The sequence below is a fragment of the Carassius carassius genome, chromosome 4 (genome assembly GCF_963082965.1).
Source record: "Carassius carassius chromosome 4, fCarCar2.1, whole genome shotgun sequence".
Classification (NCBI taxonomy): Eukaryota; Metazoa; Chordata; class Actinopteri; order Cypriniformes; family Cyprinidae; genus Carassius; species Carassius carassius.
Genome location: NC_081758.1, coordinates 40841548 through 40985726, shown reverse-complemented (window position 1 = coordinate 40985726; position 144179 = coordinate 40841548). Strand labels below are relative to the sequence as shown.

The 144179-nt window shown below is 37.6% G+C and overlaps 2 protein-coding genes across 4 annotated transcripts; both read right to left on the bottom strand.

Annotated features, from left to right (window-relative positions):
* Positions 1-35579: 35579 nt before the first annotated feature.
* Positions 35580-124891, bottom strand: LOC132140049 (mucin-2-like). 3 transcript variants are annotated; one of them, XM_059548828.1, is made up of 3 exons: positions 121577-124891; positions 88133-88207; positions 35580-36063 (listed from the first exon to the last, which is right to left on the bottom strand). In XM_059548828.1, the coding sequence occupies exons 1-3, from the start codon at positions 124465-124467 to the stop codon at positions 35883-35885; spliced, it is 3147 nt and encodes a 1048-aa protein (XP_059404811.1). In that variant the 5' UTR covers positions 124468-124891; the 3' UTR covers positions 35580-35882. The 3 variants fall into 3 exon arrangements, with proteins under 3 accessions (XP_059404811.1, XP_059404812.1, XP_059404813.1); XM_059548829.1 differs by having other exon boundaries at positions 88133-88204; XM_059548830.1 differs by lacking the exon at positions 35580-36063 and adding an exon at positions 86811-87114.
* Positions 49619-51148, bottom strand: LOC132131671 (E3 SUMO-protein ligase ZBED1-like). The gene is made up of 2 exons (XM_059543740.1): positions 50153-51148; positions 49619-50021 (listed from the first exon to the last, which is right to left on the bottom strand). The coding sequence occupies exons 1-2, from the start codon at positions 51125-51127 to the stop codon at positions 49656-49658; spliced, it is 1341 nt and encodes a 446-aa protein (XP_059399723.1). The 5' UTR covers positions 51128-51148; the 3' UTR covers positions 49619-49655.
* Positions 124892-144179: the final 19288 nt, after the last annotated feature.

Below are 144179 nucleotides of genomic sequence, written 5' to 3'. Positions count from 1 at the left end.
AGGCCGTGGAACACTGGACCAGCTCTATACCCTCTACATGGTGCTGGAGGGTTCATGGGAGTTTGCCCAACCAGTCCACATGTGCTTTGTGGATTTGGAGAAGGCATTCGACTGTGTCCCTCGCGGCGGCCTGTGGAACACTGGACCAGCTCTATACCCTCTACAGGGTGCTGGAGGGTTCATGGGAGTTTGCCCAACCAGTCCACATGTGCTTTGTGGATTTGGAGAAGGCATTCGACTGTGTCCCTCGCGGCGGCCTGTGGAGGGTGCTCCGGGAGTATGGGGTCCGGGGCCCTTTGCTAAGGGCTATCCGGTCCCTGTACGACCGGAGCAGGAGCTTGGTTCGTATTGCCAGCAGTAAGTCAGACTTGTTCCCGGTGCGTGTTGGACTCCGGCAGGGCTGCCCTTTGTCGCCGGTTCTGTTCATGATTTTTATGGACAGAATTTCTAGGCGCAGCCAGGGGCCGGAGGGGGTCAGGTTTGGTGACAACACGATTTCGTCTCTGCTCTTTGCGGATGATGTTGTCGTGTTGGCCTCATCAAGCCAGGACCTTCAGCATGCACTGGGACGCTTTGCAGCCGAGTGTGAAGCGGCTGGGATGAGAATCAGCACCTCCAAATCCGAGGCCATGGTCCTCAGTCGGAAAAGGGTGGCTTGCCCACTTCAGGTTGGTGGAGAGTTCCTGCCTCAAGTGGAGGAGTTTAAGTATCTTGGGGTCTTGTTCACGAGTGAGGGAAGGATGGAACGGGAGATTGACAGACGGATCGGTGCAGCTTCTGCAGGAATGCGGTCGATGTACCGGTCTGTCGTGGTGAAGAAAGAGCTGAGCCGCAAGGCGAAGCTCTCGATTTACCGGTCAATCTACGTTCCTACTCTCACCTATGGTCATGAGCTTTGGGTCATGACCGAAAGGACAAGATCCCGGATACAGGCGGCCGAAATGAGCTTTCTACGCAGGGTGGCTGGGCGATCCCTTATAGATAGGGTGAGAAGCTCAGTCACCCGGGAGGAGCTCAGAGTAGAGCCGCTGCTCCTCCACATCGAGAGGGGTCAGCTGAGGTGGCTCGGGCATCTGTTCCGGATGCCTCCTGGACGCCTTCCCGGGAAGGTGTTCCGGGCGCGTCCCACTGGGAGGAGACCCCGGGGAAGACCTAGGACACGCTGGAGAGACTATGTCTCCCGGCTGGCCTGGGAACGCCTCGGTGTCCCCCCAGAAGAGCTGGAGGAAGTGTCTAGGGAGAGGGAAGTCTGGGCTTCTCTGCTTAGACTGCTGCCCCCGCGACCCGGCCCCAGATAAGCGGAAGAAGATGGATGGATAGATGGATGGAATAAAAGGTTTTCAACAGTGCCAAAGCTAAACAAAATGGTAATTTATGTTGCATTCGCTCATGTGATGGCAGAGCAGCCCAATGCACCGCGGCACCCAGGGGGCAAAGGCTTTTATCTTCCATGACAAATGCCTGGTCTGCACATGGGTTCACAAAGACCTGTCATCTTTCCGAGCGCTGCAACATCCCTCACACTTCTCCCAGCTGAAATCATTATTGCCAGGTGTCTCACATTTTAGACAGAGGCTTGTAAAGCGGGCCCTGCAGGTAACAGTATCTCATGAACGACAAGCAGACAAGCATGCAGCTCCTTTAGAGATCAGTCCGTCTCTTAAACTACACACCCCGCCAGCATGGGATCTTTTTCCTTTCCATTCACTTGTGTCTCAGAGCTACCATTCCATCATGCTCAACTGGACATGCGTGAATTATGGATCAGCATGGATTTGCTGTAGCTGACAAGCCATTTGAAGCTTTGGAACAAGAAATGCCCTTTACCAACACAATCATATTTATCTCCTGTCTTAATCCAGCCTTTTCCTGTTTAATTACCTCCAGAGCTAGAAGCATGGACAGCAGTGAGACTGGAACACGAATTCAGAATTGTATCTTTAAAAGGAAAATATCTAAATGAAATAGTCTGTTATTCTTCACACACAAAGATAAAGGGTGAATCTCATGAAGAAATGTCTGGGTTCAATTTCATTAAAATAAACAATATTTTCACACAGACACACACACACACACACACACACACACACACAAAAAGCCTCTATTAAGTAAAATTTTCACATTCTGACATTAAAGGGTTAGTTCACCCCAGAATGAAAATTCGTCCATCTTCTACTCACCCTCGAAGCATCCTAGGTGTGTGTGACTTTCTTATTTCAGAATAATCCAATCAGAGTTATATTAAAAATGGTCCTTGATCTTCCAAGTCTTTCAATGGGGAAAGTGGGTGTTTGTTATCAACAGCTCAGAAGACGTGAAATAAAGTGTGCGCATCTATAATAAACGTCCCTCACACGGCTCCGGGAGGTGAATAAAGCCCGCTTGTAGCGAATACATGCATTTTTGTAAGATAAATATCCAGATTTCAAATGTAATAAACACTTACTATTTTCTATAATGTAATGACTGGGTGAAGGAGTGGCAGGAAGCAAGATTATTGAGATTTAATGATGACAATGAGACAATACAAAACTGAGACACAAATAACACTGGAAGGAATGCACAGTCCAAGATGGTGATGATGAATGACGAATCCGGAAGGTGGAGGTGAGTAGGCAGCAGGAGAGGGTGACACAGGAACTGCGGGGAAGCGAGCCGAAGGTAAGTGGTGTTGCTTGGTGGTTATTTGCGTAGAGTGGACGGGGTTCCTGGGAGACACGGACATCCAACCAGAAACACACAAGAAAGCAAAGCAAAGGTCACAAACATGAAACAACGCTCTCACGAACACACAAGACGCTAGACAAGCCAATATATAGGGATGAGTAATGAGTGACAGCTGTTGCTGATGACAATTAGCGGAGACGCCCACAAACTAATCAGTGCTGACGCGTAACACACAGACTTCACCCACAAAGTGCAAAACCCAGAGATCACGGTTTACCAACCGTGACATATAAGCTACTTACAATTGTACTTTACAAAGGTGCTTTACAATTTAACAAAGACAAATGTAATAAACATTTTCATGAGATTCATCCAAATATGTCCCCTGAGTTGTCTAAAAGCTATCAGTGACTTTGGAGAGAAGAAAGCAATCAAAATATTAAAATCTGCAAACGTTTCCATCTGTAGTGATCCATGTCTCTATCACTGAAATAATAACAAATGCTCCAAGAAATCTATTCAGGAACATTTTTTTCCAATAACCAGAAACTTAAAACTAGCACTCCATAAATACCCTCACTTATTCCACTAAAACTCACTTAAAATTCTGTCTAATCAATTTGTCAAAGCTTGTGTGTTGCATAAGAGCAGCTTCAGAAACCTTTTCACACATCATGCTTGGACACAAATAATGGTAATATTTAGCACAGGAATGGATGGTGATTACACTGTATGGACCAGAAGACAATCATATAAAGCTTTGCAACATGCTCAGTGAAAAAAATAATTCATTACATAAAAGTATCAATCAATTGGTTCATAGTTATATTACGTTCCGGGTGAATCTGGGCTGCAACAGATTTGTTTTCTTGAAACTTTGGGATTATTTCTCAATTTATTTAAATTGAAATAAACTTATTTGACCCAAAAATTTCTAGGTTAAAGGTAGGTGCACGGACCGAAAAATTGAAAAATATATATGTAATTGTTATGTTTTTCAACTACCCTCTGAGGGTATTTACACACACACACACACACACACACACACACACCATCATATATATATATATATATATATATATATATATATATATATACTGTACATACATATATATATATAGATAGATATACTGTACATACATATATATATATATAGATAGATATACTGTACATATATAGATAGATAGATAGATAGATAGATAGATAGATAGATAGATGATAGATAGATAGATAGATAGATAGATAGATAGATAGATAGATAGATAGATAGATAGATAGATAGATAGATAGATAGATAGATAGATAGATAGATAGATAGATAGATGATAGATAGATCTAAGTCACCATGCATACAGAAAAGTTGTAGTTTGGTAGTATGTTGCTTTCAACCTAGCTAGTGTGTTCTGGTTTTATACTAAGCATTTTAACAAATACAAGATTGCATACAGAATGCATACCAAAAATTCACTGCATGATGTGGAAATAGTATGAGCTGTATGCTACTCTGAATTTAAGTGTACCATTAAGGTCCCTGGGTCTACGGAAACTTCTCACATATCGCAAAAGAAGACTGTGATCTTCTATGGAATCTTCCTTAAACAGAAAGTTAAAGCGCTGAGGGTCTCTCATATAAATTAAACAGTTCATCGCTTTTGTTATTTGTTGTATCTCATGGACCTGTATCCTGGATACTCGGTCCAGAGCGTCTGTCTCTCTTCTTTCAAGAGCAGGCGTTCTGGCTGGGCCACACAATACAAATTGTCCTCTCAGGACACTTGAGATTTTTCCTGCTTTCCACGCGGCATCACCAAGCTTCCAAACACGGTAAATTATTAAAACATTTGTGCTGCAGCAAAGTAAGAAAAGCAAATGACAGCGTGTTCAGTCAACACTAAAGGGGAAACATCAGGTTTAGTTAATTTATGAACATTTTATATTTCAGAATAAATGCATAATTCTTGGACTGCATTGTGTAAACTGTATTATTTTAATTATTTTTAAGTTGTAAATAAAACAAAGATTACATAAGACTATTTAAGCCATTTTACTTCAAATTTTCACATTAAATTCAATGTGTACTTGTTGTTTCTTTGTAATTATTTGTGAAATGTAGCAATTTTCTGGATGAAAGGGTTTTAAAGTCTATCGTTGTAATGCATTTGAGCTAAAGAAGTTTTGGATAATATTTTCGATTATCAATCAAATTGCAACATACCATGAATGCAAAAGTATTTGGATAGGCCTACTTAATGTCTGAATGCAACTGCACTAAAAATGTTACTCTAAACAAGTACTTAATTGCTAGCTACTACAACTTCAACAGTAATTAGATTAATGTACTTATTACTCTCTTTAAAGTACTGCATTACTTATTACTAAATCCCATATAAACCTTGAAAAATACAAGAAAAGACATAAAACTGCTCAATCAATTTTTTTTATCAATTCAAATAAATAATATAAAATTACACAAATTATTTTTCAACTGACCAAAGTATTCAAAGGGAGAAGGTTACATTAAAAACATAGGATTTTAACATTAGATGTTACATCTTTATGTTAAATCCACTATTGTTTTATTGTTGTATAGTCTATACAGTATTTAATGCAATTAGATGAGAAGTAACTGCAATTAAATTACAGAAAAAGTAAGAGTAATTTTAAAGGAACCTTAAGTCCCTGTAGTTCATCACATTGAGTTCATTAACATTATCCACCAATGCATCACAAACACAACAAACGTTTTATCATTTTTAAACCAAACAATATTCTTTATTTAAAACATTTTGCTTGAATATTGTGTTTGCATTGTTTCTTGGAAACAAATGACACTTGTCTTGATATTTGGTCTCTAATGAATTACATTCAGAAATTTTAAATGCGCCTTAATTGATTAAGTCTTAAATGCAGTGTTACAGATATTGCCTTCAGATGCTGACAAAGACAAACTGAAACAGTGAAGAATTACTCAACATCTGGACTATATCACCCCCACCTGGTTACTGCAGGCACTATGTGAGTCTCTTAGCACATGGGTTCGATTCTCAAAAAAAATTTTTTTTTTACCAATATTCACAACTCTGCATGATTCTTCCAGTCATTCTAAATCATTAGTTAAATATATTAGTGATAATAATAATAATAATTATTATGATTATTTTCTAGAGAATTGCATTGAAATATTGTTGAGCTGACCTGTCTAATATATATATATAAAAGAAAAAAAAAAAAAATATATATATATATAAATCATTAAAAAAAAATTAGGCCTATATATATATATATATTCACCATAGTCACAAATTAACAAACCTTTCTCCCATATTATTAATTCACTCCCTTGCTTTAGTTCAATTGTGTCCCTAAATTATGAATTGCTAAAGAATTACTACTTAAAATTAAAGAGTGAATTAATACAACTTAAATAATAGCCACTATTTACTAAAACATGGGAACATTTTTTTTTTTTATGGCCACAAGTAAATTAAAATTAAGTTGTGGGAATGAATTCCTAATTAAAATATTCACAAAAACTATATCAACTAACATTCAATAGCAGTGTATTCTAAATACATTTTTATGCAAGCAATGACTCTGATTGAGCAAGTTTAAAGTATTTTGAAACAGAAAAATTACACACGACTTTGCAGCTTACATATGAGAAACTTTGGGTGGAAACCCCCAGAGCCGTTAGAGTGATTTTCCCAGCTCTGAACATCGAAAAGTGCAATATATGTAGACTGAGAGAAGCACAAACACGTCCATTTCCACATCTGTAGTAAGAATATAAATGGTGGCTGCAGACAGAAATAGTTCAGCCTCCTTGGGGTCTTTTTGCACGCATAAGGGAAAGTTGCTGATTAAATCTTTAAATCTGGTTTTCATATTGAAGCATTCAGGCATTAATGTTCCTTAATGGTTTTAGTACAGCAGTGCTACTGCAATGCAACATATTTTTAAAATGCTTAGGAGTCACCATATAATACACATAGAATAAGAAGCGCACTGCATGAGTAACAATCCCAAGAGCTAGTTACGTTAACTGTGCGATATAAAATACAATCAGCACCTCAATGTGAACTATGGTGCAAACTACAGTGAGCTGCCTATATAGGAAGCATTTCAAAGCATCCTAAACACAGAGTCTGGAATTTAAATGGCAGTAAGAGCAGGAAGCAGAATTGAATTTCAACACAGGTAATGCACACAAGGAAATTAAGTGTTCTTCCACCCTGAAGCAAATATTTATTAAATATGATGCAATATGTAAACTAAATGCAAATTTAGTTGAAATTACAAACTAGGTCCATCCATCTATATATACATATATATATATATATATATAATTACAATGTGTATAATTACAATAATTAAGCATACCATTGATGTATTATCGAAATATCAAAACTTTTAAGAAATGCTTATTTAACAAAGTCATGTAAAGCAATTAGTAACAATTTAGACACACACATACCTCTGAAGGGTTAGAAAAGTCATCGGGACTTGGTACCGCATTGCTTGAAAGACGCAAGGTGGATTTGTCGTCAACAAGGCCGAAGTCCAACATTCTCCAGTTCGCGAAGCTCTCTCGAGAAAAATGTTTGCTGCATATATATAAATTAGATGTGTCCGTTGTGGATGGCCAACCAGCCGCACGGAGCCAGACTCTAGCCCTGGCAGCATCGCGGGGAAAGCTATGCAATGCGCTTGAACTTTTGCACCACGCATACAAACACTTGCGTCCCATGATCGCCTCTCTCATCAACTACGCAATATCACAGTTTGTTTGACAGGTCTATCATTGAAAAGATCCACGTGGTATCATGATTAATTCAGTGAAATGTCTTCTCATTGGATATGAAGGCTCAGCCTCATTAATAATTATGAGAGAACGGTGAGTCATCACTGTACGATCCGTACAGAAAAACATCACATCCTGTGACGTGGACTTGATGAAGATTTCAAACCCGGAAGACGAAAATAGCCGATACAAACTCAAATTTAACCATTTATATCCTATTATTAAATTTTGCAGATTATAACATTGTCTTCTATGGTGTTAAACACACCTACCTCTGTTAAAATCTCAGAAAAATTGGTTTAGGGTTTCATGACACACACACACACACACACATATATATATATATATATTTCATTATCATAGGTATATTATCATATCATAAGTTAACAATAGGTAACAACATACAGTATTAAGAATCAAGCTTGGGTAAAGTTTTAAACAGGGTAATTTTTTATAAATTCAGCTAGTGTTTTGTTTTCCTATGTAAAATATCTTATTCAGCACAGTACTAAATAAAACATATGCATTTTGTATGATCTCTCTTATTTTGGTAAAGAAATAAATCAGATTATGTACGTAAAATTGCCCACAACTGCATGGTGTCCTGCTAAGATAGTATGTGTAACCTGGATTTGAAGAAGAGCAGGAGTGTTTCTTTGAAGAGACGAGCTCATACCTGCAATGTGAGAGAAAGCTATGCATTTTTTTAGCTCAGAAAATGAGGGAATTTCCATCCTCAGTGGCCTTCCTTCTGTGTTTGGTTTCTCTCAGCTGCTGTGTCAGTATATACTTGGCTTCCCTTGCCTTCTCTCCCCTCTTCTGCTCTCTCATCACGTCATCCTGATACTTTGCAGCTTAATTGAACCCCGGCAAATGACAAGAAGTCTAAATCGCTGAGAGCTTCGGCAGCCTGACTTGCTGTTTCATCCTTTTGAATAAAACATATTATTCCTATCACTGTCACTGTTCCAAACCTCTGTGACTGACCTGCCAACTGCTAACCTGGCCGGAAAGTTCCCCTACACCTTCCCCTCTGTCTCTCCCCATCTCTCCGTCCTTTAATCTCTCTCTTTCAGGCGCTCTCTTTCTCTGCAGGTCCTTATCATCCAGTACCACAGCGATTCGGGGAAAAAACACAGTAATTTGTAATTCAATTAAGTATTTCTATAAAATGGCAGAACAGAATTATGATCTGTTGCTCAAATTGGTTTGGAATAATGCAGATTATTTAATGTTTCTGAAAGAAGCCTTTTATGCTCACCAAGGATGCGATTATTTAATCAAGAAATACAGTAAAAATATAATCAAATTTGAATATATTTTCTGTTATTCAAAGCTGGGTAAAAAAGTGAAAGTGACGTGACATTCAGCCAAGTATGGTGACCCATACTCAGAATTCGTGCTCTGCATTTAACCCATCCAAAGTGCACACACACAGAGCAGTGAACACACACCCAGAGCAGTGGGCAGCCATTTATGCTGCGGTGCCCGGGGAGCAGCTGGGGGTTCGATGCCTTGCTCAAGGGCACCTAAGTCGTGGTATTGCCGGCCCGAGATTCAAACCCACAACCCTAAGGGTTAGGAGTCAAACTCTCTAACCACTAGGCCTGCTTCCCAGGTGCCGCAGCATAAATGGCTGCCCACTGCTCCGGGTGTGTGTTCACGGTGTGTGTGTGTTCACTGCTGTGTGTGTGCACTTTGGATGGGTTAAATGCAAAGCAAGAACTCGGAGTATGGGTCACCATACTCCAAACAGCATAGTGTTGTAAAAACAACTTAACCACTGATTTCTAGTCGTGTCCTCTTTTGGAAGACCAGACAAAGTATTTTTGCTTTCATAATGAAACAGTGTCTCCACAACATGGTGCCAGGGGCAAAAGAGAGACTTAAAGTTATGTGTTCTTTCTTTGCATGAACATTTGTCATTATGCGTTATGCAAATCTTCCCACTTAGTGATGTAGACATGTGGGGGGGGGGGTGTTTAAATGAGGTGTTATAGGAGGGTGAGGACAAGTCTTAACTTTTATTAAGAAGATCTCATTGGGTTTGAGACTTTAGTCTTTCAACTTTAGGGATCTTATCTATTCACGCACAGCTTGTAACACTCCAAAGAGAAAGGAAGACTTGAAATTGCATCATATAACACTTGTAAAATACCCCCGTGGGTGGGCCCCTTAATCAGCTCGTGCCTAAATGCACGTGTATACCCTGCATACCCAGACACTATGCCCCTCCCTCTGTTCTAATGAGTTCTGTTTTCTGTTGTTGTTCTGCCTTTTCATTTATTAATGAGATGTGGCCATACATCATGGAGCTTAATCTCTTGAGAATGTTCTTCAAGTGGAAAGACGTGTGAGTGTAAAGGCTTGTTTCCCATCTCACTTCAGGAGCGCAAAACTCAACTTGGATCATTTTCCCCTCGCATTCATGTGAGTGGTGAAGGCTTGTTCCTGCCTCCGTCCTCAAGGATGGCCTCTTTTATTCTTTTCTTTTGATGTTGCACTCTCTCTCTCTCTCTCTCTCTCTCTCTCTCTCTCTCTCTCTCTCTTTTTTATGAGTTGTTAAAGTGTTTTTTTCCTTCTGGGTGTAAATGCTGTCTTTGTTGTGCAATTTCTCCTGCTGTTATTTTTTTCTCGTGACTTGTTCTCTGTCAAGTAGTTGTGCTAACATACTAGGAGCAAATTAAATTGTGACATGGAAACATTCTTAAGTATGTCATGCACTGTAAAAATGCCTGTGATTTTAACAGTAAAAGACTGTAAAAATGCTACAGTATGTTTGCTGTGATGAGCTTTGGTTCATCACGTGACTTTCTCATCACTGCTAGTTTTCAGTGGTTGTCAGTGCATTACAGTTCAAAACAGATATTAGTACTTCAGTATGTTGGTTAATTAACATTACATCAATTAATGAAATATGGTATTTTATTGTGAATTTAAGTTAAGTCTGTAAAACCTAAAATGTTGCTACCATATTTTTTTACGGTGAAGTTCTGGCAGCCACAGCTGCCGGTATTTTACCGTAAATGTCACAGAATTTTTATATATATATATTTTTTTACAGTGTATTTCTCATGGTATATGATGACAGACTCTGAAACCGTTGTTAAATTCTGCAGTGATTGTAGAGATCATAGTTAGTCAGTAGAATAAACAATTTAATCAGGTTAGACACCATGATTAACAACTTGATTAAAAAAATCTTAATTCCTATCCTAAGTCGATTAAGAACACTTTTGCCTGAAATTTGTACAATAGAAACAGAAAAGGGGAACATGCATATAAAAAGGCCAGCAGCTTGGCTGTTCATCACCTCAATAAACAAGGTAAATTTAAGTAATTTAGATACAATATTGCCAGTATCTTGTATATTTCAGAAACAGAAACAATAAAACCCTTCATGAGTTCACATTGTGAGTGAACGAACTGATTCATTCATAAAGGAAATCACTCGTTCCATTTATAAATGATTCAGTGTTGTTGAATAAATTGTTTCAGTAACTGATTCAGTGTTTTGCATATGAATAAGTGCTGTTGAATGAATCAGTTGTGAATGAATCATTCATAAAGAAAGTCACTTGTTTCCTTCATAATTGGTTCAGTGTTGTTGAATTAAATGTTTGAGTAATTGATTCAATGTTTCACTCACAGCCTTTGTCATTCCTGTTTGAATATGTGCTGTTGAACGAATAGTTTAACGATTCAATGAATCATTTATAAGGAAAGTCACCTGCTTCATTCCTAAATGATTCAGTGTTGTTAAATGAATTGTTTGAGTAATTCACTCATAGGCCCTTTTTATTCCTGAATGGGTTAGTATTGCTGAACGAATCCCTTGTGAATGATTTAATGACTCATTTATGAAGAAAGTCGATTGCTTGGTTCCTAAATGCTTTTGAAATAATCTTGTTCATGAACGAATCAATGTTTTTAAACAAATCTGTTATGAATGATTCAGTGATTTGGCCATTAAGACATTGTTGAAAATGGCTGAATGAACCACTGTTTTTGAGCAAATAACTAGCTATTTGATGAATAATATCTGCCAAGTAAAATATTTTTGTTATTGGTCAGTTGAGTTAACTGATAATAAATATAGATCTATATAGGCCTACATAGACCTCAGTGACTGTTTATTTCTGCTGTATCCCTCTAAAACAGACCCAACCAGAGAAACTCTAAATAACAGTATAGTGACCATCAAATCTGTTCTGATTAGCTGTGACATTCTGTCATTTTGTCTTTTTGGGTTTTACTCAATGTGAAGTCCTGATAGGAGAGAGTGAATGGACAACAGGAACAAAGAAAGGGAAAGAATGATAGACTGTCAGAGATAAAACGGTACCTGATAAAGTGGACAGAGTGGAAGTTACTGATGACTTCATTCCCAGAGAGAAGAGAGAGCTAGCCAAGAGAGATTTATTGCTGCTCTCTACATCTCTTAATTTTACATGCTTTCTTTTTGGGATGGGAGTTTAGGTTTTACTGGGCTGCCAGCAGTGATTTATGTCTCTATTCATCATAAAGAACAATCTAAAATATGAGTGTGTGGAGCAAGATATCCAGGTTCACGTATCTCTGGGGGAACATTTTCAAAAGAGGCCTTCTTGCATCCATTAAAGTTAATGAGACGACATAGTGACTCCAATCGACATACACAAGCCTGTGTAAACAGTCATTAGGATTCCTGAGATGAAGCTCTCTGTTCGTCCTTTCATCTGAATAGGTAATAATTTGCACCATGCATATTACAAGAGCTGTTTTTATAGAACCACTTGTCTTCCAGCAAATGAAGAGCACCTTTGATTGAGTTAAAAAGAAAACCCCACCCCCCCCCCACCCCACCAAAAAAATTAAATAAAAATACTGTGATTATTTCCTCACCCTCAGGTCATTCCAGATGTATGCTGCTGTTGTTCAGTGCAACACAAAAAGAGGAATTTTGAAGATTCTGAAGACTCTTCGCCCATTGTGTAGTTTTGTTTTATTTATTTTTATTTTTTCACAAAAATCTCTGCTTTATTCTTTCCCCAGCTATATTACTTTTCTACTTTATTCACTCATCTCTTGAAAGTTTATCATGTACTTATTTACTATGGAAACCAGTTTTTGCTATGGAATAAAAAAAGGTAATAATTACTTTTTAATCTCACAATTCAAACCTTTTTTTCCCTCACATTTTTGAAAGAAAAAAAAAATTCTGATACAAACTCAGAATTCTGACTTTCTCAAAATTTTGAAATTACATCTCACAATTTTTTGTTTATTTCTCAAAATTTCTCAGAATTCTGAGTTTTCATTCAACCGCCCTGTATTTATTTATTTACTTTTTTATTTATTTTATATCTCTGCCAAACCATCAATCCAGTTTAGCCATTAAATGTTGAAATATTGCAGAACTGTATTTTCTTTAAGCTGTTGCCTTTCATTTAAACAGAAACACAATATTTTTATGTAAATTTATACTCATTATATGGCTTTTGTTTACAAAATTCAGGAATCAACATAACAATATATTTTAAAGGTTTATTTAAAAGAGGGGTTTGTACGGTGGCCGAGACAGCTCAACACGCTGCAACTTAAGAAAACACATGCAAATTGAAAAAACATCAGCAAATGAAGAAAACATCTTCATCAGTTTGACAACACAAGTGTTGCAAATCATTCACGCTTCACGCTTCAAATCCTTCACAACACATACATATAAAGAAACGCTGCAAATCCTCACAACACATGCAATTAACAAACGCGCTGCAAATAGCACTGACCACAATGGAAATGTTTCAAAGAGACCTCAAAAAGTGTTTATCGTGCAGTGGCTACTGGTCAGTGGAGTTGTTGGTGAACTGAAAGGAGTTTTTCTTTCTTTTTTTTCTAGCCTTGTTTTTTAAACACCATGATTCATTTTATCTTTTGGATATTATTAGCCTAAATAAGCTGAATAATTACATGATTAAATGTAAAACGTTACTTAAGATGGCTAACTTTAATATTCTCAACTAAATATAATTTCAAGGTTAATGAAAATTGCAATGCTTCATTAATTGTTTCTTAATGTGTATGAGTTGTGAAGGATTTGCAGCGCGTTTCACTATATGCATGTGTTGTGAAGGATTTGCAGCGCGTTTTGCTATATGCATGTGTTGTGAAGGATTTGCAGCGCGTTTCGCTATATGCATGTGTTGTGAAGGATTTGCAGCGCGTTGTTTCGCTATGTGCATGTGTTGTGAAGGATTTGCAGCGCGTTTCGCTATATGCATGTGTTGTGAAGGATTTGCAGCGCATTTCGCTATGTGCATGTGTTGTGAAGGATTTGCAGCGCGTTTCGTTGTATGCAAGTGTTGTGATGATTTGCAGAGCGTTTCGTTGTATGCAAGTGTTGTAATGATTTGCAGAGCATTTCGTTATATGCAGGTGTTGTGGTGATTTGCAACACTTGTGTTGTCAAACTGATGAAGATGTTTTCTTCACTTGCTGATGTTTTTTCAATTTGCATGTGTTTTCTTAAGTTGCAGCCTGGTGAGCTGTCTCGGCCACCGAAGGTTTGTGTTTATTTCAGTACATCTTCAGTGAACCAAGTGCAGTCAGAGCATAGAAATAAACAGCACTTGCAATGGTCCAATTGATTTTGGGCAATCTGTTCTTTGAACTCCATGTCTTTTTCTTGTTCTTGTTGTCTCTATTTATACTCTCTGTGTTTGCTCCTGCGTGTGTATGTTTAAATGTTGTAGGTATGACTGCAGTAGTTATGGGGGCTTATAGCTGCGGCCTGTTCACCTTGTCAGAACTCATCAACTTGTTTCTGCTTTGTTATTGCCAGAGGCATGAATTAATTCAACTACAAATGCAACATGCTTTGTGCATTTTTCTTCTCTATACCCTACTTACCTCTCAGTCGCTCATGCTTAAAATCCATGCCTCATTTTCCCCTCTCTCTTGATTTGTCATCTCTTTCTTGTCCCTCTTCTATATTTCTGTCTCTGTGCGGCAGTGAGTACCCTACCTGAATTTCGCACACATAAGCAGGTTTATTGGCATGCAGGGAGCGGTAGCTGTGGTATTAAAGTAGACTCATGCCCTCTCAGTGGTTTGTTTTTACACGGGTGGGTTTAAATTGTTATTGTTTCTACCTTATGATTTCCTCCAAAGCTTAAACTTCAGCAGGAGCTCTAGACGAGTCTAGAAATGAGAAATACCTGAGCTGTGCATCAAGGTTTTTCTCTGATTCAGAAAGAGAGAGTGTTAATATAAGATCACCTTAAATCTTAAACTCAAGCCTATGCCTTGTTCCTCCGTAATCCAATCCTAAAGTGTAAACTGTACGGTTTACCTCATACTTTACATCAGGGGTAACAAACTGATTTTAGATCACAAATTAGATTGAACTACACATGACCTTAATAAAGGCAGTAAATAAAGACTAAAGCACTAACAAAACCAAAATATTAATAAAATAACAATGCTAATTTAATTACCTGATTTGGATAAAACCGAAATGTTTGTGTGTAATTTACAAATTTTACTTCTTAAAGGCCTTAAGATATACAAGCAAAATATTAATCAAACAATATTTAATATAAGTGAAGGGAAGTGACATACAGCCAAGTGTGACCCATACTTGGAATTCGTGCTCTGCTTTTATCCCATCCAAAGTGCACACACACAGCAGTGAACATGCACACCGTGAACACACACAGAGCAGTGGGCAGCCATTTATGCTGCGGCACCCGGGGAGCAGTTGGGGGTTCGGTGCCTTGCTCAAGGGCACCTCAGACGTGGTATTGAGGGTGGAGAGAGCACTGTACATGCACTACCCCCACCTACAATTCCTGCCGGCCCGAGGCTTGAACTCACAACCCTCCGATTGAGATTCTGACTCTCTAACCATTGGGCCACAACTTCCCCTTAAAAGAAAAGGCCATTTTGATTTTGGCTGTGTTACTTAAGTAACTTTTATAAGTACTTATAAAACTGAATTTAACAAACTAAATGAGATCAACTAACTAATTCCCCTTCTAGGGAACTCGTGTTGCATCCTCTAGCAGACACTTTGGGGACTGCCTTCAGCAGGACCTGTGTCTGCGTGTTCAGTGCTATGCACTCATTTTGATGAGTCACAATGTCAAGGCTTGTCCTTATTTTTAAGGGATCCAGGACAAAGTGCATACTATTGTGTGAGGAGACTCTTGCTGGTCATGGGTATATTCAGATGCTCTGTGGAGAGATGCTTGTGAGCTTTTTCTCCAAGGGTGTTTTAGTAACCTAATTTGGTTTGGGGGTGTACCCTGACAGCTGTTTTGTCATGCCTCGCTCAAATTTCTGATGCCAATGCTTGATGGCCATGATGGTCATGATGTTGCATCTGTAGTTAGGTTAGCTTTCTGGGCTCCTTTGTCATATCCACCATGGCGGTGGTCTTTGAGTTCAGGAAGGCGTGGGATCGGTTGGAGGATTTTAGGAGGTTAATTCTTGGCCGTTTTAGGTCTTCTTCACTCTGAGGGTTCTAGCCCGTCATGATCTGAGGATCATAGACAGGGCTAGGACTCTCCTGCTCCTCTCCCTTCCGGGAGTCAAGTACAGAAGTTGATACCTCATTCCCACTCCAGAACGTTTTCTCAGCCTGGGTACAAAGGTTGGGCGGCCTCTCCTGATTTCAGGGTGTCTTCCAAGTTGGCAGTCCCCCTGACTGAATACCACATGCTAAGTATGGGCTTTCCCCCCTTTGTTTGGGTTTTTTAAGTAGACGGTCCATTGCTTTTGGAAAATAGTTGTTTGAGGACATCTGTATCCATAGCTTGATTTTGGGAAATGTCACTTCTTGTGTTAGCCGGATGGGTTTATGAGTAGGCTGCCTCCCCAGGTCTCAGGGTATTTTTAAGTGGGTGGTCCCTCTGCATATTAAGTTTGGGCAGAGTAGACTGTTCCCCCTTCTAAGGGCTTTTAAGTGGACAGTCCCTGCTCAGAGTGTAGCTGTCTGTGGAAAGTTGTGTTCCAGCTTAAACGTACTTTGCTCTGGAATATAGCGGTCTGAGGGCAGCTGTGTTCTGGCCTGGCTTCTATGACTAGGTTGGGTTCCTCCTAGAATAAGCCCTCTGAAGTAGGCACAGAGTCCTTGCCTTGGAAGATAGCTATCCGAGGATAGACTTGTTTCAGCTCAGTACTACCTGCTTATCAGGGTTTTAAGTACCAGTCTTTGAGCCTCTTGCCTAGATTGTGCTCTCTCCCCTGTTAGGGTTTTAAGTAGATAGCCCACTTTCTGTAGTCTGGGCAATCTTCAGCCTTGCCTGAGGAAACTGGCATTCGAGGATAGCTGTATTCCAGCTCAACGACTACTCCCCTCTTTATGGTATTTATGTAGAGGTCTCCTTAAGCCCATTGCCTAGGTTGTGCTATCTCCCCTGTTAGGGTTTTAAATAGATAGCCCACTCTCTGTGGTCTTAGCAATCTTCAGGTAGGACCTTTGGAGCAGAGCTATATGAAGATAGCTGTTTTCTAGCTCGGTGACTACTCCCCTTACTAGGGTTTTTAAGTAGTGGTCCCCTGGAGCCCCTGTCTAGACTGTGGTATACCCCCTGCTAGGGTTTCTAAGTAGGTAGCCTCTATCTGCGGTCCTTGTATTATAAGACTAAGGTGTTGCTCACATTACGGGCTACAAAACGTCACAGGCTATGTGGACCATTAGGATTGTAGTTGTTTCAGACATGCTTCAGACACCAGTCCTGCTGGTGGCAGTCCCCAATGTGTACGCTAGAGGATGCAGCATCTCGTTCCCTCTCGGGGAAACATGGTCGCATGCAATGAACCGAGACTTTTTTTTCTTCTTCCTTGTTTCCACTCCTAATGTTTCTTGTCTGAAATGAACGACCTAAAAAACAATTGATTAACAATTTCTTGTTATTATAGCCAAATGTTGTACTCAATCTTTCAATTACATGCACCTCAGTTTTTGAGTTAAAAACATTATTTTTAAATTATTTTAGCAATGTTCACTCAAAAACTGAGGAGCATAAGCTCAAATCAATGAGGCCTATGATCAATCAGTTCTAAAAACAAACACAAAACCTGTGCTAAGTGAAAGAAAAGGAGGTGAAATATAGTGTTTATGCTTTGCAACAAGCCATTGTCCTCTAGTGTAAGTGGTGTAAGTTGTTCTTGGTCAAAATAAGATGCAATGTGAACATTAACAGTCAAGGTTATAAGTCTGGTTATAAGAGACAAATCCAAAGGTAAAGTAATTTGAAACAGGTTGTCAGTAACTCTTCCTGCTCACTGTCAATCAGCTGCACTCGTTGATTCAACATCCGTGCTGTCATGCCCGATGCCCTGCTGTCATAAAAATCTCATGAGTGTCTGTTTGCTTGTTCCAGATCTAGCACTAGTCATTTCGAATAGGTTCAAAGCCATCTCCTCTGTAGTGTGAGTGTCACAAAGAGAAACTCAGCGGGCATGTAAAATGTGCTCTTCAATATGCATTCAAAAGGAAAGAAAGATAGTCTGACACCAGTTCAACATAAAGTCCAGAGGAAAGGACCAAAATACAGCAGTGGATTTGTTGGATGATTTAGCAGGCCCCGAGGCAAGTTTCAGCTACAACTTCTTCTGTTTCCTGCTGTGGAAGGAGAAACATTGCCCTGAGCTTCCCTGGAAATAACACAGATAAGCATAAACAAAGCCGAACAGCTGGGTAAAAGCTACTGTCCCCGAACACACTTGATTGATCCAACAGTTCCACAAATCAAAGAGACCAAATAGGGCCAAACTAAGAGGCAAGTTAGTCACCGTAACTTCACAAACAATCAAGCATTCTGTTTGAACAGAGAAAATGTTGCCTCAACATGCTTGTTTGTTGTATTGCATCATCATTTTGATTAATGCCAAAATCACAGGCACTGAAGGTCATGTTGGGACTGAAATTTTTGTTATTCCTCTGTAAATTTGTTTTATCTCGCATTTGCTCTTAATTTTTTTTTTTTTTTTTACCTTTGTTGCAAATTATTATGAATATAGTGGCTTATGCATCTAGAAATTTTTAAATGGTGTGAGTTTTTTGATGATTTCTTAATTTTGTGCATAACAGGGAAGACAATGTAAAGTGGAAATATGAACTACTGTGATTATGTGCTACAGTCTGTTAAAATTCATCCCATACAACTCAAATGATCTTTTGCTGCCGCCAAACAAAGTGAGCCAAACGTCAACTTAATGACTTTTTAAACCAAATGTTAAGGTTTGTGTGATATGCTGATGTAATATGACAATCTATAATAAACTGATCAATAATCACACTAAACTTTGCATGAATGTATTATGTGATACTGTCATAATATTCCATATTTCAAATTTGTTGCATTTCCTGCTATAGATCAATGCATCCTGCACTTGAAACTTTGCACAGATTCACTGTTACATACCTGTTCATTCTCATTGTGAAGTTTGTGCAGTTCACTAACGGCAAAAGTGAACTGATCACTAATAACACTAATATTGCATTAATATATTATATTATAATATATATATTTATAATATCCTATCTTTTTCATTTGTTGCTTTGCATGCTGTAGTTTACTGGATTCAGCACTTGCACAATATGCATGGATTCACAGTTGCAACCCTGTTCATTCCCACTATGAAGTTTGTGCAAGTCACTTATGACCAAAATAAATAAATAAATAAAGTGATCAATACTTGCTGTTAAATGTTCATTCATTTATTATATGATATATTCATAACATCTTTTTCATTTCATTGTACGCTACAGCTCAATGCATTCAGCACTTTATATCCCTCATTCCCATTGGACAATTAGTCCAAATCACTTATGGCAAAAATAAAGTGATCAATAATAACAGTAAAATCTGCATTGTTGTTTTGTGTTATATGATATATTCATACATATTCTATCTTTTTCATTTGTTGCACTGCATGCTATAGCTCAATTAGCTTTCACTGACACGGTTCAAGGCTTCCGAGAGATCCATGACTGTAAAATGAGATGTACACTTTCCTATTTGGCTTCATGTTGGCATTTAGTTACTATACAACTGACAGTGACGTTTAAATCAAATTGTGAGATTTCTTTGGTCTGACCTACTAATTTAATAAACGTTTGTTTCTAACCATGTAGGCCTACACTGGTGTAAAAATAACAAGTAAGATTTTCTTTCTTTTCAATGTTTTTGCATGCAAATGAACTTCAATTAAACTTCACTGATATAAGGTTGTAAAAGGTTCGACTTCCGGTTTGACGAACCAGGAGATGGCAGCTTAGAGAACGTGCTCCCGACAATTTCGGAAAAAGTTACCCACTACAACTCGAATATTTAAAAGCAAACTTAGTTTACAGAGTAATTTAAGACAGTGGGTCTCGAGAATGCCCAAAGGGAAAAATAAAAAGTTAAAGCAGAAGGAGATACTCGACGTCGAAGGAGCTAGCCAAACTTCATCGCCTAGCAGCGTAATGGAGGACGATGATGACGATACGCACACGCAAATCGGAGCGGGTCAAAGTGAGACCGGGGACTTTGGCCTCATACTTAAAGAGTTGAGAGAGTTCAGAAAAGACAGCAGTCAGCAGCTGAATGCTATACGAGAAGAAATTAATAAATCCAATACTAGGATCGAAGAGGCGGAGAAGAGGATTGATGCGACGGAAACACGGTTACAAGTGGCGGAGGATACCGTGCAGGAGCTGCTACATCTTCAGATACACCTAGACGCTAAGCTGACTGATTTAGAGGGCCGCTCCAGACGAGAAAATATCAGAATTCACGGCGTTAAAGAGGGAGCGGAAGAAAATCCCCGTCGATGGTGATGTATGTGGAGCGGTTGCTGCGGGAGGGCTTGGAGCTTCCGGCTACATTTGAACTTCGAGTGGAGAGAGCTCACCGCGCCTTGATGCCGAGGCCACCTGAGGAAGCCTCGCCGAGGTCCATCGTTGTCAAGATGTCAAGCTACAGGATGAAAGAAGAGCTGCTGAGAATGGCCTGGCAAAAGCAAGGATTTCAATATCTTGGGAAAAGAGTTAACCTCGATCACGATTATGCCCCGGATGTCTTGAAAAGCGAAGGGAGTATGCCGAAGCAAAAGCGATATTGAAGGAGAAGAAAATCCGATTTCAGACGCCGTTCCCCGCCAGGTTCAGAGTTTTCTACCAGGAGGGAGTTGTGATGTACGGTTCGGCGGAGGAGGCTACGGAGGATATGGCGAAGAGGGGGCTCCCGGTTTCGGTAATTAAACACCCGGACTCGCTTTTGGAGCGGATTCAGCGGTTCACGTGGCATACCGTCAAGAGACCAGGGATCCGGAACAGAGATGGCAGGGCTTTGGATTATAGGGAGAAATTACAGGCTTTTAGATGCCAGGATTCAAGATGACTGTTAGTGAATTGAAAACTGTTGTGTACGAGTTCACTGGGAATATAACGGGTGAGTCCGTTGAGTCGTTATTTTCTTTTTTCGCTCGGGATTCCCGGAAAAGAGAGGAATTAAGTCCTTTAACATGTTCTGTTTATTATAGAAACTTTGAACGGGCTGCAAAACCAACGGTATAAAGTAAATGTTGGTGGGTTTTTCTTTTATATGTTGCCAAGACAGAGACAATATCATGCATGAAGGCCCTCTCCCACCTGTTAGAGGGGAGGCTTTACCTCAGAGCCCTTTTTCCATCAGGGCTTCATCAGGGTCAATATTAAGACCCCACAGTTGGAAGTCTTTTTATTTCTGTTTTTATTGTTCTTACTGTGTTTTGAGTGTTGCAGCAGTTCTTGCTGCGGTTCTTTGTAGTTTGTGGGATATAATCTATGATTCTTTTTGTTACACATGGTCACTATGGGAGGTTTTTTTTTTTTTTCATTTCTCATTTTTCCCCTTAGTATGCACTGAATGCAATCAGTTAAAATAGCAACTTATAATGTGAATGGCCTTGTCAATCCCATCAAGAGAAGTAAGATATTAACTAAACTAAAGAGAGAAAGAGTTGAGGTGGCGTTTTTACAAGAAACGCATCTTTCGGATACAGAACACGCTAAATTAAAACGATTGGGCTTTAAACATCAGTACTCATCATCATATAAGGGGGGGCACCGGAGGGGGGTGGCAGTATTGATATCTAACAAGATTAGTTTCGAACCCATTTTTTAAAAAAAGGACAAAGAGGGAAGATTTATTCTTGTAAGGGGAAATTTAGGGGGCTCATTGGTTACTCTATTTAACATCTACGCTCCTCCTAACTCTGACTGGAAGTTTTTCAAACAGATATTCGATTTAATAACAGTAGAGACCCAGGGGGTCCTAATCTGCGGGGGGGATCTCAACATTAGGTTAAATCCTAAACTGGACACCTCAAATACACACACAGTTCAGCCCAATTTGATAAGTCAAAAGATCAATCTGGCTATGAAAGAAATCGGGTTAATTGATATCTGGAGAGAATTAAACCCTTCAAAGAGAGACTACACTTTTTTTTCAAATCCACACATGGTGTATTCGAAGATTGATTATTTTCTTACTTTGGCTCAAGATCTAAACAGGGTAGTTGGTTGCGATGTAGGGAGCATGGACCTTTCAGACCATAGCCCCATGTATTTAAAACTAAATCTTGAACAATATCGGAAAAACACCTTATGGAGTTTGAACATATTTGTACTGAGTCAGATGAAGGAACAAATTAAGGAGAATATTGATGAATACTTAGAACAGAATGACAATGGGGAAGTTTTCCCTCCAATATTATGGGATGCATGTAAAGCCGTGCTTCGAGGCAAGATAATTGGATACAGTGCTCATCTAAAGAGAATAAGACAAAAAGAGCTAATTCAGTTGGAAGTAGAATTAAAACAATTGGAACAACACCACAAAGACACAAATGATAAAAAAATAGAGAGCTACTAAGGAAGAAAAAGAACGAAATAAATGAGATTTATACAAAGGATATACAAAAAAAGTTAATTTTTACAAAACAGAAATATTATGAAGGGGGTGGGAAAGCCAGCAAATTATTAGCTTATAGGCTGAAAAAACAACAAGCAGAGAATTCAATTCATAAAATAAAAAATCCTATTACTAATTCTATGCATTACAAATTAAACGAAATACAAGATTGTTTTGAAAATTATTATAAAAAACTATATTCCCAACCTCAAATAGATGGAGAGAAAATGGAAGATTTCTTTCAGAAAGTTCATCTGCCTAAATTAAATAGTGAACAAAGTAGGAATCTCGTAGCAGAAATAACAGTGAAAGAAATCCGCTCAGCCATATCGCATCTTAAACCAAATAAGGCTCCAGGTCCGGACGGGTTCCCTTCCGAATGGTACAGAGTTATGGAGGGTTTTTTGACCCCTGTGCTGCAGTCCACCTTTAACTGGGTACTTAAAGAGAACAGTATACCTCCCTCCTGGAGGGAGGCGGTAATATCTTTAATTCCGAAGGAGGGGAAGGACAAGTCCGAATGCGGTAATTATAGACCAGTAAGTGTGTTGAACCAGGATTATAAAATATTTACCCATATACTAGCCAAACGAATAGAGGGAATGCTACCATTAATTATTAGTCTTGACCAGACGGGTTTTATTCGTGGAAGACAAACTCAAGACAGTATCAGAAGGACTTTACACGTAATTAATCATATAACAGAATATAATTTAGATGCAGTACTAGTGGGGCTGGACGCAGAAAAACGTTTGACTGTGTAATTTGGTCTTTTTTATATAAAGTTTTGGACAAATTTGGATTTCATAGTACATTTATTAAAACATTACAAGCTCTCTACGATAACCCAAGGGCAAGAATTAAAATAAATGGGGCTGTCTCTAGCCCCTTTACATTAGAAAGAGGAACAAGACAGGGCTGCCCAATTAGCCCCCTCCTGTGTGCAATTTTTATTGAGCCCCTGAGCCGATGGATCATTCAGGACAACAATATTAAAGGAATCGCTATGTATGGGGGAGAACAAATTATTTCGTTGTTCGCTGATGATGTACTGGTGTATTTAACTGACCCTGAGCAGTCTTTGGCACGGCTATTGGAATTATTGGAGCAATACGGATCCTTCTCTGGATATAAGCTGAATGTTCCAAAAACACAAATTCTCTGTTTTAATTACAGCCCTTCTGTAAATATGAAAAATAAGTTTAATTTGAAATGGGACTCGGTTTCAGTTAGGTATTTGGGGGTAAACATTCCAATAGACTTGACAAATTTGTTCTCACTTAACTACCTCCCCTTGAATAAAAAGATTAGGGAAGACATAAGGAGATGGGATCTTTTACCTTTTCTCAGTTTCGGATCAAGCGTGGAATCTGTCAAAATGGTTATTTTGCCGAAGTTGCTGTATCTCTTTCAATCTCTTCCACTAGATATAGCTGACCAACAATTTCAGGAGTGGGACAAGTATATTTCAAGGTTCATTTGGCAGGGACAAAGGCCAAGAATTAGATACCAGAGTTTACAATTGACAAAAAACAAGGGCGGGGTCGCTCTTCCATGCTTAAAAGACTACTATACTTCTGCTCAATTGAGGCCATTAGTATGCTGGTGCAACCCAGATTACTGTGCTAGATGGAAGGAGATTGAAGGTGCTATGTCAGATGAATTTCCAATTCAGGCTGCAATTGGGGATAAGGACCTGTTGTACAATTTAAAGGACTTGGGTAACCCATGGATATGTTTGTCACTTAAGATTTGGAGCAAGGTAATAGCTCAAAGTAACCTGAAGGATGTGGTAAAGGTTCTGAGATGGTGTGCATTTGATGCCGATTTTTTGCCTAATAGATGGGACGCAAGATTTAAGAGATGGACTTCGCAAGGTTTAACAGCGTACTGTACATTTATGCATAAGGGGACTATAAATAGCTTTCAAAATCTGAAGACGCAATTTGGCTTAGTTAAGGACGATTTTTACAGATTCATACAGGTCCGGCATTATATTGACCAAATGCAGAAGAGGTGTACAGTGGGCTGGGATAACATTTTGTTAAAAGTGTTTATAGAGGCGTATCTTGCTGGCTCTAACCGGAAGCTCATCGCAAGAATATACAAGGGGCTACAACAAACAAAAGGTAGTTCACTGTATGTAAAGCAAACATGGGAATGGGAAGGAAATTTTGTTCTAAAGGAAGAAGATTGGGAGAACTTATGTGAGATACAGTGGAAACTACCAGTTCATCTTTATGGCGAGAGTTTAGCTGGAAAAACCTTATAAGGTTTTTCATTACTCCAGCCCAGAAGAAGCACTACACCAATTCTTCGGCATGCTGGCGACAATGTGGGTGCCTCGAAGCAAATCATTTTCACAGTTTCTGGTCCTGTACATTATTGATTCCATTTTGGCGGGAGGTTTATAAAATTTTGCAAAGCATTTTTCAGATGGATATTCAATTTAAATTTGAATCTTTATATTTAGGTGCCTTAACAACAGAAAATGTTTCTTCTCATGCCAAATACTTATTTCCGATTCTAAGTGCTGCTAGTAGAAAAGCTATTACTAGAAGGTGGTTAAAACCAGGGAAACCTACCGTGGAAGAATGGTTTGACATTATCTATGATATTTTCAAGATGGAGAGGATTACTTTTGCTTTGAGATTGCAACAGGGGACTTTTTTGAAAAGATGGGAAAGATTGATAACGTATATCACTCCATTACGACCATCTTTTGTTTAAAATGGATTTCGGTGTTTTTTGTTTTTTCTCTTTTCCTTTATTCCCCCTCGGAAGAGGGCTTTGTGAGTCATAGAGGTTTATCACATGTTTGTTTTAGTTCTCGTTTTGATTTTACTATGTCTAAAAATGATTATGCATATGTAATGTAGAAGGAAGGCCTACTGGGTCCTTGCTTACTTTAGTACTACTTACCGAGCCTGTGATGCTTTTTTTTTTATTTTTTATGGGTTATTAGTGCTCATTTGCTGATGGCTTAATAAGAAGTATGACAGGTATTAACATTGATTGTAATGTATGGACCTGTAAAATCTAAATAAAAAAAGAATTAAAAAAAAAAAAGGTTGTAAAAGGTTCATCGAGTCTTTCAAAAGTGAGAAAAACTTCAGTCTGTAAAATAACAAGTAAATCTCTGGAATGGCAGGATCATTTAAACAGACAGTATATACAAATGTTGAAATGTCATAGCAGGACACAAAACTTAATGGTGAGTAGAATTGAATGCATGAATGCACCCAGGCACACACAGTGACTTCAATACTTGATACACAAAACACGGTAATAGTAAAAATCTATTTTTGCACACAAAAAAATAGAGGCATAAAAAAAGTTACTAAACACAGAAAGCTACTAAAAACAACATCATAAACTGTGTAAAAAAATATATAATAATAAAAATGTCTAATAAAAAATAAATAAAATGCACTGTAAAGTTAAGTACAGATAAAGTTTGGATACAAAATACTTGAAATCAGTTCAAGTTTTTAATTCAGCATGTGCTTTATAAAGTATTGTATTAAATTATATTATAAAGAAATGCAATTTTTAATTTGCAGTAAAAGATTTACAGCCCTAACAGTTTTCTGTTATTGTTGCTATTACCTTTCAGAGGTAATCAGTAAGATTTGTTTTTTAAATTATTGTATTGCATTTATGTTTTTATCACATTTCTACACATCACCATTACAGAAATACATGAATGTGGCTGTAGGATTTAATTTTCTCATTTTAATTTTAATGAGTCCTCTATGAGAGTGAAGTGTAGGCTACAGACGATATCATTATTTCAAGCCTCATGTTAGTAACACTGATTAGCTCTCTATTTTTGATGATGTTTTGTCTATTGGCCCTATTAAAGATGTAATACCTTCTAGGTTTTTTTTTTTTTTGTATTTTAAATAAATCCTCAAATGCTTGAATGTGTTTTATAATGAATAATCAGCTGTTATATTTTCTCATATGATACACCAATAGTCATATTTTTGAACTTTGAAGCTTCATGGAAAAAGCATCACCAAATCATTCTTTAATCATTGTGTTAGTTAAGGCTAAATCCAGGTGGATGACAGTGTTTGTGTGCACATCATAATTTTGTTGATGTTTTGTTTTCTACATTTGTCATTTATTGGGTTTAAGCAAAAACAGCAACTGATTCTTGAAAAGTGCAGACTAAGCTCAATGTCAGCATTCTTATTATAATTGTACGTCCTTGGAAAAAACGGCTCATTTTTGTAGCTAAACACATTCACAGAGGATGCCGCAGTGACTTTTATAAAGTGCTGTTTGCAGAGACTTTGTATAGGGCTGCAGTTAAATAGATATTTTGGCGAATAGCTTTATATGACATAGCATTTAATTCAGGAGAAGTCAAATTCAATATTACACAAATGAGTTAAATGAATGTAACTAAATTACTTATTGTAGTCACAACATATTCAGTTTGATTGAAAGCAGCAAAACTGTCAAAATGCTAGAGAGTCACATGATGTCATTTTAATTAAACAAGCAGCAGACATAATTTTCTGATGTATATAGTATGGACTTGAAAATGCCTCCCTACAAGGTTTTATATTCATCTTTAAAATATGCAGGATTCTTTCGGATTTTTGACTTTTATGATGCAGAGATCTGACTCAAGTGAATGTTAAAGGAAATGCAAAAAAATATATATATATTCCAGCTTTTATAGCAGTGTTTTTGTTTTTGTTTTTTTGTTTTTTTATGTCTATGCAAAGATCTGACCGTCTGAGACAAAATATCTTACATCGCCTGCTTTGCACTTTATCAGTGGTCGGTTCTTCCATTCTGCTTGAAAATCATTCCCTGTCACTGAACTGAATAAATACTGGCCAATGAGTTGTCTATACAATACTTTATATGCAAAAGACAAACCCTAAAGATAAACAAATGTTACTACAATTTCAGAATTTTGATGCAGGATGGATGTTTGAGAGTTACACAAACCAACTAAAACTGTCAAAGAATTAACCGAATACTTACTGTGTTAGTTTTCCACCAAAAAGATGTCACTTCCTGGAAGATAATGTCATTAAGAAACAGGTTTTTGTTGGTTAAAGAGATTTAAGGTGAAAAGCTATATATTATATATATACTCTATTATATATGTATTATAAACTATATAATAATGATTCATAAATAGATCAAATTAATGTAAAATATTACTCATATGTATAACTTGTAATGTATATTGTACATGATGATAACTCACTTTTTTTAGCATATTAAGACATATATGATGCATACTTGAAAATGTCCTAGTAGGAATGAGGCTGGCTAACCTTTTTTCCACTGTTCTGAGGTCAGGATTTAGACCAATAACCACTGACACATAAATGAAGGTTCACACTCATTAATCAGTCATCAGACTATAGGAGCAGAAAGTTTGAAGGAATCTTTTACTGCATGTATTTGTGTCAAGCGATCTACAGCCAGAGGAGAAACTCTGAGAGATGTTTTAGCTTGATACATGACAGAAACATTTCCACTCAAAACTACAGTACCAGCAGAACTCTCCAGCATCTATAGCTCAGTGGAAGTGTCTTCGCAGCCTCAGGCCGGTATTTTTTTTTATAGCTGCGCTCACCTGTGTTCAACCACAGAGTTTCTCTGTCAAACACAGAAACTGCTTTTTGAAGCACAGAGATTAAAATATTCGAAGGACAAAAAATCTAAAGTGGCAACTTTAAATGTGTCTGTGCCCAGCTGTATGTGCCATTTCAAAACGGAAAGATGAAATAAACATTTAAACCATCAATCTTCATTTAATAATATTGGAAATAAATGGAAATCTTAACAGGTTGGACCTCCTTTCTGTGGCTCCTTTTAAATATAATTTCATCACATTTGAAGTGTACCCATTTCTTCCGCAATATGAGACAACATTTGCCTCAGTGGGTCTATTAGTAATGCCTGCGGCACTGGATGCAGATCTGCAGGTCCCAGTTTCTTTAAAACTAGCTTCTCAAGCCATAAACTGCTCTTTTAAATGAGCTAAAGAACTGCAAAGCTACTGCTTTGAAAAAAGTAGTTAGATATTGTAAAAGCTCATTACAAATCTTCTAATCTTCTTTCAGAACAAACGAAGAAACAAAGGCATAGTTTGATGAAACCGTGACTGAGTGTAGAATCATGGGAGTTGTTGTCTTCATCCCCACAGCCGATGAAATCCAACAGGACTCGAGCAGAAATCATGGATGAGTTATTGATTTATTAACATAGTAGAATGAAGCAGGGTGAGACTGAAAGCCATCTAAGTGAACCTAGACCACTGAACAAGTAGTCTCGGCCTCAGACGTCACACTCACGGACCGTTGGCTAAACGTCTGATGCATATGGCACACAAAAGTCAAGTCAGGTCAAGTCACCTTTATTTATATAGCGCTTTAAACAAAATACATTGCGTCAAAGCAACTGAAAAACATTCATTAGGAAAACAGTGTGTCAATAATGCAAAATGATAGTTAAAGGCAGTTCATCATTTAATTCAGTGATGCCATCTCTGTTCAGTTAAATAGTGTCTGTGCATTTATTTGCAATCAAGTCAACGATATCGCTGTAGATGAAGTGACCCCAACTAAGCAAGCCAGAGGCGACAGCGGCAAGGAACCGAAACTCCATCGGTGACAGAATGGAGAAAAAAACCTAGGGAGAAACCAGGCTCAGTTGGGGGGCCAGTTCTCCTCTGACCAGACGAAACCAGTAGTTCAATTCCAGGCTGCAGCAAAGTCAGATTGTGTAGAAGAATCATTTGTTTCCTGTGGTCTTGTCCTGGTGCTCCTCTGATACAAGGTCTTTACAGGGGATCTGTATCTGGGGCTCTAGTTGTCCTGGTCTCCGCTGTCTTTCAGGGCAGTAGAGGTCCTTTCTAGGTGCTGATCCACCATCTGGTCTGGATACGTACTGGATCCGGGTGACTGCAGTGACCCTCTGATCTGGATACAGAATGGATCTGGTGGCTACGGTGACCTCGGAATAAGAGAGAAACAGACAAATATTAGTGTAGATGCCATTCTTCTAATGATGTAGCAAGTACATAGGGTGTTATGGGAAGTGTTCCCGGTTCTGGTTTACCTTATTAATGCAGCCTAAAAATCCTTTAACGGATTTGGATAATAAAAGCATATTAGTATGTTATGTGTAAGCCAGGTTAAAGAGATGGGTCTTTAATCTAGATTTAAACTGCAAGAGTGTGTCTGCCTCCCGAACAATGTTAGGTAGGTTATTCCAGAGTTTAGGCTCCAAATAGGAAAAGGATCTGCCGCCCGCAGTTGATTTTGATATTCTAGGTATTATCAAATTGCCTGAGTTTTGAGAACGTAGCGGACGTAGAGGATTATAATGTAAAAGGAGCTCATATAAATACTGAGGTGCTAAACCATTCAGGGCTTTATAAGTAATAAGCAATATTTTAAAATCTATGCGATGTTTGATAGGGAGCCAGTGCAGTGTTGACAGGACCGGGCTAATATGGTCATACTTCCTGGTTCTAGTAAGAACTCTTGCTGCTGCATTTTGGACTAGCTGTAGTTTGTTTACTAAGCGTGCAGAACAACCACCCAATAAAGCATTACAATAATCTAACCTTGAGGTCATAAATGCATGGATTAACATTTCTGCATTTGACATTGAGAGCATAGGCCGTAATTTAGATATATTTTTGAGATGGAAAAATGCAGTTTTACAAATGCTAGAAACGTGGCTTTCTAAGGAAAGATTGCGATCGAATAGCACACCTAGGTTCCTAACTGATGACGAAGAATTGACAGAGCAACCATCAAGTCTTAAACAGTGTTCTAGGTTATTACAAGCAGAGTTTTTAGGTTTCTATAATTAACACCTCTGTTTTTTCAGAATTTAGCAGTAAGAAATTACTCGTCATCCAGTTTTTTATATCGACTATGCATTTCATTAGTTTTTCAAATTGGTGTGTTTCACCGGGCCGCGAAGAAATATAGAGCTGAGTATCATCAGCATAACAGTGAAAGCTAACACCATGTTTCCTGATGATATCTCCCAAGGGTATCATATAAAGCGTGAAGAGTAGCGGCCCTAGTACTGAGCCTTGAGGTACTCCATACTGCACTTGTGATCGATATGATACATCTTCATTCACTGCTACGAACTGATGGCAGTCATATAAGTACGATTTAAACCATGCTAATGCACTTCCATTAATGACAACAAAGTGTTCAAGTCTATGCAAAAGAATGTTGTTGTCAATTGTGTCAAACGCAGCACTAAGATCTAATAAAACTAATAGAGAGATACACCCACGATCAGATGATAAGAGCAGATCATTTGTAACTCTAAGGAGAGCAGTCTCAGTACTATGATACGGTCTAAATCCTGACTGGAAATCCTCACATATACCATTTTTCTCTAAGAAGGAATATAGTTGTAAGGATACCACCTTTTCTAGTATCTTGGACAGAAAAGGGAGATTCGAGATTGGTCTATCATTAACTAGTTCTTTGGGGTCAAGTTGTGGTTTTTTGATGAGAGGCTTAATAACAGCCAGTTTGAAGGTTTTGGGGACATATCTTAATGACAATGAGGAATTAATTTTATTTATTTATTTATTTGTTTATTTGTCAGGGACAGTGCAAAAGAGACACATTGTAACAGGTTACAATAACTTGAACCGATGTGTTGCATATAGGGTTTCTAGCTGAAGCTAATTTGCAACCCCTGTCCCTGGTTAATAATAGTCAGAAGAGGATCTATGACTTCTGGAAGCACCTCTTTAAGGAGCTTAGATGGTATAGGGTCTAACATACATGTTGTTGGTTTAGACGATTTAACAAGTTTATACAGTTCTTCCTCTCCTATAGTAGAGAATGAGTGGAACTGTTCCTCAGGGGGTCTATAGTGCACTTTCTGATGCGATACTGTAGCTGACGGCTGAATGGTTGCAATTTTATCTCTAATAGTATCGATTTTAGAAGTAAAGTAGTTCATAAAGTCATTACTGCTGTGGTGTTGGGAAATGTCAACACTTGTTGAGGCTTTATTTTTCGTGAATTTAGCCACTGTATTGAATAAATACCTGGGGTTATGTTTGTTTTCTTCTAAAAGAGAAGAAAAGTAATCGGATCTAGCAGTTTTTAATGCTTTTCTGTAGGAAAGGTTACTTTCCCGCCAAGCAATACGAAATACCTCTAGTTTTGTTTTCCTCCAGCTGCGCTCCATTTTTCGGGCTGCTCTCTTTAGGGTGCGAGTATGCTCATTATACCATGGTGTCAGACTGGTTTCCTTAACCTTCTTTAAGCATAAAGGAGCAACTGTATTTAAAGTGCTAGAAAAGAGAGAGTCCATAGTTTCTGTTACATCATCAAGTTGTTCTGAGGTTTTGGATATGCTAAGAAATTTGGATACATCAGGAAGATAACTTAAAAAGCAGTCTTTTGTGGTAGAAGTGATTGTTCTTCCATACTTGTAACAAGAAGTAGAATTTACAATTTTGGCTATATGAAGTTTGCACAAAACTAAATAATGATCTGAGATATCATCACTTGGCTGCATAATTTCAGCACTATCAACATCAATTCTATGTGACAGTATTAAATCTAGAGTATGATTTCGACAATGAGTAGGTCCTGAAACGTGTTGTCTAACCCCAATAGAGTTCAGAATGTCTATAAATGCTGATCCCAATGCATCTTTTTCATTATCAACATGGATATTAAAATCACCAACTATTAAAACTTTATCTGCAGCCAGAACTAACTCGGATGTAAAATCACCAAACTCTTTAATAAAGTCTGTATGGTGCCCTGGTGGCCTGTATACAGTAGCCAGTACAAACATAAAAAGGGGATTTATCATTAACATTTGTTTCTCTGGATAATGTTATATGAAGCACCATTACTTCAAACGAGTTATACTTGAAACCTGCCCTATGAGAAATCCTGAAAACGTTGTCATAAATTGAAGCAACACCTCCCCCTTTGCCTTTTAGACGCGGCTCATGTTTATAACAGTAATCTTCGGGGGTGGACTCATTTAAAATAATGTAATCATCAAGTTTTAGCCAGGTTTCTGTCAAACACAGCACATCTATATTATGATCAGTGATCATATTATTTACAAAAAGTGTTTTCGTAGAAAGGGATCTGATATTCAATAAGCCAAGCTTTATCATTTGTTTATCCATATTGCATCTGTTTTTTATTTGTTGAACCTCAATTAAATTGTTAATCTTAACTTGGTTTGGACGTTTTTTATATTTTCTAGTTCAGGGAACAGACACAGTCTCTATAGTGTGATATCTAGGTGAAAGAGTCTCTATGTGCTGAGAATTAGCTGACCTCTATGACGTGAGGCAGCTAGCAGACGGTCGGTTTAGCCAGTCTGTCTGCTTCCTGACCTGGGCCCCAGTTAGTCAAGTATAAACACTAAGACTATTTGCCATATTTCTAGAGAGAAGTGTGGCGCCACCCCAGGAGGGATGAAGACCATCTCTTTTCAACAGGTCAGGTCTGCCCCAAAAGCTCGTCCAATTGTCTATGAAACCTATGTTATTCTGTGGGTACCACTTAGACATCCAGCCATTGAGTGATGAAAATCTGCTATGCATCTTGTCACCACGGTAAGCAGGGAGGGCACCAGAGCATATTACAGTGTCTGACATCGTGCTTGAAAGTTCACACACCTCTTTAATGTTATTTTTAGTGATCTCCGACTGGCAAAGTCGAACATCATTAGCGCCGGCATGAATAACAATCTTACTGTATTTACGTTTAGCATTAGCCAGCACTTTTAAATTTGCCAAGATGTCAGGCGCTCTAGATACCGGTAAACATTTGACTATGGTGGCTGGTGTCTCTATATTCATGTTCCGTACAATAGAATCACCAATAACTAGAGTACTTTCATCAGGTTTCTCAGTGGGTGCATCACTGAGTGGGGAGAACCTGTTTAATGTTTTGATCGGAACAGAAGAGCGGTGTTTTGACCCACGACTACGCTGCCTTACTGTCACCCAGGTGCCCTACTGCAGGGTCTCTGTTGCCGGAACCGAACAATGTACAGGAATCCCTGACCTAGACGCATCCAAAGTCGTATCTAGAGCCCTAACATTCTTACTGTCCTCAATTAAAGTTTGGATGCTTGTCTCTAATTCTGAAATCTTCTCTGTCAGCCTAACTAATTCCCTGCATATATCACATGTGAATCCCTCATCAGCGACAGAGATAGATAAACTATACATGTGGCAAGAGGTGCAAATAACAATAGCAGGAGAAGCCATTACTCACCGTGCTTGATGAAATATTCTTACTGTGGTTGTTTGATAAACTTGTGAAAAACTGGAGCGAGAGAGAGGAGAGGAGAAAAGAAAACAGCGATAGTTTCGTTGTTTTCAAAAGTAGAAACAAAGTCGTCATCGGATTGGTTGAATTCTACAGGATTTCCGCAAGATGTGTTTGTCGCGTTCTTTAACGTTCCACATTGAAACAAAGATACCGTGGAACCAAACCCCCTCACGAAAGAAGAAAGCTGTCGAGTTTACAACTGTGACAACGAGTGCTCATCAGGATCAACTAAACACTGGATATTCAAAAGTATGTGAAATATTTAAAGTTCGGGGCATAGAATCTTTAAATTATACACACTGTCTGTTATTGTGGCAACATTTCCACACCTCGAAATGTGATGCTGAACGAAACAAACTATGATTGATGGTTTGATATGTCTCTCAAACAGCCTCAGGGGCGAGCCGTAGCCAAAGAAAGCTGCGACTACTGAACGAACACATCACACGGCTCAAAAGCAGCGGAGCTTTTATTATGCCACATTCGACCGCTTCTGCTCCTTCCGGTCGTGTGTATGTGGGGGGAAAAAGCAGCACTGTTTTATCATACTAGATACATTTGAAAGTTCTGTTATAATACTACTCTGTGCGGTCATCACAGGTCTATTAAAACACACAACATATTAATATTACTTTGGTGTTTCCATGTTTTCAACAAAACACTACCAGAAATCGAGGGGTTATGACATCATTGGCAGGCAACACAATGTCACTAGTTAAAATTGATTATTTCTCTGAACTTAAACATTCTTCAAAACATTGATAATGTAAGTACACAAGACAGCAAAATATATAATACTGTTCTAGTAGTTTTTGGATATTTTAATAAGAAAATCTCACATATTGTGCCTTTAAGAGTGCAATATTATTTCTAATTATATCAGTGAGGGGTTTTGAATGAATTAACCTAAATACAGTGACATCATCAAAATTTAACAGGTATATCTATACTAAATAAAATAAAAAAATATATAATAAAAAATGTAAATATAAAAAAAAACTGTTATCTGGGTTAACAAATATTAATCATGACTCTGGAGAGCTTAGTGGATCCATTATCTTGTAAGTATTTGTGAATATAAACTTTATAAGCTACATAAACACAACAAACATTATTATTTCAGTTTCGTTTTATTCCACACCTTTAGTATAAGAAATTCCCACCTCAGACTGGTCTGTATGATGTTGCAAAATAATGAAAGCATCTGTGATTGAACACTCCATAATCAAAAGACAAATAAACAGCACCTGACACAGTTTTTTTTGTGTAGTAAAATATGTAATATAGAGCTTTTAATGGATTCTGAAATTAAGCATTCACAAAGAATGAAATGACGCACTCCTTAATTTCAATTTCCCTGTCTTAAATGTCGCCGAGTGTGTATAGTTACTAGATCACCTACATAAAAGCGTTAAGCGTGTGGAATAATTGATTCGTTGAAAGGTTTTCATAGTATAAAAGCTGGTGTTTTAACCCTCATTGTTCCAAAATGATGAATCGTAATCTTGCTTCCATTTCTTACCTGTGATTCCTCTTTCATATCTCTCTCTTTAATGTGTCTTTAACATCCCGTCTCCTGCTGTCACTCTGCATCAGTCACTGTGTGCTGTGAAGTTCATCTCTTTTCAGGTAGTAAGTAATGGCTCAAAGGGTACATGAACCAACTAAAAGCCCCTTCTCCCCCTCCATACTCAGTTTTCAAGACATAAATTATCACCAAGAACTATAAATCTGGAAAATCAAAGTAGAATAAATAGATGTAGTCCAACGACAAAAACAAACACTCAAAATGATTGACAGCGCATAATAGATCACAACAGATCAATGAATATAGAACATAAAGAAAGAATTTCGATTTTGGGTGAATTATAATTCAAAGCACATTTTTGAGACGGAAAGACTTTTTAAATTCTTTCCATGGACTATAAATCTATAATATAAACTCGGACAGCCGTACATTAATCTTGATTCGCCTTGTGTGAAAATGACTGAAGATGCTTTTTAAAAAGACAATAAACAAAGGCTCCTCGTCAAGCGGATGATGTGCCTCTGAACAAGTTAAACCAGAGGACTGGAAGAGAAGAGGCTTAAAGGTGGTTGGAGACTGTCTTTGTTGACTAATGATGTGACGTCCTGCTATCAAAGAGTTCACAGGAACCAGAAGCACTTCCTCCGGCTCTTCTTGACCGTCTGGAGGGCCTGTGGAGAGTCCTGCTGGTGCGGAGGAGGAAAGACTAGCTGAGGAGAGCTCTGCTCCGACTCCTGCTGCTCTGGGACCTTCCACGCCCGCGTCACCTGACCCTCCTGAAGCCGGAAGTCATGTTCCACACTGAAAGAGAAAGATGTTTACAGCTATAATTGTGGCAATGCCATCCAAAACAACTCCAAAAACCCAACAATGGTTTACGCTTTCATTTTAAAGCTTTGTTTTGAGTTTTGTTTTGTTTCGGTGAGAATTTAGGGAAATTTATTGAATGCACAGTTCATCTTTCTTAACTGTGGTAGTGAAATGGTTTATGTCTGTCATATGCAAATAAATAGTATTTGATTTTCTATGAATCATCTTGTTACTTCCTTTTATATTGAGAAATTTGGTTATTTATGAATGTTTTTCTTTCACAGTTGTGCAATGAATTATCAGTGTTTTAAAACAAGACCCTAGGAAAATCCCAGGTAACAGGGAATGTTCACAAGGTTTTCTCAAAGTTAAGAACAGACATTTGTCCAGTAACACAAGCTATCTAGTCTGTAAGACTCAAAACAGCAGCAAAAAAATATTATTTATACATCCTTCATGGAATTTATTTTCTTTTATTTTTTTTATGATTTAGTTGGACATCCATTGCACATTTTTCAAATCTTACTAATCGTTTCATAAAATTCAGAGAACATTCAAAAGCAACGTTCCCATAACGTTTGCAAAATTAAAAAAATTGAATGTTCCCTTAATGTTAATTACACATTCATTTTAAAAGGTAAAAAAAAACTAGATGTTTTGCATGTTCAAAGAACATCAGAAATAAGATTTTCATAACTTTATTGTTACATTGTTCAAAGTCTTTAATTATCACTCATGGAACTTTTTTGGAGGAAATGTTTTGGTTGGATGTATGTCCAACTGTGCATTTTGAATGTTTTAAAGAACGTTCCCATAATGTTTGCAGAATGATAAAAAGGCAGAGTCCCTTAGCATTTGTACAAACCATTTTAAAACAAAAAAATGACAACATCAGAAATAATATTTTCATAATTGAAAGGGAACATTAGCAAACATTCTTAAAACATATTTTTGTAAGCTGGGAAAGCACTCTTCAACCTATTGGATATTGATAGAGTACTTTTCATCCAGATGCATATATTCTCCCATTTCTGCACAAACCTTTGATATGCATAGAAACAAAATTACAAGTTTTATGCATGAGGCTCCAGGTCCAGAGAATCAAACCCTGTGTAGTTACAACCACTAGCGCTTCCAGCTTTTTCTCTTTCCAGATAAATCATTTCAGAAAAAAAAAAGACCTGCTGAGAAGGCGAGTAGTATTCTGTCCCTCCCAGCAGTCCTAATTACCTCACTTCTGGTCCTGAGAATGGATGGACTAGTGCCTGAACCCGATATTACTTCTACCCCTTTCCTTCACTAAAGTCTTTCATTCTCACCATCTTGTCCAAATACGACAATGCTCTTGTAAGTGTAGCATAAGATACAGAACCTCTATTCTAAGCTTTTTAAGAAGAGTGTTTTTTTTCAGCTGTGCAACAAATGATGTGTCTCTGTGTGGGTTGGAGTTGTACCATGGGGAGGACAGGGCTAATATGGGTGGGCTGAATTTAGCAAAGAAGTATTAACGAGATCTGTCCTAATTTAGAGCAGCGTAAGCATCAGTGGAAGATGCTCAGAGCTCCTCTGGGAAAAAGGCATCTCTATAACCAGAATTCATTGAAATAGAAGCCTGTAAAGACATTAGCAGTCTTGAAAGGCGTTAAATAACTTCCCTGCATATTTATGAGCCGATGGTGTCAAATGAGATGATTGATGTCTAAATTCCCCGGCACAGACGTTACAAGTGCATTTAGGATTATGTTACAGTCATATCACCCTGTCAAATCAGACATCATGTGTCAGAACTGGCTAGTACACATCAGATGCAGTAAAAATCGCAAATGTCAGAAAGTAACCCAAAGCTAAATGAAAACCATGGAGATGTTCAGAATGGCACAGTTGCACACATTGTTAAAAGGTCAATTGTTACCTTAAAGAGCTCTGTGTTCCCGATTAAATCCATTATAAATGTTGTTTGTATGAATCAATGTATTTAAGTGATTCAGTGATATGTAATATTTTGACTTGAATGAAAAGTTCATTTATATCCTTTTTCAAATATAAACCTTCAATCAATAAGCAGCATGCACACTGTTATACACAAATTATTTACTAAATGTAAAGTACAGTTTTTTAAAGATTTAATAAATTTCAAACTTTTATTTTATTTTAGTTTACATAAATAATATTATTAACAAAACAAAATATTATTAAATAACAATACAATAATAAATGTATGTAATGTTAAAAATAAATGTATTTTTTTTACTATTTAACATTTAAAATTGTTATTATTATTATTCATAAACATTTTTTAATAAATATATTTGTAAATTATATAAAATATTTTTTAAATGATAAATGAATTGCATTAAACATTTCATTTGAAGACGATGCATATATATATACATATATATATATATATGTACAGTACAGACCAAAAGTTTGGACACACCTTCTCATTCAAAGAGTTTTCTTTATTTTCATGACTATGGAAATTGTAGATTCACACTGAAGGCATCAAAACTATGAATTAACACATGTGGAATTATATATGGAATTATATACATAACAAAAAAGTGTGAAACAACTGAAAATATGTCATCTTCTAGGTTCTTCAAAGTAGCCACCTTTTGCTTTGATTACTGCTTTGCACACTCTTGGCATTCTCTTGATGAGCTTCAAGAGGTAGTCACCTGAAATGGTCTTCCAACAGTCTTGAAGGAGTTCCCCGAGAGATGCTTAGCACTTGTTGGCCCTTTTGCCTTCTGTCTGCGGTCCAGCTCACCCCTAAACCATCTCGATTGGGTTCAGGTCCGGTGACTGTGGAGGCCAGGTCATCTGGTGCAGCACCCCATCACTCTCCTTCTTGGTCAAATAGCCCTTGATGCCTTCAGTGTGACTCTACAATTTTCATAGTCATGAAAATAAAGAAAACTCTTTGAATGAGAAGGTGTGTCCAAACTTCTGGTCTGTACTGTACATATATATATATATATATATTTATATATATATTTAATTGTCACAAATATTTAAGAATTTTTATTCAATGAAAATATAAAAATAAAAACTATAACTAAACTTTTAATATAAATAAAAACTGTAATAGTATCTCAATTACATTACAATATCACTGTACCAACATACTGTGCAGTATGCCACCGATTGTATCCCATTCTGAACACGACCACTGAGGCGGAAATGGGAAGTTAGAAATAACGACAGGATGAGATTTCTGAGAGGATGAGCAGATAATGAAAGACTTTCCTGGAGCCAGATGAAGTGTGGATGTGATTCGTCTGTACCGGGCAAAGCTTCACAGAACTGGCTGATGTCTGGAAGATGGAAGATGGATCACATCGTGAGACTGGAAAGGGTGGAGTGAGACTGTCAGACTGTGAGACAGACTGGACATTGTAGTTACGGTTTAGGAAGACACCTCCAAACCAACCAAAAGAGTGATGCACAATGATTGCGAAGACACAGTAGATGCATAGTTTGTTTTATTTTGTCGTTTCTAGGTTTTCAGAAGAGATGTCAATAATGTCTCAAATTGTGCTCCACCAAGGTATCAAAAAGCTGCAAAGTCAGTGATGTCAATATGAGCACATTTCTGAAAAATCTGATTATTCTTAAACCAAATCAATAAACAAAAATTAGTTACAGAGTCTAAGTAAACATCAACAATTATATATATATATATATATATATATATATATATATATATATATATATACATATATATCATTTATTTAATAAATATCATTTGAGTAAATTATATAAAATGATATAAATAATATGTATTATATATAATATATATTATATATTATAATATATATTATATAAATAAATAAATATCATTTGAGCTGCTACCCACATTCACTTTACATTATACAATAAATCTCAACAATTGTCATATTCTTCTATAATCTTTGTCATTACATTCTTCCAAAACTAAATAAATAGAATGATCTGAGCTGCTATCCACATTCACTTTAAGTACTCTTTGTGGATGTCAACAAACCTCTCCTCTATTTTTATTTCTCCTCAGGAATTTCAGGAGAAACATCTCAGACATGTATTATTTGCCGAGCAGAGCATAAATGACTCATTTCATTTTAGTATGTGCAGGGCTTCGCAGGAGCATGATCCAGCTCTGTGTCTGTACGCTTGATAGCAGCTGGAGCTGAATTACTGATATCAGCACTGAGCATTTGTGCTGCTAAATCCCATGTAAACAAGTCACTGTACAGCATGGGCAGATACAATATGTGTCGAAAAGATACTGAAAGTGTATCATGCATTTTAAAACAGCCACTAAGTAGTATGCATAAGGATAAAGTGTGTGATTTTTGAATGACTTACATGTAAAAATGACTTTCATACGATAAGCTCATATGTGCTTATATCAGAATCTGGTAGATTATACATTATACAGCATTTTTTTTCCCTGTACAGCTTGAATGCGTGGTTATGTTTTGGAACAGCAAACTAATGTACAACTTTTACTATTTCTGCAGCATACATTCTACACTATATAGTTTGGAAAATTAGGATCATTAATGTTTTTGAACGAAATCTCTGCTGATCACTCATTTATTTGATTATTAATAGAGTAATATTGGGAAATAGTATTACAATTTAAATGTGAATCTATTGTAAAATGTAATTTATTCAGCCTCATTTTCAGCATCATTACTCCAGTCTTCAGTGTAACACGATCCTTCAGAAATCATTCTAATATGCTTAAAAATAAAGTTATGGAGAAATAATATATATATATATATATTTAAATTATTAATATAAAACTATAATATATCTCAAATACACTGAATTATACTTCTAGTTGTCAAAGAATCCTGAATATTTCTCATTGCTTTTACAAGATATTAACCCTTTGAAGTCGATTAACGCGGATACGCGTTTTGAGTCATTTTCTCCTGATAACCCCGAAAAGAACTTAAATTACACTTTCAGTTTTAATCGTACAGATAAGAGCAATACATCAATCGAATCTGTAAAGGGTCTTCTTTTTTTTGGATACAGACATAATAACAACAAAACTTTGTGCACTTATAAAATAAAGATAACAAACAAGGTGCGCTGTCTGCAACAAAAACTGGTTTCAACATTGATAAGAAGAAGAACAACAATTATTATTAATTAAAAACCAATAATAATTGATCAGCTGAAAACTCATCTTTGCGTCACAGGAATAAATGACCTTTTAAAATATATTCACATACAAAACAGTTATTTGTGACCCTGGACCACAAAACCAGTCATAAAAAAAGCTTTCCATTGATGTATGGTTTGTTAGGATCTAACAATATTTGGCCGAGATAAAACTATTAGAAAATCTGGAATCTGAGGGTAAAAAAACAAATCTAAATACTGTGAGCATCACCTTTGAATTTGTCCAAATGAAGTTCTTAGCAATGCACATTACTAATCAAAAACTAAGTTTTGAAATATTTACTGTAAAAAATTTATTCAATATCTTCATGGAACATGAATATATACTTAATATCCTAATAATGTTTGGCATAAAAGAAAAATCTATAATTTTGACCCATACAATGTTTGTTTGGCTATTGCCACAAATATACCCCAGTGACTTAAGACTTCATGGTCACATTTGTATATTTAATAAAATAAATGCAGGCTTTGTGAGCAGAAGAGACTTTCAAAAACATGGCAAAATCTTAATGATTCCACACTCCAGAAGTTAAACAATTTGTACATGACATTAAGAATAATAACTGCATGTATTTCTAATATGATATAAATGCAGGCACTTCACTTGAACATTTGGGTTTGCATTTGGTTTCTTGGCATGAACGCATTGTTTGCATGTTATAGCCACAGCATCTGATTTGCGCTAATCCGTAAACTGCGTAAGCGATTGCTCACATTTATCTGTAGATTTACAATTGTATTTACAACACAGCCTAAATTTGAGATTTACAAGATTTACAGTGTTTTCTGCTGATACCGTGACTCGCTCAGCCCTGTTTGATCAGCCTGTGCAATTTGACCGATTCCAATGAGGCTAAAGCAAAGCAAGCAACGCCTTGTTTAACCACTCCACCCTCAGAGGCTTTTGCTGGAGTCATGTCCATTTTGTATCGGTGGCCAGTTATCTGTCCTTCGGAGCTGATTTGTAAACTCTGCGATCATGCCTGAGAGCTGTTTATCGGGACAAACGTTGCCGCTTTGAAATTGAAATCTGCAAATCTGTTCACGTCACTCTTATCTGATGGAAAGGAGCATTCATTTGCACTTGAAAGGGCTTTTTGATTTCAAGGTTGCACACAGTGTGTGTGTATGTGAGGACAGAGGTGTGTATCCCCCAGCTGAGTAAAGGCTTGAAAATGCCAAGTGCACCCATGGCCCACACTAAATACAAGCCCTCAGAGGAGCAACCTTTCTTTTAGATGCACCTTTATTTATTCCTTTCTGCAACTTACAGTACAGTGCAGAACTACAAGGTTTACTACTGGCACAAACCCTCTTTTGTCATTATTTAACAACCAAAAGCATGTTTTAACCCATTTTGCACTTGACATGGCTGCAATAGTTGCTAAATGAGTTGGCAGTCTTAAGTGTAAACATTTGGAAATTGAGATGTATACACAATCTGAAAGCTGAATAAATAAGCTTACCATTGGTTTATGGTTTGTTATAATAGGACAATATTTTTCTGAGATACAGCTATTTGAACAATTTTTTGGCAATATTGGCTATTGCTAAAAATATATCCCAGCGACTTCATATGATATGAGGGTCATATGAGGGTCAAATATGATAAATTATATTCTAAAGTATTAAAATAGAAAACTCAGTTCTAGTTCACAATATTACAGTTTTACTCTATTTTTGATCAAATAAATGCAGCCTTGATGTGCATAAGAGATATGTATATACTGTATGAAAACTTTACATACATTTGTTTATTTCTATTTTATCTCTCCAGGATTGTCTAGCAATGCAAAAAATCTGATCTCAAAAGGAGTCTCTTTCCCCCTTTTTGACTGCTGCACACGGAAAGATTTCCACACATGACTGCGGAGCACAAACTCTCTTTACAATTCTATTTACCGGTGTGTGTGCAATCTGAGGTTTGCTGTGGGGTAAGCAAAACATCAGACATTCCAGTTGAAATGTCAGCACTCAAGAGTTTATATGGAAACAGTGTATGAAGGCGAGATCAGGGCTGTATCGACATCCCTGCTGTTTCATGTGGCAATTAGCAGTGGATTTATTTGAAACAGATAAACACAATAATACTCAGAAATAAATCTGATTAAAAGTATGACAACAGTTTCTGAAACTAAACAAAATACACTGAATAAGTATAGGTCCTGATTAATTCACAGATATTAAATGACAGTTTTGCTCAAAAATGTCTAGTTTACCCATCAGTAAAACTTTTAAGTGCCTCAAACAAAACTCTCAGCTTTGACAAACCCAGTTATTAGTTATTCCTCAAGAGCACATTTAAAATAACAACTCTGTAGCAGTTTTATTTTAGTGTCATTAAGATGTTATTATACTTTTTATTAATATTTTAAATAGTACGTTTTCCGTTAATACATTTTAATAAAAGAAATAAAGTTATTTACTTTTGTTGTGTTTTTGTCCATCCTTTTTATTTGCTTATGAATATATAATATAGAGGATATATACTGTATACAATTATAAAATAAAATTTACAAATGTAAACTTAAATAAAAAAATTAATTACATATAGAATTAATATAACTTCTTTTTTTATCATTATTATTTAACTGTTGTAACCCTGTTTTAAACATGACTTAAACAACCTAACCATGATTTCCTAAATTTAAAAAGTGCATTCCAGGTTTGTTTGCAAAATGCATCAGAAAATCAGTGGCAGTCGATGCCAGTATGATATCTCAGTCCATCACTATGCATTGATTTTGGATCTGGAAGCTTCTTCTTCTTACATGAAATTACCCCTCCATCAGCACTGTTTCACCTGTGGATCCATAGTCACATTCAATACTGTGGCCTCGATAAAAAGCATGTCAACAGTACACTTTCCCTGTCAAACCAACCACACACTGATTTAATACTCTTATGGGAATGTGGATCTGCAGGGTAGGGGGGGGGGGGATTGGTTCATAGTTCTGTGGTGCCTGGGGCAGAAGAGGGAAGGGGGAGCAAGTTCGGGAGCGAGTTCAGCTTCCTGACAGCCTGATGGATGAAGCCGTCCTTCAGTCTGCTGCTCCTGGCCTGGAGACTCGAGCAGCAGACTGGAGAAGCTGTGTGATGGGTGGGATCACCTGCGATGCAGAGGGCTTTGTGGGTGAGACGGGTTCCGTAAATGTCATGGAGGGAGGGGAGAGAGACACCAATGATCTTCTCAGCTGCTCTCACCATGCGCTGCAGAGTCTTTCGGCAGGACGCGTTGCAGGCGCCATACCACACAGTGATGTAGCTCATCAGGATGCTCTCGATGGTGCCTCTGTAGAAGGTGTACATGATGGGGTCCGGGGCTCTGGCTCTTCTCAGTTTGCGGAAGAAGTAGAGACGCTTTTGTGATTTCTTGGCCAGTGCTGCAATCTTGTCGGTCCAGGAGAGGTCCTCTGTGATGTGCAGACCCAGGAACTTGGTGCTGCTCACTCTCTCCACAGTCGCACCGTTGATGGTCAGAGAAGCATGCTGAGTGTGCACTCTCCTGAAGTCTACAACAATCTCCTTCATCTTCTCCATGTTCAGAGAGAGATCTGCAAACTTAATGAAGAGGTTGGAGTTGTGTGACGGTCTGCAGTCATGGGTCAGCAGAATGAAGAGGAGGGGCCTCAGCACACATCCTTGGGGGGCCCCAGTGTTCAGTTTGATGGTGCTGGATGTGTTGCTGCCGACCCGTACTGCCTGAGGTCTTCCAGTCAGAAAGTCCAACAGCCAGTTGCACAGCAAAGTGTTGAGCCCCAGCTGGACCAGTTTGTGAATGAGCTGTTGAGGGATGATAGTGTTGAATGCTGAACTGAAGTCTATGAACAGCATTCTGACATTAGTCCATTTTGACTATGTGTGAGTGCTGAGTGGACGGTAGCTGCGATGGCATCATCGGTCGACCGGTTGGACTGATATGCAAACTGGAAGGGGTCCAGGGAGGGGAGGAGGGAAGGCAGACTTGATGTGGTGCATGACTAGCCGTTCAAAGCACTTCATGATAATAGGAGTAAGTGCAACTGGACGGTGGTCATTGAAGCAGGATGGAGAGGGCTTCTTCGGGACTGGAATGATGTTGGTAGTCTTGAAGCATGTGGGGACAACAGCCTGACTAAGTGAGATGTTGAAAATGTCGGTGAAGACATCAGTTCTTGTTGTCAGGACCCAGAGTTTTGTGTGCATTGATCCTGCTGAAGGATCTCCTCATGCTGTCTGGGGTCAGCGTCATCACCTGGTCACCTGGAGGAAGTGGAGTCTTCTGTGCAGTTGTGCTGTTTTGCTGCTCAAAGCGAGTGAAGAAGGTGTTCGCCTCGTTCAGCAGAGAGATGTTGCTGTCACAGGTCCGCAATGGGGGCTTGTAGTCCGTAATGGTCTGTATCCCCTGCCACAGGCTCCAAGTGTCTCTGCTGTCACTGAATTGATGGGCTATCCTCGTGGAGTGCTGTCTCTTAGCCTCTCTGATGCCGCGGGACAGGTTGGCCCTGGCTGTCCTTAGGCCCACCTCATCTCCAGCTCTGAAGGCAGCCTTCCACATCTTCAGGAGTCTGTAGACCTCCCATGACATCTATGGCTTCTGGTTGGCCCGGACAGTGATGGTCTTTGTGACTGTTACATCATCAATTTATGCACACTACCTGAGCATTACAGCACGCCACTGTGCTTTTCTATCCCTGAAGACTTAGTCAGGAAATGAGACAATTGTTCCACAGACACTGCAGTAAAAATGAGCCCCTTATGTTTGTGGAGCAGGTTAATGTGTTCTGACTTGATAGACCTCCACACAGTCTGGGGTCTTACATATTTATGTAAATATGGCTTTTCCAATAAAATCACAAAGGATTGTCCCCGAGCTGAAAGTAATGAAGTCTCAACACTTGTGTTTATACCGGTCATCTTGTTACTGGGAGCTGATTGAATTATGAAGGTACTCGGCTAAAAGTGACCGTAGCATTTTACAGTCAGTGCACGTTTATGCATGTTTAAGCACTCTGAAATAAATCTAAATTTGTTGAATGAGAAGCTAAAAGAGTCAGACTGGTGCTGCGTATGATGGAAAAGGAGCAAAACAACACTGAAGGTCTCTTTTTTTGCACAAATCAGTAAAATTGTGAATAATAAAATTCTCGCCCTAAAGGCTATGAAATTACTTTTTTAAGCAAAGAAATCATCTCATAATGGCATTCAATTAGATGAGTGAATTTGCAACTATATTAATCATACATCATCCCAAAATACAATTATATTTTGAAAAAAATAAAATAAATAAAAAAATCATTTTTTATACATAGTTATATTTTGCATTATGAAATATGCTAATATGTCATGCAAAAACATCTTCAGGAATAGTTCACCCAAAAAAAAAATAATTTTAAGATGTATTCTCTTTGGTCATCCAAGATATAGATGAGTTTGTTTCTTCATCAGAACAGATTTGGAGAAGTTTAGCATTACATATCTCTTGCTCATCAATGATGAGTTTGAACAAATTTATACAAATTTATTGAACAAAATTATAAACGCAACACTTTTGTTTTTGCCCCCAAGATCTAAGACTTTTTCTATGTACACAAAAGGCAAATGGTGGTCACACCAGATTCTGACTGGTTTTCAGACCCCCCTGGACCCCCTAATACAGTAAAACTGCACATTTTAAAGTGGCCTTCTATTGTGGTCAGCCTAAGGTACACCTGTGTAATAATCATGCTGTCTAATCAGCATCTTGATATGCCACACCTGAGAGGTGGATGGATTATCTCGTTTTGTTTAGTCTATATATATATATATATATATATATATATATATATATATATATATATATGCATTCAGACTTGATGTCATTCAAAAAAACTATATATTTTAAACTCGTCACACACACCTGAAGGTTTGAGTACTACTTTAAATGAGTTATTCTTAATAATAATGTTTCATCAGTGATCACAAACAGGACGTGCACACAGGAGCATCTGTGCGAGCAGATGTTTGTCTATCACAACCCAATATCTTGCTTGTTCTGTTGGATTTTTTTCATTTGTAATATCTGAGTAGTGATAACTTTGTATGTGTACTCACGATTCATCAGCCTGAGGAAAATTTTCAGTGGTGCTTGGTTAGCTTGAATGTTTGGTTGCCACAAACCACCATAATGTAGTGTAATTAAACTTTCATGTGACGAGACTTCATATTCCACTTGATATCTGATTTACAAATAATTTTCCTGGAGAAAACACGTTTCATACTAGATATCAAATGACAACTACAACCTAATCATAATTGCAATAACATACGCAATGAGACATAAAAAAATTTGGGCTTAAATTATTTAGCAGATATATTTTAGAAATGTCAATAAATCTATTTTTGTGTTTAAAACTGTATTGATAAAGCTGGATTAAGAGAGAAATGTCAACGGTTATACAATAAATAATTAAAATAAATACTGGACTAAGGTTGTGTTTTATGAGGAGGTCTCTCAGCGTTCACTGTCCAATTAGCCGTTAAAACGCACAAGAAATAAATCCATTGGGACTCGTGAACGAGTCATTATCTGGCTCGGCTCGGTGTTAAATACAAAAATTGTATTTAATGTCTTTTTAGTTTTGGCAATTTTAGTGAACCTGATTTTATTTTAGCAATTTCTCATTTTTCTTAAAGTTTTTTGAGCTTTGATCTAATATTTATATTTTATTTCAGCTTTATTTTAATTAATAAAAATGATTTTTAATGGTTTTAATTTGAAGCAGACAAAAAAATGCAGTGTAGATGTGACCCTGTGCAAAGTGTTACTTTAATATTATTTATTTCCTTAAACCCATTTATAAACTTACTAGTGTTAGTTTTATAACTTTTATTATTATTATTATTATTATTATTATTATTATTATTATTTTGAATAAGCATTTATTTTATATTTTCAGTCTTCATTTTAATTCAGTTTGTTTTAGTAATTTTATAGCTTTCATTATTTATTTATTTATTTTATATTTTATTTCAGCAACTTTGTTTCATTTTAATTCACATTTTTCATCCAATATTAATATTATATTATTATGTTTCAGCCAGAACGAGTTTACATAGTGTTGGAAGGAATCTTGTTATTTCTTTATTTTTTATTTTTTGTATATTTCTATATAGCTGTCATTTATTTTTATTTCAGTTTATGTTTTGGTAATTTAGGTACTAAAACTTATTGCATTTTAGTTAGTCAAGTCAGTTTATTTTAATTTTTTCAACTAATACTTGCACTGTATTTTATTTCAGCTTTATTTAAATTAACAATTATTTTGAATTTTAGTTAACAAAAACACACTGCATGAGCACATGCATTAACTTTCTGCATCACAGTTACAATACAATGATTTCAGCATTAGTTTGTGCGTGATAAAATGGTGATGCTGCCGACTTTGACCTCAGGCTAAATCAGGCCCATGTTTAACATCAGAGAGAAGATTATATTCTCTCTCTCTCACACACACACACACACACACACACACACACACACTTGTCCTGCTCTGCTCTATGTACTTTATGGTCCAAAACATCTCTCTCCTCAGACGAACGATCCACCCTCAAGCGTGAGGAACAGTGGGACCACCATGTGTTCATGAGAAGCCATGGAGACTCATATCGTGATATCATCGTCCATCGTGATGGCTGACTGACATCACGATGGAGAGACACCATCGTGATGCCACGCCCCCGCCCTGCTGCGAGTCGAGACCATAGACTGTAAAAAATACACACACTAATCCTAGTCTCTTCTATAGACTATAGTTAATCTAAAATCTTTGCAGGAATTGCTCTGTAAATTAAATTGAGAATATTACTAATGCATATATGCTATTTTAAATACTCACTGTAGTCTATGCCAGAGACGTGACGTGTGTTAGTATGTGAAAATACGGTGTGAGGCATTTGATCTTGACATTGTTAGAATCTTGTCTTTTTTTACATGTTAAACACTGTACATTTATTTTTAATTTTGTACAAGAAAACAGGCCTTATTAATGAATTATTAGTATCCTATTGTAGTGTCTCGGGAGATCGTGCTCATTATTAGATGTGTGGCTTTACTGCACTGAAGCAGCAGTTTAAACCCAGAATTCAGCGAACGTCAATTAACTTTTGTCTGGTTAATAAATACCTTTAAAGACAATTTTCCTTGACCATGATGTCAAATCAAATGAAAGAATGAAGGTAATTCAGATAACACAAATTTATTAAAACACAGAAGAACAACAAAGAACAAGAAAACGGGAACAACACTCAGACCGAAACGCGGGATTTACATACATAGACCATGTTTAAATTTCGATGTTTCTGGCCATTATTTCAGATTTTGTAGAATGAAGTTCGGGAGGTTTCATATGGTCCCCTCGGTACCTCGGGTCAAGCAGTGTTGCTTAACGCATCATCCTCTGGATGGTGTCATCACCATATCTGCCTTCCATCTGCTCCAGGATGACACGCTTCAGGTCGGCTGTCAGTTTGGAATCATTACCTGACTCCTCCAGGACACCTTCTAAATGGGCCAACATGGGCAGCAGTGAGGACACCGTTACGCAATTTTCTCCAGAGAGAATGTCTGTGAAGTCCGCTACTGGCTTCAGTGCGTTGTTCACAGATTCCAGAACACTTATGTCTTGCCATGTCAGCTGGGGGAGTGGGCGGCGGCTTTTGTCTTGGGCAAACACACGTTTGATGGCTTGCTCCTGCTCCAGCATTCTCTCCACCATTTGCCGTTTTGAGCCCCATCGTGTTGCACAGTCCTGTCAGTAAAGACGCAGTAAATAATAAAATACATATTAAATAATTTAAACAATATTTTTTTTTTTTAAATTTTTTTACAAATAGTTTTTAAATAATTTGTTCGTTGTTAGATAACGGTTTTAAAAATTACCGTGATCAGTGAGTGCTCAGGGAGTTTCATTTCCACTTGTGCTTTCTGCAGTTCACGTCGCCTTAGCCAGCTGTGCGAAAACGCAGTGTTGACTGCCCGGCAAACCCCGAAAGCTCGGTCTGTGCTGGCCCTCTGTTGCGCAAGCGAGTTGTTTATGGCCAGGTTCAAGTTGTGCCCAAAGCAACTTAACCATGGCCATTTCAACTGCCGGATGGCTGCAACAATATTCGCCCCATTGTCGGTAGTTATACAGGCAATTTGTTTCTCCTGTAGTTTCCAGTCATTAATTGCCTCACGCAGTGCATCTTCCAAATTATCTGCTGTATGGCTTTCGGGCATGAAACAAGTTTGTAAGCATTTGGACTGCAGTGTCCACTCTTTATTTACATAATGCACTGTCACTGACATGTAGGGCATCATATTGCAGCTGGACCACATGTCCGTTGTCAGGGCCAAATATTCTACATCACCCAGCTCTTTCGTGATGTTACTTCTAACCTCGTTGAAAAGGTTTGGGATAGCCGTCTTTGAGAAATATTTCCGACCTGGCAGCTCATACTGTTTATCAAAGGTATGCAGCATGGCCTTGAACGACGGCTTCTCCACTGTATTGAACGAAACCATTTCTTTGGCCAGGAAGCGAGTTACCGCATCTGTCAACTGCCTCCATCTGTCACTGTCGGTTTTATATTTAGTGCCTTTTGCAAAAGCCCCAGTTATCGTCTGCTGGCCCTGGCTAGCTTTTTTGCTAGGTCCAGCACGTGCAGGCAAGGTGGCATATTCTGCTGGATGGCGAACACGCAAGTGGTCATGAAGATTGGTCGTCTGCCCATCTTTTGCGCGGATCACACATGAGCAGATCTTGCACACAGCTTCAGTCAGGTCCCTTGGCTGCCCACTCTCATCAGGTCTAAATCCAAAAAATTGCCATATAGGCGAAGTAGTACCCTTTTTAGCAACCAATACCAACGCCATTGTATCAACTCTTTAAGTGGAAGGACGTTACTTTTTTCCCACACGTGCAACCTATTGGAAATCGCGGATGAGTCATTAATTGGGAAATAAAATAAATAAAGTAATAAATTAAAATAACGAATACTAATTATATAATAACGAAAAATTAAAAAATACCCCCCCCCCCGACGATATCATCGTCCATCCCGATGTTTTACTGTAAACATCGTCAACTGCCAATTTAAGGGACATCGCCCAACCCTAATGTATTTGGTGAAGTGGAGGAGCAGAGCAGATGCCTTCACCAGCCATGTGAAAGATAAGAGGAAGGAGAATTACACTCTAACATCAGCCTTTACATGAATTGCCGTCCCTTTCTTTGTATGGTGTGCATGTGCTGGTGTTTGTTTGTTTATTTGTTTGGATTTGTGTCAGGTTGTGCATTCTGACAGCTTAGCTTTTGCATGTTGATCAAACACATGGTTACAAGCGGACGTTGGGGAGTTTTTGAGTGATGGTCGCTGGAGCAAAAGAGAACAGTTGATGGATTTCTTCTAAAAGAACCTTCCAAAAAAAGCTAGTCGGTGTGTGCTCGTACAGAGACAGACTAAGGCAAAACACAAGCACACATCGCAGGGTGGTAAACCATTGAGAAATGAACTGAGAATGTATTTTGAATTCTAATTACATTTCTGAATTAGATTTTAGGTATAGTAGCAAACAGGATATAGAACTGCATTGTTTAAATAAAATGAGTTTAAATTCAAGGAATATATAATATTTATATAACTGTAATCTTTAACTAGAAAAGAAAAGTTTAGCCGAAACTGAAAGTTTTGAAAAGTCTTGGAGCATGAATATTTATAGGTTGATAACTAGCTAATTCAAAATATTAATAAATGCTTTATATAGACGGATGGATAGATGGATGGATGCATAGCAGAAAATATAAAAAAAATTATTATATATATATATATATAAATACTTAAACTAAAATAAAAATAAAATTGAAAATACAAAAAATAAAAGCTAATTCAAAATATTAATAAATACTATAATAGTGAATAAATAACACTAAAATAACAATGGATGGATGCATAGACTGACAGAATGATAGAACGTTTTCCTCTATTCTAATTCAATAGAATTAAACTAGTATGACGTTTAAACTCCACCGTAAATACACAGTCTGTACCCAAAAAAGCATGTTTCTCCCCTGACAGCCATTTAATTGCAGTTAAAAAAATTTGCCAAGAGAAATGTTGTGCAGATGTTCCTGTTCTTTATAAAAATGGTATCCTACTCAGCTCAGAATCTTATTTTTAAGATTTATTTCACATTTACCCGAAGAAACTAGAAAGAAAGTGTGCGTATTATGTAAGTGGCAATTACAAGGATAGGTAGCTGAGAGTAGAACTCAAGTTAAACCGAGGTTAAGCCCTCAAGAGCCGAGAAAACACCTCACGGATAATAACGATATGGCAAAAAGAGCAAGATTACTTCAGTATAACGACAGACTTGATTATTATTGAGAGATTATTTTTTCTGAACGTACGGCTGCACAAAAGTAGGTTGTAATGACTCACATAAAGACTCATACTGTCTTCAGGTCTTTCTCTATTTCTCTGTCATATGCACACACACACACACACACACACACACATGCACAAAAGATGGTTTTATGGCCTCAGGCTTGGTATTAGTTGGTTGCTGTAGTGGAATTAATTGAAGCTTTGCTGCACCGTGTGTGTGTGTGTGTGTGTGTGTGTGTGTGTGTGTGTGTGTGTGTGTGTGTGTGTGTGTGTGTGTGCGAGACTCAGGGTGGTTGGGATTTGGTATTGCTGACACCTGTATTGATCAGTCAGTGTAATCAGGATCAAAGTGTGAAATGCCCATAATCCCCTCATAGACATACACACACACACACACACACACACATGCTCTCTGTATACCGATGCAGCCCAGTAGGCCCTGCTGCAAAACTAGACTGCTACATCACATGCATGCACCATCACAAATTATATATAATGGGATAAATCTCGATTCAGCCAGCTGTATATGCGCAGATAATCGTGCATAGCAACAAAACATTATTTAAATCCCATTAGCTGTCTAAAATACAAGCATGCAACCAACATTGTTTGTTATAATGAGAATGATTTAGCTTTGTTGCTTTGCGTTGTTTGGGTTTAATTAGAGCATGCAACAAAACTAATTCGCTATGCATAATAGACACAAAGTGAGACTATTGTTTATTGTGGGAAGGCTGTATTGTAGTAAAGTAGATGTCCTGAATTTGTCCTGACTGCAACCATCATAATCAACAAAGCATTGCAAGTGTGCACCATTATAACTTTGTGGTATATAAAGGGAGAAACCTACATTTTGCCAGCTACATTGTGCACAGGCAAACGTGTAATGACAAATAAATGCATCTTGTTTTAAACTGTTTAGATATCTATATTTTAAAACAAGAAAAAAAATATTGTTTAAGAAAATAGAGCCACATCAAACAAGCATGTTTAAACCTTCTCTACCCGTATTCAACAAGCAGATTTCAGACGCATGTGTTTGATTGCATCATCCAATCAGACGAATTCTGCAAATTATTTTTAGATGCAAGCATAACTTTACGTGTGGTGATTAGCCACGGCGGATGCAGAAGAAGTCAAGAGAGTGAAAGACGGAGATGAGGAGAAGTGAAACATAGGTTCTCACTGGCCTTACGATGCCCTAAAATAAAAACTGAGTATGTTGCTAAATTGGTTTTATGACGATGCTTTATACTTCGGCTAATTTGGAACGCTCAGATTGCTTGGCTACTTTACACACTCAGCAATCTGTAGGCCGTCTATCTGTCATAAAGAGGGAGGAGAAGGAGGTGGAAATGTGATAATGCATTGCATATATGACATATAATGCAAATAAGACAAAATCTAATCTATATCGTAATCTATCTTTATGTTTATGTGCTGTGAGTTATAAAGTCAGAATTGCAAGATATAAACTTGCAATTACGAATTATTAAATTAAATTTATACATTTAGCAGATGCTTTTATCCAAAGCGACTTACATTGCATTCAAGCTAACAATTTTCTCCAAACATGTGTTCCCTGGGATTTGAACCCCCAACCTTGCGCTTGCTAACGCAATGCTCTTAACGCAAAGCGTATATCTTTAATCACAACTGCGAGTTATAAAGTCAGAAATACGAGTTATAAAGTCAGAATTGCGAGATATTATGTTTTTTTTTCCTCTGAATTGTGACTTTATATTTCGCAATTTGGACTTTATAACTCGCAGTTTTGACTTTACAAAGTCAGACTTTATGAGATTATAAAGTCAGAGATATAAAGTCACAATTGGGTTTTTCTTCTCGCAATTGCAAATTTACAGGTCCTTCTCAAAAGATTAGCATATTGTGATAAAGTTCATTATTTTCCATAATCTAATGATAAAAATTAAACTTTCATATATTTTAGATTCATTGCACACCAACTTTATCACAATATGCTAATTCTTTGAGAAGGACCTGTATATCTTACAATTCTGACTTTCTTTTTTTTCATTATTGCGAGTTATAAAGTCAGAATTGCGAAAAATAAAGTCACAATTCAGAGAAAAAAATGTTATATCGCGCATTTCTGACTTTATAACTCACAATTGTGATTAAAAATATACACTACTAGTCAGAAGTTTAAAATACTTTAATTTTTGTAATGTTTTAGAAAGAAGCTTTTTCTCGTCTGCTCCCTAAGTCTGAACTTTCTTGATCAAAATACTGTACAAAATAGTCATATTGTGAAATATATTACAATTTTAAATACTTTTCTATTTGAATATATTTTAATGCAAATTATTCCTGTGATGCAAGGCTAAACTTTCAACACATTTCAGTGCCACATAATTCCTCAGATATCATCCTAATATGCTGATTTGCTGCTTAGATATCAACAATGGTTCTTATTTTTATCAGTGTTGAAAACACTGTATGCTATTTCATATTTTTGTGGAAACCGTGATGTTTTTTATTAATCTTTACTCAATACAAGGTTTAAGAGAACAGCATTTATTTTGAAACATTATAAATGTCTTAAATATCACTTTTGATCAATTTAATCAGGCTTGCTGAATAAAGTATTTTTTTTTTCAACATTGATAATAATATTTCCTGAGCATCAAAATAGCATATTAGATTGGTTTCTGAAGAATTATGTGACACTGAAGTGTGCTGAAATTTTTTATCACAGGAATAAATTATAGTTTTAAATATATTATAATAGAAAACAGTTATTTTAAATTGTAATAATTTACACTCTAAAAAAAAATTAAATGCTGGGATGTTTCAAGACAACTTTTGGACAAATATGGACTAACCCATCCATTGGATTATTTTTTATTACATTTTAAAATTTTTATTTTATATTACATTTTTAAGCCAAAAGTTGGGTTAGTCCATATCTGACCAAAAGTTGAGTTGACACAACTGTGTACCATTTTTACTGCATTTTTAAATAAATGCAGCCTTGGTCTTTCAAAACATAAATCTTAATTATTCCAAACTTTTGACTGATAGTACACATTTGATCAGCTGCATTCCCTGAGAATCAAACCCATGTCCTTGCTGTTTCTAACACTGTTTGAGCTATAAGACTGATGGAAGAGCATGTTAGCAATGCCAAGATCAGGCCCGTCACGACAAGGCAGGCAAACCAAGCAATTGCATGGGGCCCCGAGCTGGCCTGGGGCCCCAAGACAACGACTGGTTAAGAATAAAATGCAACGACACTGTGTGAGCGCCACTTTGATCGTCAATGCAGTAACGTGTAATGACACTGTTATCAGGATCCCTCTCAAGGGGGCCACTCTCTGTAGTCGCTGACAGCAGCCAGCCAACCACGTGATCTCTGCTGCTGGCAAAATACAAAACCTCCTCGGCAGTCATGAAGCGGAATTATGCTTCAGGAAGCCAGAAGAGAAAGGAAGAGGAGGATAAGAAAAAAAACAAGATAGTGGTAAGTGATAAATTACACTGGATAAAATAGATCTACTTGTCAGTCTTGCACAAATGGTGTAATTTTGCAGCAGGTAAGCTAGCAAAAATATGTTGATGTTAGCTACCTGCCTGACGGCAAATGCTGCTTGTAACGAACAGTAAGTGCAACTCTTTTTTTGAACAGAAGGAATATGGTTACTGTAATATGTTTTTTAATGGGATAAGAAAGACGCAGAACAGAAACCGCATACTGCAAAGAGTCAGCAGTGTTTTGATTTGAGGGCGCGGGCAAACGTAAAGAGAACGTCATGGCGTGTGTCGATTGCAAGATAAAGCTGGTATAACACAACTAGGGCCCTATGATTTGCGCGAAGCAGAAAACGTGGAGGGAATCACGGAATCCAGTCATAAAAACGGAATTTACAGTTAAACGCAGAATGACACGTAATTTGCCAAATTTTGAATGACTTAATTAAAAATAGGTCATTGCACTTACATCAAATCACGATATGGACTAATATCTGTAAATATTAAGCCGGAACAGTCTATTTAAATATGAATCCTGCATGTTCTGTGTTAATGAATGGAGCAGAAGCGCGTCTTCCTTTATTAACACACACTGAAGCACGAGTGACGCTCGCGGTGATTTCAGCGTCTGTTGCCTCACTAAATAAGACGTGAACACATGAACAACATCTCCAGAACTGCTCTGACAGTCTCTTCATGAGCATTTGACCGTTTGATTTGAGTAAAACTAGCGTCACATCACATACACAGAACTGTAAAGGTACGTCAACCCGTCAAAATAAAAGTCCTGTTTTAGACAAGTATTTGTCAGAGATGTATTACTATTGTTCAGCAGAATGTACATAGCCTACTACTAAAAAAAAAAATCTAACATTATTATTATTATTTTTTTTTTAAGGTTTTATCACACAACATTTCTTCCATGTTTTATTTTTAATAGTAAATCCCCTTTGTTTACCAAAAAGTTAAGTTTACTTAATTTTCAATAATTAAAATATAAATTAAATTAATGTTTTGTGTTTAATGTTTAATGTGCATCTCAGAAAATGCTTTATTTAAAACCCCAACTGAATGGGACTTAAATGCACTTAATTCATCTGTCAACTGTCATTGTCTGTCATTGTTCACAGAACAAGTACAGACAGAGAAACAATGGGTAATAATTAAATGTTTGTTTTTGATGTATGCATTGCATTCTATGCATTTAAAAATAAACAATTATTTTTCTAAAAAAGGAAACTTAGTTGTTCATTTTAAGAGACCCAGGAGTCTTATTTTCTCTTGCATAATTAATATTGCACTTTAATTAAGCAAAAACACATTTTATCCGATTACTCGATTAATTGATGGAATTTTTGGTAGAATACTCGATTACTAAAATATTTGATAGCTACAGCCCTAGATGAAAGTGGCATAGCAAATAGCATGCTATACTATTCCACCGTGATAATCTATTTACCAAATGGGGGTTAGGAAAACCACACAATAAATTCCGTGCACCAAACATTAGCTTGGGATGTTTTTAAGCATTGGTAGTGAAAGCAGCTGCCTGCATGCCTTCCCTTCTAATATCAAAATATGGAAATGCTAACATATCTTTAAGTTTTCAGTAAACTTTATAATAAGTAAAAATACTGTTTGCTAACAGTTAAATGACAATTAACTAAAGATTAATTAACTATCAATTTACCATCTATTAATGATTGTTATTATAGTGTCTACCATCTTAGTTAGCAACTATGGTTTTGGGAAACGCACCCCTGAGCTGTTAATAGTGACCTCTTTCAATATGCTAACAGTGAAATGGTAAAACGTACTTCACATGAAATTTCAGATTTTTATTTCAATTATTTTCCCAGCTACACCTTCAACTTCATCCTCAACATCAACAGATGCATCACTTCTCAGTGCTGATGTTTCCTCTATATAGCCAAGGTACCACAAGCTTTATAATTATAGCTGATATCCTGCACAGCCTAGAGTTTAAACTGATAAGTGTGTGCTGTCATATTATTAGAAAAAAAAAACAAATGATGCAAATCACTACTGAATTCCCACCAAACTATTTTTTCAAGCAGTATTTGCACTGTAAACCTTTTTTATTTATATAAAGTGTGGGTGAACTTAAACTGTATGGCTATGCTGTGGTTCCTGTAGGCTTTGCGTGCGTGCGGGGGGTCGGGGGGCCTCTATGTCCATTTTGCTTGGGGCCCCCAAATTCCTTCAAACGGCCCTGGCCAAGGTCATGAGTTTAATTACCAGAGAACACATGAATGCATAAACCTTGTACATTAAAAGCAATTTCATCTGACAAATGCAGAAAAAATCCAGAAAAAAACAACAATAACAACAGTTACGGTCTTACCAGCAGCTCTCAAATTTTCAATATTGAAATTGTTTTACAGGACTGTGTTTCTTCACTTTATCTTTCCTTGTGTGTTTGTCCTTGTGCACCAGGGTCGGAGCAACCGGGGAATAAAGCAACGCAAGAGCAGATTTTGCTCATGCATCTGTCCTGCTCAGCAAAGCTCTTTAATATGCTACCTGTGTATTAGTCGTCACCTTAAGCTGTGAGGTGGAAACACACAGAAGTGAAATCAGTTCACCGAATTTAAGCCTGGCTGGCCTTCACCTTCACGCACACACACATACACACAAACATCTCATTAGACCCTTCACCTGGAACAGCGGAATAGCTGCACACCTACACACCTATTATCTCTTCCGATCATATTTCGATATCACCGCCATCAGCACCAGATGGGTGTCGGATGCTGATTAAATCTGTTTTGGATGAGGATGGTACTGTTTGATATCGAAATAATGATGTCACATAAGCTTCAACGCATGATCAAACGAGGGTGTCAAATTTGGATTGAGTTAATGATGCGGGGAAGCTTGAAACTGAGAATCATCTGAAGGTGATGCTCGCACCTGGAATAATTAAGCTGTAACAAACTGTCCTTATCGATAAATAAGTAAATTCTGCAACACAAACATATAAACAAGCAAAATTGGAGCAGTGGCGATAAACACTTGAGTTGATATGTGTAGGTTTTTCAAAAATTAAAAAAACTTTCTCCTGTCCCAGTGAAGTGTGACAACGATAGGCCTTTTGTATGCTGATTATTGATAACCAAGGGCGGACTGGCCATCTGTGTGATCTGGAGAATCACAGAACGGCCTGTACTCCAGGACGGCCGGCAGGCCGGCCCACCACCCACCAAGCATGCAGTCATCACCTGTTCCCCCCCCCCCCACTAATCTGTTTTACACTCCAGTACTGTAGGTGGCAGCAATGCACCTTAAAGTTGGATGCCAGCTGCACTGGCCGTGGCTGCCAAGTAGGGAGAAGAAGAAGTGGAAGAGTAGGAAGAAACCAACAGCAAAGACGTTAACGTTAGATAGAAGAAGCATAGAAACAAACAACAATATGCAAAACGCGAACGCGGGAAAAAATCGGAAAGAAAAGGCTGGGGCTGAGAAGGCTAGAGAAAAAAAATGCGGAATTTAGATACCGAAGCCGCTATATGTCCCAAACTAACTGAAATATATAGCAATATTTTCCAGAAGCAGCACCTCGCAGTTAAATATTAGCAGCAGTGAAGAAGTGAGCCAGACAGCTATGGAGCAACATGCCACCAGTGATGATGATGAGGGACAGAAAGATGAGCTGGTTCCACAGGCAGGTCCATATCCAAGTATGGAACATGAGAGGAGAAAGAGAGTTACTTGCTAGGGATGATGTTAGGAAGTGATATTCAGGTTGCTACATTTTTAATTATTACTGTAGTTAAAACAGTAAACTTAAAACTTCAAAATTTATGCTGTAAAATGTAACATGCAGTAGCTAATATTAAGAAATATGTTGTGCTTTTACTTTTTAAAATTTTGGTAACATTACAGTTAATACTTACAAATGTTGAAGATTTTGAATACAGAAGTTACATTTGTAATGGTGTATTTTCATTTAGCTGTGGTATTATTATCTGTGCAGTAAGATTAATTACTGCATAAATTAAGATTATTAAGTAATAAATTCATTTTTAAACAGCATGGAATAGATTGTATAATATACTGTTATAATAGCATATTATATAAACTATTCCATGCTATCTTGGAACAAAACCTGTTTTTTGTTTGTTTTTTAAATCCATTCCATCGTTGGTTAATTCAGGTTGAGCTTAGACCAAGAGCAGAGAAAGACACCCACTCCAGCTCAACATCTAGTCAACATCAGTGCTATTGCTATAATTCGGATGGTATACTATCATGAGCCACAATTAAAGTCTTGTGACACTCATGCCAGGCGTTATTTTTGTTGTTGTCGAGTTTACGCGCGCCGATTGCTTTGGGCCGTGCCTAGTCAAAGTCCAACTAACTGACCAGTAAGTATGAACAACAGCAAATGCTGTGAAGAAAAATAAACACCAGGGTAAATATCAGAAGCTTTAAAAAGTACAGCGAGTGAAACAGTGTTATTAGTTAACTAAAACTAGATCTATAAAAAGACATTTTCATTACTTGAAATAATGTAAACTTATTTTATTAATATTATTTTCAGTTTAGATTTTAAAATTTAAACTAAGCAACATTTCTCATTTAGTTTAATTACTAAAATAATTAACTGAAGTAGAAATGAAGGCAAACTATAAAAACTATAATAAAATAACGGTAACACAACATTTAATAAAACTTAAAAATAAACATAAAAATTAACATGATTTGTCCACCCAGTGTACAGTACACTTCAACCACAATGAACAACGTTTTTCCCTTAGGTAGTTATACTTCAAAACAGCCGCATCGCAGCTTTCTGCCATTTTCTAATATGACGACTCCTCTCCCGTGACCTCATAGTATAGTAAGGTGTCCATCGCATGCATGCTATGGAATTTGGGTGGAAGTAGTAGGTCATCTGGGTACATCTATCCTACTGTTTTTCGAATAGTATGAATTTTGAAATACTACACACCATAGTATGGAAGTCTGCGATTTTGGACGCAGCGATACTAATATTCTAGTAGCATGCCAATCATACTAGAAACATGTTAGTAACTTGCTAATCATGCTAGCAACATGCTAGTCACTTGTTAATCATGCTAGTAACATTTTAGAAACATGCTAGCGACATGCTAGCATTCATAAAGGTTGTGTTCATTTGTGAAGACAATCTTGATGAACAAAATGTGTAAGAATAAAAACTTTTGTTGGTCACTGAGATAAATTTTTGCAATAAAAAATGATATCTCTTGTGTTTCACTGCAGAGGATCCATTGATGTGCAAGTGATGGAATGGTACATTTTTCCAAATCTGTTCAGAAGAAGAAACAAACAAATCTTGAATGGCCTCACGGGAGTATAATTTTGTGCAAATTTTCATTTTTGGGTGAACTATTCCTTGAATTATGACCAATAGACCTCAGTCAAGGCAGACACTGAATTTAAATGAATGAAACCATGGATAAATTCAATGGGATAAAAACAGGCTGTATTTCTGTCCCTTTCTCTTTGTTTTCAATTTGAGTCAAATTGAATATGCATTTCCCCTAACTAGGGTCCATGCCAATTAGCATTTATACTGTGATTCTTTAATTGACATGTCCCCAACTGAGCTAAAAGAAAATCCCAGTGGCAATTATGACATTCTGTCATGTGAATTCATCTCATAAATACATTCATTTAGACTTGGCCCTGAAGACAGCATTTGAATTACAGGGCAGGGTTTGTGATATTTAAATTTCAGCTTTCTTATTTATAATAAAGAATCCTTCCAGTGAAAAGTGGAATCACCCTGGATTGTGATGGCAGGAGAACTGAGGCTATAAATAGTGAGTCTGTCACTTCACTGCTCTCTTGTGCTTCTGCTCCACTGTTGCTTTTGTTCGGTCACTAGACAGACAGCTTCATTTACTATGAAATGCTTATGGTACCACAGTTTCATTGTTTATCTAAAATAAATCAGAGATCTCAGCCTTGGAAAGGTCTAATATCGAGAATATACATTTTTAACATTATTTTCACATATGGATTGATTGGTGCATAGACTGAACATATGTTTTTTACACCCCACTCCTCCTGCCAGGTCACTTTTATAATTTAATTCCAATCTTTAAATGAGACATATGGTTATTATTACCAATACAATAGCATCTAGATAATATTTAATGAGAACATCACTTTTTATTAATGTTTTTGTACTTTTGACTTTAATACCAAAACCTAAAGCTGTATCTATAGTAATCAGACTTTTGTTGCTATTTGAAAAGCAGAGTGGTTCTACCCACACTGAAATCTCATTGTAAAATTCTGTTCTTCATACTGGACCAATAGTGTGATGCAGTGATTATGTATTTTTGTTTGCCAACCTGGATGTTCGCATTATCCTGGTTCCCTCAACAAATATTTTGTTCATCAAGATGGTCTTCACAAATAAACACAACCTTTATAAATTTTGAAGTATATAGTAAATACAATTGCCAGATTTAAAAAGCTCTACAGTTAATAGCAATGTAATAAAAACTAAAGACATATTTTAAAACAATACAATTTATAAAAAGTACAATAACACACAACAAAATTAAAATGTATAGTTTGGTTAGTTTTTTACAAATATTTTTTAAATAAAAAAATAACATGAAACCAGAAAATATAATAAATAAAATCTAATTCAAAATATATAATATAGCTGTCATGATCGGGTCACTGAACATCCGTTAATTCACCACCAGAGGTCATCATCCAAAACACAAACTCTCACACTACACAGTACAGCCTGGACTACATTTCCCATGCTCCATTGCACCACGCACAGTTACCTGATAACAATCACACATGCACCTGAGACCAATTTCACACACACAGCACAATCAATCAGACACGCTTTATAAGCATTTGGACTTCTCACACACTGCCGAGTATTGTTCTGCATGTATCCCTCCCCTAGCGATAGCTGTGATGCCAAGCCATTCCGTGTTTGTTTTCTTTAAGTTCCTTGTTTTCATGGTCTTGTCTCCGTTTCTAGTTTTTATTCGTTTTTATTGTCTTGTTTAAGTTTATAATTTTCATAGTCTTGTTTCAATTTATAGTTTTCATAGTCTTATTTAAGTTTATAGTTTTCATAGTCTTGTTTCAGTTTATAGTTTTCATAGTTTAGTCTTTTTCTTGCTTTGCCCTGTTACTCGTATTTTGATTCTTTGCTCTGGATTCTGGATTACCCTTCTTGCTTAGCCCTCTGGATATTGTTCGCTTAATGGAGACCCAACTTAATCCCAAAAAAACCTTTCCACTGCATTTCATTGCTGTCATTAAAGAACCTGCTGAGATCATTTCAGTAATCGTCTTGTTAACTCAGGTGAGAATGTTGACGAGCACAAGCCTGGAGATCATTATGTCAGGCTGATTGGGTTAGAATGGCAGACTTGACATGTTAAAAGGAGGGTGATGCTTGAAATCATTGTTCTTCCATTGGTAACCATGGTGACCTGCAAGGAAACGCGTGCAGCCATCATTGCGTTGCATAAAAATGGCTTCACAGGCAAGGATATTGTGGCTACTAAGATTGCACCTAAATCAACAATTTATAGGATCATCAAGAACTTCAAGGAAAGAGGTTCAATTCTTGTAAAGAAGGCTTCAGGGTGTCCAAGAAAGTCCAGCAAGTGCCAGGATCGTCTCCTAAAGAGGATTCAGCTGCGGGATCGGAGTGCCACCAGTGCAGAGCTTGCTCAGGAATGGCAGCAGGCCGGTGTGAGCGCATCTGCACGCACAGTGAGGCCAAGACTTTTGGAAGATGACCTGGTGTCAAGAAGGGCAGCAAAGAAGCCACTTCTCTCCAAAAAAACATCAGGGACAGATTGGGGCAAAGTCATATTTTCCGATGAAGCCCCTTTCCGATTGTTTGGGGCATCTGGAAAAAGGCTTGTCCAGAGAAGAAAAGGTGAGCGCTACCATCAGTCCTGTGTCATGCCAGTAAAACATCCTGACACCATTCTTGTGTGGGGTTGCTTCTCATCCAAGGGAGTGGGCTCACTCACAATTCTGCCCAAAAACACAGCCATGAATAAAGAATGGTACCAAAACACCATTCAGCAAAACAGCAACTTCTTCCAACAATCCAAAAACAGTTTGGTGAAGAACAATGCATTTTCCAGCACGATGGAGCACAGTGCCATAAGGCAAAAGTGATAACTAAGTGGCTCGGGGACCAGAATGTTGAAATTTTGGGTCCATGGCCTGGAAACTCCCCAGATCTTAATCCCATTGAGAACTTGCGGTCAATCCTCAAGAGGCGGGTGGACAAACAAAAAACCCCTAATTCTGACAAACTCCAAGAAGTGATTATGAAAGAATGGGTTGCTATCAGTCAGGATTTGGCCCAGAAGTTGATTGAGAGCATGCCCAGTCGAATTGCAGAGGTCCTGAAAAAGAAGGGCCAACACTGCAAATACTGACTCTTTGCATAAATGTCATGTAATTGTCGATAAAAGCCTTTGAAACGTGTGAAGTGCTTGTAATTATATTTCAGTACATCACAGAAACAACTGAAACAAAGATCTAAAAGCAGTTTAGCAGCAAACTTTTTGAAAACTAATATTTATGTAATTCTCATAACTTTTGGCCACGACTGTACTTGTTTAACATAATCTAAGTAAATGACTGACTTGTTGAAGGTTTAAACAATGTAAACAGATGAGACGATTTTGTGAATTGAGTGTAAAAAAAAGATGTTTAAATGGATGGTTCACTTTGAAATTAAATTTTGATAAGTTTTAGCTTACCTCAAGGGTTTCTTTGTTTCCGCAGTATTTCCCATTTTGATATTTTTAGGTCAAACCGTTCTTGTCTGTGACTCATATAATGGAGGCCTATGCTCACCACCTCAAAGAGCATGCACAGAGAAGTCCAAATTAAACAATTCCCCATCGTAAGTACACATTGATGACCTAAGACACGAAACGAGCTGTTTGTGTAAGAAAACGAACAGTATTTATATCGTTTTTACCTCTTGTACACAACCACATCCAACTGATCTGAGTGCGCGAGTGCTTCCTGATGGGACGTGCGCGCGCGCTCTGGCTTAGTCTGCGCAAGTGCGGAAAGTGCCGGAAGTGATCTCTCGTGCATGAACGTCACTCATTGTTTACACTTACTGTCTATGGTTTACACAGTGATTTCGGAAGTGTTACCTTTCACTGTGAAGATCTAAACATATTAATAAACAGGAAATTGCAATGGAAGACGATTTCAATATATCCATAGACAACGTTTAATTTTTAAGTTTTAAGTTGGACGTGGTTGTGTACAAGAGGTAAAAACTATATACAACCCGAATTCCGGAAAAGTTGGGACTTTTTTAAAATTTTAATAAAATGAAAACTAAAAGACTTTCAAATCACATGAGCCAATATTTTATTCACAATAGAACATAGATAACATAGCAAATGTTTAAACTGAGAAAGTTTACAATTTTATGCACAAAATGAGCTCATTTCAATTTTGATTTCTGCTACAGGTCTCAAAATAGTTGGGACGGGGCATGTTTACCATGGTGTAGCATCTCCTTTTCTTTTCAAAACAGTTTGAAGACGTCTGGGCATTGAGGCTATGAGTTGCTGGAGTTTTGCTGTTGGAATTTGGTCCCATTCTTGCCTTATATAGATTTCCAGCTGCTGAAGAGTTCGTGGTCGTCTTTGACGTATTTTTCGTTTAATGATGCGCCAAATGTTCTCTATAGGTGAAAGATCTGGACTGCAGGCAGGCCAGGTTAGCACCCGGACTCTTCTACGACGAAGCCATGCTGTTCTTATAGCTGCAGTATGTGGTTTTGCATTGTCCTGCTGAAATAAACAAGGCCTTCCCTGAAATAGACGTTGTTTGGAGGGAAGCATATGTTGCTCTAAAACCTTTATATACCTTTCAGCATTCACAGAGCCTTCCAAAACATGCAAGCTGCCCATACCGTATGCACTTATGCACCCCCATACCATCAGAGATGCTGGCTTTTGAACTGAACGCTGATAATATGCTGGAAGGTCTCCCTCCTCTTTAGCCCGGAGGACACAGCGTCCGTGATTTCCAACAAGAATGTCAAATTTGGACTCGTCTGACCATAAAACACTATTCCACTTTGAAATAGTCCATTTTAAATGAGCCTTGGCCCACAGGACACGACGGCGCTTCTGTACCATGTTCACATATGGCTTCCTTTTTGCATGATAGAGCTTTAGTTGGCATCTGCTGATGGCACGGTGGATTGTGTTTACCGACAGTGGTTTCTGAAAGTATTCCTGGGCCCATTTAGTAATGTCATTGACACAATCATGCCGATGAGTGATGCAGTGTCGTCTGAGAGCCCGAAGACCACGGGCATCCAATAAAGGTCTCCGGCCTTGTCCCTTACGCACAGAGATTTCTCCAGTTTCTCTGAATCTTTTGATGATGTTATGCACTGTAGATGATGAGATTTGCAAAGCCTTTGCAATTTGACGTTGAGGAACATTGTTTTTAAAGTTTTCCACAATTTTTTTACGCAGTCTTTCACAGATTGGAGAGCCTCTGCCCATCTTTACTTCTGAGAGACTCTGCTTCTCTAAGACAAAGCTTTTATAGCTAATCATGTTACAGACCTGATATCAATTAACTTAATTAATCACTAGATGTTCTCCCAGCTGAATCTTTTCAAAACTGCTTGCTTTTTTAGCCATTTGTTGCCCCCGTGCCAACTTTTTTGAGACCTGTAGCAGGCATTAAATTTTAAATGAGCTAATTAAGTGGATAAAAGTGTAAAATTTCTCAGTTTAAACATTTGCTACGTTATCTATGTTCTATTGTGAATAAAATATTGGCTCATGTGATTTGAAATTTCTTTAGTTTTCATTTTATTAAAATTTAAAAAACGTCCCAACTTTTCCGGAATTCGGGTTGAAAATAGTTTTCTTACACAAACTGCTCGTTTCGTGTCTTAGGTCATCAATGTGTACTTACAATGGGGAATTGTTTAATTTGGAATCCTGTGTGCATGCTCTTTGAGGTAGTGACCAGAGACCTCCATTATATGAGTCACAGACAAGAACGGTTTGACCTAAAAATATCAAAATGGGAAATACTGCAGAAACAAAGAAACCTGCATCTTGGATGTCCTTGAGGTAAGCTAAAACATAACAAAATTTAATTTGAAAGGGAACTATCCTTTTAATCATTATAACTGATCAGATGGCGTTAACCTCAGTGCTGTGCATCAGCTTGTTCAATTCGTTATTTAATGAGATAAAGTTACAAAAACTATTTTATTTATCTTTTACTTGTGTTGATAATTTGAGAAAAAATTGTTGGATAAATTACATGGCAAACTATTGTTAATAAGTGCCTTAGCTTGATCATTGATCATCAATCATCACTAATGTTTAAATCCTGTTTTGATGTTACAGGGACTGATGAACACATCATTGTTCTCATCCACTAATGAAACCTTGTGTACTGGAAAATATAATGCTGCAATCAAAGGGCTTAAGTATACAAATGAAACTTTATCTTAACTAACACTCTCTTAACATGTATTTATGTTAGGATATTCAGTGATTTATGCTATTTTTTATTATAATATTAATTTCCAGGTATTTACAGTAGCTATTTTGTCAGTTGCAAAGTGCCTAATATATGACATTAAGTATTTTTTACATATTTAAATGTGTATTTATTCAGATTTATAGCATATATAAATATATATTTAATAAATAAATAACTAATATATATATCTTGATTTGTTACTTATGCACGAGCATTATTGGTGTTGAAGCGACTCTGTACAGAATTCTGTACAGGCTCTCTGTATGGTGTGATGAGGCAGATGGGTACACTCAAACAAGGAGACCCACAATCTCCCATGATGCATTTTCCTGCAGGTTGATACAGGTGTCCAGTGTAAATAGGGCTGTTCTTCAGCACCCTGGCATCATACACAGACCCAGGATACCCTGAGGTAAAAATTTACTAGCTAAATTTATATTTAGTAAATAATTTACAAGCTGTTGATGAAGGGGAGATCTCTGAGCTATTAATTTAAACAATGTAAAAACGCAGATGAAAGTGGTAAAAAATAAATTGAAAAACATTGCAGATGTGTGGACTCTTTACATTTTTTGCGCTGTTGTGAATACGTATGTCACATGACAATGTCACACGTACGGATGTAGTATGTCCGAATTTCATTCACACTATCCACATTCATACATTATAGAACATACTTTTTTAACTGTCGAGTAGTACATTCAAATTCAAATGTATTACCTACAAAAAATATTGCAATTTCAGATGCACCCTCTGTTTATAGCATGATTACCATGTCGCTAGAATTAGAAGAAAAAGAAGAAAAAGCTCAAGTAGCAGACCAGTATGTTGGTTTTCTCAAGCCAACCTAATAAAGTGAAAAGTCCTTCTCCTGTTGTCCTCTAACATCAAAATCCACTAACATATTTGTTTTGTACTGTTTTGGCTCGTAAACATTGCTTCATCTGTGCATATTTCTCTCCTTATTCAGACAAGATGCCTTTTTTCCCTGAAGAAAACAGTAATATGGTTAGAGGACCATAATATCCTTAAAGATGTCTTAATGATGGATTTGTTTCTTACAGACATGCATTCACTTAGACATTCACAAGACATTAACTGATGGACTGGAGTGGTGCGGATTACTTGTGGATTACTGTGATGTTTTTATCAGCTTTTTGGATTTTCATCCTGACGGCACCCATTCACTGCAGAAGATCTACTGGTGAGCAAGTGATGGAATGCTACATTTCTCCAAATCTGATGAAGAAACAAACTCATCTACATCTTGGATGGCTTGAGGGCAAGTACATTTTCATTTCTTTCATTTCTTTTTTTTCTCTTTTTGCCCTGGCAGAAGCGATTGATCTCTAGAGGGATCGACTACCATTTCTCTGGCTCTTCCTCGTCCACACCCGGACAGACTCCTCTTCACTCATTTTCTCCTTCACAGCATTTCATTCCACTCCTACTCTGCTGTTACACCAGGAAAACCACCTTAAACCTGAGAGCAGATCACAGCCACAGAATGAAAAGGCACTGCGACTCGGCCAGTGAAAAGGAGCAGCTACTTATGGTCTCTCCGGTGAGGAATTACAGCCAATAAAACTCAAGCTCAGACGCAAAGAGCACTGAATGAATTACAGCTGCTTCTGGAATGCTGCGGAATGCCTATAGGAAAGAGCTTGTGAAATGTTATGTAATTTACTTTCAGATTTTATTGGGTTGCAAGCTGAGGGATATTTCACCTTGTGGCACATATGAAGCCATTACTCCGGGAGTCCTGGGGGCGGAATATTGCAAAACGGCAAAGATGTGCAGTTTATTCTGCCTCATTCTAAAACACAAGGCCGTTCCCCCAAACACAAACTTAAAAAAAATGAATCACGCCACTTTAAAAGTGTGCTTAATGTACCATCTAGATACTTAGTTTTGTTTTTACTTGTGTTTTCGTAACAAAGTAGAATAACAACATTTGTTTACAGTTGCTGAGCAACAGCATATATATATATATATATATATATATATATATATATATATATATATATATATATATATTGCACACACACAATTATTTTAAATAAATAAATAATACATACTGTTTATTTTTACAATTCACTACAATATATAAACACTATTTTACAATGCTTATTCATCCAACAACTTAAAGTTATACATAACACACTGATTCAAGATTAATTATTTGTTATGAAAGCTCTTTTACCTTTTGTTTTCAATTTGCAAAATATAATCACTTTTATTTTTCATGTTTAAAGGCTTGGCCGCAGACTTATAAAAACATAAATAATTGTTTATATATTAAACAAACCCATCTTGCTTATGGCTGAGTATCAACAACAACAACAAACAACCAAATAAATTGCATTCATATCTTTGTTCAATCATGATTAAGTTCACCTAACATTAAAACACACTATGTAGAGTACGTATATATTATAGAAACATATTTACTAATTTAATCTCCACATTAGTGAAGAATCAACATAAAGAAAGAAAATATTTTAAATAACGTGTTTCATTGCATCTTTGCAAATTACAGAACTGAGGGGAAAACACAGCATAGCCTCAGGAAGAAATGGATGCTGCATAAACATTAACAGAAGAAATAAATGCATTCATTTCCCAGCCCTAATCATGATATATACTGTTACTGTGATATAAACACATTCCCAGCAGCATCTTTTCTGTAAAAGATTTACAAGTGTCGTATGAAACCCCTAGCCATGCGATTCCATCAAGATGTACATTAAAGTTTCATCACCAACAGCACATCCAATCAAAGGTCATTATGGGTTCAGTAGCGATGTGTGCAAGCAATATCAGAGCCTACACCGTTGGCGCCGGCTCAAAAGAGATACTGAACGAGAGAATGAGCTTGCTGACTCAAGGCTTTGTAAGGAATGATTAGTGATTCTCTCTGTTTCAGAGTGTAGAAAAAGCCTTGCCAGTCTTTTGTTGTTGTTGTTGTTGTTTGAAGTTTTTCCTCTCTTTATTGGCCTCTTGCCTCGCAAAGACCCAACAGTTGAAAAAAAACAACAAATTACAGACATGGCTCAATTCTGGCATTTCAATATACCTTGGCTGTTGTGGGTCCACAAGCAAAGCCAGAGATCCAAGTGACATCTACCAAATCTGAGAAAAGGTGTTTTGAGTCCAAAAGCTCTTTGAGGAACATAAAAGGGGGATTCATTACATAAACATTTTCTCTAATAATAGAGCGTAAGCGATGAAGACGTGGGAGCAGGAAGCTTGTGAGATTGCCTGATGAACGTCACATGGTCTGTATGGAGGATGGAAATGATGCCTGATCAATCTTTGCTTCGGCGCGGCTCCTAATTGCAGTGGCAGCTCGCAGCTAATTCCCCATGTCCCGCAGGCAGACGATAACTCCGCATGACTCGCACAACTTGTCTTTCTAAAGCCGAGGATGATGGAACAACACTTTGAGGGAGCTAATGTGGCAGTGTGCTGCGGGAACATTCGTATTTGTTCGTTTGCATTATACAGATATCATTTGGTGATGTGATTTTGAGATTATAGGATTATTTCGAGATTTGCCAATAAAAATGTGTCCGCTTAGCCAATCAACAGAAGTGCAAACTCGCCCTTCAAAATCTACTGACGGACTTGATGATGAATCATTTCTGTTTTCAAATGTTTCAAATAAATGTTTAATTAGGCCTAAAAAAATTAATTAATTTGAAAAATGTATTTAAAAATATATACCTCTTTATGCATTAAGTATATAATGTTTATAACATTATTTATATTTTAATTAAAATGTATTTTAAAAAAATTATTAATACACTAATGTTAAAATGTTAGGATCATGTGACTCTGAATACTGGAGTTATGAAGCTGAAAATTCAGCTTTAATCACAGGAATAAATTACATTTTAAAATACATTAACATAGAAAAACAGTTATTTTAAATTGGAAGAACATTTCACAATATTACTTTTTTTTTTTTTTATCAAATGGTGGCAAATGGACTTCTTTCAAAAACCTTTTAAAAATCTTACCCCAAACTTTTGAAGTACTTTGTGTATGTTTATGTATATCACCTCAACTGTTACTGTACTGTCAAAGTACTATTATCAGCATGAAATGTATTAAAGTTTATTTCAATACAGAAAACTACAATGCAAATATTGCTTGACTGAACAATTATGTCATTTTCAACTGCCATTTACACAGAAATCAGTCATCTCCACTAACAAACCAGGTAATGTCATATAAAACAAGACCCAAGGAAAGCATGCAGGAGGATTTGTTTGCAGTTCAGTAGAGAAGATCAGTGACATTTCAAGTTCAATGACATTTAATATCACACCTGTTGAAAAAATACTGACATTTAGAGGCTACTCATGATACTAAGGTTATGATGAACTATTCATATATTAAACTGATAGGCTTTCTTTTCCACTATCAGGTTGCCCCTGCTGATCCTGTACCATGTTTCCCCTGAAGAAAAACAATTTCTAGACTGGAAAATTTGTTCCAAGAAACCAGCAGAGACCAAAGAGTGGTATAATGTTCTTACCACGTTCTCAGAACAACATCTTAAAGAGCAAAAGAAAACTAAATGGCTCCCATTCTAATCAATGAATCTGCCATGTACAGCATTATTCAAATGTTGACCAATTTCTATTCATGAGCACTATTTTGATGGAATTATTGCTTGTGTATTTAAAGTACAATACAACTACACAGAAAGAAAAGTTTCTTAGGTTTTCACATGTTGAAAGACTGCAAAAGTATTTTCTTGTAAAATGTTCTCCAATAATATTTCCTTTATTTACAACTTCAAACTAATATTTTTTGCCAGGATAATTCTATAAAAAACACAGTAAAAATGAGGAAATGTCTACAAACACCCTGTAAATTTTAGTTCAAATTTTTTTTTATATATATACTTTTTTTTCTTATTTCTCATTTACATGACATGTAAGGCTGGAGTTTTCACCTCTAACATAGTAAGAGAACTTTATAAATGGGTTTTTACTGCAGCATTTTTACTCTTTTACAGTTCAAATTTGCATCTGCTTTTATATTGAAACTTTTTTTCACACTATTCAAAAGTCCTATTAAAAAAAAGTTCAGAATACTGAAGAATATCAATAAGAATAAAAAAAATAAATGTCTGACACACATGCAAAAATGTTTGCTTTGGACCAATCATCAGTTTATATTCAATGACATGACATAGAAACAAAACGACCAAAATATTGCGTCCCACAATGTCTTCATCTTAATTTGGAGGTTTTTGACAGCAAATATTGATACAGATGCAATTACTGTGATTAATTTATTAACATTTTAATAGACTGAGAGTCCTATTTAATAATCAGATTCAGAACAAGACCATTGCAGTACTATACAGTATTTCAGTACTATCTTGCTAAACTGACCAACCAAACAGTATCACATTTGGATTAAACTGCATTTCTGCTTCGACTTCTGACTGTAAAGCAGCTGTACTACTTTATAAGTACTTTAGCTGTGATTTAGCCAGACCTAGATCTATCTGTTAAAACTCAGAGATCTTCCACTCTGTAGGTAGGAAGTTATTTAAAGTAATGTTGACAAAAGAGATCTGTAGCACAGCTCGGATCCAGACTGCAGTGTGTTAAGCACTCTGTATATTTAAAGGGATTTCAGATTTGGCACGATGCCTTTTATTAATTGATTGATTGGACCCTTAAGGCGCGTTGTTTGTTGCATTTTCCCCCAGTCAGTTCTGAGCCGAGCGATTCAATAGCTAATCAAATATAAGGCTTGAGGCAGTAATCATGAACTCAGTTAAAACACATACACAATTACATTAATATTGGCTGTCTATTAGCCAAACTAATAACTTCTCTCTGGTGAGTAATTAAAAGTGATGAAGAAATTATTTGCATCACATATACAGTTTTAGAGAGCTTCTAAAGTAAGTTTTTTAACCATTTTAAATGCAGAACATCTAAAAACGTGGTAGAGTAGATCTTGAAATCTTTGAATCTGATCTGCAAAAAAAAATAATAATAATCAAACAAGGTCACTTTAATATTGCAATGGTTCTCTGAAACAGCAGTGAGATTAAAAGGGGTGCAAAAACACTTTTGCTTAGGCATTCCACATGTAGGGCCCAGTAATCTCATGTCCTTCATAAGTTCTCAACCATTTCTCAAACTGTGCTCAGATTCACCAAGGTCTGCAAATCAAAATGTAGAGATCTCAATAAATTCCAACAATTCTTATCAAATAAAAAAAACAAAAACAAAGAATGTCGCTTCTATCCACATTCATATCGTAGGTGTACTCTTACTGTATACCAACTAGTGACTCATCCGTGTCTTTTTATCTTTCCTAAAGAGAAATGTTAGAAGACACATATGAGTCAAAGTGAAAGTCTCTTCTGGTCATCAAGGCTGCATTTCTTTAATCAAAAATAGAGTACAAACAGTAATATTGTGACCTATAATTACAATTTCAAATAGCTGTTTTCTATTCAAACAAAGTGTAATTTACTACTGTAATGCAAAGCTGAATTTGATTAAATTAAACCATCAAAATATGGGGATTTTTTTTTTTTTTCCTTTTAAATATGAAGTAGGAACAAGGTATTTATCTGACGATATTAACCTATGGCAAAAAGATGGATAGAAGAACAAAAAGCTCACAGGAAAAAGCATACTGTACATCATACAATAAGTTACTAATATTTTGTTGGTTCTTTGTTGTTTTGCTTTTCATCATTTATTCCTTTTACAGCCGTCAAAAATTATGTTTGCATGATTTGGCATGTTTCATTGCATTATCACAATAAATATGCTCTCCAGAGCTGTGAAAGATCAACCTCTGAGCGGTTACAGTCACATGTACTTGGTATATATGTGTGTGTCGGTTGTGTAACAATACCTCTGGCTTCCTCTCTCTTTCTAGCGTCTTCCCCCACAGTCCCTTTACCATCTGAGCTACAGTCTGATGCTGCTGTCCTCAGGGTGATAGTGAACATGCGGAGGACTTTTCCTCTTTCTCTTATCCCTTTCATTGGAGTTTTCCTCCACCGGTCTGAAGAGGGAGGATAGATTACTGGACGAGTTGGACACATGGTTCAGTGACTTTTGCTTTTGCCCCTTCATCCACACACACACACACACACACACACACACATACTGTACATCTTTCAGAGTGTAGGTGGACAGGGTCAGGCCATGCAATCCGATCCATTTACCTTTCGTAAGGAAATCAAATTGGTGAGACGACGAGCAAAAGTCCACAAAGCCTTGAGAGCCAGAGAGAGATACATGCAGAGCTATATATATATATATATATATAATATTTATTTATTTGCCCACAAATAAATATATATGAGTCTCATGATTTACAAATGAGTTTTAAAATATCCACATTTTTTATTATTATTTTTGTAAGTTTTAATGTTTCATTTTAATGTACATTTAAATAGTTGTATTTTTTATTTTATTTTTTATTTTTAATTAATTGTCTTTATCATCTTATGCAAGGATCAAAATGTTTAACAAATTAAATTCATATCAGTCAGCTCACATGTTATTTTTCAATATAATTTTATTTTATATGACATTTATTATTATTATTATTATTATAAATAAAAAAAATTTAAAACACCAGCTGATTAAAAGTCACTGCTAAAATGACTCAGAAAATAATAAACTTCTTAGCAGCATTATACTTTTAAAGGTGACTTAAATGCCAAAATGCTTCTCTTTTTTTACTTCTTCTTTTATTTTTTGGTCACCATACCATCAATTAACAATGATGGATCTGGAGGATAGATGTAGCACTCCAGAACTCACAGTCCTTCAGAATGTGGCACAATGCAACAAATCCTGCTGCAACCGCTGCAGAGTTTCTCTCACTATCGGGGAATTCTAACTGTTCACTTTTGGAGAAGTGAGAGGCTTCTGGGATTACAGTTTGAATGCTTATCTAGCGCTCTTACATTCCCGTCTCAGACTCACCTTTCATAAAGTATTCAAATATTCTCTCTCTCATTCTCTCTCTCTCTCTCTCTCTCTCTCTCTCTCTCTCTCTCTCTCACACACACACACACACACACACATCACATATTGTCCAACCTGCTGAAATACCATTGCTATGTCAAACAGAAGACAAACTTAAATGCTGTTACCAGCCATATAGACGTTAGTCAAGGGTAGAGAGCATATGTGATACAAACTAAAGCAAGGCTATTAGGGAATCAATCAGTTTGTGTAATATGTCATAAAGACATACGTCAACCCACCAGATGCTGCACACTGGTGGTGGATGAGGAGATACCCCCTGACAATGTAAGCACTTTGAGTGCCTAGAAAAGCGCTTTATAAATGTAATGAATTATTATTATTATTTTTTTTTTTTTTACTTGAAATTCCATATTTAAGTAATTGTGTTACTTTTATTATTATTTTTATTATTATTTGTAATTATTTGTGAAGTTAACTAGCAACTTCTGACTAGTAACTTTTAAATCCCACATCATTTTTCTTATTATTGTAATACTATTACTAACAATAATACCACAATAACACTCTAGAAGGTCAACCACAGGCAGCTCAATAGGTTTTTTAACAGAGCTGTCGTCTCTTGCTCAGTTTCTCTTCATTATGGTAATCGTGTCTAACTTTCTCTATGGCCTTTGCCTTCCTTTCACTGTTTTGCGTGTAATACACATGCCACCTCAGCACTTGCTGCTGTACACGGCCCGCTGTTTCTCCTCACCTTCATTATCACTTGTTTAAAACTTTTACTGGGTATTGAATATTTGATGCAGATTAATATTTCACTGCAGGAGTGCCGTCAGGAGAGCGAATAAGCTGAGAGCAGAGCAGACATTTACTATTCTGCACCACGACTTCCTCCTCCTCTCAGACGTGGAATGAGCATGTCTTTGCCTCGAGGCAATAAACATCACATGCAGACCACTGAGTCATACATGGAGACAGACGGAGAGACTTAAACAAGTACGCAAAAGATGACGCTGATATTTGGCCGACACAGTATGAACGTGTGGTCCCGTACATTCACTCGTGTGTTTCTGCAGTCATTTCAGTACTCAAATAGGCTATTTAGTTTTCCTGTAAATGTTTGTGCTGGATTCTTTTTTGAATCAATAAATAAACTAATAAAGTGTTTTTTATGTTTTTCAAAGAAGTCTCTTCTGCTCACCAAGACTGCAGAAGTTTAAAAATACAGTAAAAACAGTAATATTGTAAAATCGTATTCTAATTTAAAATAACTGTTTTCAATTTGAATATACTTAAAGGGATAGTTCACTTTCAAATTAAATTTTGATATGTTTTAGCTTACCTCAAGGACATACAAGATGTAGGTTTCTTTGTTTCCTCAGTATTTCCCATTTTGATATTTTTAGGTCCAACCGTTCTTGTCTGTGACTCACATAATGGATGTCTATGGTCACCTCCGTAAAGAGCATGCAAAGAGGAGTCAAAATTAAACAATTCCCCATCATAAGTACACATTGATGACCTAATACAAGAAACGAACGGTTTGTGCAAGAAAACGAATCGTTTTTACCTCTTGTACACAACCACGTCCAACTGATCTGAGTTCGTGAGTGCTTCCTGATGTGACGTGCGTGCGCGCTCTGGCTTTAGTCACATCATTTAGCACATCACTCATTGTTTACCACACGCTACGCTTTCAATCTGCACTGTCTGAAATATAATGCGGTAATTGTGATAAATTAATGTTTATAATGCACCCTATAATCGTTGCGTTTATAATAAAAATACAACACATTACTCACTCTATTGACAGCGTGCCATTGGGTCCCTCTGGCATTGGACGTCGCCTCCAGTTTATACATGGCAAACTAAACACAACGTGCAAAACCCTGCGTCTCAACAGCGGAGAAAAATCACGATCTTCAGTCAGGCAGGCGTGTGATGTGATACTGTCAATGTCCTCGTCGTCGTCTTGTAGTTGTTCCATTCGTGACAACATATGCTCTCCACTTCTGTTGGCATCTCACAACACTTGCTACTAAAACACCACCAATTTTGAAGAGATTGCTGTCTCTCTGAGGCTTGAAGACGTGCTGCTGCAGCGGATCGCTCCTGAGTACTTGGTCTGTGTATTCTGTTTCAAATAAATATGGTTGTGAAAAAAATTCAACGTTGTCTATGGATATATTGAAATCGTCTTCCATTGCAATTTCCTGTACGTCTAAATATGTTTAGATCTTCACAGTGAAAGGTAATACTTCCGAAATCTGTGTAAACCATAGGCAGTAAGTGTAAACAATGAGTGATGTACACGCGTGAGAGATCGCTTCCGGCGCTTGCCGCGCTTGCGCAGACTAAAGCCAGAGCGCGTGCGCATGTCACATCAGGAAGCACTAGCGCACTCAAATCAGTTGGACGTGGTTGTGTACAAGAGGTAAAAACGATATAAATACTGTGCGTTTTCTTACACAATCCGCTCGTTTCGTGTCTTAGGTCATCAATGTGTACTTACAATGGGGAATTGTTTAATTTTGACTCCTCTGTGCATGCTCTTTGAGGAGGTGACCATAGACATCCATTATGTGAGTCACAGAAAAGAACGGTTGGACCTAAAAGTATCAAAATGGGAAATACTGAGGAAACAGAGAAACCTACATCTTGGATGTCCTTGAGGTAAGCTAAAACATACCAAAATTTAATTTGAAAATGAACTATCCCTTTAATTTTTAGCATCATTACTCCAGTCTTCATTGTCACATGATCCTTCAGAAATCATTCTGATATTCTAATATCTAACATTTCTCATTATTATCAATGTCGGAAATAGATGTGCCGCTTAATATTTTTGTGAAAATAAGTTTTACAAGTAAATGTTAAATTAAACTGTTAAATATATAATATTTAATACAAAATGATAATGTTAAAATGATAATGTGTAATATTAATATAAAATATTAAAATAATATTTAGTATTAATTTCTTTATGAAAAAATCTTAATGACACCAATCTTTTTTTTATTTTTATGTAAAGCTCCCAAGCACGTCTGCCTATATGCACAATTACAATGTTCTTCAATATCATTTGATGAACAAATCCCAAGATCTCGACAAAATGTGTACAAAAAACTGTTTTCTTCAAACACTAATAGTAGAACATAAATTAACTGAATTAGTTGATAAATTAGTTGACTTGAATAAATACCCTGCATTCTACAATATAGATATACTGTAACATACAATAAAAGTCCTTCTACATAGAAAGGAAGTGTGTTTGAAAAGAAAAGGAAGACAATGAGTTCATTTAAATGCTCACAGTGCAATCCCAGTGCAGTTAGTGCCTATAGTTGAAATGGATTGCAGGTGGTTAGGAAATAAAGCAACACTTTTTATGCTGAAATGCGAAGCTCACGTGGTCAAACTGTTGGAAAAGAGGCTTCATTCATTCATTCATTCATTCATTAAACCCCAGTCACTTAAAGGCTTTCAGAGGTTATTGATATAGCCATGAGAATGCGCTACCCTCACCAAGAACCCATATATCTGAATGTATTTTGAATGTACCAGCCACAAGTCAATCTGTAAACAGCATCATTCAGTGTCTGTTTAAGTGACTCTACTCTTTTGGGAGCTACTCTAGATTAATGACACATTTCCCATCCAGCACGTGAAGCACCGTGGATAAGGCTGAAAAAGAACATTGTGTCTGGCCACGAGCGAAGCTGGGCTGAAATGAGGCAGTCTGTCACCAGGCACCTCATACAAATCTCTCTCCCTGAGGTTTTGGACAATGAGAGGCAGGAGCAGGTTTCATTCTGTGCTCGGTCCCCTCTGGAATCTGATTAGACTGCTGTATATGGACTCCAGAGGCCCGGAGCGCTCATATAGACTCCTAAATGGAAGACTCTGTAATTTTTTCCTCCCTGTCACTCCACAACTGCATTTATTTTTTTTTTTTTTAATGCAGCAGCCCCTCACACATCTGAACCTGTTTATTAATATGCTGCGAGAGCCCCGTAAATAATAAATAAATGGCGTCTGTGTATATCTGTGGGGAAGTGCATCTCAAATGTAGAAACGAGCCTTTGTGAAAGCTTTAGGAAATCAATGAAAATAAAAGGGGGAAAAATATTTTCTCACTAGGGATTATAATAGTACAATTCAATAGTTGATAGCAATGCCAGTAAATTTTTTTATGATTCTCAATATCAGTTTTGCAAATTTTGATACAATAGAAGAAACTAATGCAATTTAATTTAATCCATTTAAAAATACAATCTAAAAAGTATCAATTTAAGATACAATTTTTACAAATCAGTATAAAGATGAAAAGTATTCAAGTATATGATAAAATAATAATATTTAAGTATTTTAAATGTATATAATAATAATAATAAAAACATTTAACTCAAAATACCTAAATATTGTACTTGCAAAATAAGTTTTTACAAGTAATGGTTTAAGTAAACTATTAAATATATATTTTAATATAATATAATAAATATTATTAAAACTAAAACTAATTGAATTGAATTTAACAAGTGAACAAGTAATATCATGTTCATATCCAGATAAAGTTTTCATAACTGTGAAGTTTACACATAATTGTTGTATATTTAATGTAATAAGATAAATATAATTATATATATATATATATATATATATATATATATATATATATATATATATATATATATATATATATATATATATATATATATATATATATATATAATTATTAGTGCTGTCAAGTGATTAATCATTTAATCATGATTAATCAAATCCAGAATACAAGTTTTTGTTTACATGATATAAGTGTGCTTTGTATATTTATTATGTATATATAAATATATACATGCTTATATATGAAATATATGTATTTATAATATAAATTATATTAATTTAAATATAGACATAAATATATGTAAATATTTTCCAAATGTGTGAATGTATATATGCATGCAAATTTATTTAATACAGAAGTAAGGCAAGTATCATTACATCTTAAGCTACAGTATAGTAGGCTTTTAATCTGACAAACCGAGACAGTGTGAAAACCTGTGCACATCTCATATCTTGTTTTCTTCATTACTTCATCATAACCTTTTCACAGATTAATCCTTACAAAAACATAAAACGTGTCTAGCATCAGGAGACCCAAAAAGCACAATGTGCAAAGCCTTTATCCAATACTAAAACATATTCCTTTATCTTCATCTTCAGTTCATGGAGGATGCAACATGAAAAGACATTATTGTGATTTAATTTCCCACTGGTACAGGAACACTCACACAAGCAGCTTGGCCTGTGTCCACTTCTCTCATCTTCTCTGTAATACCCTCTATTAGGTTCTCACACCATCAGTTGACCAGGATAACCAGGTCCAGAGATGGTTCTAGTGTCAACGGATAGCAGGCTTAGCCTGTGATCACTGGATACGGATGCACTTTTACATTTAATTACTGAACATTTAATCATTCAGCAGGCGCTTTTATCCAAAGCAACTTACAAACTCATCGAAATTCATTCATTGAAATCATCATTTTCTCATCTGCTTATTTAAAAGCTTTGAAAGTCATTTGAATTAATTTGGTGATTAGTAATGAAATTTACGTCAATATTCACAAATAAATAAATAAACAACATAGCACATGAGTAACATACTTTCAGCATGAGTCATTGGCATTTTATGGCATTTTAATGGTTCCTTTAAAAAGTCTAATTGTGTGATAGCATAGAGTAAATAAAATATAAGGTTAGAATGACATAAATGGCACAAATGTTTGTATGAACTATTATTTTAACCTTATAAAGCCTACTGTAGTATATTTGATACATTTCTAACCCCTGTAAATTTTCAACAGGGGAAACAATCTACTACATGCCTTCTGTCATCTGACTGATATACTTTTTAAGAAGGTAATTGTACCTTTTAGTGTAATTGTAAAAATGTCCCCCTTTAGCTCTAAAATTGTCTTTATTTTTATAAGGTAAACTTAAGAATGTAAATATATAATTTTTTTTTTTTTTTTTTTAGAAAGTCATGTTCAGTTCCTCTTCAGGAACTCAAGCTGCGTCGAGAACGAATGGGAAACCCATCCAGCATGACGTCTCTAAATAACGTGTATAATCAGTCCAATGGAAGGGCGAGACGTCATAGGCGGGTGACGTCAGAGACCAGGAAGCATAAAAGCATGAGCGGCGAAGCCGGTAATCAGCCTTGTGTCTTCAGCAAGCGCTCTGTGTGTCAGTCGCTATCTGTTTGTGAGTCTTATGTAGTGTCGTTTGTCCACTGATAAACTCCATTGTCAAAGTCGATGAGCTCGCCCGTTGCACAAGCACCAGTTACAAAAGCATATTATGCCTAATATTATAATAAGCAGCATTAATGAAGAGTGGAGCTCGCGCAGTCGGCTCTCGGGGGGCTGATTGTGCTTTTCTCGCTGTTAAGCGCTACGCTCTCGCCGGGCATGCTCCGAGGAGTGTGTCCGTGCATGCGATCTTGCTAGGGGTGTAACGATTCACTCGTTTTCTCGATGCATCGATTACAAACCCTGTCGATTCATATGCATCTATCTTGAAACATGATTTTTGAATCGTGAATCTCCGATCTTGGACAGTAATCGATTCAAAATGCTAAGAATCGAATGAATCCCGATTTCTATAGCGATTCAATGCTTTCAAAATGTATACACATTAAATTACTACACGCACGAATTAATGGAGACCTTGAAGAGTGTTCGTGAATCGTGCCTCTTATCTGTCCTTCACGCGCTCCACTGTTTACCGACTGAGACTGTCACAGGATTGCGCTCGCGCTCCGTTCGTCTCTGATGCAGCTGACGTGTGATCTATAGGACTCATGGCCAGTAATGCTAACGTGAAGTAGTTTTATTTTTCTGTAGTTTGTCAATGGTTCTCTGCATCTTACCGACGGAGTTACCGGAGCCGTCGACAGCTGTATTTATTGCATGGACGAAGCAGAAATGTAAGTGTCTAAATCATACGCACAGATCCATTGAATGATAAATGTTTTTAAACAATGCGGATGAACCGAATATACGAAGGAAACTTTTAAAATTAACCACAGCATTAACAACGACCTTGAAATAAGAGCACGAGATTTATTTGATAATATGCATGAAAGTAGCCTAGCGTTTGTTTCATTAGCAAACAGACATCTGGCGCGTTTTCTCTCAGAATCATTCGCTGATGGAGAGGAAAAGTTAAATAGAGATGAAGACGTTTTCACACTGAAAGAGAAGCGAACTCGCTCTCATAGACGTGCCAGGCTATATCTGCAGCTAAACTGAATAAAAGCAGAATGAACTGATGAAACCCACAAACAATTTATGAATGACGCAGTGCTAATTGACATTTATTACAGTACAGAAACTATAAAGTATATTTTCTACCTTATTCTGTGCAGAAAATTTTAATAATTGCTAATTAAATGTAGCCTAGTATATAAAACAATCATAAAATTGCCATTAGGAAAAAAATATCGATTACAAATGATTGATTATTCTCCAGCAGTGTATTTGATTTATTACAGCTAATTAAAAGTAATTAAAAAAGAAGATAATTCCTAGTAAAAAAAATAATAATAATTATAATTATTATTATTATTAATATTATATAGGCTACATACATAAAATGATTGTATTTGACATTTCTGTCACTTCTGAAATTATGGCTACGCCCCTGGTGTGACAAAATGTTAGCTTATACATAATACTCTTTAAGCTCTTTTTTAAAAACTTGGCTTACATACATTTTTACGTATGCCATGTCACATCATTAAACTATCATTTAACAATGGACAAAAGTTAACCTATGGTTCTCTAACCATAAATGCTACTGTAATTTGCCCCCTGACTAAGCATTTAAAGAATTTAGTAGAAGCATTTAAATAATCCCATGAATGCACTTAAAGAATGCATAATCGAATCGTTATAATCGAATCGAATCGAATTTAATTGTGAATAGAATCTAATTGAATCGTTCTAAAATTGCAAAAATCGTTCTTGAATCGAATCGAAAACCTATGAATCGTAATCGAATCGAAGCCTTGCCAAAGATTCACAGCCCTAGATCTTGCAGTTGCGGTCGCGCTGGTGCTGAGGCACGGCAGCGTCCGCGATAGCGGGAATCGCACATGATCTGGCGAACGGGTTGGAGACGGCTCGTCCTATCTCCACCCGTGTTCACTAGATCTAGAGCTCGTTCTCGAGGCTTGGAAACCAGCGCTGTGGTTTCTTCGCCCTCTGAGACAGCTCGCTGCTGCTGCATGCTCTCTCACCGGGCACGCTCCGAGGAGTGTGTCCGTGCATGCGATCTTGCAGTTGCGGTCGCGCTGTTGCTGAGGCATGGCGGCGACCGCGGGAATCGCACATGACGCGTCCCTCACCGGCTGGGGTGTGGTCATGAGTGGCCACCCTGCCCGCGGTCTTTGGAGTGGTCGCCATCTGACATGGCATATCTACTGCCTGGAGATGCTGGCCATGCTTCGTGCACTTCGTTATTTTCTCCCAGACCTAAGAGGTCACCATGTGTTGGTTAGCAACGGACGCGTCCCTCACCGGCTGGGGTGTGGTCATGAGTGGCCACCCTGCCCGCGGTCAGTGGAGTGGTCGCCATCTGACATGGCATATCAACTGCCTGGAGATGCTGGCCATGCTTCGTGCACTTCGTTATTTTCTCCCAGACCTAAGAGGTCACCATGTGTTGGTGCGCACCGACAACACAGCGGTGGTCTCTTACATCAACCACTAAGGAGGTCTCTTACATCAACCACCAAGGAGGTCTGCACTCACGCCGTTTATACAACTAGCATACCAGATCCTTGTGTGGACCCAGGACGAATTCCTCTCGCTCAGAGCAGTTCACATTCCTGGGCATCTTAATATGGGAGCACCTGTTGAGGCAGGTGGCCGAGGCCAGGGGAATGGCGGCTTCATACCGAGGTGATGAAGCAGAGTTGGAGAGGTTGGCCAGACTCGGGACGATCTGTTTGCGACTCGAGAGACATCGCACTGTCCCCTCTGGATTCCTCTGACTCATCCAGCTCCACTGGGGCTGGACGCCATGGTACAGACGTGGCCGAGGCTTCATCTGTACATTTTTCCCCCGATTGCTCTGCTCTCCGGAGTTCTGGAGAGAATGCGCCAGGACGGAGTCCGGCTACTGTTAGTAGCCCCATTCTGGCTGGGCCGGGTATGGTTCCTTTGAAAGTCTGGCGGCATGGGCATTCTCGTTCCCCATTCGTTCTCGACGCAGCTCGAGTTCCTGAAGAGGAACGTCTAAGGTTACGTATGTAACCCTGGTTCCTCAAAGGAACGAGATGCTGCGTCGCAGTGCCACGCTTCCGGCATCTCTGGCCGGCGCTTGCTTCATCCTTTAAGGCTGATTACCTGCTTCGCTGCTTATGCTTTTATGCTTCCTGGTCTCTGACGTCACCGGCCTATGATGACTCGCCCTTCCATTGGACTGATTATACACGTTATTCAGAGACGTCACACTGGACGCGTTCCCCATTCGTTCTCGACGCAGCGTCTCGTTCCTTCGAGGAACCAGGGTTACATACGTAACCTTAGACGATTTTCAGGCTTTTGAAGAACATTTATTTGTTCATTTTTCAATCATCATTGTGTATTGCATTATATGTTTTAAAACTACAGAGCTTAGATCATAAAACGTAGCCCTTATATATCATCTTATTGAAATATCATTGGTAGATAAAGAATGACAACTGATATTGATGTGAATTTTATAGTCTGTTGTACTGTTATAAAGATCTCATTGATTTACATTACAAGCTCTCAAATTTTCATCTAAGTTTTTGGCCATATAGATATTAGAATCTACACCAAATTGCATATTTTTACTCAGTTTGGGCCTCTGAAAAAAAAATTGTTGATGATGTACTTGTATAAGATTGATGTATAAATTATTATAGTTTAAAAAAAACTGTTCTATTTCAAGATATGACACTTTTCAGACTATTATTTCAAACGTCAGGTTTAAACCCTAAATCCCTGATGTTGTTGCACATTGTTGGTAAAGTGCTTTACTGACAGGAAACCCAAACAATCGCAGACAACATTAATATTTAAATCACTCTCTGGGTAGACACAAGAGAAAATATCTAGCCTGTAATCGCTCTAAATTTATCCTTTCCATCTCCTGCTTTCTTCCTCCATACCTGCTTCTCTCAGTTGCTGGCTCTTGAAGCACAGGTTCGCTTTCATTTCCCCCCACAGATGGAGTCGCACTCAGACTTGGACGTGTTCCTTTTTTGTCTCTCTCTTTTTTCCTCAGATCTCAGCAGGGACCTGGCAACTCTCTATCCTTCCGTCTCACTCTCAGCTCATCTGTTTCTGTGCTTTTGAGCTCACAGATGTGGATCCCCATCATACTGAACAATCTCATTTCCTCTTAACTGTCTGATTTCAGTTCAGACGTCCTTAAAAGTCCAGCATATGTGCATCTGCTGCTGTCTATAGGATGATGCATAAACTGGACATGAACAGACGATAATCTCAGGAAACAAAACCGGCAAATGACATCTAAATATCTCAAATGTGTCTCCTAAACTGGTTTTGCTTCAGAGCCCAGAATAGTAATGAACTGACACATAAACTAAAAGGAAATGTATTAAAATCACATATTTACACAAACACATAATGTGATTAATTCTTTTAATAACTGTGCTCCATCATACTTTTCAACCAGTAAGTAAGCCCATATTTCAAAGTGAAATCAATTCCCTACATCTGTTACATTTGAACCTTCTTTCTCTCAGAAAAACTTCACACTTGACTCTTATTAAAAAAAAGGTTCTTTATTGCCATTGATGGTTCCATGAAACCTTTCCATTCCACAAAAGGTTCTAAGAAAAAAAAAAGGTTTTACTAAGAATGTTCTTGGGGAACCAAAGAATGGTTCTTTAAGGCATCACTTCAAAACACCTTTTTGATCCTTCAGTTTTTAGAGTGTATAAAAGGTAAACGGGCTGCAAATTGAGTTGCACATTGACTTAAAGCTCTCATAAGTGCAATCTGTGTCACTCCGCCCTCTGGGTCGGATCGAGGTCGGATCATATTCACACCTTAAACGAACCGTACTAGAGTTCGTTTGGAACCGAACTAAGAACACTTCTTCAGCTGGGTCTCGGTTAGGTTGTTTGGTGCGAAAAAGAGTGTGATTGCTGTATACACACCTGCCAAATAGATCTGCACCAAAGGAGGAAACGAACCAGAGTTCTTTTCAATAAAACAAGACAGGAGTGAATACATCCTTAGACTCACATAGCAGGACTGTCTGATCCACATTGCAGCACATTCTGGCAAAGAATTGCTTGTTTTAAGACGGGAAAAGACTGTCTGATTGTTGTTTACAATGACTTGCTCAGATGCAGGTAAATCTGAAATCAGTTACAACCCAAACGCACTGCAGAATAAAATTAAGATGATCTAAAGGACACTTGGCTTGTTTACTTGCTACGGTCTCAAACATAACTGTTGAATATCTTTCAAAGACGCAGTGGCACAAACCTCACAGACATTGCCAAATGCATTGATGCCTTCTTTGGAAGCCCTCATCATAGCAGACTGGGAACTTGTAAACATGATATTGTTTCAAAGTGAACTGAGACAGATTCACAGAACTGTGTCAAGCATAGTTCTCAAGTGGTTTTAGTTTAGTGCCTAGACCTGGTTTGATGCTCTTGGAAAAAAACTTTTTTTTTGCCACATTTGTCTTGCTTTTAACATATGAGACATGAATTTGCGCCAAATGACTAGACGTTAATTGAACACAATACACTGCAAAAAAAAAAAAAAATTGCGCTAAATGTCTTAATAAAAACATCTTTAAAATAATTTCACAAAATAAATAACAAATGTAATATAAATACTTTTTTCAAAGATGCATTTAATTGATTTAATTGCATTTGATGCTTTTCATAAAAAAAAAAAATAAAAAAAACATGTTTTCAATACTGATAATGACATTTTACTTGAGCACCAAACCAGCATATTATACAGTTCATATATATATATATATATATACACACATAAAACACCAGTTGAGGACCAGCTGATTTTTGCATATTTTTTGCCGTTTATGCAGACTTATGCAACTTATGCATCATTCTGTGAAACATCTTTTTGCCTGATACTAATAATATAATTACAAACAAGTTTAAAAGATCACATTTTATTTATATGTTGACGTATTACTCACCAGGATGTTAAAAAGTAATAAGCTGGCTTAACAGTCAACTCACTATTTGGCAAGGACAGTTGCATATTTCCCTAGTAAACGCATTCCCTCAAACTCATGCATATTAAGACCTAAAATGGGCAGCAGTTCATTTCAACTCTATTCCAAAGTATGACTTCCATTGAGTGTAAAATACTTTGAAATTAAAGGTGTCTTACCTGTATATGATACAGGCACAGTCTCTGCAGGTGCCACAGTTCTCAATGTCCTGTCCTGTTCGGTACGTGTGTCTTCTGAAACACACACAAGACAACAATTACCAGGGTTTTTTAAAACTGTGAGCATATTATAATGAAAGAAGACCTAATAACTTTAATGCTATTGCTGACAAAACACATAGATTGTTTATTGCACAACCTAAAGCATGTAAAGTATGTTGAATCAAATGCAGCTGAAGCAGCTCATGTTCGTTGCGTCTTTGAGGAATGACTCTTCTGAGTGTCTGACTGTTATGTAAGAGTGAGTCACAGCTAACAGAACTATACTATCGTTCTGCTTAATTAAAACACTTTTGTTAGTGTGTGTTTATATATTGCGAGTGTGAGACAGAAGACATATTCTGTGAATGCCAAGTTTGTATTATGCATGCATTAAATTTACATGCAGTTATGACAGATATCTTCAGGAAGTCAACACACAAATGGATTAGTTGTAGTTGTCTCTGCACATTAAGGCCTGGTTTCACAGACAGGGGTTAGGTTAAGCAAGGTTTAGGCCATAGTTCATTTAGGAAATTTAAGTCATTTTTATAAACATGCCTTAGAAAAAAACACTACTGATGTGCATCTTGTGACAATACAAGGGCACCGACATATTTTAAGATCAATCAGTTCAAGTTTTTTTTCAGTTGAAACGGCTCAAACTTAGTCTGGGACTAGGGGGGTAAGTATTGTAGCATTTAGCACTTTTAAGGGCTCTTCTTTTTACACTATATTACAGCAATGCATATGATTTCACACAGACATCAGGTGCTGTTAAATAAAAGCATGTGGCAGGAAGACTATATGCACGCATTCATACATGTCACATACGGTTACGGAGTCTCACATGGGATAACAATGCTAGCCTGATTTAGCAGCTCTACACAATGAGGACTAATTATACATCACAGATTTCCGGAATCTTCCTCCTCGGCTTCTGGAATTAAAGAGCTGATGGTAATCCTGAGGTTCTTGAGCAGCGCTTAAATAATCCACAGATGGGAATCAATCATAGAGAAACTTTATGTTAAGATCTTTGATTTATTTGTATAAAAAAAAATTGACCAAGATGCTTTATATTTAGAATAGCCTGCACTTTACACAAAACATTAATCTGTAACGTGCATACATTCATCCCAGTTATTTTAGTATAATTTATTTAGCTTCTTTTGTTTTTGTTTAAATTTAAATTTTATTTTGCATTTTAGGATTTTTTTGTTTTAGTTTGACCAGATTCTGTACTTCAAATTCAATTTAGTTCACTTTGTTGCCAACACAACATTTCTACTTTCTATTAATTTTTGTTGTAGTTTTTTTTTCCATCTAATTTTTAATAAGCTGTACTTAATTTTTATTTTTATTTCTGTACTTAAATTAAAATATATTCAAAACTTAAAATGTATTCAGTTGCCAATGCAAAATTTCTACTTCTTTCTATTTAGGTTTAAGCTTTTCATCAGGCTTTCAATTTTTATATTATATTTCAGCTCTACAAAAATGACTGTTAATATTTAGTTTTTCTATATGTATTATTTCTATCCATCCATCCATAAAATTGTATATGCATCTACATAGTGTATTAACTGCAGAAGTGACAGCTTAAACATTAAGGTAAAATGTCTTTAAAGGTCATCAGTCTTGCTCTCTCCTTCTCACATGCGCGCGCACACACACACACACACAATCAAGGCAACAGGCTCATTAAAAGCTGGTTAACCCATTCACTGGGGGACAGCCTAGTCATTTGTCATCAACACAACACAGCTCCTGTGTGTGTGTGTGTGTGTGTGTGTGTGTGTGTGTGTGTGTGTGTGTGTGTGTGTGTGTGTGTGTGAACATTTCTATTCTTATAATGTGAGAGTAGCCAAAATAAAAGAGGAAAGCAGTGAAATAATCAATAGTCCTTATTCCCTGGAAGCCGTGTGACATTTGAACTGAAAACAGCAAATAAAGATTACAACTATTTGAAATAAAATATAACCACTATATCCTAAATAAACATATAAATAAACCATCTAAAAAGCCATCAGTCATAATTGGTGGTCATCAATCACTACAGATATTTTGTTAAGACTAAAAAAAAAAAAAAATAAAAAAAAAATGAAATTCAGAGAAATAATCAGGGAAAAGATGGACATTAGAGGGTGCATTAACCAAAAAATAGTCTTTACTTATTCAAAATATTTTGTTATTTTAATAAAATTAAATATAAGGTATCTGGTGAATTGTGTTTCCCTACTTTGGGAACATTCCAGTAAACTAGGGATTGCAAATGAAGAGGATATGGTGCATGAAGGACAGGTCAAATCCTGCTGTTGTTTTTAAAGCGAGCTGTGCTTTAACTTCTATACGCATTCATCTTAAAATTCAACACAACTTAATGCATTAAGATATTTAGGTCCTCTCAAATATTTTTAATTTCATAAGAAAGTTATTAAGGATAATATCTTCCTAAATGCTTCTAAAGGTGCATTCAAAGCAATGCTTACAAAGCAGTTGACACACAAATCGCAAGAATGGTGATAAATCAACAAATGTAAAAAGATGAGCTCTGAACATCACAAAATAAAAAAATAAATATCAATAGTGAGAAAACAAAGACAAAAATTTTAAACAACAACAAAACAATTATCGGTGTAATTCAAATAACTGTATATTTCATGTTTGCTGTTCTTGCTGCAATATATGTGAAATCATTTTTTTTTTAATGCTTATTGACAGCAAGCAAAGTTATTTATTGTAGTAGTTATTGGGTCGGTTTAAGGGATCTAGAATATGGTCATGCAGAATAAGGCATTATCATGTGCTTTTTAAAGAACTAAAAAACAGCAGATATGCTAGTAATATGCATGCAGCTTGTAGACAGCTTGTTAACAGTGAATAGTGTTATCTTAAGTATTATAGAATTATATTAGTCTAACGTTTTTTTTTTATTTATTTAGTTTCATACAACTTACTCAAAACATCTGTAAACTGGGAAGTTGCTTTTTTATAGTGCTGTAACTTCACAATGGCAACTTGTGCACAAGAAGAAGTGACAATTTTGCAATACAAATCACTTTTCGTAAAGTCTCTTATCAGTCTGAAACAGGACAAATGCTTAAGAAATGTGGCAGAAGATTGATAAATGACATACTTCACAAGTACATCTTAAAAATACTCGAAGTGTTCTTAGATCTGTTTTCTGGGATGACCTTTCAGTGTTAATTATTGAGAGAGTCGCTCTGGGGATTTGAGTGTAAGGTTGAATTAATTATCCGTCTTTTCCAGGTTAACTTAATACAGCAGTGAATGATTCATATAGAGCAGAAGTTTTAACGTTGCTATTTTACATACTGGTGCTCAATTGATTCATACAGGTTCTACTTGAATCTGAGATTAATGTGAGAAGTCATTTCATTGCCACAACAATAGTTAAGTCAACAAGAAAATCAAAACTGAAACTTCACTGTAAACAAATAATTTTTTTAAGTTACTATGTTTTACAAGAAAATACTATTTCAGTCCCCCTAGTTTAAAATGTCACATTTAATGTGTTACTTGTAGTTATCTGTGGAATTTACTAGCAATTACAGAATGAAAACACCAAAGTTTCTAGACCAGTTTCTACACATTTTTAAAGAAATAATATACAAAAATAAAAAAAAGACAGACACATTGAATAATACATGACATTTTGAAGTAGAAAGACTGAAATAGTATTCACTACAATAATGTTCATTTATCTTCAAAAATATATATTTGTAAAAAACTAAATTCAGTGCATGTTTTTTATTTTATTATTTTTATTTTTTATAATAACTTAATATCTTAATATAAATAATAACTTGCTCTACCTCAGAAACAACCCCTCTTTTCCTGTTGATGTCTCTTTGGTCATGCAGGGGATTATACCATAAATCATTAGCCAAACAGTTATTTTTTTATACATGGTTTCAGCAAAATCACAATTTGTCTGGTTTCATTCTGTCATGGAAAGTAAACTTTTCACAATTCATTAAAATCATGATGATTAAAGTTAGGTTCTATCTCTCATTTTCTCTTGGAGAATATCCTGTTTCACAGGAAACACGTCGTAGAAGAAAATGGCTTGCACACAGTATTGTGTGAATTAAGATTAAGAGATTAAAATCTTAGTTTATACTGTTCTATTAAGAGGAACCTGATAATAGCCTTTAAGCAAATCAAACTTACTTACGAACCTGGCCGATCCTACCCGGTTAACACAGTCTTCAACCCTTGGGAGCAGAAAAGAGTCTGGCTTGGTGATGTTATTTAGCTTCCGATAATCGGTACAAAATCTATACGTCCCGTCAGGTTTACTAACTAGAAGGCAAGGTGAAGCCCAACTGGAAGAAGGTTCTGCCAAACCATTATTCAAGAGATACTTCACCTCTGCCTCTAGTTGCTGCTGTTTCTCGAAGGCCACCCGATAAAACCTCTGCCTTATCAGCTCAGTGTCACCCACATCAATGTCGTGTTTGATCAAGTGAGTGCACGACGGTGTGTCTGAAAACAAAGCAGGAAAGTTAAAAATCAATGGCTCAACTTCTAATGCCCTCTCCTTGGACAAATGCTCAAGTAGTGTGTCCAATTCAGACAACTTCTCGGAGTTCTTCAACAGAGGCTGGAGCACACAGTCGTCTGGGCTAACCACATCCTCATCACCACCCGCTGCCACCATGTGGCAAGAGAAACTAGATATCCCAGCAACTGCAGCCAAAGCAACAGACTTAACCTGGTCACCAGTCTCTGCTGCCCCAGAAACCGGAGACCTACTGTAATAAGGTTTCAAAAGATTGATGTGACACAGTTGCGTAGTACGCCTACGGTCAGGAGTTGAAACTGGATAGTTCAGGTCTGACACCTCCCGAACAACAGTGTAAGGACACGCATATTTAGCAAGAAAGGGAGAACCGGCTATCGGCAACCGCGTCAGAACCTGAACTCCCAGACTAAATACTCTCGGCTCAGCCCGGCGATCATACCAGCTCTTCATTTTCTTCTGAGCCTTAGTCAGATTTTCTACAGCCATCTCCCCAGCTAAGAACAATTTCCGGCCAAAGCCGTTCACATACTCCAACAAGTTAGTAGGACTTTCAGGACACTTCACCTTATCCCACAGGACAGTTAAAGGCCCTCGAACTCTATGGCCGAACACCAAATCATTAGGTGAGAAACCCGTACTTTCCTGTGTTACCTCACGTGCTGCAAGCAACAACCATGGAAGCCCTTCTTCCCAGTCTTTGCTAAGCTGAACACAGTAACTCCTAAGCAGTGACTCGAGTGTCTGGTGAACACGCTCCAAAGAGCCTTGGCTCTGGGCGTGATAAGCACTACTGAGCTGATGTTTAACATGCAACTGCTCCAGCACTTCTGAAAACATATGTGATGTAAAATTGGAGCCTCTGTCACTCTGAATAATCTGTGGAATACCAAAGATGGAGATAAACGGAGAGAGAGCCTTCACCACCGACTTTGTAGAAATTGTACATAACGCATAGGCAGCCGGGTAACGGGTGGCCTGACACATCACAGGCAAAAGCTAAACACACCCTGACTTAGATGGAGGCAATGGTCCAACACAGTCGATTAGCAAATACTCAAATGGGTTCCCTAAAACTGGAATAGGGTAAAGTGGAGCGGGCTTGATCACCTGATTAGGCTTTCCAGTTAACTGACATGTATGACAGGTCTTAATGAAACATGCCACATCCTTCTTTAGGCCAGGCCAATAGAAGTACTTCATAAGTCTGTCATACATCTGAGCTACAACAAAATCACTAAATGACAGAGAAGATGGCAAATCTGGCAAAACAATAGGCTGCAAATCAGGCTTACGATTTTTCTCTAAAACCTCAGTTCCAGAGGCACGGTTCATGGCATGTGTTACTGCACAGGCAGTAAGCACCTCAGGTAAGCTCTGCAGGCTACTATCAGCACCTGATGGGATAGATGGAACACTCTTAACCACCACAGGTGGCGGCACATCATGCCAAACACGCTCTCCAGCCAAGTTATTACCCAAGATGAGATGTACACCATCTACAGGCAACAAATGGCGCACAGCAATGACAACCTCACCCTGAACCAGGTCTGACTGTAGCTCAACCCTATGCAGAGGAACAGTTACGACCCCCAACCCAATTCCCCTCACTAAAACATTACCAGTGCTAGACTCACTAGAAAGAGGCAAAACAGACTCTAAAAGAAAAGATTCACAGGCCCCCGTATCTCTAAGAATTTTAACTGGCACCTTTGCAGAGCTGCCCACCAACGATACAAAACCATCTGTAATGAAAGGGGAGTAATCATTGACATCGGCTTCAATTACCCCCGAACGCCTATACTGGCTAGATCCAACAAGGCTGTCTGGCGACAAGTTAGAGGCCACACCCATTTCAGGGTTTGACCTAATCTCTGTGTGGATGAACTCAGACTGTACGCGCGCACCAGAAACGGCAAGAGCAACCGGTCTTGAAGCGCCAGGTTTGCTCCTCTGGCCCTTTTCTTTCAAGGCCGGACACTCGTTCTTCCAATGCCCCTTCTCTAAACAGTAACGACAAGCATCCGTATCTGCCCTGCCACGAGACTGTTCTTTGGCACCTGACTGACTAGTGGCAGTATTAGAAAAAACAGAACGTTCACTGAAACGTCCAAAGCGCTGCTCACGGTAGCTCCTCCCTGGATTATATTCTTTAAAACTTTGCCTGTGCGTTAAAACATATTCACCAGATAAAACTGCGGTGTCTGCTGCTGTTTTTACCTTCCGCTCATTTATATATACTGCAATTCGATCAGGGAGGATGTTTCTAAATTGCTCTAAAACAATTAAATTACACAATTCTTCAAAGGTAGAGATGCCTACTGCAACACACCAACGATTGAAATGACAATTCAGCTCTCTTACTAGCTCTGTATAAGTCTGCTTTTCTCCCTTTTTCCAATTACGAAATCGCGGTCTATATGCTTCTGGAACTAACTCATACTTTAAGCACAGAATCTTTCACGCTTTTATAAAACCTTTCTTTCATGCACCGATAAAGCAATAAACGCCTCTTGCGCTTTTCCAACTAGAACGCTCTGAAGTAACAACGTTCGTTCAGGATCACTCCAACCACGATCATCTGACACGCTTTCAAACAGTGAAAAGAAAACATCCGGATCTCTCTCATTAAACCTTGGTAGCAATCTGGCCATATTAGAGATATCAGAGGTGCGCGCTGGTCCAATCGGAACACCGCCACCGGTATCACCAATAATTTTCCCTTCTGCAATCAACCTAAAACGTTCTAAAGTAACTTCTCAATCCCTTTTAATTTTAGTATATTCTAGTTCACTAGTTCACGCTTACATATAATTAGCTGAGGTATGGTATGCGTATTTGGCGTGCTGTCCGGGGAAGGGCTCCGAGCTGGGGAAGGGCTCCGAGCTGGGGAAGGGCCCGAACCTAGAGTACCCCCTCCCCCTTCCCCTCCCCCTTCCCCTTCCCCTTCCCCTTCCCTTTCCCTGTCTATTTATAAAGTGAACTCAAAGTGAGGAGATGGGGTGGAGGAGGGATGCTGATAAACCGTCAAAGGATAGAGGTAAGTCAGCGATATTTATACTATGGGATTGATTACTTGATTATGGTCCACCTGTGTTGATTAGGCTAAGTATCTGACGCGCTCCTCCCGAATCTTGTTAATAAAAACGTCATTTGACGTTCAGCTTCTCTCTCTCGACGTTCAACTTCACGCTCTCTTTGCTGCATTTCTAACAGCTCTTTTTGTTGTTCAAAGGTAAGACCAAAATTACTGCGAGACTCACCCAAACTTGCTCGTGGCGTTGAAGCACCTTCAGGATCCAACTCATCCATTGAGGCTATTGATGGGAGAATTTTTCTTTCAGCCAGTTTAGTTCTAACCACCTGCCTTATCTGCGACAATTTCGCATTTTTTCTCAAGCCCAATTCAAAATTATAATGTTCACTAACTTCACACAACTGCTCCTTAGTCAACGTATCTAAAACCTGATCTGATGGAGCAGTGAAAAATCTATCCAAAGTATCCATTTATTTCCTCTGCCGTTTTTGCTTTAACCCTTAAACCATACTTTTAAAGTGAGCACCTTTATCAATTTAAGTACGGCCACCATGCTGCAGCTACAAGACAAAAAAAAAAACACTAACGGAGCTGCCCTGCACACGTCGATCCACTTCATGCATATCCCTAGAGCAGAGATCTTTAATACACGATATCAGTGGCACCTAACTTCCCTGACAAAAATGCCGTTAAAGCAGGCATCCACGACTGTGCCCTCCGCCCAGGAAATAGCACAAAAACAAATAACTAAAATAACAAACAAGTGATAAGTGCTTAGCAGGGGTTCGCAAAGCTCCAATGGCTACAGCATCAATTATTTTTTTCCTCGCAAACTCAGCGAAGGCCCGCACCTATCCAACAATGGACCACCCCCAATACTTTAACCTCGCTGTATTTGAACAACCCCAGGCACAAACAAACCAAATTATCTATTTGACCTCCCGCACCGAGATAATGCAAAAAAAAAATCTCAACCTAATTAAACCAATCCGCGTGTCTTTCCCACTAATTTACCATGCGTTAAATGCCCAAACAAACTTACTGTGCCGGATCACCTATAGGATCCGAATACAGTCAACAAATTAGGCACGTTAATCAAAACGACCTACAATACTAAGTGTGTTCAACAACAAACACTATTAACTCCTCCAACTCAATTGAGAACTGCAACAAAAAAACGCATATTTACCAATCGATGATTCAACATCCCGGACGAGATCCCCAAATCTGTTACATGCCTGACTCAAAGCGCAACAGAGTAGGGAAAGACACGAGGAATAGCAATAGATTCTAGATTTATTACGTAAATAGAATTTAACAAAAATGTAATACAGTCAGTAATGAAGATAGCTTTAAAAAAATAAAAGTGTAAGCAATCAGTATAATGAGGTGCAGTGAATAAGCAAAGCAAAGCAAAGCAAAACAAAATCGTAGTCGGTGCGGGAGAGATGGAACAGCGGCAGTCCCCTCAGCCCCTCCCGGTCTCATCTACAGCATCTAAAGGCCCAGATCAGGAACTAATTAACACAACTCCAAACACCTGTGCCCAGCTCACCTGTAAGAGACAGACGCAGCACACAGACAGGAGGAGCCAGGCAAATCCATGACACTATTAAAAGATTAAAATATTAGTCGATATTGTTTTATTAAAAAATTTAAATATTGTTCTACTAAGAGATTAAAATATTACTCTCTATTGTTATATTAGAAGAGATTTTTTAGTATTTTTACATTGCTGTATCTTTGGATATTTTATTTGCTGGTAAGCAATTTTGTATTTTAGCCTCTTTGAAGTAAAATAACAGCTCAGATCGACTCCCAAGCTATTCTGATGATCTAGAAGAAATTCAAAAGAGATTTGACACAACCAAGCAAATGTTTAATGACGACAGAGTGACTTGCTTTAACAGAGATGTTTAGACACAAACTAAAAACCAACAAGAGAATAAAATTGAGAAGCCATTTACACATCATAATCACATAATGCAGCACTCCACTCCATGTGCTGAAGATTCATGAATACATTCTTATAAAGAAGACTAATCATCTTTGATAGTGCACGGATCACAGCAATTGTAATGACACAAACTTTTGTCATTTTCCTCTTTCTGTTGTTTTCTGCTATGTTGTTTTCACTGTGCACACATTTACTAGCAGAATGCAATTTCATATTCCTTGTCTTTCTAAGTGTTAAACATCATTGATTTACCCAAGCAAGGCTCTTTTCTTTGAACAGTGATTTTGGTTTGCATCTATAAAATTATGAAATATGCATAACTTTAATGCATAATGATTTATTTCTATAACAAGCTGTACACAATTATGATTCAGATCATTTGTCTTTACAAGCAAGTACAAGTAAATTGTTACTTTTTTCATGCTTGTTAATTTGGACAAGCTAGCCTGAGTCATTTCTAAGCCTGTACGTGCTTCAAGTGTTTTCAGCTAAGAACAAAACCGTGCACCACAAAGTTGGCCTAAAATGAAGCAATTAAGTCTTTGTGGAAAACACTTGGTTGACAGATTGAAATGCAACAGTGAATCTCTCCTAGGCAACCTCGCAAAGTAAAACAAGCTTTCCAGAGTTTTCCAACATGCTTTGAAGCTGGCAGTTTATAAATACAGGGCATCTACAAAGAAAGATGCCGATCCAAGCAGTTTATACAGTACATGCAGGACCAGAGCAATCTTGAATAAGTCTGCTATGTTACCCACTCATTTATACGCAAATCAGATCATTATTGTTTGCAGACTTTATGCTTCTAAAAACAGAAGCTCATGGATAACATGGCAGCGAAGGTTTATGGACAACCGCGAAGCAGCATGGTTTAGAAACAAATGGACATGTCTGAGAGCTTTGGCAAGTGCATTTTTCTGTGCTCAACAGATCCCCAGAGGAGACATGCTGTCAGGTTTGAGAAACAAGTGGACTGTTGAGTGTGATGGACAGCAATGTAATGCCACCAGTGTAGTACATCAAAGCTTAGAAAAACCTGGTGCTGCACTTACTTTAGATAAATGACATATACATTTGTTTTAAGGACACTGGGATCGGCATTGGAAATCATATACTATTCTGCCCCTTACTGCTTTCTACAACAACGTATCTCTACTGCATGCTATTTTTACAGTATAGGGCATAAAACAGCATTTTTGGGCTTATTTATTGCACAAAATGGAAGTTAAGAGATAGATACATTGCATTGTGGGTACCAAACGTATAGCACTCCTCAGCATTTCATAACTAATGCATTTTGCAACATTGGCACTGTTAATGAACTGAACTGAATCAACACTGAACTGACTGGAGCAAAATAATGACACTAATGATGATAAAGAATGATGATAGAATTTCATATTTGATGAAGTTTGCATGATTTATTCTGTTTTTTTACGTTTTTTACTGTGAAACAGCTTTGAAACCGTATGTATTGTACCAAGCAGTATAAAAGGTGACTTGACTTTACTGTAACTTTTGAGAAATTACCTCTAGTCATTCCAGTTAACATGCATACACAAATTGTGCATACTATGCATACACTATAAAATTAACTTTCAATTCAATTTGGTACATGCCATTTCTTTGTAATTATTTGTGATTTTCACACAAATCAAAGCAAACCCCAACACCATATTATTTTCAGTGTACTGTATATTGAACTACATTTGTAAAATTAAGAAGAAAAGGTTGCTATGTGGTTGCTAGGTGGATGCTTACTAACCAAGAAAAAAGAGCCCATCTTCAAGCCTCTATGATATTTTCGCCTCTTTATATGTCTCAGGTCTCACATTTTGTTCACCCATTTTATCATCTGCCTGGCAAAATCAGTTAGAAAAGTAATACCACCTGTCATCAACAAGATGCATGAATGTAGTCACAGTTAAAAGATGTTGTAAGGCATGATGCACAGCACAGTCTACAAACCTAACAGCTGTGACTACATTCAAAACATTGCACAGCCTCAAGAGCCTTATTGCTTTTCTAAACCCAACAATTGGAAAGTTAAGCCGCTTTCTACCTACATTTTTGCAAAACTCCAAAAACGTACCTTCAATTCACTGCAGTTTCCAGATAAAAATAATTACTAATGGCAGTAAATACCAACAAATTGTATTACTTTTCACACAAATTATGATTACAGGGGAAGATTATTGTTAAATAAACAGTTTCTTTTTGAACCGTTTCCTTTCACAATACTATGTTATGACCTCAAAACATTCTTACCATAGTGCATGATTTCTAAACAAATGCATTTTAATGTTTGCATCACATGACCAGCTCCATATATATTGGTTTTCTGACAGTAAACTTGTTCGTTAACTCACCCGGTACAGCCCCTTTTCCCATGAAACACACTCAAGTCAAAACACTCAATAAAAGAGTTCAAAGTCTTGTAGAAGCATGCCAAAGTGGCACAGCTGCTACTTCAAAAAGCACGTCATCTACTTCATGAACAGTTAAATGTTCTCCCCACTATGCAATAAAACATGTGCAATACTTAACTATTTATACTTATCTTTATTATATGCATGTTATTGATTTAATATATCTTACATATATCCACGTTCCCTTGTATAATTTGTCTAGCACTGTACACACAATATACTGTTTACTGTCTCTTGTCTATTGTGTATTGTTTTTTACATATTTATTTTTACTCACTTATTTTTATTTTGTCATCTGTGTCTTGTCACTTGTCAACCTGTCTGTGTAGTGGAAGCTTCTGTCACCAAGACAAATTCCATGTGTGTGTAAGCACACCTGGCAATAAAGCTCTTTCTGATTCTGATAACTAACTGCATACTTCTCGCTTTTCTGACATAGTAAACTTGCTTGTTAGCTTACCCGTTATAGCACTCAGGTACAGGCCCTGTAACATGAGTCACAATGCTCAATAAAAGAGGTCAAAACTTGTGGAAGCAAGCAAAAATGGCATGGTTTCTTTGGTTATGAGTTTTTAATTCACGTTTGTTTTAATTAACATAATAGGTTAGGCTTAGTGTAGGGTTTAGTGCAAGTTATATGATATTTTCAAACGCGAAAGAACATTAACCTTTAGGTCCACTCACCAGATATTTGATTTCTTCAACGTAATAAAACGTTGCCAGATTCACATTCATCTGTTTAAGATAAAACTAAATGAACTCTTATGCAAAATGTAATCAGAATGCAGAATGTATCATTTTGCAGAAATTTTGTCACATGAATGTTTTCCTTTAAAATGTATTTGGTAATCACATTTTTCACAATTTAATACATATACATACATATATACTATGACATAACAGTATGACTGCTTTGTAGATTTTTAGATCTGGAATGGTATTGACCAATCAGCATCCAGGACCAAATCTATCTGATTTGTAACAATACTATGTTTCCATGTAACTGTGAACTGACGGTAGTCTGTGCACTAGACTCTTCCTCGTGCAGAAACGAATTGGCCGCATGCTTAGAGTCAGCAGCCCATGTGACAAGCATGCTAATGCAGCATCCTAATCTTGTCCTTACTCACTGACTTTGGTCAATCCCTCACTCACTCTTTTGGTCTTATTTGTGAGAGTGAAATGAATGAATCGGTCCATCATGTCACAGCAACAATAAGTGAATCATCCACCTCTACACCTTTATTCTTTCAGCCCCTTGTCAACCTGTTTAATAGTGTGAATGTCTTTAACGTCAATCTGAATGCGATAAAAGCTAAGATGTGAAATCACTGCTGAAAAGCATATGTTGTATTTTGTGCACTGTGCAAGTACTGAAATCTAGATAATAGTCCAAGCTAAATACAATTTAAGATCTCAACAAGAAATGTGACATACTACTATAAAAAATATAAAAAATTTAGGATGCATTTGCATTACAAAAAATTAACATAAACTAATAAAAATAATGTGATGCATATTTGTCAGTCATACATACAGTAAATTAAGAATTCTGCAATAGTACTAATAAGCAATTTGGTTTAAACACAATAATTTTTTGGTATGCAAAAATCTTACCAGTTTCTTACCTATTTAATTTATATATGAACAACATATATGCATCACATTAAGTGTATTAGTTTACTTTAAAAATCTAAATAAAAAACAATTTTATATGCAATTCAAATACATACATTTAAAATTTATGCCTAAACATTTATTTTTCACAATAGTGTGTATTTTAAGTGCACAATTTTTAGAGACTCCTAGCTAGTGTATCACAGTTAATTGTATAAAGATTTTTAGTTATTCGCCATTTATCAGGTGCGTTTTATTGAAAGCGGTGTACAGCACACTAATTGCAGGAACCGTCCCTATTGAACTAAACGCATTGCTGTAGGGCTCAATGGTTATTGACCGCAGACCATAATCTCTGTGTAATCAAGCAATTGTTAATGTACTTTACTCTGTGTTTTGGTGACCAAAAGCAGTGTAATGAAATCCTTTGGCAATGCATTTCAAAACAACTAAATAAAATACTATGTGTTTCCAGATCCCTACTATCACTACCACTCGCAAACCACACATCACACAATGTAGACAGCGCATTCTTAACAACCTGCACACTTTGCCTATATCTGCTAATACACTACTTTCTTTTTCTATTGGTCTCTGGAATTGCCAGTCTGCTGTAAACAAAGCCGATTTCATTACTTCTATTATTAGTCATTCAAAGCTTAATCTCGTGGCCCTAACAGAGACCTGGATCAAACCAGAGGACACTGCTACACCTGCAGCACTCTCCAATAATTTCTCATTTTCCCACTCCCCCCGTTTGACTGGAAGAGGTGGAGGTACTGGTCTGCTCATCTCTAATGATTGGAAATTTAATCCTTTACCATCTTTGGGTATCAACAGCTCCTTTGAATCTCATTCATTTACTGTTACCTACCCTTTTAAAAAACATTTTGTAGTTGTCTATCGACCCCCAGGACCACTGGGTAACTTTTTGGATGAATTAGATGTGATGCTCTCAACCTTTTCTGAGGGTGGTACTCCCCTAGTTATGCTTGGAGATTTCAACATCCATCTAGATAAACTTCTGTATGCTGATTTCCACACTCTGCTTGCCTCTTTTGATCTCAACCGAGTGTCAACTACTGCTACTCACAAATCAGGCAACCAAATGGACCTTATTTATACATGACACTGCTTTACTGATCATGTTCTGGTTACTCCACTGCACACGTTGGATCACTTCCTCCTCACTCTTAACCTCAACATGGTCCCTGACACTTCACTTACCCCTCCACATGTCATCTTTCGACGTAACCTACGCACACTTTCACCCTCCCAGCTTTCTGCAATGGTTTCATCTTCACTTCCTTCCCCTAAACTGTTTGCATCTTTGGATGCTAACAGTGCTACTGATACTGTCTGCTCCGTTTAGACACTGTTTGCCCCTTATCTTCCAGGCCAGCCCGTAACACCCCTTCTGCCCCTTGGTTATCTAATGTTCTACTCGAACACCGTTCTAAGCTTAGAGCTGCTGAAAGGGTGTGGCGCAAATCCAGAAATACTACTGACCTTAATATGTATCAGTCATTCCTATCTTCTTTCTCTGCTAATGTCTCCACTGCTAAAATGACATACTACCATAACAAAATTAACAATTCATCTAACTCTCGCATGCTTTTTAAAACATTTTCCTCACTTCTTTGTCCTCTTCCTCCCCCTCCTGCTTCATCTCTAATAGCTGACGACTTTGCAACGTTTTTCATTAATAAAATTAAACACATTAGTACACAATTTTCCACACCACAATCAGTCAAGCTCATATCACCAGCAAACTTACACTCATTTACATCCTTCTCTTCACTCTCTGAGGCAGAAGTCTCAAAACGCATCCTTTCTAATCACCCTACAACTTGCCCGCTTGATCCTATTCCATCTCATCTCCTTCAAGCCATTTCTCCTGCAGTTGTACCTGCACTCACTCACATCATCAACACATCCCTCCACACTGGTGTTTTTCCCTCATTATTTAGACAGGCACGTATAACTACACTACTTAAAAAACCCAACCTCAATCCATCTCTTTTAGAGAATTACAGACCAGTTTCCCTTCTTCCTTTCATTGTACACATCAAACACTTGAACGAGCTGTGTTCAACCAAGTCTCTACATTTCTCACACACAACAACCTCCTTGACAGCAACCAATCTGGCTTCAGAAGTGGACATTCAACTGAGACTGCCTTGCTCTCAGTTGTTGAAGCTCTAAGACTGGCTAGAGCGGAATCCAAATCTTCAGTACTTATCCTGCTTGATCTGTCCGCTGCTTTTGACACGGTTAAGCACAAAGTCACTTTTACGGACTTTTAAATTAAATGTTCTCTCCTGGTGGAATGACCTCCCCAACTCAATCCGGACAGCTGAGTCCTTAGCCATCTTCAAGAATCGGCTTAAAACACATCTCTTCCATCTTTATTTGACCCTCTAACTTTAACACTCACTATTCTAATTCTATTCTTTAAAAAAATCTAACTACCTTTCTAATCTTTTTATATTCTATTTTCTTTTCATTAATTATGCAATTGTATGTGTGTGTGTGTATGTGTAAAGACCTCTAACACTAGCTTGCTCTATTCTTTTTTTTATTCTATCTGTTTTCTTTATATTATATTATTTAAAATCCCATGCTAGGTGTACTGTGTTAACCTAACTGAGACTTGCTATAGCACTTATATATAATTGCTCTTTTTGTTGTTTTTGATTGCTTCCACTGTCCTCATCTGTAAGTCGCTTTGGATAAAAGCGTCTGCTAAATGAATAAATGTAAATGTAAATGTAAAATGCAAATGGATGGAATTTTCTTGGTGGCATTTATTGAGGAAGAAACAAGCACTAAACGGATGCCTTTGGGGCATGTGTGATTAATTAGGGTGTCTTTACTGCCACAGTGGGAGCATCAGTGTGTGTTCGTTTGCCCCCTAAACCACACTAGCTGTTGGATAAACATATGTCTCTAGAGTGATTTTGTTTGGACGTTTAACCTTGCATTATACATTTCTGAATGCACTGCAAGGTGCCATTGACTGCTGTAAACAAATTATGGATTTTTGTTCTCTATGCTTTATAGAGAAAATAAATTATTCCTAGCAGGTATTGCAGTGCTCACAATTTGTCTACTTTGTGTTACTACAATTTAAATATTAAAAGTAAGTGCTTTTGGAACATAAAAACATAAATACAAATATGATTTAAAAATGAACAATATTTCTAAATGCACAAAACTACACTTACTGGCCATAATCTAGTGAATTAAAGGAATATTTCACCCAGAAATGAAAGTTTACTGAAAATGCACTCAGGCCATCCAAGATGTAGATGAGTTTGTTTCTTCATCAGATTTGGAGAAATGTAGCATTGCATCACTTGCTCACTGGTGCATCCTCTGCAGTGATTGGGTGCTGTCAGAATGAGAGTCCAAACAGCTGATAAAAAAAAAACTCACGATAATCCACAGGTAATCCACACCACTCAAATCCATCAGTTAATGTCTTGTGAAGAGAAAAGTTGTGTGTTTGTGAGAAACAAATGCATCATTAAGATGTTTTTAACTTCAAGCCATTGCTTCTGGCAGAAATTTGAGCCCTCTCTCATAATATTGCTTTCTCCGTGAAAACATCATCTGGTACGAATCAGGAAAGAAATATGCACCTTTTACAAGGAGAAGCATTCCAGGAGACATCTTAACAAATATGTTGGTGGATTTTTTTATTCAGAGGACAACAGAGGATGGACTTTTACACTTGAGGAAACGTATGGATTTTGGAGAAGTTAAAACATCTTAATAATGGATTTATTTCTTATACCCAGCTTTTCACTTCACCAGATGTTAATTGATAGACTGGAGTCATGTGGTCTAATTGTGGATTATTGTGATGTTTTTATCAGCTGTTTGGGCTCTGCACCCATGTGCAAATGATTTAATGTCAAATTTATCCTAATCTGGATGGCCTGAAGACAAATTTCAGCAGTTTTGGGTGAAATATTCCTTTAAGTCATGTTTAAAGTCATGTTTACACACTACCATAAACAATGCCATAGAAGGTTGCAACATATGAACTTATTACACCACAAAAATGTTGCTACCTGACAGATATTATATATTGTAAACTAGCCAATCAGAAACATTATGTGTCTGTCAATCATTGTCTCCTAAATGAAAGATACACTGGCATGCTTTTTAGCCAATCAGGATCATTCTGTGCCTGTCAATCATTTTATGTATTTGGGTTTTCTGACATCAGCACCACTGAAGTGTTTTGTTTTGATGAGAAGTTGGGGGGAAAATGGTTTTTAAAAAATGCACTGTATTTTACAGCGCTTTTAGTATCAGCTCAAACACTGTAAGTGAATAAATCTTTGGTTAGACAAATTTCATTTGTATTGACATTCACAGAAAGCCTGCCTGAGTCTGTTTAAGCAGGTTTTGTGTGCTTTTAGGGACAGAATATCTGGAAAATGTTCCCAGAAGACAAACAAACTGCAAAACGAATCAAAGAAAAATGAAAACGGCAGCATTACTGTAGCCTAAATCAATGACTAACAATATCACATATGCATCACCAGCATCAGTACTGCAGCGTCTGAAGATATCCTCTATAGATGAAAGTGAGATGACATACAGCCAATGTGTCTGTATTCACTGCTCTTTCTTTTTCTTTCATACAGTATGTCTAATGCCCTGTCTGACTAGTTTCCAGAGGTGGAAAGAGTACAAAAATATTCTACTCAAGTAAAATTTCATTAATGTAATGGTACTTTTACTTAAGTACAAGTAAAAGTACCAGTCTAAAAATCAACTCAAGTAAAAGTAAAAAGTAGCTCATTTAAAATTTACTCAGAGTAAAAATTACTTAGTTACATTTTAACAGTGGCAGGGAGGCAAAAATGGGACAGGCCAAGGGTGTCAAACTCAGTTCCTGGAGGGCCACAGTCCTGCACAGTTTAGATATAACCCTAATTAAACACACCTGATCCAGCTAATCTAATCATTTAGGTTTATTTGAAAACTACATGATATGTGTGCTGGAGCAGGGTTAGAACTAAACTCTGCAGGGCTACGACCCTCCAGGAACTGAGTTTGACACCCCTGGGATAGGTCTATTAATCTCAAACTAGTTGTTTTTAATTAAAGGAATCAGTTATTTAGAATAATAAAACATTTGGGCTGTTACCAAGCAAATCAGTATCAACAAACTCATCTTTTAATGCAGAGGAAATGCAGAAGATTCATCGGACGTGGCATTTAGATGTATTACACTGTTTAGTGCAGGACATGAATGCATTTAACCTGCAGTTACAAATGCATGAATAATGTTTTGATATACAAGACATAAAATGTTGAATACTAATTTGAAATGATAAGAAATTAATTATTTAAAAAAAATCAAAAGATACTTTAAATGTGAAATTAAAATGGCCAGTATGTGTCAGCAAGTCACTGTTAATAAGTGAGTCATTGCGACTGAACCGACTCATTTAAACGGTTGATTCATTCAGGAACGAAACACTGTCACGTTGCTCAGAGACGCAAAACTGTGCTTTGGTGGCTGTGTTTGGAATTATTTTCTGTTGTAGAAATAGAGCTAAAAAAAGGCAATATGGCGTTTAAACGCAAGTCTCTTAATTAACTTGTTTACTGAACTGTTATATATATGTATGTATATATTCATGGTGATTTTTGGAGGATAAGACGGCATTCTTTGTGTGATTTTGATTTAATATATGAAATTATATAAATATGTGAATTTTCTGCCCCTATATCTTAAATTTTGTGATCATTCTAAATGCATTTTAGGAGACTGAATCAGTGAAAGAACGCACTATAAATGCGCGTGCACATCATTAAAACAAAAAATATGATATTATCGCAGACGATATATATAGCACACTCCTCACCACTGTCTTTTTGGCTAATTTGTGCAAAACCTCTTGCTAAAATGTCAAAGCTTCATTTTAACCACCAATGCAACGATGCAATTATTTAGCTTACCTCTACATTCTTGCGAAGGGTTAATGTCTTGTCGAGATTTTATAAGCTGCTAGTTTGGTCTTCCTAGGCAAGTACAGCTTACACTGCATAATAGAGCATACATATGGCCAGGGGTTCACTTCATTTCCTTCGAGTTAAACTTCAGAATATGACGGAGTTTCGTTTTCAGCGGTGTCTGCACCACTAACGCCTGTTTTGTCCGTCTGCATCTTTCTTGTGATTTTAGTGCCAGCTTGCCCTCCTGCCCATTATTTACTGACGTAGTTTCCAGTGAGCGATTTATTTTTTATTTTTATTTTTTTTACTCCGTAATTAATGTGTTTTAAAATGTAGCAAAGTACAATACTTTAAACAAAATATACTTAAGTAAAAGTAAAATTACAGATTTTAGAAATTACTTTAAAAAGTATTAGTACACAAAAAAGCTACTCAATTACAGTAACGCGAGTAAATGTAATTCGTTACTTTCCACCTCTGCTAGTTTCTGACTTAAAGGAGTGACTTTCCAGATAAATAACCTCAGTGTGGTAAAGTGGATGTGGAGTTGCAGGGTAATTGACTTCATTGGCTCCTCTTATGTAAACCTACAGTCAAGCCACATGATAGCCATAAGATAAACACCATTTAGGAAGTGCAAACTGGGCCTGATGGCAATGAATCAAGCCTGAATCTATTCATCCGAACTATGGATCAATAGAGCAAACCATTTCACCAAACAGATTAAAGGTTTCTGCTGTTATCACAGACACTAGAAGCTAAGCAGAGAAATGTGTTTTATATAATATCAATTTACAGCCAGACTGTGGCCACTAGACAAACCTTGATACATGAGAGTTTATGTTTGGATATTTTGCTATTTGATGCTTTTCTCAATATTTATGTATTTGCTTTGAAATGGCTTAAAAGGATTTGTTTTTTTTTTTCAATCAGAAAACCAGAAACCTAGCCTGACTATGTCAGACTTCGTACTTCCGTTCAATTTCAGTTCACTTCTATACTCAGTCTGTCTCCGAGATTTCTTCCGGCTCCAAAACAGCCGGCCAATCAACGAACAGAGGGCAGGCTGAGAGCTGTGACGTAGATGCTAAGCACTGAAATTAGGATTGTAGTTTAGGTAAGGGGAATCCAAAATGGACACAGGGATGCTATTAGCTTTGTTGTGGAGAATATTCCCGGCAACTGAAGAGTGTTTGTTTCACATTTTGAATGGAGGTGAAGTTGTGGCCCTACTCCCGAGTCCCGACAGGTTTTGGGAAAAGTTAAATTTATCAACTGTTAACGATTGTCAGCGAGAAACTGGGGAGGCCAAAGTCTGGCAAGGCGATAATTGTGGTTGTGAACTGCCATGTTCACTCCGATATTTCGCTTGATGGTTTTGTTTTCGCAGCATTCCTGTGTTTACAGTAGAAGTTCGAAGCGGCTGAGCCAGCGAATATAACACACGTCATAACCAAATGTTATTTGATTGGCTTACGGGTAACCCCCCAAACAAGAAAGTAAACGCTTGTCAATTATGCCCATTCCAGACTCTGTCTATGAAGCAATGCGAAGTAGCAGAGTTTGGTATTACCAGGCTACCAGAAACCAATCATTTCAACCAAACACCTCTAATAGTCAATTTGATTCAAAAGTTTAATTCAAGAAGTAAAAAAAAAAAATTAACTAAATATATTTTTCTTTTTTTATAATGGAAACGTCTTCAACACTGTTAAATGAGACATAAAGTTAATTCCTTTATTAATTCCTTGAATGAGAGAGTAGATAGATAGATAGATAGATAGATAGATAGATAGATAGATAGATAGATAGATAGATAGATAGATAGATAGATAGATAGATAGATAGATAGATAGATAGATAGATAGATAGATAGATAGATAGATAGATAGATAGATAGATAGATAGATAGATAGACAGGCTGAGCAGCACTCGTAAGCATTTTAATAAAAACAGACCCGGATTTCTGAAACCGCTGAGGGAAATAAAAATGACAGCATGGTTTGTTTTATCATTTCATGGAACTGTAAGCTGTAAGCTTACACATCCGTGCAAGTATAGAGAGGGAAAGAGAAAGAGCAAAAGCTTCCTACTATGCAGGTGTGAGTTTGGCATGTTAACTTTGAGCTTGTGTCTTGCTGAGATGTAGACTCCAGCACACTGAGTCATGTTTAGTGGGTGGGAGGAAGATTGTCAAACACAGGGCTGTTTATCGCGCTCAAACAAACACATTCACAGAGTGAGTTATTGGAATGGACAAAAGATTTTCAAGGAAAAATGAACAACATTTTGTACTAAACATGGCCAAGTCTAATCTCAGTCAAATACAGTGGAGGTCAAAAGAGACCTTGAATGAAAATGCTTCTATCCCGCATTCAAAATCAATGCAAACTTTTGATGATGATGTTCTCCCGGATAATTTTGAGATTTTCAAAAGATCATGTGATGAATATAAATGAACAATAAGTAAAATCTGAAAGAAAGATAGAAATAAAGAACTTTCTATTCAGGAATATCCAAAATCGATGTGGTATAGGGCACGTTCTACTCCAATGTACGTCTACAGAAAGAACCAATCTCGCACATCCAGAAATCTGACCACATTTCCAGATGGGCAAATTGCATTACCAAACAACATTAACCATTAAAACTCACATTTGTGCTCAATTACATCTGACAGCAGTGGCGTCTTATTATCCAATCTGTTGAGTTGGCCGCTCCAGAGCTCTGATGGCTGCGTAAGCCCAAGCTTAGAGGTATCAGGAGCCCGGCTGATCCACGGCCTTGTTTGTGTTCTCTGGGCTCTGACGTGGCTCGAATGAGCCACATACCAGCCTCCTCACCCACCACCATCTGAGTTGATGTAAAATAACCCTGGATCCTCTGATCCCGGATCAGTTTCCTCCTCTTGATTCTGTTAGGACTGGGGTTGAGGAAACTGGTCCTGGACATGGCCTTATGATCAACACCTACTCCAGTTACCCTCCACAAATGCAAAAGCCCCAAAGGTGTGGGAGGTAAAAAATTTTTTTTTTAAAAACACGCTGTACAACACAACAATATTCTATGACAGGGTTAAACGAATCATACATATACTGTATTATTATTTCTGAATAACTCCTAATTTCTAATGACTTATATAAAGATAGAATGCATGAAAAACTCCTCCTAAAACTGAAATTAAACTAAAAAGACTACCCATGGAAAAGAGGAGTTTGCAAGAGATACACAGCCTGAAAAGTGAACAATAATATCAGCAATAACAGTTTAACCCTTTACAGCCCGACATAGTGAGAATTTGTTTCCCCCCCAATTGAACAGTTTGTTAAACCTTTAGATGAAATATAAAACAAAAAAGTTTGCATGTTTTTTGTTGAATATCATCTGATGAATCAGGTTTTTATGGCTCATGTAGCATGATACAGTTGAGTAAAAAATACTTTTTTTTATTTATCCAGAAGCCCAAATTTAGCAAAAATGTGCTATTTGGTGCAGATGCTGATATTTGTATGACCAAAAAGTAAGATGAAATTCTGATAGCTTATAATGTAAATCAATGTGATCTTTATCTTTAACAGTATAGCAGTATGCAATGCATAGAAATATCAGTTGTCACTTAATAACTTCCAATAATAAATCTTAGGATGATAATTGTGTTTAGTTTTATGATCAAAGCTCTGTAGTTTCAAAACATAATACAATGCAATGCAATGATGATTGAGCAAATGAACAAATAAGCGTTCCTCAAAAGCTTGATGATCACATTTGATACACACGTGAACATAGTTTTCTAATAAATAAATAAAAAAAGTATTAATAATCAAGTAAACCTAAGTTGCTTCAGTCCACTAAAATGGTGTTTACTTGCTTCAATAGTATAAACTATCAATCAGACAACAGAAGGCATGTAGTAGATTGTGTAAATCAGGTTTTTCAGCAATGTTTTGATCATGATAATGATTATTGAAATGTGCAAATATATGATACAATAGGTTTTACAGGATTAAGGGGCTAAAACTGAGCTATGTTTGGCCACAGAATTACAAATTACACATTACTTTTCATTATACCTTTTCTAAGACCGTTCTCCATGTAATTACATTAATAGGAGCCACAAACAAAGCAGCGACCAATACTACGCAGTAATTATGAGCCAATTTTGCACACCAGTGTTTGAGTGTTCTCAAAGGAACAAGAAAGTTGTATTTCTAAGGCCAAGATGTATGAAGCAAACCACCTCAAATTATCCTCTCTTAAAATCATTGCTTTCTAAGGCTTTTCCCACTATGATAAATGCTGGACTTATGTTCTTTTGAAACTCTGTTGAGGTTGTGTTGAGTCAGGTTTCATGCTTTTTATTTTGAAAGGGGGTTAGCACTGCTTTTAACCTGGGTTTACGAAGCCCTGCTTCACTAAAAATACTCATGCACTTTGTACAGTCAGGAACTAAAATAAGATGCACATCTAAGGAAAACCATTGAATCAATTTCACTAACATTTGTAGAGATAGACAAGCTACAGTTATATATTCAGAGCATTTCCATAGCTGACATAAACATGAAAAGATAAGTCAACATTAAATCAAAAACTGCCCCTGCTATTTAATTAAGTTCTTGTTTTTAATATGCTGTACAGGTGAATCTGTCCAGCTCCAAACAGAAGAAAGTCCATATCCCTTTTATATGGAAGAATCTTCTGAAGTCATATAAAAAGCATTATGCACTGAAAAGAAATTAAAGATGAAAATATGACAATGCAATCAGTGCATCACTTTGAGAGTGAGAGGGAGTGAACTAACCAATGAAATGTTGCGTGTGCTTTAGTGAATAGTGAGTCTGTTAGTGCATGCTTTAAACATGTGTGTCACATGGTCAATCAAAAAAAAAAAAAACAGAGATTCCCTCAGAGCTGTTTTATCTCCTGAGCACTGTTCCACTTCTGCATTCTGTAAATTTCCTCGCAAAAGCAAGAAAATGCCCTTATGTAGGCCATAGTGTCTTCTGGAAACCTTCTCTTTGGCGAGTCTGCTTCCTGACTTCAGCTCCACTGTTCTAGTTCTGAGTTCTGATATTCACTATCATACATTTAATGACCTGAAGAACCCTTTAACAAGTTAATTTTCTTGCAAGCAAGAAATTCAGACACCGTCCACTTTCCAAGTTTCATGCTGCTCAGAGAAGTCACCAATACCAACTGAATACAAGAAAACCTTCCAATTTACTTCCATAATATAGAGTATTCAACAAAACAAAAACAAAAGTAGAACAAGACTTGATTTTATCCATTAGGAATCAATCAGATTGCGAAATGGCAATACATACAGAATGCAATCATGCAAATGGAAGGAAAGGGGATGAAAAATAAGAGGGCTTGGTGACATCAGCTGAAAATGAAAGTTGTTTCAAAATGCAGAGCAAGTTAAAAAGTGATTGCATTTGTAAATATTTTGTATTGATGTGCACCAAATAATCGCTCATAATATGACATGAATAGTGTATTAAGAAAGTAAATAAAGTGCATATTGATTTCAAGATGAATTTTCACAAGCATGAGATGTTCCTTAATCAATGTTATTTGATGCTTTTGTTAAAAAATTCTTAACCAATCATAGTCCTCTAATCGTATGTGTAGTGTACTGTAGGGTTTGGATTTTGATTGAAAATATATTTTCAATGAACATTGATTCAAAGATATGTCTAAAATAAGTTATGCTATAGCAACAAACTTCAAAACGAACTGGGTGTTTTAGCTTGAATTACTCCATCAAAACATTTACAACCCGAATTCCGGAAAAGTTGGGACGTTTTTTACATTTTTATAAAATGAAAACTAAAAGACTTTCAAATCACATGAGCCAATATTTTATTCACAATAGAACATAGATAACATAGCAAATGTTTAAACTGAGAAAGTTTACAATTTTATGCACAAAATGAGCTCATTTCAATTTTGATTTCTGCTACAGGTCTCAAAATAGTTGGGACGGGGCATGTTTACCATGGTGTAGCATCTCCTTTTCTTTTCAAAACAGTTTGAAGACGTCTGGGCATTGAGGCTATGAGTTGCTGGAGTTTTGCTGTTGGAATTTGGTCCCATTCTTGCCTTATATAGATTTCCAGCTGCTGAAGAGTTTGTGGTCGTCTTTGATGTATTTTTCGTTTAATGATGCGCCAAATGTTCTCTATAGGTGAAAGATCTGGACTGCAGGCAGGCCAGGTTAGCACCCGGACTCTTCTACGACGAAGCCATGCTGTTGTTATAGCTGCAGTATGTGGTTTTGCATTGTCCTGCTGAAATAAACAAGGCCTTCCCTGAAATAGACGTTGTTTGGAGGGAAGCATATGTTGCTCTAAAACCTTTATATACCTTTCAGCATTCACAGAGCCTTCCAAAACATGCAAGCTGCCCATACCGTATGCACTTATGCACCCCCATACCATCAGAGATGCTGGCTTTTGAACTGAACGCTGATAACATGCTGGAAGGTCTCCCTCCTCTTTAGCCCGGAGGACACGGCGTCCATGATTTCCAACAAGAATGTCAAATTTGGACTCGTCTGACCATAAAACACTATTCCACTTTGAAATAGTCAATTTTAAATGAGCCTTGGCCCACAGGACACGACGGCGCTTCTGGACCATGTTCACATATGGCTTCCTTTTTGCATGATAGAGCTTTAGTTGGCATCTGCTGATGGCACCGCCATTGTGTTTACCGACAGTGGTTTCTGAAAGTATTCCTGGGCCCATTTAGTAATGTCATTGACACAATCATGCCGATGAGTGATGCAGTGTCGTCTGAGAGCCCGAAGACCACGGGCTTCCAATAAAGGTCTCCGGCCTTGTCCCTTACGCACAGAGATTTCTCCAGTTTCTCTGAATCTTTTGATGATGTTATGCACTGTAGATGATGAGATTTGCAAAGCCTTTGCAATTTGACGTTGAGGAACATTGTTTTTAAAGTTTTCCACAATTTTTTTACGCAGTCTTTCACAGATTGGAGAGCCTCTGCCCATCTTTACTTCTGAGAGACTCTGCTTCTCTAAGACAAAGCTTTTATAGCTAATCATGTTACAGACCTGATATCAATTAACTTAATTAATCACTAGATGTTCTCCCAGCTGAATCTTTTCAAAACTGCTTGCTTTTTTAGCCATTTGTTGCCCCCGTGCCAACTTTTTTGAGACCTGTAGCAGGCATTAAATTTTAAATGAGCTAATTAAGTGGATAAAAGTGTAAAATTTCTCAGTTTAAACATTTGCTACGTTATCTATGTTCTATTGTGAATAAAATATTGGCTCATGTGATTTGAAATTCCTTTAGTTTTCATTTTATTAAAATTTAAAAAACGTCCCAACTTTTCCGGAATTCGGGTTGTAGTAGCATCAGAATAATTCCAATCAAACTAATATGCAGCGACTTCTGGTCTGTGAGTAGCTTCTGCAGTAGCCTGCATTCCAACATAACAACTACAGTAGCAAATGTCAATGCTTTGAAATTAAATGCATTTTAAATCATATTTGAAGAAGAATGGTAAAATGACATGTTTCTGACCAATGGCATGTCATTTAACTTCAATCAGTTCTGGAAATAAATACCTCCAATAAAACAGCAGCTTACATAAGAAATAAATAAAGAGCAAAGATGAAGCCTGTTAGTGCCAAAAAGAACACAGAGCCACTATCTGAGATCTGAGTGCATGGTTGGTCCATCATTAGTATGCCACAGACATGAATTTTTAAAGGATTTCAGCATATTGCCTCTTATCTTGGAAATTGAATTTCTGCTGTAGATGAATGAAATGGGTGTCGCTTTCCTTTCAGAAATCATTCCCATCTGTGTGTAAACCTACCTCATTACAGACATGATATCAAATATTCTTAATCATCAAGCTTTTATAATGATCCTTATGTCATCATACCATAATGATGTTCATTTCTTATTCAATAAAATTAAATACATTTTTGGTTCTGTTTAAGCAATGTCTGACAAGGCACACAGCAGAGTTGAAAATGTTTTCATAGTTCATGGCCCGTGAACAGTTGATGGCTGATAATGAGGCTAAGGATTTTATTTTGATTAATTTTGTAATAACATGACAGATTCACACATGCATACTTAAAATTACGTTGTAGATAATAATGAAAGCCTTGGCATACACAAAAGTGTATTTTTATGGCTTGTTTGGTTTAGTTAATTGAAATTAACTAATGCAACACAATTGTTGAACATTTTCATTTCATGCAACAAATTGAAATTTGTAAAATGCTTTTTGTTGCACAGAAATTCATGTTGAAAAACACATCTTACTTACTGTACATACATACATTGATCCACAGTTTATCAGTTTCCAATGTTTGATAAAAATGTGTAATAGAATTATGTAGCAATATAATGTAGCATCAGACATCAAAACGCAAAGTGTTTGCCATATTCTGCTTTAGAGCTTTACAGCTTTAATTGTATTTTTGTTTTACAAACTTAATCTACCTATGGCTACTATAAACAATAAAAATTAAAGCATTGAACAGGATTTGAACTAGAATCATGTTATGAATGAGGTCAAATCTCTACTCAAAGCGTATTTAAAAAAAAACACACACAGACACACATACAACAACAACAACAACAACATTCATAACAATAAACAGGGAGCCAATCAATAGACTCCCTGGAGTCCTCGCTCTCACTCCCAAGGCTTCAAAACACCAAAACCATGCTCCAATTAGATAAGGATCAGGATTTAACAAAAAGAATCACAACTTAGCAAAACATAGCGTTTTACATCAAATGTCTCAAAGCAATCATTTAACAAACACTATGGGCACCATGCTACATAAAGAACACATATGTCTCTCAATCAAGGAAGCCATGAGAGTGGGGAGCCTTAGATCCATGGTTCAGGAGACTTAAATACAGCACCAATCACTCCAGTCACCAATCAGGTCACTCGTTAGCAGCTCCACCTGTGAGTCATTACAATGAGAGTAACAAAAGAAAAAGAAAGAAAAACACGCCAGGGAAGACCAGACCACGAATACACATCTTCCCCATGAACCACACAAAATACTACACTCCCACGTAACAATCATCTACAATCATGCACCACAGTGCAACGTGTCAGACCACATAAATTTAAGTTTGTACAGCAGAACCAGAATAATAAAAAGTCCTGAAAACGCTTAATTTGTTATTGTTGACAAATAATGCTTTCTTAATTTTAAGTTCATTGAACAATTTATTTTTATTTTTTTTGAGTAAAAAGTAATAAAATTCTGATGTCTTGGAAAGAAGCATCTCTCAGAATATGGCAAACAATTTTAATCACTGAATGTGTCTTCACACATCCTACTTGAGACTTTTCAAAGTAAAATGTGCTGGCACATTCTCTATAGTCTACAGAAATCTATAAAGTCTCTCAACAAGAAGACATGCTGAGAGGCCTTTCTTATGAAAACTATCATATCCCCCAGTGATGAACTTGATGAGTGGACAGATGGGAGGGCGGTTTAAAAAGCATCACAGCTATCACTGCTGGAACATGCTAATGACATCAACACAGGATTATAGGCAAAAGCAGAGAGTTGGAACAATTTCCTTGCTGTTTATGTCTCACTCATTTCCTCTTTATACCAACCACAAAAAAGAAGAGAAATATTGCAGTTACCAATTTGACTTTAACAAAAAATATGCTTTGGAATTCATAGTTCCCTGTCAAGGGAACTTCGAACTGCTTCCTCTGAGGGGACACTATGGGGAACACCTCGTCGTGACCCGTGTCTGAAGCATACTTTGAAAAACGCCAACGTGTTGGCCGGCGACAGCCTCGGACGTCACTACCAGCGCGACTATAAATACGCGCCCATAGGACCCGTCACTTATCTTCTTCGTCTTCATTGACTGTTTTGTTTGAAGCGTGCATCTGAGAAATGACCAAAACGGTAAGAGCGATCTATTATTGTTGTCATGGCATCCACTAGCAAGGCGTTTAAACAGTGTGTGCATCCGTGTCCTCCTGATGACACCTGATGACACACACACTCTTTGCGTCTCTTGTTTGGGCGAAGAGCACGCGTGCGATGTCCTTGAGGGGCACTGCGAGCGTTTTTCTGTGGAAAAGCTCCACTCTCGTTTGTCTCTCTTTTTGAGGAAAGACGGACAGCCATCTGGATCCCGCGGCTCAGGACCCGCCGTTGCCGAGGCACGGAGGAGAATGAGCTCGTGTGGATCACAGGTGAATCTCGCTGAGGAGTGTAGAGAGGGACTTTTCCTTTCACACTCTCTGGCGGCAAACGAGAGTAAACTTCAGGAGGAAGATGCGTTGTCATTAACCCATTCTGACACTGAAGTTAGTGCTCTGCTGGGTTTTACCCAGGAAGAGCAGGAGATGTCTGAGAGTGGCGAAGAAGCTGAGGCTGAGCCTTCTCAATCCTCCTGCCCTGCGTATGGGGAGCTGTTAGAGGTTATGGATCACGTCACGGCAAAATTAGACTTGCCATGGAAGCGTGCCAGAAAAGTAACGTCGCGAGGTCGCCTCGATGAGTGTTATTTGTCTGACCATAGCCCTCCAGCCCAGGTGAGCCTTCCATTCTTGTCTGACTTACATGCAGAAGTCGAAAAGGAATGGAAGAGGCCATTTTCCTCTCGCATCCATCGGTTTCAGCATATGAGTTATGCTAATATCGAAGGCATGCACGAAAATGGCTATGAGAGGATGCCCCCTGTTGAAGAGACGCTGGCTAGCTATCTCTCTGTGGGGGAAACGTCCTCTCTTAAATCTCCCTATTTGCCATCTAAGCCCCTCCAGGATACATCCCGCTTAAATGGCAAATCATACGTGGCAGCAGGTCAGGCTGTGGCTTGTTGCACACGATGGCAGGGCTTCAGGCTTATCAAGCTGACCTGCTGAAGGGCCTGGATACAGGCGAGGGCCTTTCAGCTGACCAGGTAGCCGAGCTGCGCCGCACCACAGACCTCTCTCTCCGGGCTACCAAGCAGGCCGCCTCCGCCATGGGTAGGTCTATGGCGGCCATGGTGGTAACGGAGAGACATCTGTGGGTGAACCTGGCAGACATCAGGAGGGAAGAAAGGGGGTTTCTTCTCGATGCTCCGGTCTTGCCTTCTGAGCTTTTCGGTACCTCCGTAGAGATGGTGGTCGAAAAGTTCAGGGAGGCAAGGGCGCGCTCAGCTGCCTTTAAATCCTTCATTCCACGAAGGTCCAGGTCCGAGCCAGAACAACAAAGGGGTCTTGGCCCATCTCGATCTGAGGATGGGAGACGGGCACAGAAGGCTAATGTCGCGGCTCCCGCTCCTCCCCCGCCTAAGGGCAGGGGCAAGAGGAATCGCGGGTCACGGAGAGGTAAGCAGGGTCTGAGGGATGTGTTTCAGACGAGGCAGCATCCTCGTCCGGATCGGAGCGATACCTAGAAGCTCTGGATGTTTTTAACCTCTGTTTTAACTTCTGTTTTTATCCTCCCCTGCCTAATTCCCCTGTAGCCACCAGCTCTCCACCTGATCGAGGTTAGGTGGAAAGTTTCTCACATAACAGTCTCCTATCCTGGACCTATGATGTTTTGGTTGGTTCTATGTTCATAGTAACCACCTTACTGATGGTACGGACCAGAAGGGGGCGCCCCGTAAGCGGGACTCCAGTAAAGGAGGGTGGGTGAGTACGTAACCCTTTCTCTATCTGCTTATGGGTGTTATGTTGCTGGTGGTTATATGTCTACTAACAAACTCTGTGAGTTTCCTTTACAGTGCTCTGGTATTAGGTGGCCAAGAGCACAGGCTTTCGGCAGGCGGCCGCGCCGCGTGGGTTCCGCCCCCCCCGGGGCGCCACACCCACCGCAGAGTGGGACCCGCGGGTGGGAGACAGGCGCTCTGCGGTTGTCCATCCCACACCCCTTCCCGAGGAGCCTGGCTGATCGTCAGAACTGGCACAGCACTGCGGGGAATTTCATGGATGTCCGGCCAGGTCACCCTGAGGGGCCGCCTGGCCACTTGGCGCATCCGGGGAGGTGGTAGTTACGGAATTCTTCTGTATGCACTGCCTCAGGTGATGCTCCCCTCGCTTGAGGGTTGGAGCTCGCCTCTCCCGTGCGATCCAGCGCCTCTGCGATGCCTAGGAACCTTTCTGTACACACGCTAAGCCTGTGTACTCTCTCAAAACCACATGGTGGTCAGTGTGCACGTGAACACTTTGTGCACTGTCTGAAATCCACGTAAGTGGTAAGTTTGCACGCAAGACTCTGCGCACTTTCTGAAATCCTTTACGGTAGGGGTTACGCGCTCCGCTTTGTTCCCTTTTTTAAGATGATTAGCCCTGGGTTCCTTGGGCTTCATTCAACCAGTTTGTATTTGTTATACACCTCGAGCATCGCTTCCCTCAACATGAGGGGCGGTGTGGGCAATTCTCGTGGTAGTTTAGCAGCGCCCCCTTTTTTCTAAAGAAAAAGGGTTGCCTATGAGCATGCTGCTCGGAGCTCGGAGTCCTCCGCTCATAGGAGACTGAATGCTCGGTTTTTTCATCAGAGCGCTCCAGTACTACATACTGTTTTGAGACGCACTGTGGGACCGCTGAGGCAGGGGCTGAGGCTCGGGGAATGGCGCCTTCGCACCAAGGTGTTGAAGCAGAGTTAGGAGAGGTTGGAGAGATTTAGGTGGATCGGTTTTGCAGCTCGAGAGAGCATCGCACTATCCCCTCTGGCTTCCTCTGACTCAGCCAGCTCCATTGGGGCTGGACGCCATGGTACAGATTTGGCCGAGGCTTCGTCTGTACATTCCTTCCTCCAATTGTTCTGCTCCCGGGCCATTCCATCTACGAGCTGCTCTATCAGAGTGCCACGAGAGCCCCTCCTTAGAACAGTATTTGTAAATCCATGTTATGGTTAGTGTGCACGTGAAGTCTTTGCACACTTTCTGAAATCAACACTGCGGTAAGTTTGCACGCTAGTACTCTGCATTCTTTCTAAAATCCTATATGGTAAGGGCTTCGCGCGGCTGCTTCGTGCCCTTTCTTGAGTCGGTTAAAGCCCCGTTCATCTTGGGCACCACTCCACCCAGGTATCCTCTGATACCTATCTAGAAAAGGGCGCCACTACTAGAGTACTGTTGGGACAGCTCTTTCGGCAAGTTTTTGCGAAAGCTAGCAGTAGCCCCTGTGTGACAGGCAAGACTTGGTAGAAGAAAGTGCTAGGTTCTTAGCCGTATCCCTTTAAAGGAATCTTTTGTGATTCCAAGCCTTCAGCACTACCCCGGGCCAGGGCCCTACAGGTAAGTTTGGTATGTAGCTTAGGCCTTTGGCCATAAGGGATAATGTCATAGACAACCATCGAACCGTCCCAGGGGTGACTCCCGGTGAAATGGTAGAGTTGGTACTTAGTGTTTGCCGTGATTCTGGTCTGCACTCTCCTCAGCATGGCGGCCTGGGTATACTGTTCCCCATAGTGTCCCCTCAGAGGACGCAGTTCGAAGTTCCCTTGACAGGGAACGTCTCAGGTTACGAATGTAACCATGGTTCCCTGAGAAGGAACAAGACACTGCGTCCTCTAGCTCCCTGCCATGCTTCGGACGCAAGCTTCACGAAGAAGATAAGTGACGGGTCCTACAGGCGCGTATTTATAGTCGTGCTGGTAGTGACGTCAGAGGCTGTCGCCGGCCAACACGTTGGCGTTTTTAAAAGTATGCTTCAGATACGGGTCACGACGAGGTGTTCCCCATAGTGTCCCCTCAAAGGACGCAGTGTCTCGTTCCCTCTCAGGGAACCATGGTTACATTGGTAACCTAAAACGTTTTCCTTCTTACTGTGTTATTCCTTGAATCACTCGCTTACTCACCCGTCTCGCTCTGCCTCTTTCTTCTCTAAATCCTGAATGACGTCAAGTAAAACCTTGATGGTGTTCTGGCTGGTCTCCAACACTCCTTCCAGACTGTGCAGCTGAGACTGCAGAGCCCCAATGTCGTACAGAGGGCCATTTGGGCCAAACAGTTTTTCTTTAGCCTTTGCCAAGTCCAGCTTACACTTAGTCCCAGACATAAGACCCCCCAGTAGCTCCTGCACCTGCCGCAGTGTGTCCGCTTGGCCCTCTGCTGGTCCAAGAGGCGCCTGGGGGTTTGTCCCCCCAGCAGGAGGCAAGTGGTTTGCATTGGCCTGGGATTCGGGGCCGAGGATCACCCTTCGGACACTTAAACAGGTGGGCCTCACCATAGCTCTTGCCTTACTTTTGGGAGGGATAGGAGGGGGGTTTTCACCTGCCTGATAGTGAGTTCCTGCTTCAGCATTTGGCTTCACTGCCCCAGTTTTCACTTCGTCCTTTTCAGCATTGTAGCTCTCAGCTTTGGGGACAGGAGGCTTATGGGGATGTCCAGGAGTAGAGGAGCCCTCTTTGCGGGGGGTGTAAGGAGGAGGAGGAGGTGGTGGGGGAGGAAGCATGAACTCTCTCCTGTCTCGTCTGTCCTGAGTGCAGCAGAAGGCCTGAGGAGGGGAGGGGTTCGCCCCAGCATTAGAGTACAACAGAGTAGTCTGTGGAGGGCAGGCGTAAGAGGGTAAAGAATGCCTGAAATTAGCAGAGGGAAGCACAGTTTCCTGGGGTTTACTTGCGTACATAATTGTCTCACGTGGACAGAGAACAGGTGACATATTTTGTGGAAATGATTTGGAGTGTGAAACGGTCTTAAAAGGTTGCACAATTTGAGAGGGATTACTGCAAGACACTGCATTTTGCATACTAGAGTTGCAGTGTGGCAATGCTTGAACAGAAAGTGTACCTGGTGCAGGTTGTGTGGAAGAGCTGCAAATCAGAACTGGCATGGAAGGAGTCACATGGGTTACCACATTTTGTTGATCCAAAATGCAATGTACTGCAGTTTGTGCAATAGGAATGGCATGTGCCGCAGCTGCAACAGGGCCCTTGAAGTGTGAGACAGGGTGTGGAGCAGTGGCACAGGATGCTAGTTTGTCTTTGACACAGTATTGTATAGACTGCATTGGATTTTTACAAGATGATGTAGACTGAACAGGTGTTGGGGTGTGTGTAGCTGATTTAGGAGTCTGTACAGGAAGGCTATGGGCCCTACCCAATGCCTCGTTCTGTTTAGGACTCATACATCTTGGCACAGACTGAATATGATTTACAGGTTGTGTTGGAGATATCACAGAGTACACCGGTTGATTTGAGGTGTTATCACATGACATGGGTTGTGTTGGAGTCTTCTGGCATGGCTGTGTGGAACTGAATGTAGAGGTAACTGCAGGTGCTCCTTGAGAATAGGCCACTGCCTTTGAACCAGCAGTGTTGGAGCATACAATTGTTTCCTCCAACTTCTGGAAACAAGGCCTGGATTGACCAGGAGCTGTGGGATCTGTATGTGACTCTGGAATTCTTTGGGACTCTAGTAATGGGGGAGTATTCTTTGCTGTATTGTGAATAGCAGGTGTCCAACAACGCCCTGTAGATTCAGTAAGAGACATACATGATTGCCCATGTGTTGAGAATGTGGTGACAGTGGATATGACATGTGCTGTGGTAGTGTACAAAGGCTCTAGTACAGTAGGAGTCAAACTGATGTTCTCCACAGCAACATGCTGTGGGCAACATTGTGATGTTTCTTTGGTACATGTGGTTGATGTATGTGGTGCAGTGTGAGATGGACAAGATGCAGGATCTACTTTAGGTTTTTGCAAAGATGTTGTGTTGTCCGGGACAGTTTGGATTTTTGAATCAATGCTTGCTTCAGTCTGTGTGGAAGAGACACTACAAGGCATATTATGAACTGTGTTGGGCATGGGGGAACACTGCATGGGTACAATATCTGGCGAAGTTCTGTGCGCCACAGCTTTGGATGGAAGCTTCTTGGGTTGTTTAGGCTGTTGGTGGCTTCTGTGCACAGTTTTAGTTGGGGAAGTAAAAGGAGGCTCAGGTTTTCCAGGATCACTTGCTGCTCTGTTTAAAGATTTCCTCCTACCCCTCCTTCTAGACTGTTTTTGTGGTGCAGCAGAACATGGCTGCAATTGTGTTGATGTACCCACAGAGACAGTTTGATTGTCCTCAGTTCTCTTGCACCTTGATTGCTCAGCAGGGGTACAATGTTGGACAGAGCTCTTCTTTGATCTAAAAGGTGGAATGTAGACATGTGCAGTCAGCTCATCAGAGGAGTCTCCATCATCCCAGGCTCCCCCAAGGCTGTGACTGCGAGTCTGTGTGGCAGAGAGCGAGGGAGGCTTCTGCAAACTGGGTGAGGTTTGTATGGCTGTACTTTTGCATGGCTGAGTTGGCAGTGGCAATGTGAGCGAACAGGGATGTGTTGGGACCCAGCAGCGTCTGGTAGGCCCAGGGGTAAGTGGGTGCGGTGGTGCTCTCTTCAAAAATGCTGTCACTGCTCCAATTGTCTTTTCCATGTCCCCACGAACTGCTCCCACCAATGAAGGCCCGTTTGTCAACTCTTTCTGCCAGTTTGGAACCTCTGTTGGGCTCTTACTCCTCACCTTCTCATTTTTATCCTTAGACTCATCATCATCCTCCAAATCTTTAAAACGTACTTGCTGTGTGCGATTTCGTCTCCGTTTAAGTCTGCTTTCAATATCTGGAGAGTTCCGGTTGAGGAGCACTGAGCGCACAGTCACAGTGGTGGGTGTTTTGTCTGGGTTGCCATTGCTATGGCTGTGAACAGTTGGCAAATGGTTGGGCTCTTTGCTCACCATATTATCCAAGAGTAGTGTATGGACCATAGATGTAAATACATAGATGTAAAATTTGACTCTGTGGGTTTTTTGTCTGCTTTCACAAGTCAAATGTGAATGAACAATTAATCAGATTTTAAAAAAAATTCAGTTACATCACACAGTATATTTGACATTTGGCAAACTCTGAACATGGTAAATGCTGCAGTAACAAAAAAACATAAAATAAATAAAACAGACCAGCCGATGGCAGCAGAGCATGTGACTGGTCCTTTCCTCAGGTCACATGACTGAGGGTTTCTGTGTAAGTCTTTCTGGTAATGCTGTCAGAGTAGGTTCTGGTTTTGGCACATATAGTCTTTATAAACAAATGTCTTTATATGCAAAAGAGGGACTGGGTGTATCCTGAGCTTCAGCCCCATTAGTCCACAGGGGCACTTAAACACTCAATAAGCAACCTTGGTGATACTATCTTTGTGTAAGTCCTGAAGAGCATGAAACATTGGCAGGGTAGGCTTGTGAGTATGTCCCAAAAGTCTGCATTATGATTTCATAGCCAAGAGTAAAACCTCAAGACACATTTCTCTTACTGTGTACGTCTGCAGCAGTTGTAATCATGGAAGTCCTAAAAATATCAAGGCAAATAAAACATTAATGGGATACAGTTTTCAGGCTGACCAGTGAGAGGATATCCTGACACCTTTAATGCAATACTTTCCAATTCAAAGCTTGTGTGCACAGTCCTCTCTGGTGTAGCATATCTTAACAGTCCAGGACTGGGCAATGCATCTCTTCAGGTTGACTTTTATCTCTCACATTTGCCCTTGAATTTCTTTGCTTGTGTCGTTCACCTCATAATTTTCTTGAGACAGGAACAGAACTGGAACATCTGAGCAAAGTAGAAACACAGAAAAAAACAGTAGGTTCAGTAATGTCCCAAAATTCAGGTTTGTATTTCTGAATCATGATTTTCTTTGACAAACACATACATATAAGCTGGCTTTAACATAAAACTGCACCTAAGAACATACATAAGTACCTAGATAGGATTCCTCAACCATAAAACTGCATCAAGCTAAGATTTCATGAGTTCTCTCAAATAACCGAGTCTTTGATCTCTTTCCATTTCCCGGGGAGGTAATCTACGAAATAAAAATAGTTTTAGGTCCAATGTATGACAGAGGCAGACACTGAGAGTACTTTTAGCTTGTCTGTAGCTTTGGGGCTATTGTTTAACTCGGCAGTGTCTCAGAAGGGGCAGGCTAAGAGATATTCAGGGGTAGAGACTGACAATGCTAATTAACTTGGCTTGTCTTTAAGCAACCCCCCTGGTACATGGAGGCACAAGCATGATGGCTGATCGCCACAGGGAATTCTGAACACACTCTATCACATTGTCACTGTTACCAGGCACTTCATTCTGTCTGTGATCAGACAATCACAGTCCCCTGAGTCATGAAAGGATGTTAAATGTCTATGTATGTGTCTGGTGATACACCCATTTGCTCAGTGTAACTTTCTTATCAGATCGGTCGGACTGAACTACAATTCACAGACCTCCACTATGATGCCTTTTATGTAGCAAAACAGTATTAGCTTAAATTGCTAATTTGCCTATGGCCATGTTTGGAATGGAATATTCGCTTCTTATGGTGTGTTCAAGTTCTCCTGAGAAGTTTGTACTGACCAGTTACGACATTGGATGTATTCAAATCATTCTAGCTAGTTTTATAGCCAGTCAATACAGATACTACATCTATTGCATCCACCAAATTTCATCACTAACATGCCCCAAACTCAGAAACTCTGGGCTTAAAGAAAGTTCAAATGTTTCCCCACTTTTAATTCTGACCTTGCGGTGCTGTTTTTATGACGTTAATGCACAATTGGTGATTACTGCATGTATGAATCATTCTTGTAATGCAGTACACTTTTAAAGGCAGGGTAGGTGATTTGGTTCAAAAAATTATTTTGTTATGCTGGTTGAAAGTCTCTTCCCATCCCAATAGCAATCACTAAGTTAAGTGGTCTAAACGTATTTATATGTATTTATATCATCTGTGGAAGGTGTAGGACCATAAAATGTTTGTCAAATCAAATCCCTGTGTAAGGGCTATGATAGGTTGTCCTACCTGTCTGTCAATGTATGTATTTGCATACCTCTGCACACCCTGTTCGCACAGATATGATACTCCATTAGCGCATTCTATTATGCTTTTGCAGACTGAGCGAGAATGGAAGGCGTTATTATTGTAATATTTTGTGCTTTGTATTGGTAAGGTTTTTTTTTTTTTTTTCACCGATGATTGAGGCATGATGTAATCTGACAGCCAACACTGTGACCTTATAAACATTGCATGTGCGTTGCATAAGTTAGCATCTTGTAAATTACATTATTTTTCATGTGTACTTGTCAGTTCAAATCAGATAATGTTAAAAAGAAAAATATGTTAAAAATCTTCGTTGACATTGCTTTGGGTTCATTACTGGAATGAAGGTCAAATTGAGCACAATGCATTTTGGGATAATGTGCTCTCTTAAATACAGCATATTTTGGTGAAAGCAGCAGACAATTCAAGCATTTATGCACACAGTACATTTGTACACTGCACACACATAATACTTACTACAGAGATTTAGTGAATGCTTATATACAGAAATGTAAAACCTCAAGAACTATTTGCATACCAAAATATACATTCAGTGTTCATTTCAATCTTACAAGTCTTGTGGCTCAGTGGTAGAGCATTGGGTTAGCAGTGCAAAAGGTCATGGGTTCAATTGCCAGGGAACACACATACTGGTAAAAAAATAATAATAATAATATGTATAGCCTAAATGCACTGTATGTCGCTTCAGATACAAGCATCTGCTAAATGCATAAATGTAAGACCATCATAATTATATTAAGATAGTGCCAACAGGCCCTTGAGCACACAGGTTCACAGGAAAAAGGCATAAAGAATATACTATCATCTCTAGTTTTATGTAGGTAATCAAGCACTCATTGATTTCTTCTCACTCAGCTAAACTACGAGTTCCTCTTGAAATCTCTCACTGCAGCTCTTCACGTTCAACCACCGCTGGAGCCCCAGACAAAAGGCCAGACATTCTCCATTAATAACCTGTTATCTCCATGTAATCCAAAAATCAATCTAGTTTAGTACAGCTTAGCAATTGGAAAGTAATACAGCTCGATAATTGTGGGCTTGTACAGAATAAACATAAACAAATTAAAGAACAGCAGTTGCAATGTCAAATTAGGTGAATGCATTGACTTTGTTAAACTGAATGCTTTTAAATGTGTAATAATCAAATGTGTAAAATAAAACTAATGTCTACATCCCTAATTTAAAAAGTTTAACAGTCTGTAAATAAATCATGAGCTTATGTTCCCAAATGTTATAGAACTAACTCAAGCACCTAGTACCAAATGAACAGTATTTAGTTCAATTAATTTGAATAAATCTTATGCAATTTTTTTAACTGAGATGCAAATGCTTGATCAATGCACTGCCAAAATTTAATGCTTTGCAATTATCTTGCAATACTAAACTTGAGAACTCAAGTGTGCAATTGAACGTCCACAAATATAACTTTAAACCAGAACTAACTTGCTTAGCATGATTCTCCTCAAACTGTTGCTCCACCATGATCGAGTTCCTCTGAAAGAATACCCACTCTTGCACCCCTTGCAGAGAATGGAGCACATTTTAAAATGCAAAGATCCATGAAATTGAGCTTGCATAACTAAAAGCATCTGCATTCACATACTCTCTTAGAGTATGTTCTGTGCTTTAGGCTTGTTACTTATTACAGCAATAAAGTCACAACAGGCTGTGCGTTACACTGGGGTGTTCTTACGCACAACACATAGTCGCGCCTTATATTAATTATTTTCTGAAACAACAGCCATAGCAATAAAAATAGACCATAGTGTTCAATAAGCAGTTACATTTATTAATATGAATAATTGGACTGAACAATTCTCCCTCCAAAGTAATATAGTCCATAACTTTATGCCTGCAAAAAAAAGCATATTGCAAAATCTCAACATAGAAAGTGTAGGTGTTATTTTAGTATCATTGATGTACTATTTAGTACTATTTTTATTCATATTTTTAATGAGTTGTTGTTATATTTTCTATTTTCATTTTAAAATGTAATAATTTAGTTGTTTTGGCATAAAATAGTGTCTATATTGTTTTTAGGAATTTTTATTTTAGTATCTTTAATGTACTATTTTAGTTATTATGCATATTTTGAATTAGTCTTTATTATATGTTCCATTTTAATTTTAATTAAAGTATAATAATGTAGTTGTTTTTTACATTTATATTAGTTTTTTTGTTGATTTATTTATTTTAAGTTTGCTATATATTCCATATTCATTTTCATTTCAGTTTTAGTTTTAATTATTTTAATACTTTAATTTAATCTAAAAATGAAAACAAGAAATTATGTTTTGGCAACTAGATGAAACTAAATAAGTGTATTTTTTAAAATATTTTCTTTAATTTCAATTTTTTTTATGGTTTAAATTTTACTTTTAGTCAATGATAATAACCCTGCAGTTTATTCAATATAAAAAGTACAATAGTTTTGAACAGAGCTCATCCAAAAACTATTTAAAACAATCTGTTTTTTAAAAGTCAAAAGCAAAACAAGTCTTCTATCTCTACTGAACTCTGTAAAAGAGGTGTTACCATCTTTAGCCGCTGCTTCTGCTGTATGTTGTTCTGTTTTGCTTCTGCAAATGATGAAATGTTATGTTCAGTTAAGTGCCACTGGCGGATCCATGCCCCTGTGGAAGTTCAAATGCTCCCATGAGTGATTCATCCTGGCACAGATGCCAAATTTAGAAATGTTCTTTTGCATTTCGGGTAAATAATACGTGCTGTTATGCATTTAGTTTAGTCTCATTACAATACACAGTAAGCTTTACATTTCCATCAAAATCATTTAGTAGTTGTTCACTGCAACCGCAAAAAGGCAGTGTTTCATGTGGGTGAATTAGCATTTATAATGTGCTCACTCTGTGTAAATAAGTTATGAATACATTTGAATATGTATTCGCAGCCTTTACTCACATGCTTTGTGACAGCTTTGCTTAGCCGCACACCTGGAGACATTAATCGTGCCAGCTTTGGCCACACACAAGGTCAATTAAGGACAAAATTACAACCAAGCTCAGGCACTTGATAATATTAATTGTTTTTAATTTCACATTCCCAATTTAGGCCAGAGGAATTCCTTCAGAGACGAGAAATGAGAAAGACTGTGGGAGATTACAGGAACGCTGAAACTCTGGCCGTAATAAAGCAACTGAAATGAAGAGCAGAACAGATTACTTTCTGTCCCTTTGCTCTCCTGGAACTGCCCTCGATTATATTGCATGTCTGGAAGTTGTTCCCCTGAAGAGAAGTCAATTATTTAATGAAGCCCTAAATTGGATGAATCATTTGCATAACCGGAACATTTAATTAGGAAACACTTGGTTGTTTTAGCCTGTTTCGAGAGGATGTTTGGGGTTCGGAATTAAAATTCAGAGGGCAGGTATATACGCAGGATGCCGCTCAATTGGGAACATAGGGTTTTAAGCACATCATGGTTCATTCAGAAAGGACAAAACGAGGGAAATCTCAACAACGGCACTTTTGAGATTTTGTTAGACACTTTTTTACTAACGATTCGATCCGCAAGCGTCTACTCAACTGTCTGGATAGAAATTATGTTGGTATAATATGTATTTGTTTTCACAATGCTTTTCCTCATTTATTTTAACCTTCATCGAATTCTGTAATTGCTCGGAGCTAAATTTATTACTGCACTGCCTTAAGAACTTTCATTATGGATTTATACCTTTTTGAATTTTTTGGGCTAAATAATAGTTTAGGGGTTAGTCAGTTGTTTTCATGGTTTTAAAGAAATTAATGTTTTTATTCAGCAAGGAAAGCATTAAATTCATCAAAAGTAACAGTAAAGACATTCAAAATATGTATTTCAAGTAAATGCTGTTGAAAGCCCTTTCTGTTCATCAAATCCCACAAAAGCATTATGGTTTCCACAAAAATATAAGGCAGCACAACTGTTTTCAACATCGATAATAATAAAAATAATAATAACAAAGTTTCCCAAGCAGCAAATCAGCATATTAGAATGATTTCTAAAGGATCATGTGACTCTGAACAATAGAGTAATGGCTATTAAAAATTCAGCTTGCAATCACAAGAATAAATTACATTTTTAAATATATTAAAATACAAAACAGATATTTGAAATTGTAATAACATTTCACAATATTACTGTATTTAGTGCATTTTTCAACAAATAAATGCATTCTTGGTGAGCGTAAGAGACTTAAAAACATGAAAAAGTCTTACTAACCTTAAACTTTTGAATGGCAGTGTAATGGCTCATGACCTAATATTTCTATATGACATCCCATAACATCTAAATCCTGGCAATATATGCTCTCATCCTAACTCTAACTACAAAGATCCCATACATGAAATGACATCCTGTGTTAATAACTGTAATCCAAATGTCATTTAGAAAACCAATCCCATCCGAATAGCTGTTCTGTTACAAACCGTCAGATCTACACACGGACATTTCAGCCCTAAGTAAGTGAGAGTTGAGACGGCATATGTCACTGTCTCTTGGACAGCTTTATTAAGAAAGAAGTGAGACAGTGGAGCGTTCTTGACATGGCTGTCTCAGAGTAGGTCGCCGAATCTAGCCATGTCTGGAGAAATAGTAAGCTAAACTGCACATTTATTTCAGGAAAGGGCGCCTGGGGGGTCTGTCTTCTTAATTTAGGTACTTCTCTTTTAATTTATATATTTATTTACCTGCTTTTTTCCACAGGAAACATCTTTTTCATGGTAACACCCCCATTGGTCATGGCGAAGGCTTGATTATTAGGATTACTGATGATTACTGTGATGCTCGACTGGGGTTTGGGAGGAGGAGAGCTGCAGCCTTCAGGCGCTGTGTTCCTCTACCACAACCACCTCCTCATCCTCATCTTCATCCTGTGGCGCATCACAGCATTGATGTGATTGGCCGTGACACGCGAGACCTCTGGATGTGATGTGAATCAACAGAGCACCCGTGACGGAGCAGGAAACACTGCCGTTCAGAACGACATCAACATAGCACGGCTGTTTTCTCTGAGGAGGGCATCCACAAATAAAACAATCAGTATGAAAATCAAACAAATATATCACAATAATAGATTATATAATGTCTAAATTGCTCATTATTCTAAACTAACGCTGTCTAACAGCGATGCGGGCGGATGAAGGTTAAGAAGAAGCTTTCCTTCACCTCTTTAAGTCTGTGATTGTAGAGAAGTAATAGAAAAATACAGCCAACTGTATTAGTATGACAGTCAATCGGACAAAGCTCAGCTAATAAAGTTCACAACTACACAGCAAACTGATGCAAATGAATGGAATAACTACAAAGTAAACTCGCCCTCTTAAAAAATGCAATTAACCTAAAAACTTAATTCATTTTTAGCAGCCTTATTAATAAAGGTGACTATTGACAGGCTGGAAGCCCATTTCCATCAAGGAATAAAAAAAAGAAAAAAAGGTAGTTTTTTTCTTGCGATTCTGACAAAAAGTGAGATATAAACTCAGAATTGAATGCTAAAAGTCTAAATTACCTTTTTAATTTTGTTATTCCATACCAGAAAAAAAATGATTGTGAGATTTAAATTTTGAATTAAATTCATAATTCTGAATTGGTATCTCGCAATTCAGACCTTTTTCTGAGAACTGCGAGAAACAAGCTTGAAATTGTGAGAAGTCGCAATTAGCTTTTTCATTTTATGGAGGAAACAGGCTTTCAAATATGCGCTCAGTCAATTAAAAAATAACTAATTACATAAAATTTTTCTGTAAATCATCATGATTATTCATACCTAACATTAATTATTAATATAATATTATGTAATATTAATTATAATATAATATGAATAATAACATCTGTAATAATAAATATATTATCACATTAAATATCCAAATTAATGTACTGTAGTAAAAACATTTTATTATTTATTCTAATAAGATTTTGTAAAGAGTTATTACTAAAGCTATGAATATGTAATTTGTTGCTTGTTTTACATGCTAGTAATACATCCATATTGTTAATTTATTGTGTGTGTGTGTGTGTGTGTGTGTGTGTGTGTGTGTGTGTGTGTGTGTGTGTGTGTGTGTGTGTGTGTGTGTGTAAATTTTTACAGTAATTTGTATTTGTTGCACAATAAATTAAGCCTGACAAAAAATAAATCATGCAAAGAAGGGGCAGTAGTCCACCACACACCACTGCAACAAAGCGGTGTTGTTCTTTTAAACGAACAATGTTGTCAACTCATTGAACCCACCTACACTGTGTGGGCACGCTGCAAACTCTCTAAACTACCTTGTCTCTAAAGTACTAATGAAACAATAACTTTATCATCAGATTTTATGATATATGATGCACTTGTGCATCTTTTTCCCTTATTAGAGTCATAAGCACTGATGCTCGGGCTCCCTTGTGTACTTATTCTGCTGATAATTCCACATTATTAGGTGAGGGAGATCATGAGCCACCAGCTGCTGGTGTTTGGAGCCGAGCATCAGATCATAACCTCACAGAAATAGCTGCTGTCTCAGCCTCATGCATCTGCATCCTTGAGGTCTTGTAAAGATATGAGTCTTTGATTTTGTAGCATTTGATTGTTGTGTTCTATCCGGTCTCTTGTGGAGAAAGACACTGATTTGAAAAGGAAACCGAATGCAGTGGCACCGTTTCAATTTCTTGTGCTTTGGTGGCATGATAACACTGTGCATTCAAAGCCGTGAACAATGATATAAGTTGTAAAGAATCGAAATAAAACAGACGACAAAAGTAATAGCACACTCCTGCACTGCACATGATAAGTCGAATGATTTGAAGTAACATTCACAAATAGTACAGTTAAGCACTTTAAAAGTTAAGTGTTAAGGTTTTGAAATCATGATTTTAGCTGCAGCTAACGTAACAAATATGAGCCTTAGTAAGCCGTACTAATAAGCAAAATATTGAAAAATAACAATAATACAGAGGAACAAGTGATATTAAAAATGTCTTCATTAAATTTCCACATCACAAGCTTAGAGCTAAAAAAAATTTTTTTTATATAAAATAAATTAATGTAAAATTCTATCAAATAATGAAAGATACAAATAAAATACAATTATTATTAATAACAAATAAATATTAGCAAATTAAATGGTGCTTGCAAATTGCATATTTTGTCAGAATAAGTAATATTAAAAATGTCTGTGTCAGAGGTATAGAGCAATAAAAACTTATTATATAAATTAAATAAATGAACTAAATACCAAATTCAATTAAATAAAAATATAATAAAAAAAACAATACAAATATCATTATTATTAATAATTACAATTAAATATTTGCAAATTAAATACTGATTCAAATTCAGTTAAATAAATCATAAAAAAAATTGTTTATATTATTATTATTATTAATAACAATTAAAAATTTACAAATGTAATATTGCTTTAAAATGATTTAATTCACTAATACTGATAAAACAAATAAACAGATGATAACAGTAAAGCATTTTAGCAATCAATTAATACCAAAAAGGAATAAAAATTAAACGGCAGCAGTTATGAAGGATAAACTAAAGATAAAAATAATAACTGAAGGTTAGTTTGGCGATAGAAAAACAGGGCAAACCAAATCACTCACTGTCTCCTTTTCTGTCCTTTATCTTCATAATTTATCTTGCTTCAAGTATGATTAACAATGTGATCACTTTCAACTTTCTGCAGCACAAGTGTACAGCAAAAAAATAAACAAAATAAAAAACACATAATAAAGGAATAACATAAAATTCAAGTAAATAATGAAACAAAATGATAATGTTGTTATTATTATTATTATTATTTATTATTAAATATTAGCAAATTAAATGCTCCTTGCAAATTGCAAAATACAGCTAATTTGGAATGAAAAAAAAAATTCAATACTAATAAAACAAAATAAAAGATAACAGTGAAGGTGGTAACACTTTCTATTAAGCGTCTGTATTTATATTACATTATAAGGGTATTCTTAAGGCATTATAATGAATTCATAATGCATAATAAAAAAACCTTATAATATGTCATATTCCATTGAATATTCATATAAACAGTTTTAATATATTATAATATTTACTTATTTGTGGTTATAGCGTTTAAGAGTATGATGATTTATAACACAATCAACACGTTGTATCCACTTTTGCAATGGATTATATTTTTTCATAGTTATAATGTATTACATATCTTGCCATTTTTCTTATGCTACTTTACTTAAAGCAATCAAAGACCACTTGGAAGTAGTGATAATAATAATAACAACAACAATTTTTTCTCTCTCTCAAACAGCCATAAGATCAGATATCAGATCAGATGAATGTGTAATATGACACATTTTCTGTAAACTATTTGTATTGTTATATCCGTTTGATTATTTCGGTGGTACCCTTTAGACAGCTGTTGATAAATGCAGATATCAACTAGCGGTCATTGGAGTATTAGTATGTCTGCTACTGTAAATGTATGCTAACACTGTATTTTGATATACTCTAACTGAATTAGATTTAATATGGTGTTCACTGTGTGTTATAAATAATCATACTCTTAAACTTATAACCACAAATACACAAGTATTATGATGTATTATAATTGTTGTTATGATTATTCATAAGTTGATATAACACATTATACTGTATATATACTGTATGTATATATATATATATATATATATATATATATATATATATATATATATATAAAATGCATCATGCATTCATTATAATGCCTTAAGAATAGCCTTATAATGTATTATAAATACAGGCTTCATAGAAAGTGTTAACGTGAAGTGTTTACTTTAGTAGCAACTAACGAATTTACCAAAACAGCCAATAGCATTTCAGAGAGCTAAAATTAAAATTAAAATAAGAACTGAAGGTCATTTTAGCAACAGAAAAACAGGGGCACATCAGATCACTCACTGTCTCCTTTTCTGTCTTTTATCGGCATAATTGATGTTGCTTTCCATCACAGATTCATCCTTTCGTATAATCTCACTCTCTTTCCTCCAGCACTCCCTATGCTTTCCTTTCTGCTCACTTATTCCTCCCATCTTTCTCTCTCTCGCTCAGTCAGTGTGGACAGAGATTTACAGTGACTGTTTAATGAATCCTGCATTTCTTAAATGCTCAGTGTGTCCTAGTGGCAGGAACACTGACCCCCTCATCCCGTCGAGAGTCTTCCACATGCATATCACGCTTTATACACAGTTGGGCTAACTAATGAATCATAACTCATAGACGTCACTGTTATTAAAGACTTCACAAGCGTCCCCTGAGCTCCATGAGCCAGTAATGCTCAATAATCGTGTAGCCTCTGAAGCCATAGTTAAATTTCCTTCCTAAGAAAAACAGCTACCCCAAAAATATAGTTTTTCCTCACACAGACCAAATAATGCAAATTGCAAAGCTGCACTGATTATATATATATACAGTATATATATATATATATATATATATATATATATATATATATATATATATATATATATATATATATACACACACACACACACACACATACACACACAATAAATTAACAATATGGATGTATTACTAGCATGTAAAACAAGCAACAAATTACATATTCATAGCTTTAGTAATAACTCTTTACAAAATCTTATTAGAATAAATAAGTCAAAACATTAACTATTACATTTAAGAAGCTGTCAGAATCAATATATGTTCAGTATGTATGTTTGCTAGTCATATTTTATACACAAATATAAATACTAATGAGATCATGTTGAAAGATTAGAAGATTTGATGTGAAAACACAGCTTCACATCATGTCACACTCGAGTTGATACATATAAATATGACTAAGCCACGTCTAAAGATACTGTAAATAACTTACAAGGCACCATTTCCAACATATGAGCAAAACTACAACAAAACTGAATCGCTCCCATTACAATCAATGAAGCTGTCTGCAATACTGTGCATTATGGCACAGATATACCACAGTATAAACAGTACAGCAGAATCTCCACCGTCCAGCTATAATCGATACTATGTCTATGTGGGAAAAGAGCCAAAAAGCCGTATGAAGAGCAAAAGTTTGAGTCCTCATTGAGGTTGGCATTGATGCATCCACAAAGACAGGAGTGCATTTCACTTTTAATGGATGCTATTCATCACACACATCTAATATTCAGTGTCAAAATGCTCAGTTAATACTGCATTACAGTCACTATTTCATGGAGAAAGCTTTGAATTGCATCTGCAAAGGGAGGGCGCAGGCTGCAGATAGAATTGTTATGTAAAAGTGTGTCAGATTGGATTGGTGAAGCATGGCTAACTTTATTGGACAAGACTGTGCAAGCAGAGAGACGGGGAGAAAGGTAGACACGGCGAGATATATTTAGAGAGATGCCGAAGTGAAGCCAGACAGGAGAGAAAGAGAAAGGCAGCGGGGGGAAAGGACTAGAAACACCCTACGCCTCGGTAAAAACACCATCCTTAAGAGTTCAGTGAAGTTGCAAATCATGTGCATTAGTAAGACTCAGCTTAGGTTTTTATTGCTTGTATATTTCTGAACTACTGTACATCAGGGACCAAAACAGATGAGTTTTGTTCAAAAACGTAGATGAGTTAGAACAGGGTTGGAACTAAACTCTGCCCAACGATGTTATACATTTAGGCTGCGTCTGCATTAATCCGGATACATTTCAAAATGGTGTTTTCATTTTAAAACGCACTCATTCCACACTAGTGTTTTCAAACGTTTTCCAAAAGTGTCTCATCCACACTGATACAACAGAAAACATTAAAATAGCTTTCTGCGCATGCATAAAGCCTCAAAAAACTTACTGCAGATGATACACACGAAACAGGCATGAGAGTTTTCATGCAGTTTTTCTGACAGGATTATTTTATTTAAAAAAATAACTCACCATTCACTGATGCGTCCAGGTCGCACACACTCATGACTGTAGCCTATGTCTGATCTAAAACACAACTGCCCTCGTGTTTTGACGCAAATCGCAGGACTGTGATATGAAGAGTATACAAAGTAACACATCTATAGCAAGAGTGTGAAATAACGTGCACAATACTCATATAAACACGGATATCTAATGGTATAATATGCATCACATGACTAAACTTGCGTCATCGTTTTCAAAAGCCTCCATTTTCATAGTCCACACTACAACACGAAAAATGTGTTTTCAAATTGATCCACTTTGGAGAGCGTTTTCAAAAAGCTCAATTTTCCTTGAATAAAAACACAGTCTCAGTGTAGATGGAATGCCAAAACAGAGAGAAAAAGATGTCTTTTCAAATGAAAACGTATAAGTGTAGACATGGCCTTACTCATATCACATTTTAGCACAGACTTTGGGTCAGGATTTCCAAATCAAGTTAAGTTGTTGGTAAATCACAACTTAAAACATGTTTTCATAAAAATATTAATTGCTAATGAACTTTAGTAATTGTATAAGGTGGCGTGAACACAGATTTTGGATAAAATATTTGTCATTGTTTGCAGACAGTAACACTATCCAAACCACATAATAAATAATCGATCTACAAACATTTCTAAATTTCATGTAAAACACACAATTTTTTATTATTATTATTATTGGTAAGTTAATCTATTTTATATAGTCTATTGTTAATTCTACAGTAGCCTATTGAATAATGCAATCATTTAAATTAGTTACGTTGTTTATTTGCTTCACTTAGGCACTATATTTTTATTATTAAATATATCTATCTTATCTCTTATTAAAATAATGCTTATGTGTCTGACTGTACACCTTAACCGTAATAAACAAATCGCAAACTTTTTATAACAAGGTTAATTAGTTAAATACATTAATTAACATTAACTAATAATGATCTGCACTTATACAGCAATTGTTCATCTTTGTTCATGTTAGCTTAAGTGTATGAATATTATTCTCCCGAGGCATGCTGTCGCACATCTGACAAGCCACCGTGCGAAACAGAGAACACTCGCCGACAAATTGTGCTTGATACTCATTTCCGCTGACACTTTCCAGCCAAGTATTTGATTCTTCCCACTTTCGTCGGTAGCCTACTTTTGCACCCGCATCGATTCGGCGCTGGACGCTGGGGGTATCTGGAGCAGCCTCCGCCATTCTTTCAAATCGACTCTCTGCCAAGACACCCGCCCTCCTCTGACTCTGATTTGCCGTGAAACTGAAACAAACCAATCAATCCAACGATGGCAGCGAGTATTATCCAATCAGGGGCAGAATAGGACGAATAGGATCTTCACAAAATGCCGGTGGGTTGATTTGTATGAGACGCTGCATTGAAGGCAACTCCGAAAATACGGGACAAACCCCGTCCCGCATTGATTCAAAACGGGACGCGCTATTTTATTCTCAAATATGGGACGATTCCGTATTTTAAGGGACGGGTGGCAACCCTAGCCACATGTCACTTCACACTATTACATTTCCATGTATTAAATATATTGTCATATGAAGCAAAAACATATGTGACCCTGTACCACAAAACCAGTCATAAGTTTATTAAGTTGAATAAATAAGCTTTCCATTGATGTATGGTTTATGGTTTATTTGAATATCTGGAGTCTGAGGGTCCAAAAAAAAAAAAAAATCTAAATACTGCAAAAATCGCCTTTAAAGTTGTCAAAATGAAGTTCTTAGCCAAGCATATTACTGATCAAAAATTACGCTTTTATATATTTACGGTAGGAAATTTAAAAAAAAACTTCATGGAACATGATCTTTACTAAATATCATAATTGTTTTTGGCATAAAAGAAAATTTATAATTTAGATTTGAATTTTGATATACTCCATAAATTACTCACCCTCAAGTCATCCTTTATTTTTATGCTCTACTGTAAGTGTTATCTGTATGCACCAAGGGTCAATTATCTGTATGTATGTGCTGTACTTGAGGAAGGATTGACAATAAAGCAGACTTTGACTGACTTTTTTTTACTGTGATCCTAGGTGTAAATGACTTTTTTATTTAAGACGAACCCAGTCAGAGTTATATTAAAAACGTTCAAGCTGCACTTAATGGCACTCAGCAGGTGTTGCAATACATCAGTCCAAAAGAAGTAAAATAAAAAGCACCCATCCATAAAATAAAAATGTCTCATACAGCTCTGGAGGGTGAACAAAGGCCTCCTTTAGTGAATCGATGTGTTTTGGTAAGAAAAATAACCATATTTAAAACATAATAATCACTTTAATCTAGCTTGCGCAAACAGTTGTACACAGAAACAGTTCTGGGCAGATGATGTATGAGGTCAGCGTTGCGCATGCGCTGGTGTTACGGATCACTCGGGAAGCTGAGGAGTAACAGAATGAAGATGTTTATTGTACACAGACACAAAAAGAGGAGCAGGTAGTGATGAGTGACAATGAGGATGGATCTGTGAAGGTAGGGTGAAGACTTCTTGGAGGGACGGTGAGCCACACACACGCACACTTGGGGAACTGGGTCTTCGGAGAGAATCGCTGGAGAGAGTAGAAGAGGAGTTAGTCCTTATAGTAAGCATACAGGAATGATCTTGTCGCGAACGTGACCGGACAATGTTTGAGTGCGTGTGTGTGGTTTTTATGGTGCTGCGGTGATAGGCTGGTGATGAGAATCAGGTGGATGTGATTTAGAACTCCGGTGAGGGTGTGCGTTGTGACTGTGTGGAGGTGGAACCTGGCGTGTTTGTAACAGTACCCCCCTCCCCACGGCCCGCTCCTAAGGGCCGGGGAACCCGACGACGTGTTGGGCGTCCTCTTCCCCTGAGAGCTGGTCGGTTGGGATGATTGGAGTGGAAGGTATCGAGTAAGGTGGGATCCAGGATGTCGTTGCGTGGGACCCAGGAACGTTCCTCTGGATCGTAACCTTCCCAGTCCACTAGGTATTCCAGCTGCCCACCACGCCGCCGGGAGTCCAGGATGTCCTTGACTGTGTAGGCCGCGCCGTCATCTAGGAGGAGAGGAGGGGGGGCTTTGGCTTCGCCAGGTTAGGTGTCCCAGTGGGCAACCCAGCGGGGTGTTGGTAGGAGGCTCGGCTGGAGGAAGAGTGTTAGAAGGCCAAACAATCGGAGAGACAATGATATTTTCTGGGAGGATGGTTTTTGGAGTTTCAGAAGGATGGTGAGGTTTAAGGAGTGACACATGGAATGTGGGGTGAATCCGCTACTCAGGGGGAAGCTGGAGTTTGTAAGTGACCAGATTGATCTGCTGGGTGATGGTGAATGGGCCAATGAATCTGGGACAGAGCTTGCGGCAGGGTAGACACAGGCGGATGTCCCGGGTGGATAGCCAGACCTTCTGACCGGGTTTGTAGTTAGAGCCTCGGATCGTCGAAGGTCAGCTGTCGTCCTGCGACTGCGAAGTGCCCGCTGAAGTTGGTGATGTGCCGCGTCCCAGACCCTCTCGCTCTCCAGGAACCAGTAGTCGATGGCATTCTGATTTGGAAGGCTTCTGCGGCGGTTGGAGTCCCGGAGAGAGACTTAGGTTTCTGGCGGAGGAGATTGGTAAGAGGACTGGTGATGGTACTGAAGTTGCGTATAAACCGTCTATAGAAATTGGTGAAGCCAAGGAACCACTGCAATTCTTTGATGGTGGTTGGAGTGGGCCAATCCTTGACTGCACTCATCTTCCCCTCGTCCATCCGGATGCCACTGCGATTGATGGTATAGCCAAGGAACTGCACTGAGGGCTGATGGAAGGAACATTTTTCGGCTTTGAGGTAGAGCTGGTAGTCCCTCAGGCGTTGCAGGACCTCCGCAACGTGGCGTTGATGTTCTGCCAGGCTCCGGGAATAGATGAGGATATCATCGATATATACCAAGACGGACTTGTGGAGGAAATCCCGGAGCACCTTGTGGATGAAATCCTGGAATACGGAGGGGGCGTTAACAAGCCCATACGGCATGACGAAATATTCGTAGTGACCAGTAGGGGTAATGAAGGCGGTCTTCCACTCGTCCCCCTCACGACAGTGGCACCACGGAGATGTTCTAGGGCAGCTGGGACGAGGGGAAGTGGGTACCGGAATTTTACAGTGCTCGGTAATCAATACATGGCCTCAAGCCTCCATCCTTCTTCTCTACGAAGAAAAAGCTCGAAGCAGCAGGGGAGGTACATTTACATTTAGCTGACGCTTTTATCCAAAGCGACTTAGAGTTGCTATATATGTCAGAGGTCGCATGCCTCTGGAGCAACTAGGGGTTAAGTGTCTTGCTCACATTGGTGTCTTGCAGTGGATTCGAACCTGGGTCTCTCACACCAAAGGCATGTGTCTTATCCACTGCGCCAACACCACCCACACCAGGTAGATGGACGAATATACCCTTGGGCCAGCGCCTCCTTGATGTATTCCTACATGGCCTTCTCCTCGGGAATGGATAGGGGATATATCCTTCCTTTTGGCACTGGTTCACCCGGCAGCAGATCGATGGCACTGGTGTGTTTGTAACAGCTGGTGAGTCTCATAAAAATCAACGTTTGTTGACAGGAGTAAAGGAAGCAAAGTTTCCTTACTTTAGCAAAGGAAAACTAGTCTCCTCTTGGCTTATATCAAAATCTTTCAAAATTCTTCTTTACAAATCCTAATTTTGTACTTCTAATTATTGACCGTTGTTTTGTTTTGATCTCTCACTTCTGCGTGGATGGGCGCTTTTTATTTTAGTTCTTTTGGACTGACGCTTGCAACGCCCGCTGAGTAGCGTGAAACAGCTTGAAAGATCAAAGACAGTTTTTTAAATAACTCCGACTGGATTCGTCTGAAAGAAGAAAGTCATATACACCTAGGATGACTTAATTTATGGGCTAATTTTCCTTTTTGGGTGAACTAACCCTTTAAGACTGGTTTTGTGGTCCAGGGTCACATATATGAATCCTATTAGAAATTGGAACACTTATGAAGTATGTATGTAACACATTTTTGGACATACATGTCGAAAGTGCATAAATAAATGTCGATAAGTAAATCTGAAAGATAGACGTGTATTTAAAAAAAAAGACAAAACAAACATTCAGATTTGTTGTTTTACATACATGGTTACTACATACAGTATAATACCACATAAAACTCATCATATGGATATTATTATATGTTGTCTGAAAACAGACCTTTTTGGGGGGAGGAGACTTTTTTTATTTATTTGATACAAATACAGTAAAAAAATATTGTGAAATATTATTAGAATTTCAAATTTGAATACAATAGAAGTAAAATAGAATTTATTCCTGTGATCAAAGTTGAATTTTCCGCATCATTACTCCAGTCTTCAGTGTCACATGATCCTTCAGAAAGCATTTTTGATGCTTAATATTTTTTTTTATTATTTTATTAGAAACATCATAAATTACTTTACTGCCAATTTTGATCAATTCATTGCATCCTTGCTAAAGAGTATTCATTATTACCAAAAAATAAATAAAAATAAAAATAAAAAATAACAATCTTTCTAAACTCCAAGGTTTTGAACAGTATACATAAAACAAAATAAAAAGAGCACTATTTCTTTAATTAACTATGCACTAAAGATCAGGGGAAAAAAGAAAAGAAAAAGATATTTATCCCAGGGCCAGATCAAACTTAAAACATGATAAACAGTTTTTTTTTAAATGATTTTGCAGTCACAAGGCTAAGTCACCTTACATCCACAAAACTTCAGCTAATGAGACATGAGTCAGCAATCTCTCAGATTAATTGAAAAAGCAATCAGTGTTACATTTATAACCCAGTGCTCAAGACAAACATCTTGGCCATTGTCTTGTCTTTCATTGATTGCCCAAGAAAGCAATATCACAGTCAAAACTGCTGATTCAAATGGCGGACACTAGGTCTGAAACAAATCTTGAATTCAGATTTGTTTTGAGAAGAACAAAGGCTCTTCTAATAACTGCCAAAGATGATGTACAATGTGCTAAAACTTCTCCAGCCTCTGAGATGGTTCTTATGACAATGAGATCTTATTATCTATATGCTAAATAATTCTGCAGAGAAACCACCTCTGCCAACTTTAGCTCTACAGCACAAAGAAACTCTTAGCAACACCTACTCACAATGGAATTTGCATAACAAAGGCAGTGGAAATGGGGAACGCTAGAAAGCGGAGAAATAAGAAACAAACGCCCCTCATAGTGAATAGGGAGGTTGTGCTTAGTGCTGAAAGGATGCTGGAAGCACTAATCAAACTTTTTTATGTTTGTTTACCTGATTATTTCGGCTTTCTGTGGCACTAAAAGACACCAGCATGAATCGAATGTGTCCATCACAAATTAGAAAAAAAGAGGATTTGGTCACCTGATGTCACATTTCAAAGCATCTCATTACTGAAGTATTTTTGGAAGATTCTCTTTTCGTTTCATTAAAATCGCTAGTATTGTGTGTGACCATCACACACTACATGATTTTCTATGAAATTTGTCAGAAATTTCATAAGTACATAAATAAGTACTTTCGGCAATTAGCATCAACTTGTCCAGACTGTCTTGTCTTTAGTCTCCCTGAAATCTCAAATCTCTGGTTAAAACCTCCACTTTGTATGCTTTGAATGGAGCCACTAAGAAGAGCATTGTTTCAGAGGTGGAAGAAGTTACTACAATCTGTTAAAAGATTAAAAAAGACCAAACAAAATTTACTTTGAA

Bases quoted from the DNA above. Each gene is read 5' to 3' on its own strand.
- LOC132131671 (XM_059543740.1), bottom strand. From the start codon at position 51,127: ATGGCGTTGGTATTGGTTGCTAAAAAGGGTACTACTTCGCCTATATGG. The intron at 50,022-50,152 runs GTAATTTTTAAA...CTTTACTGACAG, and splicing joins CTGAGCACTCACTGATCACG to GACTGTGCAACACGATGGGG.
- LOC132140049 (XM_059548828.1), bottom strand. From the start codon at position 124,467: ATGGTCCATACACTACTCTTGGATAATATGGTGAGCAAAGAGCCCAAC. The intron at 88,208-121,576 runs GTGAGTAAGCGA...TGTGTGTTTCAG, and splicing joins AAAGAGGCAGAGCGAGACGG to AAGACACACGTACCGAACAG. The intron at 36,064-88,132 runs GTAAGACACCTT...TTTCTCTTTCAG, and splicing joins TGTGCCTGTATCATATACAG to TGTGGAACATGACTTCCGGC.